Source organism: Meles meles, chromosome 7 (genome assembly GCF_922984935.1).
Source record: "Meles meles chromosome 7, mMelMel3.1 paternal haplotype, whole genome shotgun sequence".
Lineage (NCBI taxonomy): Eukaryota > Metazoa > Chordata > Mammalia > Carnivora > Mustelidae > Meles > Meles meles.
In genome coordinates, this window is record NC_060072.1 from 74,543,906 (window position 1) to 74,688,084 (window position 144,179).

At 39.0% G+C, this 144,179-nt stretch overlaps 2 protein-coding genes across 4 annotated transcripts; one reads left to right on the plus strand and one right to left on the minus strand.

Annotated features, from left to right (window-relative positions):
* Positions 1 to 26,466: 26,466 nt before the first annotated feature.
* Positions 26,467 to 33,250, plus strand: ETFBKMT (electron transfer flavoprotein subunit beta lysine methyltransferase). 3 transcript variants are annotated; one of them, XM_046013641.1, is made up of 5 exons: positions 26,467 to 26,605; positions 27,632 to 27,770; positions 28,327 to 28,767; positions 30,702 to 30,832; positions 32,232 to 33,250. In XM_046013641.1, exons 3-5 carry the CDS (start codon positions 28,442 to 28,444, stop codon positions 32,573 to 32,575), a joined length of 801 nt encoding a protein of 266 aa, XP_045869597.1. In that variant the 5' UTR covers positions 26,467 to 26,605; positions 27,632 to 27,770; positions 28,327 to 28,441; the 3' UTR covers positions 32,576 to 33,250. The 3 variants fall into 3 exon arrangements, with proteins under 3 accessions (XP_045869597.1, XP_045869596.1, XP_045869598.1); XM_046013640.1 differs by having other exon boundaries at positions 26,496 to 26,741; XM_046013642.1 differs by having other exon boundaries at positions 26,496 to 26,741; positions 28,327 to 28,677.
* A 2,530-nt stretch (positions 33,251 to 35,780) lies between these two features.
* On the minus strand, positions 35,781 to 109,671 carry AMN1 (antagonist of mitotic exit network 1 homolog). The gene is made up of 7 exons (XM_046010711.1): positions 109,522 to 109,671; positions 78,671 to 78,803; positions 68,494 to 68,638; positions 65,991 to 66,208; positions 60,220 to 60,276; positions 52,942 to 53,053; positions 35,781 to 37,932 (listed from the first exon to the last, which is right to left on the minus strand). The coding sequence occupies exons 1-7, from the start codon at positions 109,557 to 109,559 to the stop codon at positions 37,859 to 37,861; spliced, it is 777 nt and encodes a 258-aa protein (XP_045866667.1). The 5' UTR covers positions 109,560 to 109,671; the 3' UTR covers positions 35,781 to 37,858.
* Positions 109,672 to 144,179: the final 34,508 nt, after the last annotated feature.

Below are 144,179 nucleotides of genomic sequence, written 5' to 3' on the forward strand. Positions count from 1 at the left end.
CAAACAAGTCAGCTGCAAGAGAAAGGGAGCAGGGGACAACAGCAGAAAAGACTGTTGCCCCGAGCAACTCCTCAGTCTCGCTTTTATTAGATAGAAACTGTAACCAACAGAAGAGCCAAAGAAGGCCAAACATTAGTCATACACCTTGTAGATAAACAAGAAGGCAGGAAAAATATGTCTGTACAACTAGTATAAAATTTAGAGTTGAACAAGCACATTCAAAGGACTTATCTAAGTACCACAGGTGCTCTCTGGGGGGGAAAAGGGGGAGATAACGGAAAAATGAAGCAGGCGGCGTTCCACCCTGAGTGGGCGGGCATCCCTAGCTGCTCAGTTTCAAGGCTGTATATCGTCCTCTCCCCCAGAGACCTGTTGCCAGTATGTGTTTTTCTTAAGGCTATATCTAAATGTGTTTGGTAACAGTAAAATTTCCCATGGGTTATATTTTAAGTAATACATTGTTCTGAGGGGCAGTTGCAATGGGCTCCATTCTCTAAAAAGTAAATAGCATTTTGCTTTTGTCTCATTGAGTTTTATGGCAATTTACTCTGCATATCTCTATGATTGCTCTTTAAACAGTTGTAATGAATTTACTTAAATATTTTCTTTTATTGTCTGTATTTCAGCCTTATATAATATTGTAGTTATCAACTTTTCAACTCTTCAGTTAATTTTAGATAGATATAAATGTCAAAATTATCTTTTACATCTATAATTTCAAATTTACTAGTTTAAAATTTATATATAAAAATATGTTCATTTAAAAAAATAACCTTAATTTATAATGTTGTTCATTGGATTTCCTGTTTTTTATTAGCCCTTTGCCAAAGAATTAACTGTTTTTCTTTTTTTTTAAATAGATACTCTGGTTGATTACTTTTTCCTAGTTTATTAATATGTTTCTGTTTTTTATTTTTTATTTTGCACTAAATAATTTTAAAACTGTGAAATAATCCAGGCTTGGAAGAAAATTTGTAGCTTTAAATTCATATGTTAGAAAAAAAGAAATATTGGAACTAAATTAGATATCTATTTTATAGAGAAAGAAAGCAAACTGAAAAATTAAAGAAAATTAAAGATAAACATGGTGGTTAATGATATTGAAAACAAAATAGAATGGACAAGTCACTTAAAAATTGATTTTTCAAAATGACTGATACAATTGAGAAAAATGTAACTAAAATAACATTTAAAAGATATGTTACTATCACACATACTTTAGAAAATATTAATAACTTCCTACCAATAACTAATATAATATAACATATATAATATTATATATTAGTTATATATATAGTATATAGAGATATATATCTATATATACACATACATATAGGCCATATACCAACAACTCCTAGGAAAATACAGCTTATCAAAACTGCATGAAAAAGGGGTGCCTGGGTGGTTCAGTCAGTGGGTTAAGCCTCTGTCTTCAGCTCAGGTCATCAGCTCAGGTCATGATCTCAGGGTCCTGTCATCAAGCCCCACATCCAGCTCTCTCCTCAGCAGGGAACCTGCTTACGCCTCACTCTGCCTGCCTCTCTGCCTACTTGTGATCTCTCTCTCTCTCTCTCAAATAAATAAATAAAATCTTTTAAAAAAAAAAACTACATGAAGAAAATTTGAAATCTAATATTCCTGTATTAGATTTCTACAAAAGAAACATCCATAATTTTAAATTCTCCCTCAAAGGAAACTCTGGATTAAGGCAACTATTCTGAATAAATAAATGAGTAAGTAACACCAATGTTTCATACACTGTTACAGAGAATAAAACTTTAATACAAACTTTTCAGGTCAATACAAACCTGAAAACTAAATACAATTCAATACTAGAAAGATGTAAATACTTCCCAAATTACTCTATATCTTCAATGTAATCACAACATTCCAAATTTTATTTCATTCTTATTGTAGAACTTGACAAGTGATTTTAACTTTATAGGAAACTGTGAAGGCCAAGGATAGACATGGGGCAAATAGAAGATAAGGAAGATATGCCTTACTGCATATCCCAAGTTTCAATAAAGTAGGATTTGGCATCCTAAAAAAGAGAAATAAACTAGTGGAACTCAAAAGACGGTTTAGATGAAGCCCAGGACATGACTTAAAGGGAAAAAAAAAAAATGGTATTACAAAACATTGGGAAAGAATTGTCCTTTTCAATAAATGGTGCTAGACCAATTGCATAACCTTGTGGAACAAAATAAAGCTTGGTGTTCACCTTACATCACACACAAAATTCAATCACAACCAGAAATCAATAGGTAAAATGCAAAATAATTAAATTCCAGAAGTTAATATAGGCAAATATCTTATGGTCTGGTGATAGGTTAAGATTTAATCAACAACACATTCAAAAATAAGCACTGAACATAAAGGTTAAAACTAATAAATTGATCTATGTGTCAGAGATATGCCCCAAACCATTTAGGATTCCTTTCTGTTTATTCATCAAAAAGTGCAAACAACCCAAATTCCTCTTGGCAGCGGGATGCATATATAAACTGCATTTTATTAACGGAATGGAATACAAGGCATCATTAAAAATGAACAAACTGCAGCTCCATACAACAGAAGTGGATCTCACAGATACAAATGTGAATGCAAGAACTCAGACCCAAATATATACTCTTGTATGATTTCATTTACATAAAACCAAATGCAAAACTAAACAGTGGTGTTCAGAGAACTTAAAGCTCTAAGTAAATGCAAAGGGATAAATGTCAAAATATAGGTAACCTTACATGAGAGGTTGAGAGGGGCTATGGTACACGGGATACATTCAGCCTCTTGACCGAAGTATCTCAGTTAAATGAATGTTTACTTTGATATATGTCCTTAGGCTGTAGAATTCTGTGTTCTTCGTACATTTTAATACATCCAACATGTAATGAGTTTAAAAAAAGAGCAGGAACGATGAGGAGAGAGAAGACAGAGAGGGAAGAGGGGAGAGTGTCTATGTGGTACTCAGGGTATCAGACAGTATTTTTGAAAAACTTCTCTGAAATACATATGGTGTATTAATTGTGGTATATTTAAATTTGGGTTTCTAGGTCCTAACTAAACCCTAGTTCATCTTTATCAGTATTCAGAAAACTCTAAAATCTGGATTACTAATGTTATCTCTTAACAACTGAAGTCACAAAAAGGACACAGGTCATCAATATCAAACATATTTGCAGTTTCGTCTGGCTAGTAGCCTTTCTCACTTCAGAGAAGTCCACATTCCCCTGTTTGTTTTCCAAAGAACTCTTTTCAAAAGAGTCCTGAAGATATGAGTTAAAATGTTACCAAGACAAACCATGAAAGACTATGGATTTGGAGAAACAAACTGAGGGTTTCGGAAGAGAGGGAGGTGGGGGGTTGGGTGAGCCTGGCGGTAGGTATTATGGAGGGCATTTGCGTGGAGCACTGGGTGTGGTGCATAAACAATGAATTATGAAACACTGAAAAAATATAATAAAAATTTTTAAAAATATTACCAAGAAGCACACTGTATACAAGAAACACACTGTGTAATCTTTGTTTAGTATAACAAAGGAAGAAAATTCTGTCCAATCTGTCCCTGTCTCTGGACACAAATGAAATAGTCTGATGACTACTTGATAGTATTTTAAATGTTAATGTTTGACTTCATAATAATACTACCTTATGGAATCCACAACAATTTCTTCTCTAGCATTGTTAAATGAACATTTAGGTCATTAATCTTAGGCCTTTCCTATTTTCTATTGTAAGAATGTAAAACTATGTTTTTCTAAGCATAATAAATGTCTTCTTCAAATATCAGTATGTAATATGTTCATCATAATTCATTTAAAATCATTTGTAATTTTCTAAGTTGACCCATGAATTCTTTTTTGACTTATGTGTTATTATAAAACAAGTTGTTGCTGTTATTTTTAAATACTTAGGACTTTCTCCTGATCTAATTATCTAATTTTATGAATTCTAATTTGCTTCTGTTGTGTCAGAGGACATAGTCTCAAAGCGTTCTCTCCTTTGAAATTAGAGGACATTTGCTTTCTGGCCCAGCTCAGTGTCTATATTGGTAAACGTTTCATGTGTTCCAGAGAAGAATTTATATTGTCTAGGTATTGGTTGTAGTTTTCTAGGAATACCATTTGGGATATATTAATCCATAGTGATATTCAGGTCTTCCATATCTCTATTGATATTTTGCCTAGTTAGTCTGTCAATTACTGAGTGGTGTTAAAGATCATAATTATGATTATGCATTGATTGGGGAAAGGGGATTACCTTGAAGTTTAACTCTATATGTATAGTAAAAAATAAAAATTAAAAAAGAATAAACTAGACTAAACTAAGTTAAAATTAAAAAAGAATTAAAAAATAGAAAAGCAAAAGAAAAACACGAGTGTATGTATCAAAAAGTTCAGGTTAGAAGGTTATTAAAGAATTTGCTGTACTGGACATCTCAGTGTGATGGTAAATAGGTTAAAAAATTATCTGTATGTATTTTAAAAAAAAAGAACCAGAATATTGGTAAAGAGTTAAAAATAAAAGTTGTATTTATGAAGTAGTGGTGGTTGTTCTCTTGTAGTCTTTTTTTTTTTTTTTCTTCTTCCTTCCTGGTTGGTTTTCTGGGGGAGGGGCCTGCCACGTGGGTTTTCAGACAATGATGTTCCCTGAGTTAGGTCCTCCCGCTCCCCTCAAGGGGGTGGGCTCTGAGGAAACTGTTTTTTTCAGGCTTTTGTTCTCTGGGGATTTTTATGTTCTTTCATCTGTTTTCTCTCGCCTTGACAGCTTTTGATGGTTTTTGGAGGTTTAGAGGAGAGCAAACTGCACCCCAACCTCCCTCTCAGAGAGAAGCCTCAGAATGTTCTGCAAGAACTGCTGGCAGAGTCGGTTCTGAGTCACTGTCCCTGGGGATGCAGGAGCTCCTCGTTGTACCCAAAACCAGGGCAGCGGTGGCTGTCTAGGCAGCTCCAGACCACCAGAGAGGTTCCAAGCAGAGATCGCACACTGAGATTTTACCGCTGTCCCGGGCTGGGAATGTCTCCATAATTATGATTATGGATTTGCCTGGTAGTTTTGCCAAATCATACTTCAGCTATTTTGCTGTTCCATGATTTCCAATATTTGGGGAATGCGCAGTTATCAATGTTAAGTTTTCCAATACCTTGAGCCTATAATCTTATGAATTTTCACTTCTGTCCTCTGGTAATATTCCTTGTCTCACTATTTGTTCTTGTATTTAGACAATTATTCTAGTCACTAGAGTTTTATTATGAGTCAAGGTGCATAGTACATAATTTTGCTTCCTTTTAGTTTCAGAGTCTTTGTGCTTTTTGGTTTAACATGTTTCTTTAGTAAAAGCATATACTTGAGTTTAGATTTTTCACCTAGCCTAAAAATATCAGTCTTCTGAGAATTTAGTCTACTTACTTGTACTGCAGTGATTTAAATGTTTGAATTTTTATTTATTTTATGATTTTTATTAATAGACCATATTTTTAGAGCAGTTTTTTTTTTAACATTTTATTTATTTATTTGAAAGAAAGCTGGGGAGGGTCAGAGACAGAGGAGGAGGGAAAGAGAGAACCACAATCAGGTTCCACACCTCTTACACAGCCCATTGTGGGGCTCAATCTCACAACTCCAAGACCATGACCTGAGTCAATATCAAGAATCAGACACGTAACAGACTGAGCCACCCAGGCACCCCTAGAGCAGTTTTAATTTCACCAAAAAAGGAACTGGAAGTACAGAGAGTTCCTATATACACTTTACCCCTCCATGCACGTCGTCTCCCACTATTAGTATCTTGCTTTAGTGAGATGCAGCTGTTAAAAGGATGGGCCAATCCTGTTACTTTATTATGAACCAAAGTTCTTAATTTACCTTCTTCCTATTGTCAATTCTAGTGCTTTTGACAAATGCAAAACTACATGTATCCACTGTTACAGTAATGTACATGATACTTTGTCTTAAAAATGCCATTTTCTGCCTATCTTTCCCTCTGTCCCTCCCCTCAGCCCCCTAGCAACTGTTGAGCTTTTTTACTACCTCTGTCAATTTATCTTTTCCAGAATGTCATACAGTACATAAACTTCTCCAACTTCTCAGATTGGCTTTCTTTTTTTACTTAGCAATATGTATTTACGTTTGTCCCATGTCATTTCATGGTTGTTAACTCATTTCTTTTTAGCCTTGAACAGTATTCCATCACTTGGATGTGTCACAGCTCGTGTATTTACCTACTGAAGGACAACTTGGTGCTTCTGAGTTTTGGCAATTATCAATGAAGCTGCTATAAACATTCCTATACAAGATTTTGTGTGGATATTTGTCTTCCGAATTTGTTCTGTATGCAAGTTTTCAACTTATTTAGGGAAATGCCATGAAGTGCATGTGCTAAGTTTTGTAAGAAACTGTCAAAGTATCTTTCAAAGTGGCTGTACAATTTTGCATTCCATCAACAATCAGTCTGAGGTCCTATCGATCTCTATCCTCGCCAGCATTTGGTGCTGTCAGCATCTTGGACGTTTGCTGCTCTAAAAAGTTGTAGAGTGGGATATCATTGTTCTGTTCCTTCTGCACATGTTGCATGGGTTAGGGGTGGAGGGAGAGAGACAATCTTAAGCAGGCTCCCTGTGGAGCGCAGAGTCTGACATGGGGCTTGATCTCACAACACTGAGACCATGACCTGATTCAAAATCAAGAGTCAGAGATTTTCATTTTAAAATAGTAAATAATTTTTTTATCTGCTTTTAGCCAACTGAGCCACCCAGGCACCCATCTCATTGTTTTAATTAGCAATTCCCTGGTGACTTAAGATGCTGAACATCTTTTCAAGTGCCAGCTTGCTATCTGTGTATCTTCTTTCATGAGTGATCTATTCATATTCTATCCAAGTTTTAATTAGGTTATTTATTAATATTGAATTTTAGGAATTCTTTATATATATCAGATACCATTCTTTCACCATATGTGTTTGCACATATTTTCTACCAGTCTGTGCCTTTTCATTTGCATGACAGTGTCTTTTTTTAAAAAGATTTTATTTATTTGACAGAGAGACATAGCAAGAGTGGGAACACAAACAGGTGGAGTGGGAGTGGGAGGCAGAGAGAGAAGCAGACCTCCCGCCAAGCAGGGAGCCCGAGGCAGGGCTCCATCCCAGGACCCTGGGATCACCACCCAAGCCAAAGGCAGAGGCTTAACAACTTAGCCACCCAGGCACCCCTGAATGACAGTGTCTTTCACAGAGTATACATTTTTAGTTTTAGTGAATTCCAACATACTTTTTTTCATGGATCATTCATTTCAGGTTGTAAGAAAAATGTATCACCAAACTCAGGATCATCTAGATTTTCTTCTGGCTTGTCTGTTTTTTGTTTTGTTTTGTTTTTGGTGGTTTTTTTTTTCCTGAGTTTTATACTTTAGTGTTACATATTTTGGTCTATGATCCATTTTGAGATAAATTTTCTGAAAGGTGTAAGATCTGGGTCTAGATTCATTTTTCACATGTGGGTGTCCAGTTTCAACACTATTTGTGTTAAAGAGACTTACCTTACTTCATTGTCTTGTTTCTTTGTAAAGGGTCAATTGAGTATATTTATGTGAATCTATTTCTGGGTTCTGTTCTGTTGATGTATCTGTTCTTTTACAAACACCACACTGTCTTGGTTACTGCAGCTTTACGTTAAGTCTCAAGTTGGGTAGCATCAGTCTTCCAGTTGTGTTCTTCCCCTTCCCTGTTGTGTCGGCCATCCTGGGTCTTTTATCTCTTCATACAAACTTAAGAATCAGTTTGTCAATAACCATAAAAACTTGTTGGAATTAGGATTGAGTCTGTGTATCAAGTTGGGAAGAACTGACATCTTGACAGTGTTGAGTCTTTTCAAATATGAAAATGCAACAACTTCATATATTTTTAGTTCTTTGATTTTATTCATGAGTTTTACATTTTTTCCTCATGTAGCTTTTGTACATTTATTTTACATTTGTATGTGTTTCACTTGGTGTATGCTAATGTAAGTGTTACTATTTTTTTTGAAAAATAGATACTTAATTTATTTATTTATTTTCAGCATAACAATATTCATTGTTTTTGCACAACACCCAGTGCTCCATGCAATACGTGCCCTCCCTATTACCCACCACCTGGTTCCCCCAACCTCCCACCCCCGCCCCTTCAAAACCCTCAGGTTGTTTTCAGAGTCCATAGTCTCTTATGGTTTGCCTCCCCTTCCAATTTTTTTTTTATAAACATATAATGTATTTTTATCCCCAGGGGTACAGGTCTGTGAATCGCCAGGTTTACACACTTCACAGGACTCATGATAGCACATACCCTCCCCAATGTCCATAACCCCCTCCCCCTCTCCCAACCCCACCTCCCCCCAGCAACCCCCAGTTTGTTTTGTGAGCTTAAGAGTCATTTATGGTTTGTCTCCCTCCCAATCCCATCTTGTTTCATTTATTCTTCTCCTATCCCCCTAACCCCCCATGTTGCATCTCCATGTCCTCATATCAGGGAGATCATATGCCAGTTGTCTTTTTCCAATTGACTTATTTCACTAAGCATGATACCCTCTAGTTCCATCCACGTCATCGCAAATGGCAACATTTCATTTCTTTTGATGGCTGCATAGTATTCCATTGTGTATATATAGCACATCTTCTTTATCCATTCATCTGTTGATGGACATCTAGGTTCTTTCCATAGTTTGGCTATTGTAGACATTGCTGCTATAAACATTTGGGTACACGTGCCCCTTCGGATCACTGCGTTTGTATCTTTAAGGTAAATACCCAGTAGTGCAATTGCTGGGTCATAGAGTAGTTCTATTTTCAACATTTTCAGGAACCTCCATGCTGTTTTCCAGAGTGGTTGCACCAGCTTGCATTCCCACCAACAGTGGAGGAGGGTTCCCCTTTCTCCGCATCCTCGCCAGCATCTGTCATTTCCTGACTTGTTAATTTTAGCCATTCTGACTGGTGTGAGGTGATATCTCATTGTGGTTTTGATTTGTATTTCCCTGATGCCGAGTGACGTGGAGCACTTTTTCATGTGTCTGTTGGCCATCTGGATGTCTTCTTTGCAGAAATGTCTGTTCGTGTCCTCTGCCCATTTCTTGATTGGATTGTTTGTTCTTTGGGTGTTGAGTTTGCTAAGTTCCTTATAAATTTTGGATACTAGCCTTTATCTGATATGTCATTTGCAAATATCTTCTCCCATTCTGTCAGTTGTCTTTTGGTTTTGTTAACTGTTTCCTTTGCTGTGCAAAAGCTTTTGATCTTGATGAAATCCCAAGAGTTCATTTTTGCCCTTGCTTCCCTTGCCTTTGCCGATGTTCCTAGGAAGATGTTGCTGTGGCTGAGGTCAAAGAGGTTGCTGCCTGCATTCTCCTCAAGGATTTTGATGGATTCCTTTCTCACATTGAGGTCCTTCATCCATTTGGAGTCTATTTTCGTGTGTGGTGTAAGGAAGTGGTCCAATTTCACTTTTCTGCATGTGGTTGTCCAATTTTCCCAGCACCATTTATTGAAGAGGCTGTCTTTTTTCCATTAGACATTCTTTCCTGCTTTGTTGAAGATTAGTTGACCATAGAATTGAGGGTCTATTTCTGGGCTCTCTATTCTGTTCCATTGGTCTATGTGTCTGTTTTTGTGCCAGTACCATGCTGTCTTGATGATGACAGCTTTGTAATAGAGCTTGAAGTCTGGAATTGTGATGCCACCAACTTTGCCTTTCTTTTTCAATATTCCTTTGGCTATTCGAGGTCTTTTCTGGTTCCATATAAATTTTAGGATTATTTGCTCCATTTCTTTGAAAAAATGGATGGTATTTTGATAGGGATTGCATTAAATGTGTAGATTGCTTTAGGTAGCATAGACATTTTCACAATATTTATTTTTCCAATCCAGGAGCATGGAACATTTTTCATGTTTCTTTCATGAGTACTTTAGAGTTTTCTGCATATAGATTCTTAGCCTCTTTGGTTAGGTTTATTCCTAGGTATCTTATAGCTTTGGGTGCAATTGTAAATGGGATTGACTCCGTAATTTCTCTTTCTTCTGTCCTGTTGTTGGTGTAAAAAAATGCAACTGATTTCTGTGCATTGATTTTATATCGTGACACTTTACTGAATTCCTGTACAAATTCTAGCAGTTTTGGAGTGGAGTCTTTTGGGTTTTCCACATATAGTATCATATCATCTGCGAAGAGTGATAGTTTGACTTCTTCTTTGCCGATTTAGATGCCTTTAATTTCTTTTTGTTGTCTGATTGCTGAAGCTAGGACTTCAGTACTATGTTGAATAGCAGTGGTGATAATGGACATCCCTGCCGTGTTCCTGACCTTAGTGGAAAAGCTTTCAGTTTTTCTCCATTGAGAATGATATTTGCGGTGGGTTGTTCATATATGGCTTTGATAATATTGAGGTTTGTGCCCTCTATCCCTACACTTTGAAGAGTTTTGATCAGGAAGGGATGCTATACTTTGTCAAATGCTTTTTCAGCATCTATTGAGAGTATCATATGGTTCTTGTTCTTTGTTTTATTAATGTGTTCTATCACATTGATTGATTTGCAGATGTTGAACCAACCCTGCAGCCCTGGAATAAATCCCACTTGATCATGGTGAATAATCTTTTTAATGGACTGTTGAATCCTATTGGCTAGTATTTTGGTGAGAATTTTTGCATCTGTGTTCATCAAGGATATTGGTCTGTAGTTCTCTTTTTTGGTGGGATCCTTGTCTGGTTTTGGGATCAAGGTGATGCTGGCCTCATAAAATGAGTTTGGAAGTTTTCCTGCCATTTCTATTTTTTGGAACAGTTTCAGGAGAATAGGAATTAGTTCTTCTTTACATGTTTGGTAGAATTCCCCTGGGAAGCAGTCTGGCCCTGGGCTTTTGTTTGTTTGGAGATTTTTGATGACTGTTTCAATCTCCTTACTGGTTATGGGCCTGTTCAGGTTTTCTATTTCTTCCCGGTTCAGTTGTGGTAGTTTATATGTCTCTAGGAATGCATCCATTTCTTCCAGATTGTCCAATTTGTTGGCGTAGAGTTGCTCATAGTATGTTCTTATAATTGTCTGTATTTCTTTGGTGTTAGTTGTGATCTCTCCTCTTTCATTCATTATTTTATTTATTTGGGTCCTTTCTCTTTTCTTTTTGATGAGTCTGGCCAGGGGTTTATCAATCCTTCTGATTCTTTCAAAGAACCAGCTCCTAGTTTCATTGATTTGTTCTATTGTTTTTTTGGTTTCTATTTCATTGATTTCTGCTCTGATCTTTATGATTTCTCTTCTCCTGCTGGGTTTAGGGTGTCTTTCTTGCTCTTTCTCCAGCTCCTTTAGGTGTAGGGTTAGGTTGTGTACTTGAGACCTTTCTTGTTTCTTGAGAAAGGCTTGTATTGCTATATATTTTTCTCTCAGGACTGCCTTTGCTGTGTCCCACAGATTTTGAACCGTTGTGTTTTCATTATCATTTGTTTCCATGAATTTTTTCAATTCTTCTTTAATTTCCTGGTTGACCCATTCATTCTTTAGAAGGATGCTGTTTAGTCTCCATGTATTTGGGTTCTTTCCAGCTTTCCTCTTGTGATTGAGTTCTAGCTTCAGAGCATTGTGGTCTGAAAATATGCAGGGAATGATCCTAATCTTTTGATACCGGTTGAGACCCGATTTGTTACCCAGGATGTGATCTATTCTGGAGAAGGTTCCATGTGCTCTAGAGGAGAATGTGTATTCTCTTGCTTTGGGATGAAATGTTCTGAATATATCTGTGATGTCCATCTGGTCCAGTGTGTCATTTAAGGCCTTTATGTCTTTGTTGATCTTTTGCTTGGATGATCTGTCCATTTCAGTGAGGGGAGTGGTAAAGTCCCCTACTATTGTTGTATTATTATTAATGTATTTCTTTGATTTTGTTATTAATTGGTTTATATAGTTGGCTGCTCCGACATTAGGGGCATAGATATTTAAAATTTTTAGATCTTCTTGTTAGACAGACCCTTTGAGTATGATATGGTGTCCTTCCTCATCTCTTATTATAGTCTTTGGCTTAAAATCTAATTGATCTGATATAAGGATTGCCACCCCAGCTTTCTTCTGATGCCCATTAGCATGGTAAATTGTTTTCCACTCCCTCACTTTAAATCTGAAGGTGTCTTTGCGTCTAAAATGAGTTTCTTGTAGGCAACATATTGATGGGTTTTGTTTTTTTATCCATTCTGATACCCTGTGTCTTTTGATTGGGGCGTTTAGCCCATTAACATTCAGGGTAACTATTGAGAGATATGAATTTAGTGCCATTGTATTGCCTGTAAGGTGACTGCTACTGTATATTGTCTCTGTACCTTTCTGATCTACTACTTTTAGGCTCTCTCTTTGCTTAGAGGACCCCTTTCAATATTTCCTGTAGAGCTGGTTTGGTGTTTGCAAATTCTTTCAGTTTTTGTTTGTCCTGGAAGCTTTTTATCTCTCCTTCTATTTTCAATGATAGCCTAGCTGTATAGAGTATTCTTGGCTACATGTTTTTCTCGTTTAGTGCTCTGAATATATCATGCCAGCTCTTTCTGGCCTGCCAGGTCTCTGTGGATAAGTCTGCTGCCAATCTAATATTTTTACCATTGTATGTTATAGACTTCTTTTCCCGGGCTGCTTTCAGGATTTTCTCTTTGTCACTAAGACTTGTAAATTTTACTATGAGGTGATGGGGTGTGGACCTATTCTTGTTGACTTTGATGGGGGTTCTCTGCACCTCCTGGATTTTGATGCTTGTTCCCTTTGCCGTATTAGGGAAATTCTCTCTAATAATTCTCTCCAATAGACCTTCTGCTCCCCTCTCTCTTTCTTCTTCTTCTGGAATCCCAATTATTCTAATGTTGTTTCGTCTTATGGTGTCACTTATCTCTCGAATTCTCCCCTCGTGGTCCAGTAGCTGTTTGTCCCTCTTTTGCTCGGCTTCTTTATTCTCTGTCATTTGGTCTTCTATATCACTAATTCTTTCTTCTGCCTCATTGATCCTAGCAGTGAGAGCCTCCATTTTTGATTGCACCTCATTAATAGCTTTTTTGATTTCTACTTGGTTAGATTTTAGTTCTTTAATTTCTCGAGAAAGGGCTTTTATTATCTCCAGAGAGGGTTTCTCTAATATCTTCCATGCCTTTTTCGAGCCCAGCTAGAATATTCAGAATCATCATTCTGAACTCTTGATCTGACATATTACCAATGTCTGTGTTGATTAGGTCCCTAGCCTTCGGTACTGCCTCTTGTTCTTTTGTTGGTGGTGATTTTTTCTGCCTTGTCATTTTGTCCAGATAAGAGGATATGAAGGATCAAATAAAATACTAAAAGGGTGGCAAAGACCCCAGAAAAATGTGCTGTAACCAAATCAGAAGAGACCCCAAATTGTGGGGGGGAGAAAGGGGATAAAAAGAGGTTCAGAAAAAAAAGAAAAAATTTTAAAAAATAAATAAAGAAAAATATAAAAAAGAAAAAATATATATATTTAGATAAACTAGTCAAAAAACGTTAAAAAAAGAAAAGGGTAAAAGTTTTAAAAAATTTAGCAGAAGAAGAAAAAAGAAAGAAAAAAATTAAAAAAAGAAGAAAAAATTGAATTAACCGCAAGACTAAAGAATCATGGGGAGAAAGCCATGAGTTCCGTGCTTGGCTTTCTCCTCCTCTGGAATTCCGCTGCTGTCTTAGGAATTGAACCTGCTTTCCTTGATAGATGAACTTCATCCTGGCTGGATCTTCTGTTGTTGATCTTCTGGGGGAGGGGCCTGTTTTAGTGACTCTCAAGTGTCTTTGCCCGAGGCAGGATTGCACCGCCCTTACCAGGGGCCGGACTAAGTAATCGGCTCGGGTTCGCTTTTGGGAGCTTCTGTTCCCTGAACCCTTTCCGTAGAGTTCTGGAGGACGGGAATGAAAATAATGGCCTCCTAGTCTCCGGCCCGGAGGAGCCAAGAGCCCGGGGCCCCACTCCTCTGTGCATGCCCAGAGGACAGCACCCAATCACTCCCATATCCCCAGCCTCTAGCCGCGCTCCGAGCTCACCCAGCCCGCGACCAGTTCAAGGTAACCCCGAGCTGAGAGTTCAGTCCTCAGCTCTGTCTCTGTATCCGGCTTCTCTGTTCTAATACCTGCGAGCTCTGTGACACTCCGACACCCCCGATCCTTCTGTGACCCTGCGGGACCTGGGGCCATGCTGACCCCGTGTGGGCTTCACCTCGGTTAAGCCTCTGGAGCAATGTCCCTCTGTGGAACAGACTTTTAAAAGTCCTGATTTAGTGCTCCATTGTTCCGCCGCTTGCCGGGAGCTAGCCCCTCCCCCCGTGGTCTATCTTCCCGTCATTTTAGATTCACTTCTCCGCCAGTCCTACCTTTCAAAAAGTGGTTGATTTTCTGTTTCTAGAATTGCTGTTCTTCTTCTCTTTGATCTCACGTTGGATTTGTAGGTGTTTGCAATGTTTAGATAAGCTATCTAGCTGATCTCCTGCTACCTGATGTAGTCTCAGCCTGCTACTTCTCCGCCATCTTGACTCCTCCCTATGCCCCCAAATTTTGAAAGTAGGAGTACCCATATTCAGAGCAGCATTTCTCACAACAGCCAAAAGGTGGAAGCCATCCAAGTGTCCACTGTCCGATGAATAGATAAACAAAATGTGGTTTATACACCATGGTACATGATTCAGCCTTTGAAAATGAAGGGAGTTCTGACACAGGATACAACACGGATTGAAGCTGGAAGTCATTACACTGAGTGAAATCAGCCAATCACAGAAGGACAGATATTGTGTGAACCCACTTGGATGAGGTATCTGGGACACAAAGCTGGATGTGGCTACAGGGGAACAATGGGAAAGGACAAGGGTATTTCATGCATACAGGCTTCTTCTGGGAGAATGAGAAAATTCTGGAGAACAATGTACAACCGTGGGAACTCAACTAAGGCCAGAGAATTGTGTACATGAAATGTTTTAAGGGGTCAATATTCTTATGTTTAGTCTCTGTGAAAAAGTGAATGAAGGACTGATGCATGTCACAATGTAGACGGACACTGAAAACAGCCCCAGTGACATAAACCATATAGAAAAACCACTCAGATTGGAGCCATCTGTGCTCCTTAAGTCCATCAAGGTTACCCAAATAAGGGAAAGTCCTGGAGGAAGTTCCAGAAAAAAACTGGATCCAAATGGAGAAGACATTTCAGACTGTCAGGCCAGTGATGACAGCTGAAGTGGGCCTGTGGTCTGGGTTCAAATGTGGGAACCATCATGATTTCCTCACTTGCGGTTACATGGTGGTTCCACCCGACAGTGTCACTGTTTGGGGTAAAATGCACCGAAGTAAACAGTGTGAAGTGACAAATGTCAAGAAATGATAGCTGGGGGAGTCTGAGTGTGCAGATAAAGCACATTTGTGCTGCAGTGACAAGTTACTGCAGATTTGAAATCACTGCAGAGTAAATGACTCTTCCAAACATTCACATTAGCAGCATGTCACAGAAGCAAAGAGGACATCAGACTTTGGGATGAAGGCCTAGCCCTCCCAGATCTAGTTCACCCACCGTGGAGAGGCCACTGGCCCTTGGAGGAGACCACATGTTAGCAAGAGACTCATGGGAGGATTAAATCGGGGACCCCTGTGTCTTGGGTGCAGTAGAAGCAGTGGGATCTGGAATTCCAATTCTCCACAATGCTCCACCACAACCTAGTTAGAACTGCGAAAAAGCGTGAAGGGATGCCTCGGTAAAGTTGCCTGGGGAGGCCAGAAGGGGAGGTTGGAATGGGGCATCTGACGCTCAGTGCCCATTAGAGAATTAGAATCCCCCCATGGGAGAGATTCATCCCTTCCAGGCCCCACAGGGGAAGCTGGAGGGTTCATATCCTACAAGAAATCACCATCCCCACAGCTCGGCTGGTGAGAATCCTCCATCACTGCAAACCCCTGCCTTTCTCCACTGGACCTTCCTTCCAAGCAACCCTCCCAACTTCTTCCTCCTTCTCCATGAAATAATGCTCCTCTCCTTTGTTTCTTGCACTTGCCTGTGATGTGCCCATAGCTTGCTCATCCCAGATTGCCATTCTCTGCTCTTCCCAAATAAACCCATTTTGCTGGTCAAATAACTGACAGTTTCAGTTTAAGGTGAACAGAACTAATAAATTCAAGAAACTTGCAAGGAACAAAATCAATATACACAAATCAACTGCATTTCTACTTGCTCTGAAGGAACCATCAGAAAGAGACTATGGAGAACAATATCATTTACTACTGCATCCAAAAGAACAAGATACCTAGGAGTCCCCTGAACCGAGGGGTGACAGATCTGTCCTCTGACAGTCATGGGACACTGATGACAGACAGGGAGGGAGACACACGGAGACGAGAAGACACTCTGTGCTCAGGGAAGAACGGACACTGGGAAAATACCTGCTCTTCCCAAAGCCGTCTACAGAATCCATGCTGTCGCTCCTGAATTTCCAGACTTTGGGCCAACCTGGAGAGGGTGTGGACACAGGGAGGACCCCACAGGGCCAAGGCAGGGGGAGCAGGAGCACAGAGCCGGGCTTTGGCTCCCTGACTGCAGACTGTCTGAGGAGCCCCAGGAACAAAATCCGTGGGTGCACAAACACAGACACAGGACCCCAGGCATGCATCCAAGCCCAGGAAGGGGAGAGCCCACAGCCCCACCTATAGCACCACAGGAGGCCACATCACCACAAACAAAACCGCAGAAACTCCAGTGCCTACACAGCACACCCTTCCTCCGTGGGGTCCTGAGATCATGCACCCCCCTCGCCATTCCCCGCTCAGGTGCCTTTTCCTCATCTTCTCCTCCAGTGGAAGGTCCCGAGGGGGCGGGATTCCTGTCAGTGTGGACGCGGCCCCACATCCTCCACAGTGGGTCCTGTCAGTGTGGATATGGACCCACATCCTCCCCAGCTTGTCCTGTCAGCATGGGAGCGGCCCCACGACCTCCAGAAGTCACCACAGCGGGTCCTGAGGAGGCCGAGCTCCTGTCCCAGCTACGGCTGCACAGGCCAGGCACAGGGTGTAGAACTGGGGTGGGGGTGGGCGGTGCTACACCCTCTTCAGGCGGTGAAGGCAGTGCAGGACTAGGGGAGCTCACCCTTGAACGGAAGCACCTGCTCCCTCCTGGGGTCCAGCTGAAGCCATTTCATTCTGGAAATTCAAGCTGCATAAAGCTCAATATCCCCCAACCTCTCCAAAAATAGCTAAGGAACAATGAATTGGAAACAATATGGAATGATAACAGTGTCTGACCCAAACAGTGGCACTGAACTGGACCCCGACTCTGACACAGACCCACACTCTGACCTCAACTAGCTCTCAAGCCTGGCCCTGACCCCAATCCAAGACCCTAACTCTAGCCCCCAACCCAAACAGTGTTCACAAGAATCAAAAGGTGGAAAGTGCAAATATCCATCACTGAATAAGCAATAAGCACTGGCTAAGCATAAGCAAAGTGTGCTGAAGGGTTTGAATTTGGGTTCAGGTTCAGGTTTCAGTCAGAATTCTAGATTAGCTTTGGGTTTAGGGTCAGGATGAGGATTTAGAGTGAGGGACAAAGGACCAGTTAGAGTTTAGGGTTTAAGACTCAGGACTTCTGGGATAAAGTTCAAGGTCCAATTTGGAGTTTGGGTTCATGCTGGGATTTGGGTTCAGGGTTCATGGCTCAGAGTTCTGATTTAGGGTTTGGGTTCATGGTTCAGGGCTTCCATCCAGGGCTCAGGTTTAGAATCTAGGCTTCAGGTTCAATTTCAGGTTTGGGATTCAGGGTTCCAGTTTGGACTTTAAGGTCAGGTTAGGTTTCAGCATTAACGTTAGGGGTTAAGGTAAGTTGTAGGGATGACATATTTTCTTCAGTTGTCATCATGGACACAAAATTTCTATCGGAAGTTTCTAAATCTGAGATGTATTTCATCTGGGTATCAGAAGCTGGTTTAGAATTCAAGATCTCAGTGCACCTGGGTGGCTCAGTGGGTTGGGCCTCTGCCTTTGGCTCAGGTCATGGTCTCAGGGTCCTGAGATCAAGCCCCACATCAGGCTCTCTGCTCACTGGGGAGCCTGCTTCCCTGTCTCTCTGCCTCCCTCTCTGCCTACTTGTGATTTCTCTCTCTGTCAAATAAATAAAATTTTTTTTAAAAAAGTAGAATTTAAGATCTTAGTAACTCCTTACCAACACCATTCTGATCCTAGGGTCTCCCAGTCACCAAGAATTTTCTCTTATCTTGGCCCAAACATACCTTTGGCAGAGAAGGGTGAGCTGCTGCCAACATTGGGATGATTTCACAATGGTAGAAATTTGAAACTAAATATTGGAGAAATGTTCATGGAAAATGAAACAGGAGACAAATAATTGGTTGACTTCTGATTCTTCCACAATAACAAAGAACAAGTTTCCAATAGAACCTGATAATGTTCCCTAGGAAAGCCTATGATACTCATTACCACTACCTTCCCCTGCTTTAAACTAAGAATCACAGCAAGATACTTCCTACTTGGTGTCAAAAATGAATTTTATTCTTTGGATGTTCCAGTGTACAATTTGTGGGAACACTGACAACATTTTTCTTTCTCAAATACTCATCAACACACAAGTAAAATGCAGGCAGCATTGTAATGCACTGCTCATTGGAATACCAAGTACAAGGAGGGCTCTTAGAAGCAATAAAAAGATGTCGACTATGAAACTCATAAAAAGCACCCTTAATGGGCACTCAATGAGGATCCCTAGCCATAAGATCTAACATCTCATCCTATGGAATTCACCTATAAAAATTATCAATAACAATAGCCTACTGACCACCATAACCACCTCACCATTGACCTCTCAGCTTGTAATACACACTCCAACCGCTAGAGACACACTTCTCAGTAGCAGAAAGGGACCTGCCCACTCCCAGGAGGCCAACTCTTACAGTGAAGCCAAAAAATCCCACTCCTTGGAAATCCCAGCCATCAGGACAAAGTCACAGAAACCATACGCAGAACTCAATAAAGGACAGGCATCTCGTGAAGCAGATGCTGCAGATCACCACCACTCCCACGAAGTAACTCTACAGTGGACTCCAGGGCTGTCTGCTGCCCGTGATTACACAGGGCACCGCCTTCTTCCAATACTCCATCCTTGGAACAAAACCGTGAATTGTCCTCATCAGTTCTGTGTGCAGGCTCATGGTGAGCCCTGCAAAAGCCAGACACCTTCTTGAGAACACTCAGCCTCTCACACCTATCCTAGCAGATGGAGGGTCCTGCTCTCTCTGACTTCCATACCAACTAGAGAATACTTGGAATAAGTCTTGCCATATATGCCATATGCAAAGGCATATTCTCCATCTACAAAATGATGGACGGTGAAACACCAAGGATTCCCCGCACCTTCATGAACCTAGATAATCTGGAGATAGAACTTGGCCAGAACTATTGTCCCCAACACCGCCCACACACACAACACGCACACCCTTCCCTTATGCCCTGCAGACCAGTTTCCATTCACCTTGTTCATTCTCAGCCATTGTCTCTGCATTGGACCCATTTGCTATCAGAAATTAATATTTGTTTTATTAACAGCTGCATCCCAGAAGATCTTGCCACCACAACCATTAGAAAAGTCATTACAACAGAGGTCCTAACAACCTGTGCCAATCTCCATGGCTCCACTCCCTGGCTCCAGGGATTGGCTCATCCATGGACATGTGACCTGGTCCCAGCCAATGAGGTGGGAGAAACCTTGGGTCTCAGCCTGCAGAGCCAAGCATGGGGTGGAGCGCCCAGGCCACCGGCTTTTCCATCCTGACTGCAGAAGTGGCCTAGGCCAGGCCCATACTCCATAACATTGCTGAGGGCTATTGAACTCGTCCTGAAGCCCACACATGCTAGATCCTCTGCTACCTCAGGAGAACCCCAAATGTGCTCATGGTCTTGGCCTGAACAAGATGAGCATCTGTGTTGTATATAACCCACATATATCCGCCAGGCAAGGGAGATGAACTCATCCAAACAATACCTACATGGGATTCAACCACAGACAAACATTTTATGGGAAGCTCGAGGCCTACAGAGAAAAGGGTGGGGAGTAAGGGAATTCACCCATAAAAATTATCAGTAACAATAGCCCACTAAGGCCTTAATTTTTGGCCAATTTCACTATCATCTTTTTACCCTTTCATGCACAGGGGCCGGGGTCAAACAGGATAGATCCCAGTGTACTCCTACTCTGCTACTGGAAAAGAAGAGCTCTCTCCTCCATCATCCATCATGTTGTAAATCTGGGGTGTGAGAAACTACCACCCGGGGACCAAATGGGACCTCCCCCCATTTGGTCTGACCAATCAAGTCACTCTCTCAATCAAGTGTGTCTGGAACATTAATTATGGACGGTCTGTGGCTGCTTTCAAGCCACAGTGCAAGAGTGGAGTCATTGTCAGAGACACCACATGGACTGCAACACCTAACAGAAAATCTTTACATAAGACTTTCCAGAAAAGTCTCAAAGATCCTAGCATCATCTCACTTCTTTGAGTAGAATGTAGCACCTTCTGGGTAAAATCTAATTTCTTCACCCCCAGAGGCAAGGACTTCCATCCTTTTAGCCAGAACTCCATCTCCATCCTCCTCCATGTACACTTTGAGCGACACATCTACAGGTCTGCAGCCCAGTGGGAATTCACTGTTGTTTCCATGGTAGTGATGCTCAGAAACGGAGGTGTAAGTGTGAACTTGTGAGTGTGACCATGTGTTTCTTCTTTGTTAGCCACAGTGTGCAAGGAGAATACATTACAGTAGCATGCTTTCTGTCCCACAGGAAGAGCCACGCAATGTGGTTCCATAATGATCTCAGAAGGAATCCACCTTCATAGAACAAACTTCATCTGGGAGGACTCCCAAGTGTCTTGTCCTGGACACTATGTTCCACTGAGCCTGCGGGAACACAGAGGGACAGAGACTCCCCCTGCCCATCAGGGTTTTGAAGGACACCTGCTGTTCCAGGACAAAAGATTCTGAAACCATTCATCCACCTATCATCCAGCCAGGCATCTGTGGGAGAGATCTACTCCAAGCAGAAAGGACAGACCGAGAGACAACAAATGGCAGCTTTGTGTGACAAGCGCCACAACAGGGAACACTCAGGAGGACTGAAGGTATGCAGGGTTGGCCAGATCTGGGGCCAGGGGGATGGGGAATGCTCCAGGAGGATGATCACAGCTATGTCACAGTGGGGAATGCTCGGGAGGACTGGGTTTGTGCAGGGTTGGCCAGACTGGAGGGCGGGGGTACCAGAAGTGCTCCAGGAGGATGTCACAGTTGTGAGCTTGTGTGTACACATGTCAGTGTGACCAGGCATTGGTCAGACCAAAAATGACAGGGCGGGTGAGGGGTGGTGTCCCTAAACTGTCTTCTACAAGACAAAAATTTTGGTAATGAGATTTCTTTCAGTAAATTTCATTTAACATGCATCTGTGAGTCCCTAAAGGTGATTGTGCAGAACATGAAGTACATAGTTGGCCATGGCTTTCAAGTCTGAGGTGCCAGGGGCAGAGTACACTTGATATTTCTTTTTGTTGCTTTCAGACTATGATGACTTTTCCTGCTTTCATCTCCAACCCACAGACAGGAAACAAAGGTAACACAGATCTACACTTTGAAATGCCAACAGAAATCTGCAAACCCAAGTTCTCCCAGGAGCTAAAGGTTCAGGACCAGGGTGATAGAAAGGGGAGGCAGATAGCAAGGAACCAAAAGAACATGTCATGTATATGTGAGCTGGTCCACTTCTCTACCTGTTGGAAGCAAGCCATGCCTGACAGGAGGGAGTCCCACCTGTACCTGGTCCATCTGTTTTCTGCCCTTGAGCAGAGCAGAGGATGTGCTTGAGCTGGGTGTGGGTGTTCGGGGCATGATGGCCAGCTGGCCACGGATGCTACCTGCCTAATACCTGTAGGACCAGCTCCTGGTCCTCGGCTAAGATGAAACAATAATTATGTTTGGTTACCTATTTCCAGGGGCAGGTAATGTGCTCAGTGCTTTGGTGACTATATCCTCTCCCATTTTATTTTTTAAAAACACCTTAGGCAGGTAAGATTGACATACAAAAAGCTGTCCATAATTAATGTATGTAACTTGACCCTGATTCTAACCCTAATCTCTAGTTAAGAGATACTCGATGTGTAATTCTGCTCATAAATTAAAGGATGGTGTTTAGGAGCTAAGGAATTCAGGGACCAACTTTCTTCTGCCTTTTTCTCCCTTGAATCCAGTAAATGGGAACACATTTGGCCACGTGCTATCTGGAGAATGGCCACACAGCGGCAACAGTGACTACACAGTGTCCCAAACCCCACTGCAAAGCCCATCCTTCCTTTTTCCTGTCAAACCTTGTTCATTCAGTGTTTACAGATCATTGTATAGATTATGAAAAGTGTGACTTTGCTGAATTTTTTTTAAACCAAATTAATTCTTTCAACCTGTTCAGAATAGAAGATGTTTCCTAAAATCTCAGAGTTGGCAAGCAGATGAAGGCCCAGGAGCCTGGGAAAAGGCTATTAATATTGAATCTATTCAGTCTAGTCAGGAAACAAGGATGACTTATATTCCACTTCTTTTCAGGAAGAATTTTTGTCAACTAACAGCCCTGAATCCACACAAAATACTGCAGCTCAGAGGAAAACCAAAGGAGAATCAACAACCTCCAGAAGCAAAGAAAGAGCCACACCCAGGAAAAAAGAAGACATACCACGAAGGCTCTGCTCAAGCCAACTTGCAGTCTGTAGATCCTCTGGAGCCAGAATGCCTCCAATGCCCCTGGGGGTCATGGGTCAGGCAGAGCGCACACCCTGATGTAGCACTGTTGTAACCCGTGACAAGTCTCCTGGTCCCTTCCTCCACAAGACACCCCACCCCCACCCATGACGACTCCAGACTGCTTCAAGGAACTCCCATTCCCCTTTCTGACCCCACTGTTCACTTTTCCCATCACTGCCATAATACGGAGTATGTTTAACTACTTACTATTCTGTCATTTAAATGTTTTTTGTCATGTTTGCTATGAAACGATGCCTTGCATCATATACCCTGATGTAGAATCCCTCGTCACATTGCCTGACTTCACTGTGCCCTCATAGTGTCATGGGGCTAGTGTCTTAGGCAAGGTCCTCACCAAGCCGGCTCAGCTGTTGCAGTGAAGGCCTGATTCAGGCACTGCAATTTGTGTGCAAGTAAAGCAACACAGCCAAAACCTTGGTTTGGGTTCAGAATTGCTCATGGCCCCTCAGCCAAATCAGATGGCCTGGGGGCACATCCTGAAGACATATGCTAGTCCAGTGTTGCCCTGGGGAATTTCCATGGAACAGCCATGGTGTCCAATGAGGGAACTCAATAAGAGTGGGGAGGATGGGAGTCAGAACTCCTGAGATAGAATCCATCTTGGAGATTGCCCAGAACTTCCTAGGATTTCATTCCATAGTCTTCAATGAATCAATTAATCTAAAAACATTTTCTCATTTTAGAAATGAAGCCTGAAGCTCCGATGAAGTGACTCTCCTAGGTCATATTGGAAATCAGCAAAAGAGCCAGACTGAGATGGGAGATGGCCTCCAGCATGATCCCCTAGAGTGGCTTTAGCTATAGCCACAACCACCCATTTATCTTTCCTGGACTCCCTGACTCTCAGGGGCTCTTCATGGGGCATATTCTGGGAACAAAGGTCATGTCAGTGCCACAGAAACCTCTGACACTGATTATAAGGAGACTTTGATGTTAATGGAGTCCCCAGCCATAGGCCATCTCAGAGTTTGTCTGCAAAGCTATGGCTGGTGGGAAACCCACATGCTGACAGAAGGTAGAGTAAGATGGAAAAAGCTAGGGAAAGAGAGGGTGGTCATGTAACATCTGGCCCCAGATGACATGGTGGTGTCCAGCAGGGCAAGCCCCCCCAATACCCCCCAGCGCCTTCACAGAACTCACCCACAAGGTTTGAGGCTGAGCTTCATACATGGATCAGGAGCACTCCGACTAGCTCAGGAAAGCATAACAGGACATAATAAAGCCACAGCTTTGACAGATGTATATTCATAGAGCAATAGCTTTCTCCAAATATATTCTGATATGGTAAAAAAAAAAAATTTCACTGATAAAACATGAATACTTATTATTAAAAAGAAAGTCATTCTTGTTAAATTAATAAATATTTATGGAGTATCTTCTTAGGGCAAATATATAGCTCTAATACCACCTGGGAGCTTGCAAATAACTGTGAGGTATAATCAATAAAACAAAGATAGGAAGTAATGCAGGCTAAGGGCTATGAGAGCCATTCTATTCTGAGAGGCCCATTAAGGAAGTCTACTGAGAAAATGCTTTTCAGCCAAGACCAGAAAGACAGGGCCAGCGAATTCATCTGGGAGAAGAGTCACAGAGGAATTTGATTTTTAATTATATTGACCATAAAACATAACTGTCAAGAAATAATTGCCCTACGTGCTGCTTTGGAACTTTTGGTTCTTCTCTGTAACTATTTGGGTTACATGCTTACATTTGCTCACCGTAAAATACTCTAAGAAAATGTCTTATTTAAGCGTGGACATCTTGTATTAAAGCCAAATAAGTTAACCCTAGCAAATCCCTAAACTCTAACCCTAACCCCTGACCCGAAATCCTGACCCTAAACCTGACCTTAACCCTAACCTTAACCCTAACCCAACATGCACCTAGAGAGAAGCTAGAAGGGCTAGAAGCCCTCCCAACACAGGGTGTACACAGGGCCCCAATCGCCACCAACACTGGCCAATTCTCAAGAGCATTCTGCCCAAATCAGTACCAACTTTGGCAGAATTCTCGTTAGAATTGGGCAGAAACCCCCGTCAAACTCGCTTCCAATGGCAGGAGCCTTCAGGGGAGCTGCCTGGGCCCAGACCGATGTCCCCAGTGGTGCCCGCGGGAATCCTGTGAGAACAACCTCAAATCACCAGGCGCATGCCCAGCCCAGATCACCTCAGAATGCTGGCCAGCCCTGCACTCTACTCAGCCCCCTGGGGATGCCATCTTGGCGCTGGCAGATGGGGCCTGCCATGCCCCTAGGCCCTAATCCTAACGGTATGGTTGCATTGTCAGGCTTCTGTCCCCATAGATCTGGCCCCCAATCCCTCCAAACTGGGGACCCCTGAACCCCACCCTAGGAGTCCACCTGCCACACAGGAGCAAACCAGCCGTTTGGAGCTCCGCGGAACCCTCAGAGCAGGAGAAACCTGCATTCCTCCCTGAGGCCAACCCCACCTTCCCCAGCACCACCTGGCTCCAAACCCAGAGCCTGATGCCCCGTATGACCCCGGCGATCCCGCTCAGCCTCAGTGCCAGCAGATCAGGCCTGCCATGCCCCTAGGCCCTAACCCTAACCCTAGGTTGCGTTTTCAGGCTTCTGTCCCCAGAGGCCTGGCCCCCAAGCCCTCCAGATTGGGGAACCCAGAGCCACACCCCAGGATTCCGCGTGGCTTCCAGGACGAAACTGTGCTGTTTGGAGCTGGCCAGCGTTGTGTAGCGATTCTGGCCGTGCACCCACTGGGTGTCTGGAGGCCTTCTCGCTAGGTGCATGTTTCACCAGTCCGGGACCACAGCCAGACCCACGCTGAGGGGAGCTCCCCTGGGGCAGAGTTCAGGAAGGAGATCAGTCTGGGCATCAGGCTCTGGGTTAGTGGGCAGCAGTGGGCGCCGAAGGTGGGGGTGGCCTTGGGGGTCCATGCAGGTTTCTCCAGCTCTGAGGGTTTTGCGCAGCTCCAAAAGGCATGATTTCCTCCTGGGTGGCAGGCGGAGTCCTGGAGTGTGGCTCAGGGGTCCCCAAACTGGAGGGCTTGGGAGCCAAGCCTCCGGAGGGAAGCCTTTTAACCTGAAGAATATAGAGGATGTGCTCCAGAAGAATTCAATTTCCATGGATAATTACAGCATGATATGAACTAGGTGTGATAAGGAGGAATTCAGCAAAGTTTGTTGTTAAAATTCTCTCCCTGCCCTGTTGTTTCTGTGTGGCCCAGCAAACATTTACACCTTTTCATCTTCTGCGCATTACTTTCCTTCCCTTTGAAATCCCAAACTCCCTTCTCCTTAGTTCAGGGTGACATGTAAACCTTTTACTTTTCTATTTTTGCATCTCTCCTACACCTGGCGTTCCCACAGGCACAAGATCCAATTTGGTTTTCTTCTATTGATGTGTTTCATGTCAGTTTAATTCTAAGAGCAGCTGGAAGAAGCTTTGAAGGATGGAGGAAGGGAAGAGAAACATTTTTCCTCTCCAACAAGTGACTGGCACAAAGCAGACGTTCCACAGTTTGGATTTCGCAGAAATCAGAGTTTGATGGCCCCTTGCTTCCAGAGCGAGGTCGGGGCGCCCGCTCTTCTGAAGGCTCTGCCCCTTTAAGAAAAGTAGGAAAAGGCCGAGGGAGGCTGCTGGGAAGGAGGGCGGGGTGCGCGGTCCACGTTCTGCACCCGGAGTCACGCGCAGCCTGTCGGGTTTGGGGAACTCGGCACACCAGGTGCGGTTCTGAAGAATGCCCAGGAAAGAAGCACAAAGGCGAGCGCTTCGCCAGGCCGCTGTTAGGCCAGCTTGGTAAGGACAAAAGGACGACTGTGCCTGCCCCTTTAAGACCGAGTCCCGTTCTCCTCGGAGGGAAATAACGTGGTCAGGAACACCCCGGGAACTTACCCTTTTTAGCCCCTCTTCTTTCCTTAACAATTAATAACAGGTACGTAGTGTCCCCCGCCTAGTCACGTTCACAAAGGATGCTCCATTGGTGCTGGGATGGAAGGGGGAGGCGCCGGTGTAGACGACCTGACGTTGCAAACCAAAATCACCTCCTGTTTGCCGCGCTGTGTTTACAAGCCTCGGCTTGTGCGGTTCAAGGGCCGACCCAACGCTTCCTAACAGAATTAGTCCAGAGAGAAGAGACGGTTTAGAGACCCAGGGATCCCGAGGGCACGTCTACCCTGAGCTCGTACACAAGTGGCCTAGCAGGCGTTTTAGCCTGCCCTGTGTTCCGATATTTTAATTGATCGCTTTTGTTTACAAGTGGGGGTTTATGTGTGAAGCCCTGGGTTATCTTGAGAAACTGGAAGATCTGGCAGCGTGTTCTTTTACCAGCAAGCAGTTTGCTGGCCCCTTTGCACTGCTCAGAAACAGTCTCCAGGTCGCCACAGCCCCTCTGTAATAACCAGCGGCACCACTCAGGGTCACCAAGTCCGGCCTCCTGGTAGGCGTTTGAGTTTGGGGCGCCCACTGTAAATACTTGGGGGGATGGGTACAGGACTATTTAAAACATTTATGCAGAACAGTTCAGAGATTCCAAATAACTGGGCATGTAGTTTGTATTTAAACTGCTCTTTCTTATTCTTTTTTATTCTCATCAAGGCATTTTTCCATTGGAGCAAGCCTTTTCGGCCCAGGCTTGGTAAAATGAGTCATCGGAGGTAGTTACGGGAGGATATTTGCGAGTTGATATTCTTTTATGACAGTTAAATCCATAAAGTTTTAAGAAAAAAATCTGAATTTTGATTACATTGATGTTTTATGCTACAACAACTGTTACTGAATAGAGTGTACTCAGTATAATTTGTATACCTTTGTCCACAATTATAGTTTGGTAACCTCCACAACTCTTGGCAAGACTTTCATAAAGGCGAGAACCGTATTTGCCCTAGTAACAGCTCTACCTTACCGCTAGAATCTAAGCTTCCCAAAGATGGAGACTTATCTTGCTCACAGTGCCTGCTTAAAGGTAAGTGATTTATTGAATGTGTTAAAGAACTTTATTGTGTGTGTGTGTGTGAAAGAACTTTAAAAGCAAACCTTATTTTATGTAACTGGCATGTTCCGGAGGTTTTCTCTCAAAATCAAATGCTTGTATGTTTATTGTTCTAAATTATTAAAAGGCCTTTGTTGTGAAAATACTTCCTTTTAAATTTTTTTAAAGATTTATTTATTTATTTATCTGAAGAGATCACAAGTAGACAGAGAGGCAGGCAGAGAGAGAGGAAGGGTAGCAGGCTCCCTGCTGAGCAGAGAGCCCAGATGCGGGGCTCAATCCCAGGACCCAGAGATCATGACCTGAGCTGAAGGCAGAGGCTTTAACCCACTGAGCCATCCAGGCGCCTTTTTTTTTTTTTTAAAAGGTTGGATTTTCCTAAGTTGATGCACCAATATTTCCATCTGAAATGGACTTGCACTTGTGAATCATCAGCTACAGAGCTTACACTGTAATATTTTCTTCCTACGTAATGGGATTTGGAAGTGTCAGTGAACCTTGGAATTTTCAGTATTATTTCTGTTTTTAGAGACCCACAGATTCCAGTTGAGATTACTGTAGCAGCCAGACCCTTCCTTCCTCAGGAGGAGCAGTAGCTCTTATCGACAGCCACGTTGACAGAACCTGTGTTTTGGAAAAGGACGATGGCTTCGAGCCTAGGTTGGAGAGCATTTGCACCATTTCACATGAACCACCGTGGTGTCTTTCTGAAAGCTGTGAGAAGCAATGGTCTTTCCTTGTTTCCCTGGGGCCATTCCCCTTGGAGAGGAGCTGGAAGCTTTTTGGACCCTGAGATGAAAGCTTTCCTGGAAGAGAACACTGAAGTCACCAGCAGTGGCAGCCTCACCCCTGAAATCCAGTTGCGGCTTTTGACGCCCAGGTGCAAGTTCTGGTGGCAAAAAGCTGACCTGTGGCCCTACAGCGAGCCTTACTGGGCAATCTACTGGCCAGGAGGCCAGGCCCTGTCTAGGTATTTCCATATCTGAAATGGGAAGCTTTAAGGCCCAAACAGATCCTGTTTTCTTCAGATTCTTTTTTCAGCCTGTCCAACTCTGCATTATCTTTGCTCCTCACAAAAACAAAACAAAACCAAACAAACAAACAAACAAAAAACAGTGAAGCCCCCAAATTCTTGTTTTCTTAATTTGGAGCAATTTAAGCATACTCCAGGCTTATCAGTGTTATTTCCCCAAATATAGTTCTCTAAGAGAAACCCTAGGATCAGCTGTCAAGACCCTAGATACTATGAATGATCTGGTAATTTCACACTATTTTCTGGTTCATGGTTCATAAGGTATGGCCAGTGCAGAGTTTCTTAAAGCCCCAGTCCTTCAGCTCTCCTAGTTTAATCTCATAAATGTTGCTCCTCAAGCCTCACACTCCATCCCTCCCTGGAGGCTCACTTCTTTCAATTACCCAAAAAATAAGAGATGTGAGTGGGTCCACAAGGATTCCCTCTTCTCTAGTGACTTAGTGACGTCTCAGTTGAACTCTCGACTTGAATCTGCATGTTCTTTTTTTTTTTTTTTTTTTTTAAGTAAGCTCTATGCCCATCTTGGGGCTTGAACTCACAACCCTGAGACCAAGAGTTGCATGCTATACAAACTGAGCCAGCCAGCTGCTCTGAATCTGCATTGTTAAGGTCTCTTCTACCCACCCACCAACCCCACACTGCAGAAATGTTCTTTCGGACATTCTCTCATACATCACACTATGCTTTTTATTAAAACACAACTGCTGAGACAAAGGCAAGAGCTTTTAGCATTTCAGTCTGGTTTTTGCTCTTAGATTGGTTAATGATTAAACTTGCTTAAACGTTCAGCCTATAGACCTCTGAAATTAAATGGATAAGCACTTCTCATTTGCAGGAATGGGATGACCTAACAGAATTAATGTTGTATATAGTTTAAATGCAAAATAAATAAATGCATATGTAGCGCTGTTCAGAGAATCCTGAAGATTGGAAAGCTTTCTAGGTGTTATCAAACAATTCTGATTTTCTAGTTGTTGCCAAATTTTCAAGCTTTGTTCATTTACATCATACCTTGAAAATATTGACATTTTCAGTGACGTCTGTTAAAGTGATTGTTCGTCAACTTCAAGTAAAAATACAATCAAATTCCTTAACAGACTGAATCAGAGGTCACAAGTTGGTACACCCACAGATGTGTTTTGTTTGGCCTTTACTTGTAAACTTAAAATGAAAAATCAGTTGCTAACATTTAAAACTTGGGACGTTTAAAAAAAATAAGAAATAAAAATAAACTTGGGAAATTTCATGTAAAAATGTCTGATTTTGAAAAAACAGAAGTATCTGGTTAACACAGGATTTCTACATGGCAGCAGTGAGCTAAAGATGGGTTGCAGCTTTCCATTGAGACAGCCATGTACACCCCGACTTTGCCATAATCCCTGATATGCTTCATTTTTCAGTAGTAAGGTCAAGTGTTGGTTGATATATATTATTTCGGGGTTTCTCATCCAGCTTCAGTGGTTGATGACTATTTAGCCTCGGTCCAAATTGATTGAACTGGACTTTGTACCTTACCAGAGAGGTCATTATAACTCAACATAAGCTATAGGTAAAAGCACTCTATGATGGACAATCAATTTTGAATTTTGAATTTTGAATCTAGTTTACTGAATCCTTATTATAGCAGTATTTTGTCAGTCTAATTGTAGGTGCTTGACTGTTTCAGGATCATAAGTGCTCATTATTTTAAAAAGACATTTTTTGGGGGATTGCCTGGTTGGCTCAGTCATTAGAGCTTGTGACTTTTGATCTCAGCATCATGAGTTCAACCCCTATGTTGGGCATAGAGCTTAAAAAAATTTTTTCTTTTTTTAATACCTCTTGCTGACCTTCTATCTCAGATAGTGTTCTTTGCTTTCTTTCCAAATTAGGTATCTTTTGGATAATCCTGATGTTGTTAGAGGAAAGTCTGTGTTAGATCTTGGGAGTGGATGTGGAGCTACAGCTATTGCTGCCAAGATGAGTGGGGCATCGAGGATCTTGGCCAACGACATAGACCCTAGTAAGACTCTCATATTTAAAAATATTTAAATATCTTTATTTTCTTCCAGGATAAATATCTATGGATGCCTCAACATGATAACTTATTTCCATGCATATTTTGTCATCAGATATTGTGAATTTATGTTCAGTGGGACATAATCTGTGAAGATCCTGTGGGTCCAGAATTGATGTGCATATTTCTTAAGAGGATTTGTATTTATGTCTGTCAGATAGCCCAAAGTGTACCAAGCTGGGAGCACTTACTGTTAATTTCTGGGCAAGGGATTTCCTGAAATATGTAGGTTGTATATATTTGACCCAAAACCCAAGTGAAGATAGGCCTTATGTTTTTTTTTGTTTTGTTTTGTTTTGTTTTTTTTAGATTTATTTATTTGACAGAGATCACAAGTAGGCAGAGAGACAGGCAAAGAAAGAGAGGAGGAAGCAGGCTCCGTGATGAGCAGAGAGCCCAACACGGGGCTCGATCCCAGGACCCTGGGATCATGACCTGAGCGGAAGGCAGAGGCTTTAACCCACTGAGCCACCCAGGCACCCCAGGCCTTGTGTTTTGAGGGTGATTTTATTCCATTAAAACCCAAGTTGCGATGAGTCAGTTTTAATTTTATCTGATTTTCTTTCAGTTTTCAATTTTACTGAGGATCTAGCTTTTATTCTTATTTTATTTTATTTATTTATTTGGTGGGAGGTAGAGAGGGGTAGAAGAGGAAGAGAGAGACTCTTAAGCAGGCTCCACACCCAGCATGTGAGCCTAGTGCAGGGCTCGATCTCACAACTCTGAGATCATGACCTGAGCTGAAATCAAGAATCAGACACTTAATGGACTGAGCCACCCCGGTGCCCCAAGATGCTTATTTTTTTTTTTTTTAAGATTTTATTCATTTATTTGGCAGAGAGAGATCACAAGTAGGCAGAGAGGCAGGCAGAGAGAGAGAGAGAGAGAGGGAGAAGCAGGCTCCCTGCTGAGCAGAGAGCCCGATGCGGGACTCGATCCCAGGACCCTGAGATCATGACCTGAGCCGAAGGCAGCAGCTTAACCCACTAAGCCACCCAGGCGCCCCCCAAGATGCTTATTTTATACAAGGGACTCAGGTTGCTCAAGTCCCAAGACCTGATTTCCCTAGACAGCTACACTAAACCAAACCTCTTAGTTATTAGATCAGCAAATATTCCTTGAAACCTCCACATTTCTAGTGTTTTGTATTGTTTGTTTTGTTTTTAGGATATCCACTCATATATTTGAAAATTGCAGTAAATAGTTTATGTTGGTAGATACTTCTTTACCTAAAAAACAACTTTCAATAAAAGGGAAAAAATATTGTTAGATTTTCTAAATTACTTAATCAATAGGGGATTGAAACTGCCTAGCATAAAACCAATTCATTATGTGCTTTTTAAAGTTGCAGGAATGGCTATCATATTGAATTGTGAGTTGAACCAACTGAAGCCTTTTCCCATTTTAACCAAAAACATTTTGGATTTGGAACAAGAAAAGTGGGACCTTGTTGTGCTTGGAGATATGTTTTATGATGAAGACCTTGCAGACAGTCTTCATCAATGGCTGAAGAATTGCTTTTGGACCCACAGAACTCGAGTACTGATTGGTGACCCTGGACGACCCCAGTTTAGTGGACATAGCATTCAACATCAACTGCACAAAGTGGTAGAATATTCACTTCCAGAGCCTACCAGGAGGGAAAACAATGGGTTGACAACCAGCACAGTATGGGATTTTCAGCCTTGAGTTGTCCAAGTGCTTCCAAGTGTGAATATAACTATGTTTGGGTTTAACGCTAAAAGACCCTCCAGTTTAAAGCATGTGTATCTTGTTTCCCAAATACTAAGTCATAAGTTTTGTAAGCCTTTGTCATGTAACTCGTTCTGCATTATGCCAAATATGCAAATCTCTACCTGACAGTTTTCTACTTTTACTGCTATAGGAATAGAATTCTAGAAGACAGTACCAAAATGGTAGCAACATGTAACTTAAGTAGTAGAGAAGAATGAGAAAGAAAATGAGAAAGCGAAGTCTGTTTCTGTAGTTGAGAATAACTATATGATGGATCTTCAAATTAGACACAATACAAAATAGAGAAGAGTACTGTATTTCAAAAACAATGACCTGTAAAGATCAGAGCTGCATTTAGTGTGGTACAGAGTATGTGAGCTTTGGAGTCAGGCAACTCTGTCACTTTCTAGTTGGGACTTTAGGCCAATTAAGCTCTCTGAGCTTTAATTTCTTCATCTATAAAACTGTAACAAACTTAAGAAACCTCACCGCAAGGCTATTTTATTAAATGAAAGAATAAAGTGCCTCATACAATATTTGGTACACAATAGGACCTCAACTGACAGTCGTGGATAAAAATAAAGATTCTAAAATAAAATAAATAAAATAAAGATTTTAGAATTTCCTATATACCATTGACACTTTTTGATGCTTCTTTATGGTTCACTAAGGTTAGCTAGAAATTGGTTATGCTACCACTACATGGTCTAGGTTTTCAGGATCTTATATATCAATAAAAACCCTATGACATAAATGAGAATGTGAAGAGGAATATGTATAGCATACCACTATTTATAGAAAAACATATGAAAAGATGTACATATGTACCCACATACGTATGTGTGTGTGTGTATGTATATATATATATATATATATATATACACACACACAAATACAATACATATTTGTTGGCAACATGCATAGCATATCCCTGAAAAGACAAATAAGTAATTGCTAACTGTGGTTGTCTTCTGGGAGGGTATCAGATACCTGGGAGACTGGGGTGGGAGGTCTCCGAGTTTTACCTTTGGGTCTTAAGATTCTGTACTATAGATTTTCTATTCTCTAATTTAAAACTAAACACCAGCGTTATATGTGTTACAAGTGAAATATAAAATGCAGCCTTTCTAATGTTCTTTCTTATGTTTTCAAACACTGCTTTGGAGTTGTTCATAACATGTGCATTATATACAAACTTTATAATAACGCGTGCATGCCATTGGGATTATGGTACCAGGGAGATGTGATCAGAGTTATACAGTGGAAATATGGAGAAAGCAGTTAAGGGCAAGTTGTTGCTTAGATAGGAAAATAGGATAATTCGATGGGAGTTTGGGAACCCAGCTCCGGAGGATTTGGAGATTGTTGAACTTGGAAGTCAGAGTTTATTTCAGCCCAGTGAAACAAATTTTTGTGCATCTAATTTCACATTGGTATGTTGGGTCTTAAATGTGATCAACCTAAATTTTGATTCAGACTTGGTTAAAATTAATAGAAATTAAAGGTTACAATGGCATTGGATGATATTTGAGAGGAAAAAGTTTTATTAACAATATCCTTTGAAAATTCAGAGTGCTCTGCTGGTTATTGTCCTTCCCAGCAAGATAAAAGTAAATTATACTCTGGAGCACTGTGGAAGTCAACTTGATGCGACAAAGAGAAGATTTACATTTAAGTCTAAATATCTACAAACCTTGTTTTTGTTATCCTCTTTTGGTGATTTATTAGGAGAGTACAAGGTCTTTGAGATCTCCAAATGTTACTTAAGATATTTTATTTTATTTTGTTTTTCAAAAGATTTTATTTATTTGACAGAGAGAGACACAGAGAGAGGGGGGGAACACAAGCGAGGGGAGTGGGAGAGGGAGAAGCAGGTTTCCCACTGAGCAGGGAGCCTGATGCAGGCCTTGATCCCAGTACCCCGGGATCTTGACCTGCCAGGTGCCCATTACTTAAGATATTTAAAAATCTCCCCTGTATATAATGATGAGCCTTGAATGACTTCATAGTGATATGGATAGAGACTCCTGGGCCCGAGCCCCTTCCCCTTGCCTACTCCCCATTGCTCCTGCTGGGGCAGAAGAAAAAGACCAGAGGCGGGTCCTGTTTGATTAAGAAAAGAAAAAGAAACAAGTCCGCAGGGGTAATTTAGCACTCTCCTGAGATGCCTCCGCATAGATTATACTTCCATTTGAAGGGGCCATTTGGCCTTGAGAGACTGTGAAAATGTCCTGTTACCATCCCCCCATCACCCATAACCATAAAAACTCACTCCTAACCCTATTGGGTGCTCAGCCTTTGGGAAATGATCCAGCTGGGCCTGCCCGCTATAATAAAGCTAAGTCTTCCTGCTTTGCCGCCTGCCGCTTGAGTTTCCTGGCTACTTCAGATTTTCCACAACAATAGTTTAACAAACAGGTTTGTATTAAGACCATTCACATTTAAAGGGGTTATTGATATAGTTGGGTTAATTTCCACCATATTTATGACTTTTCTATTTGTTGCCCTAGTTCCCGGTTTCTTTTTTGGTGTTCTACTCTTTTCCTGCCTTCTCTGGTTTTAATTGAGAATTTTATATAATTCCATTTTCTCTCTGTGGGAGGCCACGATAAGGCTTGAGAGGAGGACCAAACCAGGCCCTGACTTGTGTCTCCTTTCAAGTCCAAGTAGCCTAACAAAAGGTTTAGGATGGAAAAGTTGAGTAGCACTGAGAAAGCATCTGTGCTATGTGTTGTGCGCTCGCCTACGCGATTTCCCACACGTTTACTTGTTAGATGAGAGCAATTTGGTTGGGGTCATAAATTCATAACTGGTCCTTGCTGTTCCAGCACAGCTTATGAATCACTCTCAGGTTTGTTGTGACTTCTTGTATGTTTTGAGTTACTTTGGAGTCAATGCAGCTGGTTAAGGAATTATCTGAAGACAGAGACCACTGGCCTTGGAGAGTCTGCATTTAGACCATGAGAAATAGATAATGGGGAAGTCTGGAGGGGTTTTTATGCATGTAGTAAATTCTTTTGTAATCAGTTAAAAATAGTTATTGTTGGCTATATAATGCCTTACTGCCTTAAATAAACTCGGCATTGGTGGAAATCATCCCCTATGCTCCTCCTGCCCCCATCTCTTTAATTTCTTTTCACCATCCTCTTACCCTCGCACTTCCTGGTCGATTTGTCACGCGGGCCACGGCATCTCTCCTCTCGGATATAAATTATACATATTTAAAAATGTGTGTTTAGTGGTTGCCCTAGTATACACTTATAACTAGTCCAAATCCACATTCAAGTAATACTGTACCACTTCATGATTTTCCATTTGTTCAGCTTTTATCTTATGGGGACAGGAATGAGGACTTCTAATCACTTAATAACATCAGACTGGAAACTGGAAGTATGGGTATTATTTTTATTTATTCATTTTTCTCCTTTATTCTTTTTTTGTGTGTTTATTCATTTAACAAATATTGGGTGCTTATTATGTATCAGATACTGTTCTAGGCACTGGGAAGAAAAGACAAAAGTTCCTGTCTTTATGAAGCTTATATTCTAGGGAGTAGATAATAAAAACAGACAGATGCCAGAGGGTGATAGATGGTAAGGAGAAAAATAAAGAGGTCGAAGTATGAAGTGAGGATGATAGAAATAGGTAGGAATGGGGTACTGAAGTTTCAAACAGAAATAGTTAATACAACCAGCAATATAAAAAGGCAAGAATATTAAACTGCAAAGTGCTTTTATAGACCCTAAAAAGCTGACACTTTAGATCTTGAAAAACTTGTTTCCCCAAAAGGGGGTAAAGCTACCAACTTTGCTTGATGTTTACTATTACATTTTATTGAATTTGTCTTTAGAAAAATTTCATAGGTGGAACAAGCTTTACCCATTGTACACATATATACATGTCCTATCTATGAGGGGCAATATATTATATATATTATATATACACATATATATATATTATATACACACACACACACACACACACACACACATATATACCGCATTTATAAAGTAATTAGTAGTAAGGTCAAGAAATAGAGTTGACTGGGGCGCCTGGGTGGCTCAGTGGGTTAAAGCCTCTGCCTTCCGCTCAGGTCATGATCCCAGGGTCCTGGGATAGAGCCCCGCATCGGGCTCTCTGCTCGCAGGGAGCCTGCTTCCTCCTCTCTCTCTGCCTGCCTCTCTGCCTCATTGTAATCTCTCTCTGTCAAATAAATAAAATATTTTAAAAAAAAAATAGAGATGACTGTATAAACCCTCTTCTAAACATGTAGAAGAAATCTACCATCCCATACTTCCCTTCTTTTGTACTACATCAGAGTTAAAGTAGGAAATCTTAAAAAAAAAAAAAAAAAAGTCCTACTGAGACAGTCTCATGGCACAGGGAATATACTAAATTTGGGATGGTTTAAGCACACTATATATACTTCAGAGAATTTTGTGATTATAAAAGAGTAATGCAATTCATTTGAAAACTAAGATCTGTGTTGTTTAGTTCAGGATATGAAACTGACAGATCTTTAGGAAACAGCCTCTATATTGATACTTTCTATTTACTCATTCTTCCATGTTCCTGAATGCAGTTGTTAAGGAGGAAGTTTCATAGATCAATAGTAGTATTTGGGAAAAGTAGCCATTACAATTAATTAAGTGGTTGGGCAAGGGTCTCAGTAACATTGATATTCTGAATGGCTGAGTTGGATGATGTCATGGGTTTATGACAGTAAACTATTCTATTTCTTTATTTTATTGAAATACTAAATTCTGTGAAGATACATAGACCTGATGTTCAGCTTTGCTTTTTGACCAATGAGCATTTAAATACTTAAGGAAAGTTAAGGGCCAGAAAATAACTAGGAAGGTAATTACACTTTTAGGGATACTAAGAATTCTCCTAATGGTTATTCATACTGGTAAATTTCTCTTACGGCAGCTCAACTAGGTAGGTAGGAGAAGGAAATCTCCAGGAAAAACTGGTAATTTAAAACTTTGTTATTTAAGAAACAAACACAATACTCCCCTCCCGCCCCACCCCCACCCCAATACATCAGAGGGCATGCTAGGCTTACCATGTCAAAAACAAAGACTCTGCAAACAAACAGGATAATAGCACTATTAAATGTTTAAGGGTCTGTTAACTTCAAAGCAAAAAGCACATTATCTGAAAGCCAATCTCTAAAACCATTGTTTCCTGGGACTGTAGTATAAAGATCCTTGCTTTGAAAAGCTTCAACAAGCATCAGTAAACAGTCCACGTCACTTGCTTTAGTTTGTTTGGGCCTACTAATTGCTCCAGGACTTCTCGTGAATGATCTACAAAAGAAAACAATGACAATATATTAATTCACAATAAACAAAGATATTTAATTTGTCCTCATGTACAACTAGGGATGATAACTATGATACCTCATAGGGTTATTGAGAAGATTAAAGGGGATGATATATAAAGAACAATAACTTAAAACATTTAATTAGTGGTAACTCTCATTATCAGCTGCAGTGCACATATCATAATAATACTTGAAATTAGGCATTCATCATTTTCTCTGTAATTTTGTCTTAATTTCACCAGCCAGAGATTAAAGCTATAATGTCACCATTAACCTGTGTATAAATTTTCTCAGGGTCCTGGCAGGCAACAGACACACTAACATGGTGTTCTTGAGCAGGGATTAACAAAGCAACTAGGCACAAAGGAGTGAGCAGGATTAAAGAAAGCCAATAGATGTGATAAGACAATTTGGGAAGCAGCAACATACCCAAAATGGCTAGGGGAGGGAGCAATTACTAGAATAGGACAACTTGACCTAGAGGTAAACATTTTCCATGTCACACAATACTATTATAAAGCATGATTTTTAATAGATAAGTAATACATGAGTTCATTATAATTTAACCAATCCATATTATTGGACTTTTAGATGGTTCTCAATTATTCTCAATTCTCAATGTATAGTAGTGATTTTAATATGGTTTACATTTCTTTTGCAAAGTCAATTTTATAATGTCTTTTAAAAAATACGAGTTAAAGGGGGGCCTGGGTGGCTCAGTGGGTTAAAGCCTCTGCCTTCAGCTCAGGTCATGATCCCAGGGTCCTGAGATGGAGCCCCACATCGGGCTCCCTGCTCAGTGGGAAGCCTGCTTCCCCCTCTCTCTCTCTGCCTGCCTCTAGGCCTACTTGTGATCTTAGTCTGTCAAATAAACAAATAAAAATTTTAAAAAAAGTTAAAAAAATATGAGTTAAAGCAAAAATACTGATAAAATGTTACTACTTTAAAAATTATTCATAAGTTTACTAAACTTGTTTAATAGAAACAGCCTATGTTGTATATACAATAGCACTCCAAACAAGTCTTGGAAATATTCTAGTTTAGTGGTTGTTAGAATTATAGATTTCAAAAACCAACAGAAAAAAAAAGTGGTCCAACATATGGTTTCTAAATTTTATTTTTTAATTTTTTAAATATTTAAATATTTATTCATTTGAGAGAGGGAGAGTGAACACAAGCAGTGGAGGAGCAGAGGGAGAAGCAGACTCCCCACTGAGCAGGGAGCCTGATGTGCAGCTCTGATCCCAGGACCCTAGAATCATGACCTGAGCTGAGGGCAGATGCTTAAATGACTAAGCCACCCAGCACCCTCTAAATTTTATTTTAAACAAAGCAAAAAGAAGCCCAAATACCAAGATTTAGTGCAAACAAGAGAACCAGAGTATATGAAAATGAGAAGGAATTACACTTAAAAAAACAAAAGTTTGGGGTGCCTGGGTGGCTCAGTGGGTTAAGCCTCTGCCTTCAGCTCAGGTCATGATCCTAGGGTCCTGGGATCGAGCCCCGCATCGGGCTCTCTGCTCAGAAGGGAGCCTGTTTCCCCCTCTCTCTCTGCCTGCCACTCTACCAACTTGTGATATCTCTCTCTCTCTCTCTCAAATAAATAAATAAAATATTAAAAAAAAAAGTTTACATCAGCAGCTATTTTTTCAAAAATAACAGCTCATAAGAGAAAAAGTACAGTTTTATTATCATAAAAATATTTATTATAAAGGAAATCCATTATATAGGAAATCTAGATTAAAGACAGGTTTCAAATACATTGAAGGTAAAAGCATGGACAAAGTTATATCATGAAAACAGTAACTATAACAAAGCTGGAGTGGCTTTACTAATAGCAGATATGGGGAGTACTGCCCAACTCATTCTGTGAGACCAGTATTACCCTGATGCTGAAGCCAAATTAAGACATCACACATATACAAAACTATAGACCAACATCTCTAATGAATATATACTCAAATTTCCTCAACAATACACTAGCAAATCAAATCTAGCAATATATTAAAAAGACTTGTATGCCATGATCAACTGGAATTTATCCCAGGAATGAAAGTTTGGTTTAACACCTGAAAATCAATCAATGTAATACACTTTATTAGTTTCCTATTGCTACTGTAATAAATTACTACAATCTTAGTGACTTAAAGCAACACAAATTTATTATTGTATAGTTTGGAGGTCAGAATTCCAAATTAGGCCTCATTGGGCTAATCTGGATCAGCACTTCTTTTTGGAGGCTCAAGGGAGAGAATTCACCTCCTTGACTTTTCTAGCTCCTAGGAGCCACCACATTCCTTGCATGCCTCCATATTCAAAATGAGTAACAGTGGACAGAGTCCTTCTCATGCTGCCAAGTCTATGATTCTCCTTCCCCCTGCCTCCTTCCCTTATAAAGACCCTTATGATTACCCTGGGCCCACCTGGATAGTCAGGATAATGTCCCTATTTTAAAGTCCACTGATCACCAACTTCAGTTCCATTTGCAGCCTTGTGGAATGTAACATACTCAGGTTCTGGGCATTAAAATGTGGACATCTTTGGTTGGGGGCTACTATTCTGCCTATGACATATACCATATCAATAGAATAAAGGACAAAAAACACGTGATCATCTCAATTGACATAGAAAAAGCATTTGACAATACTCGTGGTAAAAACATTCAACAAACTAGGAATAGAAGGGAACTTCTTCAACCTTATATGAAAGAACTAAAGTTCATATTTAATGATGAAAGACTAATGTTTTCCTCCTAAGATGAGAAACAGGCAAGGATGTCTGCTCTTTCTCCTTCTTCTTCTTCTTAAGATTATTTATTTATTAGAGAACACGCATGCATGCACACACAAGCAGGGTGGGGAGGGGCAGAGGGAGATGAAGCAGCAGATTTCCCGATGAGCAGGGGCCAGACACCCTGGGATCATGATCTGAGCTGAAGGCAGCTACTTAACTGGCTGAGCCACCCAGGTGTCCCTATTCTTCCCCCCTTCTATTCAGCATTGCATTGAAGGTTTCCGCCAAGGAAATTTAGGAAGGAAAAGAAATAAAATGTATTCATGTAGGAAGGAAAGAAGTAAACCTATGTTTATTTGTACATTATGTAATTCATATAGAATGTCCTGTATAATTACAGGACGTCTTAAGGGTGTTGGGCCGGAGCTCTGGTGCAGGAGGAACAATAGAAATGACCTCCGGGGCCACCCTCCCCTTTCCTTAACCCTTGACTCTCCCGCCAAAAGGATGCATGCCCAGGTCACGGCTCCATAGGTAACCCGATACCTATGCAGGAAACAGAAGTATCAGGACCCCCCACCCCTACCCTCTGATCACCAAATACACTACCATATATGGATGTGAGCCCATGCCTTACCTTGGCCCCATAAAAGACCCCTGCCAACTCCCTCCCGGTGCCACTTCCCCCACTCCCCTTTCCGGAGTCGAGGAACCTCGCCCGAGGGTGCCCACCTCCTCCAGGCACAACTTTCCTGGCTCTCCTTCTCCTGAGGGTGCCCACCTCCTCCCTGCACAACTTTCCTGGCTCCCCTTCTCCTGAGCCCTGAAACTTCACCGGAGAGTGCCTTTAATAAATCTTGCCTTGCTCCTACCTCGGCTACCTCGATTGATGTCACGTTTATCTCGCCTATACAAAGGGATCCACTAAAAAATTAAAACTAATAAATGAGTTCAGCAAGGTTGCACAGTACAGGATCAATATACAAAAATCAAATGTATTTGTATATACTAGCAATGACCAATCCAAAAATTAAATTAAGAAAAGAATTTCATTTATATTACCATCAAAAATAATAAAATACTTAGGGATAAATTTAACAAAAGTGAAAAATTTAGTCTGAAAACTACAAAACAATGTTGAAAGAAATTCAAGATCTAAATAAGTGGAAAGATATCTGTCTGTGTTCATAAATCAGAATATAGTACTAACATGACAATACTCTCTAAATTGATTACAGATTCAATGCAATCTCTCCCAGAATCCCAGTTGTCTCTCCCTCTTTTTGTTTTAGAAATTGACAAGATGATCCTAATATGTATATGGGAATTCAAGAGACCCAGAACAACAAATACAATTTTAAAAAGAAAATTAAATTGGGAACTTATACTTCCCAATTTCATTTTGGTTGGTGGCTGGTGTTTTTAAATTATTTTGGCATTTTTACAGATTAGGAACATGTTATCAAACATACATACATATCTGTTTTCTGACTGCATTTGTGTCATCCTTCTATAGAAATTTATTTTTATACATAAATAGGATGACATTATTCCCTCCAGTAAACCATACAGTATATTTTTAGGTAATTTTGAAATTTTGATGCTAGATGGCAGTATTACATTACTCAAATTCTGCTCATGCACCTTTTTCTGGAGAAAACAGAGTATTTAGGATTATGACTTTGAATAGTAGGAATAATAGGTGCCTGTGAGTTTATTATGCTATAAAGAGACACTGTGGGTTCTCTAAATATTTAGTGATCCCTTGCCAGAACACTGTAGAAACTGTAGGGAAGGAAAAATAATTTTCCTTCTATCCTTCTGAGTTCTCAGCTGAGACTCCCCTATAATAAAAGATAGATTAACCAGAGAAAAACAGTTTATCAATATGTATACTTCATGCATGCATGAGAGATACCCGGGAAAAATGAGTAAACTCCCTGAGATGGCCCTAGCCACCACCTTAAATACCAATTTCAGCTAAAGACAAAAGAAAGATGTTGGGGGGGGGGTGGTTGGGAAGGGATCAAATTGTAGGAGGTTATTAGAAAAAGCACAGTAAAAAGTAAAGGTATGGTTTTCTATACAGATCTGTGTTGGTGTCCCTGTTGAGAAGATTCTCTTGTGATTTAGAGTTGCCCTTTTTTTCCTAACATAGAGAGGGAGATAGTTGAAAATGGAGATTTTTCTTTATAAATGCAAATTTCTCTTATAAAAGGGTAACTTCTTCTCCTTATTCAGAGCTTTCCTAGAGTCTGCAGTTTCTCAAAAATAATCAGTTCAAAAAAGTCCTTATCCTGAAGAAGCATATTGGGGTGACATATTCTACCACCCTTCTGAACACAGACTCTCAAGATTGAAAAAGACTCAAAAAGTCATCAGTACAAATCACACTTCTGTTGCTTAATGTCACTCTTCTAGTTCCCTCTTTTTTTTTTTTTAAGATTTTATTTCTTTATTTTGACAGAGAGAGGCAGGTGGGGGTGGGGGGGGTGGGAAGCAGGCTCCCTGCTGAGCAGAGTGCCCATTGAGATGCAGGGATCCATCCCAGGACCCTGAGATCATGACCTAACCCTAAGGCAGAGGCTTAACCCACTGAGCCACCCAGACGTGCCCTGCGCCCCTCCCTTTTCTAGTAAGCCACTTGACACCAAGGCACCGGAAATTGCTTCCCTGGGGGAAGAATTAGAGATTGTGGATCCGGTGACTTAAGTTTTTACTTGGAGTTCTAGTACCAAGTATTTCCACTTAAGGTCATTCTCTCCTCCCTTATCCTTAAAACAAGGGTGTTGTGTAGATGAAGTCTAAGGAAGATTTTACCATCTTTTAATATCTATCATTAATATAGACAGAGACCACTTTAAGGGCTTTTAGAGCACCAAGAAAAAGAAGAAATTGTGGGAAATAGAAATTAACTAACTTTTTCAAATGATCAAGGAAAATGTAATTTAGATATTTTTGTAGAACACACAGTGAAAAAACTAAGGCTGGCAGATTCTTACAAACAATGGTCAAAGTTCCAATGCTTCATTATAGTGTCTAGAATAAAGAAGTTCTTTGGCACAGAGTAAGTAATGAATGAATAAATAATGATGAGGAAACAAATGATATAGGAGTTAGAAAAAGTAAAATACAAAATAATAAAAAGAGTTGCCCTTTAAGCAAGGAATAAACTTTAATTAAAGGAAACTCTGAAGCAAACTACTTGGGTCTTAAAATACATTTGTTTTGGGCTCGAAGTGGAAAATCTTGACATATTTATAAACTAGGGGTCTAAGTAAAGAACCTCCTTGTATAGTAATCAGGCTGAAACAAATCCTCACATATAACTAAAATTTGGATTCATTCAATCAAAAGGGGCAGATTTCCTGTTGGTTTTTCCTGCCTTTCAGTGTAAAACATAAATTAAATCTAGTGCTATCTAACTGCTTTATTGTCCCTCTAAAATCTAAACCTCCATACCCATAAATACTGTGAAACATGTATAGATAATTATGAGAAACTGAAATGCATGTCTGTTGTAGGAGATTAGTAAAGGTGTGTGAGCTGAACTTAGTGATAATTATTGCAGGCATAACTGAATTTAAAAGAATTTAATAAGTTGTAAAATTATTTTCCTGCTTCTATAACATCTAGAAAAAGTATATTATATCAAAGAACAAAATTCAGCCAATTTTAGGCTTTATTATAGGCTTTATTAATTGATTATAGGCTTTATTAATTGATTCATGAATCAGGCAGCACCCCATCCAGCAAGCAAAGGGAAGCTCTAAGGAGTTGTACAGAATGGAAGATTTTTATAGGAAGGAGAGTAGGGCAAGAAGTTATTAGCAAAAAAAAAAAGTAGGGATTGGTTCAGTCAAGGTCACCTTCTCATAGAGGGAAAGCAAAGGGTCCTATCCGGTGGATTACCTCACCTTTCTTTGTGGGGGATGAGGAGGGCTCATGTGACAGATCACCTCATTGGTGTTTACCAGGAAATTTTACATTGATTGTCTTAAAATTTCACTCCTTGAAGAAACTGAAACTTTTAAGTCTAAGTTTGCTGCACTGGGGCAGGTGACTCTAGCTTGGACCTGCAGTTTGCTTTCTAAGATATTAGACTTTACAATATCTTAAATAGCAGTTTAGTTTTTATTTTCCTTTATGCAGAAATAAAATCAGGTGTTTCAGATAGTTTCAAGACATGATTTATAATGTGGAGTTCTGTTTTTAGTCCAACTTTAAGGTCATGAAATAAAAAAAAAAATACTTAGAATTATAATAGAGAGGATAAACCTATTAATTTAGGGACCTTGAGGGGAAACTATAGTATCACTGTCAATTTGGGGGTCAGATTGCTTTGAGGATGATTATAATTGAACATACTTATGTACAAAAATTTTTATATTATTATAATTGAACATACTTAATGTACACATATTTTTGTATTATATTATAACTGAACATACTTATGTACATATATTTTTATGGAAAGTAAATCATATTGTCTTATATAGTCATATATAAGCAACCACATAAATATATAAGCAGGAGGAAAAATGTTACAAAAGTTATCAAAAGAAGAAAAAACTTTCATTTACTGGGCCAACCTGCTAAATGAAACCATTTATTTCTTTGGAGAAGAAAGAAATAAAAATTAAATATAAAGTGAATATATAACCCCATTTTATTTTCATTTAATGATGGTAGCAAAAGTATACAATGGTGGTTGTATACTTCTTCCAGGAAAGGAGGAAGAGTAGAAATGATCTGGGTAGTTGAAAAACTTCAGCTTCTTCTCTTTATGAACCTTTATTAATAAAGCAATCATATATGAACTCTTTTGGATTGTTATCAGATCTCCCAATTTTATGACTCACAATTATACACAAGGGCAAGCTGAGGTTCATAAAATGTTCTGTGCTAAAAAATTTGGGAGAAATGCTTAGAAAAGTTTCTTAGCTATAATATTTCTCAGACCCTTTGATAAATTAACATTCATTATAGCAGTATGCTGCATTTCTCAAACTTTTTGGATACACAAACGTTTTTAGTTCTGGGGTGTCTGGGTGGCTCAGTCGGTTAAGCATCGGGCTCTTGGTTTCACCTCAGGTCTTGAAGTCAGGGTCAGAAGATTGAGCCCTGTATTGAGCTCCAAGCTCAGTGTGGAGTCAGCTTGAGATTCTCTCCATCTCCCACTCCCTTGGCCTACCCCCAGCTCTTGCATACTCTCTCTCTAAAATAAACAAATAAATAAAATCTTTCTGTTAAAAAAAAAAAGCCACTTTTAGTTCTATGCTATTGTTGGAGAAGAAAAATTTCCCTCTATCCTTTAAGATTCTTCTGGCTGCTCATTGAATTAAACAGGAGATAGACTAACAGGAGAAAATCAAATTTAATTTGCATGTATGGAGGTCTTATAGATATGGGACCCAAGAAGTGACCGAGACAGACAGCTTTTATGCTTTTTAGACAGAGAAACAAATTTTTGATGACCTGACAGGACAAAGAAAACTTATGTTTGAGAGCTTTAATTAATAAGGAATTCTAAACAGAATTGAGGCTGTGGTAGTAAATTAGTATAAGTAATAACGGTTGTTTATATAAACTTCTGAGGCCCTGAATTCCCCATCTCTGATGATAAGGATGTCTTTCTAGCTCCTGGTGCAGGGAGGGTATCAGTCCCATGGGAGATTGTTTCCTACTTTTGGGAGACCAAAGAAGGTCAGAGTGTTCTTGCATTGGCTGTTTCTTAATTAACATTAATTCAAAATAATAATTGGCATGGCATATTTTGGGGGTGGTCTAACCTAAGCTCCAACACTATACCTCCTGTATTTTCTAGAACATCATATGATGTCACTATAGTTAAGGGATTTCAGGGTAGAGGAAGGAAAAAGATACGACCACAAGGTGGCAGTAGGACACAAGAAGCTTTATTTGGGCAGCACTTTGACAGATTTGCTTTCAGAAGTCCCTCACAACATGATACCTTCCAAAGACAACAATGTGTGTTGGGGAGGTGGGGGTGGGGTGGGGGGGTGGGCACTACTGAGAAGGAAAGGAGAGTAAAGGAATTCCCAGAGGACTGGAGAGGAAGTTTCTGTGCCATGATGTTGCTGTTTAGCATCAAGATAAAGGAGTCTCCACAGCAAAGGAAACAGTCAACAAAACAAAAAGGCAACCCACGGAATGGGAGAAGATATTTGCAAATGACAGTACAGACAAAAGGTTGATATCCAGGATCTACAAAGAACTTCTCAAACTCAACACACACAAAACAGATAATCATATCAAAAAATGGGCAGAAGATATGAACAGACACTTCTCCAACAAAGACAATGGCTATCAGACACATGAAAAAATGTTCATCATCACTAGCCATCAGGGAGATTCAAATTAAAACCACATTGAGATACCACCTGACACCAGTTAGAATGGCCAAAATTAGCAAGACAGGAAACAACGTGTGTTGGAGAGGATGTGGAGAAAGGGGAACCCTCTTCCACTGTTGGTGGGAATGCAAGTTAGTGCAGCCACTTTGAAGAACAGTGTGGAGACTCCTGAAGAAATTAAGAATAGAGCTTCCCTATGACCCTGTAATTGCACTGCTGGGTATTTACCCCAAAGATACAGATGTAGTGAAAAGAAGGGCCATCTGTACCCCAATGTTTATTGCAGCAATGGCCACGGTCGCCAAACTGTGGAAAGAACCAAGATGCCCTTCAACGGATGAATGGATAAGGAAGATGTGGTCCATATACACAATGGAGTATTATGCCTCCATCAGAAAGGATGAATACCCAACTTTTGTAGCAACATGGACGGGACTGGAAGAAATTATGCTGAGCGAAATAAGTCAAGCAGAGAGAGTCAATTATCATATGGTCTCACTTATTTGTGGAGCATAACAAATAATATGGAGGACATGGGGAGATGGAGAGGAGAGGGAGTTGAGGGAAACTGGAAGGGGAGATGAACCATGAGAGACTATGGACTTGAAAAACAACCAGAGGGTTTTGAAGGGGCGGGGGGGGGGGGGGTGGGAGGTTGAGGAACAAGGTGGTGGGTAATAGGGAGGGCACATACTGCATGGAGCACTGGGTGTGATGCCAAAACAATGAACACTGTTATGCTGTAAATAAACAAACAAAAACAAACAAACAAACAAACAAAAAAAACAAAAACAAAAACAAAAAAGATAAAGGAGTCTCTAGGTCAGAGAGCTCCAAAGGGCAAGAGTGGCTTAAGTGCAGTTTTTCAGGGTATGCAAAACAGGCAGCTGTAGATAGTTAAAACTCTGTTTCTTTAGGCTATATTGAAAAATCACTGACTGGGGTGCCTTGGTGGCTCAGTGGGTTAAAGCCTCTGCCTTTGGCTCAAGTCATGATCCTAGGGTCCTGGCATTGAGTCCCACATTGGGCTCTCTGCTCAGCAGGGAGCCTGCTTCCCCCTCTCTCTCTGCCTGCCTCTCTGCCTACTTGTGAGTTGTCTCTCTGTCAAATAAATAAATAAAATCTTTAAAAAGAAAAAAAAAAGGAAAATCACTGACTGAATTAAGATTTAGATGTTGGTGGGCTTTTTGAACTAATAGTCCCAATATGCTATCAAGAAATAAACTACATAGGGGCACCTGGGTGGCTCAGTTGGTTAGGTGTCTGCCTTCGGCTCAGGTCATGATCCTGGGGTCCTGGGTTCGAGCCCCTTGCATCTCTCTCTATTGACTCCCCTGCTTATGCTCTCTCCCTCTCTCTCAAATAAAATCTTAAAAAAGGAAGGAAGAAAGAAAGAAAGAAACGACATAGAAGCCATCTTTGGTTCATTTACATAGCAGTAACAGTTGCTAATTGCTGGCCTAGATAATCTTCTAGGTCAAAACTACTGTTATTCTGTTCCAAGTATTTTGAACTCCTGTCATCTTAAGGTGTACTTTCACTTCTAGTAAAGCCACATGAAAATATAAGAAGTGATCCAAAAGGGATAATGTGTTCCTGCTCTAACTGCTAAAGTTAACTGATAATTGTTCTTTACTATAAAGCAATGGTTCTCAAAGTGTGGTCTATAGATCCTACAGTCTGAAACCCATTTAGGGTTGTGAGCTAGGATAGTCACTTTATTCATGAAACATTATTTTTACTTGAAAGGACAGCTGACAACCAAAGGTTGTTCAGACTTGGGTACTTATCAGACTATTTCTTTCTTTTTTTTTTAATAAATTAATCAACATGGAGTGTATTATTAGTTTCAGAGGTAGAATTTAGTGATTCATCAGTTTCATGTAACAACCACTGCACATTACATCAAGTGCCCTCCTTAATGTCCATCACCCAGTTACCCTGTCTCCCCACCCACTTCCTAGCTAGCCCAGATTATTCCTGAAAAAGAGCAAAATGAGCCTGTTACTTCAAATAATTCTTTTAAAGATTTTATTTATTATTTGACAGAGAGATAGAGGGCACAAGTAGACAGAGTGGCAGGCAGAAGGAGAGGGAGAAGCAGCCTCTCCACTGAGCAGGGAGTCCAATGTGGGGCTCAATCCCAGGACCCTTGGATCATAACCTGAGTAGAAGGCAGCTGCTTAACTGACTGAGCCACCCAAGGTGCCCCAGCCTATCACTTCAAAGAAAACAAATGTCAGAGCTTGTTGCCAATGATAAAATTTAGCTTTCAAATGGATTTTGGAAAATTTGTAGCTGCCATTATGAACTTGACAACTATCCAATGGTCATATTAACAAATGTGATTGATTTTTTGTTGTTGTTAAAATAAAATGTGTCGACATTGGAAGATCCATATTACTAAGAGAGCCAATATTTTCCAAACTACCAGTGCATGACATTGCAAAATCACGTATGGGTAAAAGATCTGATCAAAATACAAAACAGACCAGTGGACTGTAATGTGAGTGTATAAAAATTTTATTGATATATTTTCACCTTCCACACTGCAACTAACCTTTAAGAAATGACCACTTGCTGAGTTTAGGGGTAATATAAAAGAAGAGTGTCCACTGGAAAACCAGAACGATAATGAAGGTAAAATTAGCAAAGGTTGATTTTATAATATGTTGCCACCCAAGTTGTCCCGAGACAAATATAACAGAACATTAAAATAGGACTATTTCAGCTAAGGTTCCAGGACTAGAGGTACCAGCTACTCTCTTATTCCAGTGAGATTCAACACCACCTGTATATGACTTGCAAATGCTTGGCTGAAATCTGATTTTGGAATCCATGGCACTTCATCCATTCAAAGATACAGAAGTGTTACAGTGAGAAGGGACACAGAGTTGGAAGTTGAAGAAAGGATTTCTTTGAAGACAGTTCTGGAAAGAGGGTTGGAAGTGCTTGCTTTTCCATTCAAGCCTAGTGAAAGGAAACTCTAAGGATATCAGTTGGAGAGTCTGATGTGTCCCTTGGAGCTTGGGGGACACAGGACACTAATATCCTGTGACCCACATCTGAGAAAACTAAAGGGCAAAAGGCTATGGCAAGAGTCTCTGAAGCTAAAGAGAAGACTGAGGTTGGGACGTGCCTGCACTGTCATTGCCTAAAGTATGTGTTTCCTGTGGTCATATGAGGGCTGCCAAGGGGTTGCCTTATATTTTGCTCAAGAAAGCAACCCAGCTAAGTTAGGAAATCTGAGCAGAAAGAGACTGAAGGTTTATTGCTGCATGCCTGGGGACAGAAGAAGAAAATAATAGCTACTAACTAGAAGAGACACACTGGCTTGAATCAAGAGAACTGCAGATAGGAGGTATATGCAATGATGAGGGGCTGGTAGGAAGTAGATCCTGAAGAACCCCACTGCTGAGAGAGGACGGATCAGCTCACCCATTGGGCCTGGAGTGCTGACACCTGATCACAGTAGGATTGGTCAAGACTTTCCCTTCCAGTACCTCTGCTCCTACTTATCCCAGTCCCAACCTGTACTAACATTGGTGGGATCAGAAACCATATGGGAAAGCTGGGGAAGGAAGAAGAGAAGTGAGGAATTGTAAAATACAGAAACCAACAACGTCCCCTTACCCATTGCAGCCAAATCTGAGCTGACTGGAGGGAGCAAAAGTTTTAACTTGAGCTTGTTTGGAGTACTGCATGGACGTAAGACATTTTAATTACTGAAATGAGATGTTTCGGTGACATGGAATGGCAAGACATTTTAACTACCTGAGAATGATAAGTCAGTGGCACCTGAGATTTTATCTGGCAGTAGGGATTAGCCTCTTTAGAGCAGATTTGTAATAAAGTAGTGTGAAGAAAATAGAATCACTTTACAAGTACCCCTTGCTTGTTCAATATATTGATCAAATGCACACATAGCTCAGTGGATAGATTTATACACTTGATAGGTATTCTGGAAAGTTTATCAAAGATTGCTCTTATTACATTCTATATACTGCGGTCTCCTCTAAATTAAAATAAGAGCCTACTGCTTAGAATACAATTTTCTGCCTTGTTTGATGACCAGGGAACCTCTGTTGGCCTTCTCACAAACTCCAGGATAATGTATGCAAGTACCAATCCCCTGCACTCAGTCCCGTGACTTTTTCTGGTTCTAAGTAATTTTCTTTAAATTATTATTACTAATTTTAATAGATAAAACCATCCAATGATAGAAAATTCAAAAGGTACAAAGGGTGTATAGTACAGGGTTTTTCCTACTCTTGTCCCTGAACAACTTTCCTTGGAGGTAAGTACTGTTAACAGTTTCTAATGTCCTTTATAGATTTAGTTTTTTGAGAAATGTCTTAGCTCAAAAGATTTAGTCTTCGTAATAGATGTCACTGATACCAAATACATTGTATACTTGGTTTACGCTGACAGTCCAAACATAGGAAAGAACAGAGGTTGTTAAAAGGACTTCTAGGATCATAACTCAGCCTAGAGGAGTAACTGTTTAGACTGTAATCAGAGAAATGAGCTGGAAGGACTGGGCATCAGTGCTGATTTCCAAGTGAGGTACAGTTTATACTGTGGTATGTGGCCACTGCAGGCATAATGCAAAAATGTGGTTTCAGGGCACAGTTGTATATAGTATCATGGCTCTTTTTTCCCCACAATAATATAGTATTTTATTATTTTATATAAATTATGACACAAAAATTATATTTTTACAATTTTAAAATTTATGTTCTTATATATTATGATTATCTGTCTATTGGATTTTATAAGTAATAAAATATTTTTAAAGGTAAAATCTTCTCTTTTACTATCTTTAGTGGTCCTTCCTTCCTTTCATTCTTTCTTCCTTCCTTCCTTTCTCCCTCCCTTCCTCCCTCCCTCCCTCTCCTCTTTTTATTTCTCCTTCCTTCCTTTCTTTTTTAAGTAGGCTCCACACCCAGCATGGAGTCCAACACAGGGCTTGAACTCACAACCCTGAGATCAAGACTTAAGCTGAGATCAAGGGTTGGATAGTTAACGAACTGAGCCACCCAGATGTCCTTTTATCTTTAAAAATTTTTTTTCTAAGTATAGTTGATATGTGATATTATATTAGTTTCAGGTGTACAATATAGTGATTCAACATCTATGTTATGCTATCCTCACCACAAATGTAGCTACCATCTGTCACCATACAACAATATCACTGGTTATATTCCCTATGCAGTACCTTTTATTTCTAGTATCATGGCTCTTACACAGAACAAATGGGCTGTGACTACTTTGTTCTCCTTCAGTGAAGTATCATATTAGCTAAAGAATCCAAATTGTTCTCAATATGTTATGCTATGCTCACCCCAAATGCAGCTACCACCTGTTACCATACAACATCATTGGCTATATTCCCTATGCTGCACCTTTTATTTCCAGTATCATGTCTCTTATGCAGGTCGAATGGGCTGTGACTACTTTGTTCTTCATACTTCAGTGAAGTACGTATCACATTAGCTGAAGAGTCCAAATTGGTCTGAATCTCAATGGCTATAGTTTGATGAGATTAGAGCCAACAGGTCATTTAGCATATTTAATAGATGTAATAGTATAAGCCTGGTTTGGTTTTTTTTTTTTGTCTACATAAAACATCATGTTTAATATCAAGACCACTACCATCATCATCATGACTAGCATTAATGAGTTGTCACTATGGGCTAGCCACCATATAAGGTGCTGACAGATAATTATCATGACTAAGCTTATGAGGTAGGTACTGCTAATATATCCATCTTCCAGATGAGGAAACTGAACAATGGAATGGGTTGAATAGTTTACTTCAGATCACACAGTTACTAAAAGATGAAGCCAGGATTTGAACCCACCCAGTCTATCATACTAACCTGTTATTAGGGGGCATCCGTGGAAGAGTAATATACGTATCTGAGGACAACAAGTGAGGACAGCTTCTACAGCCTCATCAGTCAGATTCACACAGTATCCCATATGAATCTCCTATTTAAAAGTAAAGAAAGGATAGTCAAAAGAAAAAACAGATTTGTGATGACAGCATGAAAAAGCATGAGCAATACTTTGATACAAAAAGAACTAGGGGTGCCTGGCTGGCTCAGTTGGAGGAGCATGAGACTCTTGATCTTGAGGTCATGGGTTTGAGCCCCATGTTGGGTGTAGAGATTACTCAAATAAAACTTAAAAAACAACAAACTGGGGTGCCTGGGTGGGTCAGTCAGTTAAGCATCTGCCTTCAGCTCAGGGTCCTGGGATCAAGCCCCACATTGTCAGGCTCTCTGCTCAGTGGGGAGGTCTGCTTCTTCCCCTCCCTCTCCCTCTGTGCTCATGATCTCTCTCTCTCTCTCTCTCTCAAATATATAAATAAAAACATCTTTAAAAAACAACAATAAAGAAGCAAAAAGAATCAAATTATCTATTTGCAAGAAACATTCTATAGAAAGGACTAATGAAAAGTATGCAATAATTTGTAAAGTAGAGATGATTTAAAATTTAAGCCCCCAACCATTTTATAAAGCAATATGGCAAAATCTATTAAAACTGAAAATAAGTATATCCCAGAACCCAGAAGTTCTAATTGAAAATGTATACTATACACAGAGTAACTCTTAGATATGTACCCAAGGAAACAATTTATAAATGTGCTCATTTTAATATTAATTATAATAGTAAAAAGTGGACAATGGGTAAACAAATGGAAGTTTATTAATGGTAGTTTATTAATGGAACAGATGAAACAGTTAAAATGAAAAATATCTACTTGTATTAATATACATAAATCTCAAATAGTATAGTCATATATTTTAAAGCTAAATGTGTACTTACTATATGACCAGCAATCCCATTCCTAGGTGTTTTTTTTTTTTTTTAAGATTTTATTTATTTACTTGACAGAGAGAAATATAGCAAGAGAGGAAAGACAAGCAGGGGGAGTGGAAGAGGGAGAAGCAGGCTTCCTGCTGAGCAGGGAGCCTGATGGGGGGCTCGATCCCAGGACCCTAGGATCATGATCTGAAGGCAGACACTTAACGACTGAGCTACCCAGTAAACACCCATCTATAGGTGTTTACCCAAGAAAAATAAAAATGTACGTCTACACAAAGACGTGTATGCAATTTTAAAAAATATATATATTTTATTTATTTATTTGACAGAGAGAGAGAGATCACAAGTAGGCAGAGAGGCAGGCAGAGAGAGAGTGGGGAGCAGGCTCCCTGCTGAGCAGAGAGCCCAATGCTGGGCTCAATCCCAGGACATTGGGATCATGACCTGAGCCGAAGGCAGAAACTTTAACCCACTGAGCCACCCAGGCACCCCTTGTATGCAAATTTTTACAGTAGTACTTGTAACAGTCCAAAATTAGAACCACCCAACTGTCCATCCAATGGGCAATGTCTGAACAAACTGTGTCATATCCATACTATGGAATATTACTCAGCAAAATAAACAAATAAATAAAAGGAATGAAATACTAACACATGCAACAACATGGATGAATCTCGAAAACATTGTGCTAAGTGAAAGAAGTAAAAGAAAAAAGTAAAAACCAAAAAAACTGCACATTGCATGACTCCATTTCTAGAATGACATTCTAGAAACTTTAAAACTATAATGACAGGAAGGCCTAGGTAGCTCTGTTCGTTAAGTGGCTGCCTTCAGCTCAGGTTGTGATCCCAGGGCCCTGGGATTGAGTCCCGCATGCGGCTCCTGGCTCAGCAGAAAGCCTGCCTCTCCCTCCCACTCTGCTTGATGCTCCCCCACTTTACTCTCTCTCTCTCTCTGTCAAATAAATAAATAAAATCTTAAAAAAAAAAAGCTATAATGACAAAATAAATCACTGGTTGCCTGGGAATGGAGGCAGGCAGAGAACTGACTGCAAAGGGATGGGAGAAAACATCGTAGGGTGATGGAAATGTTTTATACCTAATTGTGGTGGCGGTTAAAGGCTGTATAACAATTACCAAAATTCATCAAACTGTACACTTAAAATGGGTAAACTTTATTGCATGCAAATTATATCTTAATAAAGCTTGAAAAATTAAACATAATTTTGAATGAAAAGCAAACTGTAATAGAACACATATATTATAAAACTATTATGTGAAAGTTTAAAACATAAGACAACACTTCATCTTGTTTTATGAATCTCTATCTCTATGTGTTTATCCATATATAGGTAAAGTATGCAAACATACAAGGGAAAATACACAGGTGTCTTTAGAACATGGTTACTTTGAAGGAGGAAAGGGAAAATAAATGTGCGGGGAGCTTTACATGTAACATACAATTTTTAACGAGGAACTGAAATAAGTACAGAAAATGTTAAAATATAAGCAGCTGGTCCACAGGTTTGTGTTATATTACTTTCTGTTCTTTTTCATATGTTAGAGATATCATATAACCCTCACTTGATGGTCTAATTTGGAATCCTTCTGCACTGGTGGTGGGAATGTAAAATGGTACAGCCACTGTGATAACAGTTCCTTAAAAAATTAAACATAGGGGTGCCTGGGTGGCTCAGTGGGTTAAGCCGCTGCCTTCGGCTCAGGTCATGATCCCAGGGTCCTGGGATCGAGTCCCGTATCGGGCTCTCTGCTCGGCGGGGAGCCTGCTTCTACCCTGCTCCCTCTCTCTCTGCCTGCCTCTCTGCCTACTTGTGGTCTCTGTCTGTCAAATAAATAAATAAAATCTTTAAAAAAAAAAAATTAAACATAGCATTACCATATAATCCAGCTATTTCACTTCTAGGTATATATCCAAAGAATTGAAAGCAGGAACTGGAACAGATTTTTGTATAAATATGCTCATTGCAGGAGTATTCATGATAGTAAAAAGGTAGAAACAAATATTGAAAGATGAATGGATTAAAAAATGTTTATGTATATACATACAGACACATAAGCATGTACATATAAACATAGTTATATAAACATATGTACATATGTTCATATATATATATGAATATAACATATTCACAATGAAATATTATGCAACTATAAAAGGAATGAAATTTTTAAAAAAGATTTTATTTACTTATTTGAGAGAGAAAGAACTCAAGCCAGGGAGAGAGGTAGGGGGAGAGGCAGACTCCCCATTGAGCAGGGAGCCTGACACAGGACTCTATCCCAGGACCCTGAGACCATGACCTGAGCTAAACACAGACACTTAACCGACTGAGCCACCCAGGCACCCCAGAAATGAAATTCTGATACATGCAGTGACACAGATAAACCTTGAAAACATTATGCTAAATGACATTAAGTCAGAAAAAGACAAATATTGTATGATCCATTTATATGAGTTATCTAGAATAAGCAAATTCATAGAGACAGAAAGTAGAACAGAAAAAAAAAAGAAGGAAAAAAAGTAGAACAGAGGTAGCTAAAGGCTGAGGGGAAGGGAAAATGCGGAGATATTCTTTCATGGGTAATGAGTTTCAGTGTAGGATGGGGAAAAGTTCTGGAGAGGATTATGGCTATGGCTGCACAACAATGTGAATGTACTTAATTCCACTGAATTGTACACAAAATTGCTTAAAGTGTTAAGTTCTGTGTTATGTATACAGGACCATAATAAAAGACATTTTAAGAATTCTGGAAATAAGATTTATCTAATAGTTGACATATATATTTATGGTATTAATATTTTTTTCTCCTGAAAAGTTGATATGAAGTTGGTTATACATAGTATAATCAATCTATCTCACAAATAAAGGAAACCTGAGTATATTGAAAACTCATAAAAACTGAGGAAAAAACCATCTTGTTATAAATTGGCAAACATGTCCTATGATATAAATTGACAAAGGCTACAGACAAAGAAATACAATTTGAGAACAGATGGAAGGAATAGTGTTGAACATTTAAAATATATTAAGGCATAAAAAAAGATTCAATGCCTCAAAATGGGGTCTTGGCAAAATTGTGAATTCACAACATAACCTTCATGGGAACCAATTTTACAATATGAATTTAGGACCATTAAAGTAGCCATACCTATTGATCCACTTGTACTGTTTTTTGGAGTTTATTACAGCAATGGAAGAAAAAAGAATAAACCCCAACATATAATTATTTCTAACAGCTAAAAACTGAAAAATAATCTGAATTACCAACAACCACAAAAAGGAAAGAATGATACATCCTATGAACAGATTTTGTTCTCTGATGTACCAATGCCTAGAATATAGCAGGTACTTAATAAATCTTTGTTGAACAAATGAAATTCTATAGGCAAATAAGCTTCTAACCATGAAGATTATAGAAACTTAAATGACTATCATATAAAGTTAATGTGATAACATTTACTAAAGGACTACCATGTGCCTGGAACTGCAATAAAACATTGGGATAAAATGATGATAAAATGATGAACAAAATGGTCTATGTCCACTGGGAACTCAGATAAACAGAAATTTCTGAATAATCATACCAGTCAATAAATGTTATAACATGTTCATGTGCTTATCAATCTTTAGGAGAGGTCCTTAAACTTTTTTAATTATTATTAAGTAAACTCTGACCCCAACATGGGGCTCAAACTCATAACCCCAAGATCAAGAGTTGCATGTTCTACTGACTGAGCCAGCTGGGTGTCCTGAGTGCTTAGACTTTTAACTGAATTTATTTTCAAGCTAAAAGCAATTAAGCAACATTGATGATATAATTTTCAGGAACAAAACATATGAAAAGCAAGATAAAACGATCATGTGATAAAACAAAGGACTACACATTTTCCAGAAAAGTCAGTAAAAAAGATGAAAAATTTTGTATTTCAATTTGAGTCAGAAATTGTGGTCACAAAAATACTAGATGCTATGAGACAAAGGTTAAAGTATATTTACTCATTTAAGGAAGAAATTAAGTCTAATAAAGTTTAGAGAGATTTCCATTGAAATGTTTTGGCACTTACAGAAATAAGATTTGGAAAATTGAAAAAATAAAAATACAATGACATGACACTATAATTGCCAGCACTTATTGCTAACTGAATCTTTTTCTAAGTCTGCTTAGGTTGGTGCTTCTAATTTTATAATGCCGAAGTAAATGTGTTGGTGTGTTTCCTATCACTGCATGACAACTAATTTCCTGGTGGTTTTATTAGGGAAAGATAAACTATGTTAACTGTTTGGGAACTTTATTAAAAATGATTATTATAAGATAATGTTACTATAAGAATTAAATAACCTAATGAATATAAAGCAATAGTAAGTTTGGAGGCTGGAATATACTTAGTGCCTAACCAATGTTAGTACTTCAAACAGTAAACATTATGGCAGAGTTTATTGCCCCTACAATAAGGATGCAAATTGGAATTTGGAACTCGGTATAAGAAAATATGGTAATTTCTTAATCAAAATACTTGTAAAAATATATATGCTATATAGACATACACATGCACACACATAAATACATGCAGGATGTAGATATAAAAGGATAAAAAATTGTCTCTGGGCAATAACTCGAGAAATATTTTTGCAAAAACATAGCACTGCTATTCTTTTATGATAGTTATTGTTAACATTTATAATTCATTTATAGCCTGTTTACTTCCCAAAAGAATTTGAAGTGGCTTTTTTTTTTTAAGATTTTAGTTATTTATTTGAGAGAGAGGGAGAACAGGAGCAGGAGGGAGGGGCAGAGGGAGAGGGAGAGGGAGAAGCAGACTCCCCACTGAGCAGGGAGCACACATGGGGCTGGATCCCAGGATCCTGGGATCATGACCTGAACTGAAGGCAGATGTTTAACTGCCTAACTGACTGAGCCACCCAGGCACCCCTGATGTGGGTTATCATTAAAAAGCATATCTACATTGAATAAGACTAAAAACCTCACTACAACTGGGAGAGGAAGAAACCAAAATCCTGGGGTAAAAGGCTTCTTAATATATTTAGAAGCAGGTTATATGTGCCACATCGGTCACCAAATGGAAGGCCTGAACACTAATTTAGGATCTTCTTTTTTTTTTTTTTTTTTTTTTTTTAAAGATTTTATTTTATTTTATTTTTTTTTTTATTTATTTGACAGATAGAGATCACAAGTAGGGAGAGAGGCAGGCAGAGAGAGAGAGAGAGGAGGAAGCAGGCTCCCTGCCAAGCAGAGAGCCCGATGTGGGACTCGATCCCAGGACCCTGAGATCATGACCTGAGCTGAAGGCAGCAGCTTAAACCACTGAGCCACCCAGGCGCCCCTAATTTAGGATCTTCTTAAAGAGCTATCCAATGTGGCTGTTGGGGAGGAAAACCTTTTTCCTCTTAAGTTCTCTTGGGTTCTATCTTTGGAGCCCATGAATTAAAATGACAAAAGCAAGAGAAAAGGCAAGTTTGGTCACACATGAACTCACAAAGAAAGCTCAAAGAAATGGCTACAATATAGAGTTTATAAGTCAGCTTAATAGGAAAAGGGAGGGGGAGAAGGACACTTAGAGAAAAACAAAAGACTTTTAGGGAAAACAAAGTGGGCCTTTAGAGAGTAAATGGGAGGTGTGATAGTCTTTTGACAATTTTCTTTTATGTCATCACTCATCTGATTCCTCCAATGATCCAATATCATTCCTCCAATGATAGGAGAGATCTTCCCTGGGATGAGGTAGTCTTCCTTGAAGGGGGTTTGATGGTAGCTGAATCTTTTGGAAAGCTCCGGTTTTAGGAAGATGGAGGGAGAGCGTTTTAGACAAAGCTTCTTTTTTACATCTGTTGATTCTTAAACATCTTTAGCTCAAAATAATTTTTATGTGACAGGTATATCCAGGATCCCTCCACGTATATTAAGAAAATAGGATGGCAAACCACTAAATAGTCCTGGTAATGAAAATTCTAAAGAATGTCACTTTACAGTGATGAACTTTCATAATCATCACTATAATAAGACTATCCTTCAATGTGTTAGAAGCTAAAACTTCTGGAAAATGGGAACTTTCACTGGACATAAAAATGGGTTTTTATTTAGAGCATGCTTTACCTCCTAACTTTACCAGTTTTCCTCACTCTGGAAATAAAGAGAGGCAAAAACCAAACCAAACCAAACCCCAAAAACGTCATGGAAACACCTATTGATAATAAGGCACTGGTTGCTCTCTTCATTCACAAAGCAATTTCTGAGGATAATATAAAAATTTATTTTGCATCAAATTTATAGATATCTCAAAATTACCTCTAATTTCTTGGCACAAGATCCATTAACAAGTGCAACCACACCATCGTCAGATACCTAAGCAAAGAATACAAGCAACATGGTACATAAGTGGGAAAGACGAAAGTAAAATTTTCTAAATATTATTAATCATTTATATATAGTCTTGTTGCCTCCCATTGTAAGGGCCTATTTAACCAGAGTGATTTCATCTCAGTTAAACAGTGATTTTGTTGTTATGCAGTAAAACTTAAACTGACCCTGCCCCCTCCCCAGGGAAACTTACTTAAAAACAAGTCCAGGAAACCAGTAAAATATGGTTGACCAGTCCCTGATAACAGAGCCCAAATACAGGGGCAGGTGAGGTCAGGTGGAGATAACAGAGCCCGAATGTAGGGATGAGTCGGGCCAGGTGGAGACATCCAATCAGTGGAGCGCACATACTGTCTCCCCAGCTACCAATGAGTGATGGCCCCACCTTTTAGGTGCCTTTTGGGCGCCAATTCTGACCAAGGTGATAGGCTAGTTCAAATAGCTACTCTGGGGTGAATTGTAATTCAATTGGTCACCCGTGTGTGACCTAGCATGACTATGCAGCTTTGTCTGTGTGTTGCAATCTCATTGGCCACCAGTGTGTGGCCAGGCTCAACCACATGGCCTTTGCTCTATAAAAGTTAGTCTGTGAGGCTGGGAGTCATCACTCTCTCTGTAAGAGGAGGCCCCAAATGGTCGGTTTGATTCTCGATGCTTGGTGCAAAATAAAGCTTTGCTTGACCTTCACTTTGTATCAGTTTCACTCCTTTGATCATGGGCCCTAACATATGGGGGCTCGTCCGGGATCAAACGACAAGAACTAAACCAATATCAGAATTTCTGGGAAAAGCCTCTGGAAGTAAGCTCTTGAGATTTTATTCTGTGAGATCCTGTCTATCTGTCTGGTTGTGGAACTCCAGAGTATAGCCCACCGGGGAGAAGCTGGATGCAGCATTGCTCCGCAGGGCTGGAGTGGATGCGGGAATGCCCCATCCCTCTTCTAGTAGATCACCGGGGGTTCAAGTCCCCCTAGGCAGTCAGGGGACCAAGAAAATCCCCACCAGTGGGTGTCTGCAGGGGACCAAGAAAATCCCCACTGGCCGCTGGGCCTGTGGTTGTCTTTGTCTTGTCTTTTTGTTGTCTGTTGTGTTGCTTTTATGTTAGTAAGGGACCGAGAAAATCCCCATCAGCGAGTGTTTGCAGGGGACCGAGAAAATCCCCACCAGCGGCAGGTTTTGGGTAAGGGCCACTCGGTCTGTGGTTGTCTTTGTCTTGTCTTTTGTTGTCTGTTGTGTTGTTTGTTGTGTTTGAAGAAATGGGGCAAGCAAAGAGTAAGGGGACCTGACTTTCATCTCTCCATTCCTCCTAATAGATGTGGGGCTTCTCCCTTTCTCTTTTCTTGTGTTAATGGCTATAACTGGAGCCAACTGTGGTTAGTCTAACTCAAGTCAGAGACTTTAAGGACTATTCCCAAACAGCTGCCAAAACTCCCTTTGTTTCAGGGAAATTCCTTGCCTTCTCTGGCCCGATGTGGACTGCCTAGCCCCTCCCCCCTTGCTGGCAGGAAGGTATGGCATCTGCTCCTCTGTTGGAGCTGATGAGTTCTAAAACTGGGAACCCTTTCTCAGCCTTCTGGTGGCACTTTGTTCTTCTGTCTCCCTGTTCTCTTTCTGCACCAGCTCGGGTGCGGCCTGCATAACTGGCCTCTAGACCATCCTTGGTACTTCCTGCACCATGGCTCCTTCTCTTTTCACTGTAAGGAAACAAGAAGAGCACCCCCTGGACCTAACACCCCCTCACTCCAGATCTTCCCACCTATGTCTCAGGTAAACATTCAAAGTGGAGTGGGCCCAGGTGGAATGTAAATCAGTATTTGAACTAAGTTAAGTTTGTTGATTTAATTAGGATGAACATGTCTTTTGAGTTAACAGCAGTAAATGTGAAACTTCAATCAAAGTTTACTGAGGGTCAAATAAGTTCATGTTATTTGCTGAAATCTGTTAGCAAAGAGATGACTAAAACTGATGGTCAATTGTCTGTCTCAAAGTTTTAATGCGTAATTGTTAAAGTAGATTTCAAAGTCTTTGGTAACCTGAAACTTTAAAGTTTTGCTTGGATGACAAATGGAATTAATTTGTTGGACATCTAGGTCTTAACCAAATGGGATTAAATGCTAGAGCACTGGTTGCTAGAACTAGGTTTGTGCTTTTGAAATCTGTTGGTAAACATGTTTTGTGCTTAACTCATTCATAAATTTCCCTTCTAAGAATTCTGTTGTAACAGTTCACAATTGGTTAATATTTAGTCTTCACTAGAGATGGAGATGTTTCTAAGAAAATGTAAATGCTTTTCTCTTTGCCTGCCCAGGATTGTAAATGAGATCTCTTTTGACTCATAAGGCTTTTCCTTGATATGCTAAGTTACTCAGGAAGTACTAGTAAACCAACGATAAATCTTGGGTTACATTTGGGTAAATGCTGTAAATACTCTAGAGGTTCTATACATTTCCTAAAGTTTTGATGTTTTGATAAGGGTCATCACTCGATATTTAACCACATCTATTCTGAGTTCTTGTCATTTGTAATTGTTTTAATTCTCTTATAAAATGAATTCCACCTTAAAGGAAATTCATATGGGAGACTTTCAGGACAAATACAGGTCTTTGATATGTTGAAATCCTGGAACTGAATTGGGTAAAAATTTCCAGAAGTAAGAGCTGCCTTGGGACTAAACTAGAATTAGCAACATGGGACTAGATGAACTGAAATATTATAATGTTGTGTCTCTTAATGTTTTGTCTTATTTTAAACAATTACTGGTTCTGTAATGTTTGCTCTTCCAGACTAAGGAAACTTTTTCTTAAGTTATCTGTAACTTACAGAGATGTAAAAGTATTCATTTGTAAACAAATCAAGGCATTCAACTTCTCTCTCTATCTGAACCCTCTGAAACTCAAAAGGTCTCAGCAAGTATTCTTTCTTCCATGGCAATCAGTCATTTGCATAAGTTCAATAAGAATCTGTTCTCCTTATAACAGGACACCATTGGAAACACTGGTTATTTTACCAAGGCTTTCACTGGAATGTCATATTTGAAAAAGACTCAGATATGACCAGACAGCTTAAAGGAACTAAGGTCGACTTTATAAAACCTGGAGCCATAAAGCCCTTTGGAACTGTTGGCCTGATACCTTGCTTACAGAGCCCCAGCAGCCTCACCAGGTGAGTAAAGAATGTCACTTCCTGGCAGATACAGGAACCTCAGGATACTTAGGGGACCTCAGGAAGAGGAATTCACCCAAATCTGACAGGTATTGCAGGCATGCTTGATGGCAAGTACGTGGCTTGGCTTCTGGCCTGGAAAGGCTACTAAAAGTTCAACCTAGAGATTCCTTATAAGAAGTTCCAGCAAAACAGATTCTAAAAGATCTATATGCTCACTCACTGCTTTTGCTGAGCTTATGTAAATAATTAGGCCAAGTTAAAACTGGATTTGTTTTTCAAATAAATTAGTCCTGATTTGGCTATCTGTGGAAATGATTTTAGAGAGAAAAATTATGTTTTAATAACACAACTTTAGGGCTATTAAATTCTAGATTTGGTTGTCTTTAAATATTTATTTACCTAAGCTAGACAACTTGAGGTAAACTTCAGAGAAGTTGCACAATAGCTTGTTTAGACGATCTTGTCTTTGCCATTCAGTCAGCCTCAGATATAAGGAGGAAACTTCAGAAAATTGAAGGATTTGAAGGGAAGAATCTGACTGAGTTAGTGGGAATGGCAGAAATAGCTGCTGAGGACTAGGAGTCATGCTTATGGGGGCCGAAAGCTCTCTTACAGACTCTGCAGGAAAAAGGGTATCAGGTGTCAGCAATGAAACACAGCTTTGTCAGAGCCACGCCACTTATTTTGGCTTTGATCTCCACGAGGGAGTGCATTCACTGTCTGAGTCCAGGAAACAGGTGATCACCCGATACCCCCGCCCCACCACGCCCCTACAAGTGAGGGAGTTTCCTGAAACAGTGGGCCACTGCTGGCTGTGGATACCACAGTTCGCAGAGATTGCCCAACCTCTCTATGAACTGACTCAGGGAGGACTCCCTATGGTAGAGTGGACAGCTGAGGCAGGAGGAGTATTTTGGGAGTTACAAACAGCCTTACTGAGTGCCCCAGCAGTTACCAAGCCCTTCCACTTGTATGTGGATGAAAAGGCAGGGGTGGCCAAAGGAGTTTTGACTCAGACTCTGGGGCCTTGGCAAAGGCCAGTAGCCTATCTTAGCAAGAAACTAGATCCAGTAGCGGCTGGGTTCCCCACTTGCCTCCACATAATTGTTGCCATGGCTCTCCTGGTCAAGGATCAAAGTAAATTGACTTCAGGTCAAAATTTCATCTTGACCACCACTCACACTATAGAGGGCCTTCTCCGGACTCCACCAGACCAGTGGATGACAAACGCCCAAGTGACGGGGTATCAGGCCCTCCTCCTCAATGAACTGAAAGTGACTTTCTGGCCCCTGGCGGTGCTAAATCCAGCCACGTTGCTGCCAGAGGAGCTGGCTGACCACCCACATGACTGGGGGAGGTCCTAACCCAGGTCGCAGGAATAAGGCCAGATCTCAGAGACACTCCCCTCCTGGATGCAGAGATGACACTGTTCATAGATGGAATAGCTACATGGTCGATGGAAAGAGGTATGCAGGGGCTGTGGTGGTTTCTCCTGAGCAGGAACTCTGGACGGTGGCCCTGCCACACGGAACCTCAGCGCAAAAAAAGTGGAGCTGATTGCACTCACCAAGGCACCGCAGATGGCCAAGGGTAAGACCGCCAACATCTATTTGGACAGTAGGCTGGTAGAGGCTTTCTCTGCCAAACATGAGATGGCAAGAGTGGTAGCCAAAAAGCTACTAGAGGTTTGGGTTACCTTGTGATTGAGTCAGACAACAGCCCTGCATTTGTGAGTTCAGTCTCACAGGCATTGGCCAAGGCCACGGGCACTAATTGGAAACTACATTGTGCCTACCGGCCCCAGAGCTCCAGGCAAGTAGAGTGAATGAAACCGGACTCTTAAAGAGACCTTGACAAAGCTAATTCTGGAGACTGGCAGTGGATGGACGGATCTCCTTCCTTTTGCCCTCCTCAAGGCAAAAACAAGTAAACAAGGTGACTCCATTTGAAATAATGTTCGGGAGACCCCACCCCCCCTCACTCTACCCTTGGCTATAAGAGGTTGTCCTAGCAGAAATGACTGATCAGGCTGTACTCCAGTCACTGCAGGCATTACAGTCTGTCTAGCCCATGCAGGGATCCAAACTGCCCACACTGAGATGGAGACGGAGGTGGAACCACATCCTTACCAACCCAGACTTGGTTTGGATATGCCACCACCAAGTGGGAAACTTGGAGACTCACTGGAAGGGACCATTTATTGTTATTCTGTCCACCCCCACAGCAATAAAAGTAGAAGGCATCAGGGCCTGGGTTCACGCAGGTCATGTAAAACAAGCCGAGGATGAGGACGCCCCCCAGAGATGGATCACAGACCCTAACACCATTCAGCAAACTTATCTTATAGCCACCCTTATCTTTTTCACTCTTGCTTAAAATAATTGACAGGAATGTGCCACGTTGTATAATTATGGAAGCATGAGGTTGTCAACAATTCCAACAAAAATAAAAAAAATTATGTTCTTCTGGTGAGTCATGGAAAATCACTGGGCAAACACATACAGTCTTAATATTTCAAGTCTCTATTTCATTTACCTGAGTAGCTGAAAAATCAACACACTGCAAAAATGGGCAGTTTTCTCCTAATGCATGTAAGGACACATCAGTAATACCTAAACAGCCACCTAAATCAATGATCTTTAGCAGCCGGCAGTTGAGTGCAAGAGCAAGGACTCCTTCATCAGTGAGATTGCAGCATCTTTTCAAAGAAGCCTCATGCAGGTATGAACAAGAGGAAGCCACAGCTTTTATTCCTGGGGGAAAACAATTATGTATCAATAAGCTATACACGTATATACATGAGAAATGCGACTGATTTTCATTTTAGCAATCACCAGTATTGATATATCCAACTGTATGTTAGCCTTTTGTGAAGTAGTCCATCTCTGAGGATATACTTATTTTCCAGTGATGCTGTCATCATTAAAACTCTCTTGGAATATTTTTGGAATTCTCTACATAGGCTGTAGTATATCATTGAGAACATCTGCAGGCAGTGGCAAGCCTTTATTGTTGACAACTAAATTTGCCTTTAGGAAATAGCCAAAAACATTCAGAATGAAATTAGATCATTAAATAATACATGAATCTCCTTTTTATTAAAACAAAAGTTTTAAAGTAATAAAGTTAATTTTCTTATGGAGTCTGAAGAGAAATCAAAAGTTAAATTGCCCAAATGTCTTAGGTGATTGTTTTCAGGCTTATCCTTAGGGATCATACTTCCGCCTCTCCATTCTCTTCCCCTTTTGACATTTAAATCCAATTAAACTGATATAAATACACCTTGGAGACTGGTACATGATAATGTGCCACAAAAATAAGAGTATTTTTTGTGGGGCATTATTTGTGTAAACATTTAAAAACTTAGGCTTCTATGTAATATTAAGAATAGCCTAACTGGCTAACCAAGATGATCTCAAAATACAGCCAACGACTCACAAAACTTCTCAGAAACCTAGCTAGTCAAATAAGTTCCTCTTTTTTTTAAGGATTATTTATTTTTTGAGAGAGAGAGAGATTGAGAGAACTAGTGGGAGGAGGAGCAGAGGGAGAAGCAGACTCCCTGTGGAGAAGGGAGCCCAACACAGGATTCAATCCCAAGACCCTGAGATCATGGGATCATGAACTAGGCCAACACAGATGCTTAACTGACTCAGCCACCCAGGTGCCCAAGTCCCTCTTTCTGATATTGAAGGAAAAGGTTAAAATCCTTTATTGATTTTTTTAAAAGGGCAAAAGTCCTCTAATTCATGTAATAATGACACTGAAAAATGTGGTTTGACTGGCTATAAAAAAACTATGCGGGGGCGCCTGGGTGGCTCAGTGGGTTAAGCCACTGCCTTCGGCTCAGGTCATGATCTCGGGGTCCTGGGATCGAGTCCCGCATCAGGCTCTCTGCTCAGCGGGGAGCCTGCTTCCCTCTCTCTCTCTGCCTGCCTCTCTGCCTACTTGTGATCTGTGTCTGTCAAATAAATAAATAAAATCTTTAAAAAAAAGAAAAAAAAAGATTAAAAAAAAAAAACTATGCGTTGTAGGGGATAAAAGGTAGCATAGGGAATATAGTCAGTGGTGTTGTAATAGTGTTGTATGATGACAGATGGTAGTGCCATCTTAAAAAAACCCAACCCATAAAAACATAAAATAAACTGTCATTGTACAGACTGATAGGAGAGTGCCTAGAAAATTTAATCTGATGGTGCTTTAACTTTCTATGGTAATTTTACATCAAGAAAGCCTTAACAGGGGCGCCTGGGTGGCTCAGTGGTTTAAGCCGCTGCCTTCAGCTCAGGTCATGATCTCGGGGTCCTGGGATCGAGTCCCGCATCGGGCTCTCTGCTCAGCGGGGAGCCTGCTTCCCTCTCACTCTCTCTGCCTGCCTCTCTGCCTACTTGTGATCTCTCTCTGTCAAATAAATACATAAAATCTTTTAAAAAAAAAAAAAAAGAAAGAAAGCCTTAACAAAGTATGAACTGGTCAATAGCAAATCAATTTCAAAGTGTTCTGAGCTCTCTTACATGGATGTCCATCCATGTTTACTTTAAATATGTTTCTCTCTCTCTCTCTCTTTTTTTAAAAAAAGATTTACTTATTTATTTGAGACAGAGTGTGAGAGAGAGAATGAGGGTTGGAGGGGGAAGGGCAGAGGAACCGGGAGAGAGAAACCCTAAGCAGAGGACTCACTGAGCCTGGAGCTGAATGCATGCCAGGCTCCATCCCATGATCCTGAGATCATGATCCTGAGCCAAAACCAAGAGTCGGATGCTTAACTGACTGCACCACCCAGGCGCCCCTACTTTGAATATCTTTAAATTATAAGTAGTGACTTAGTGTATCACTTAACTTCCAGCAATGGTTATAAGTTGGAATTCTAATTTGGATTCTTTATCTTAGCTTGAATATTTCTATTGATAAACACAGTTTCTGCTTCTTTAACATCTTCATACTCACTTTTGACATATTTACTAACCCTTTGTTGTTCCAAAATTATATTAGATGGAGAATAGTAATCTATCAATTTATTCAGTGTTAATAAACATACCTTTTGAAGTTATGGAAATCCTGTTTTCTTTTGAGGAACTTAAATTTAATTTCTTTAGTTTTCTGCAGTTACACAGGTGCAGGAGAGCAGTATCTGAAATATCACAGCTTCGCAGATCTAGAGTTTGGACTTCAGGGTGTAAAATCTATAAAAAACACATGATTGCAAAAAATTAAATTTTCCTATAAATATAAAAGTTTGTTCCATATTTAGTGTTTTGGTGGTCATGACAGACAAATGGTGGATGGAAAATATAGCAAAGAATATAAAAACCTATCTGAGTACAGACACACACATAAAGCAGGAAAAAATATGCCCACTTTCAATTGGAGGTACAGTTCCTAGTGCTACCAAAGTCTTTACTGAGACACATGGCTTTGATGAGATAGCTGGTAGAGAGTAAGGACCCACCAGACCTGAGAAGGATAATCAAGGTGGTGGCATGCGCTTATCTTTTTCCAGTAGTTCTGACTGTTATTAGAGATCCTAGCTATGTGCATCTGCTCAGCAGGTATGAGTATTTAGTCTCTATATACTGAATGGTTATAGGATGTGAGTATTGCTTTTCTATAACATTTATGTCCTTCATTCTTATTGGGAGCGAGTACAAACAAATCTAGTATTACTGATTCTTTACTTAAGGGCAAAAAACAGCAAATTGATTTCAAAGTGTTCTGAGCTCCCTTCCTTGGCTCTTCCTTCCTTCCTCGCTCCTTCCCTCCCTCTATCTCTTCCTCCCTTCCTTCCTTCCTTCCTCCCTCCCTCTCTCCTTTCCTCCCTCCTCTCCTGTTCCTTCCTTACCTCCTTTAGAATGAGGGGATGGGAAGGGGCAGAGGGAGAAGAGAGAATCTTCTCCCTTCTCAGGCTGCTTTCTACTTTTTTCCATGTAGAAATACCTTTACTTTTCTGAATAAAAGTACTAATGTAAAAGAATCAGACAATATTGAAAAGTTATAAAAACGGTAAAATAACTATTTCTATTTATTGAGCACTTACCAGGAAGGATACAAAAAGTGTGCTATGTACATTACATCATTTAATATTCTCTCTCAAACACAGACAGACCCCGAAAGACTTTTTATAAATCCGGGAATTGAGGCACCTGGAGCTCAAGTAGTAAAACAAAGTACACAGCCCAAAAAAGAAAAGAAAAAAAAGCAGAGCTAGGATTGAAAACCAGCTCTTTCTAATTCTAAAGGCCATGCTTTTATCCACTATAACTAAAATTAACCATAATATCAATACCCAGAGAAAAACATAATATTAGTTCTGATTTTTTTTGAGTTAAAAAAAAAAAAACTGAAGAAAAATGGGATCAGATTATATTTACTTATAAGATGAGCACTTTTTACAAAAACGATTTATTGTGGTTGTATTCTGTTCCATTCTATGCATGTACCATAACATATTACATGCATTCTACACTGACAAATGCTTCGACTGAACATTTAGGCTGATTTAGAAAGCAATACAGTATAGTGATTAAGAACATGTCTTCTGGAAGCAGTCTGAGTTTGAACCCTATGAATGTGATCAAGCTCTGGTTTTTTTTTTTTTTCCCTTTTTATTAATTTTTTCAGCGTAACAGTATTCATTCTTTTTACACAACACCCAGTGCTCCATGCAAAACGTGCCCTCCCCATCACCCACCACCTGTTCCCCCAACCTCCCACCCCTGACCCTTCAAAACCCTCAGGTTGTTTTTCAGAGTCCATAGTCTCTTATGGTTCGCCTCCCCTCCCCAATGTCCATAGCCCGCTCCCCCTCTCCCAATCCCACCTCCCCCCAGCAACCCCCAGTTTGTTTTGTGAGATTAAGAGTCATTTATGGTTTGTCTCCCTCCCAATCCCATCTTGTTTCATTTATTCTTCTCCTATCCCCCTACCCCCCCATGTTGCTTCTCCATGTCCTCATATCAGGGAGATCATATGATAGTTGTCTTTCTCCGATTGACTTATTTCACTAAGCATGATACGCTCTAGTTCCATCCATGTCGTCGCAAATGGCAAGATTTCATTTCTTTTGATGGCTGCATAGTATTCCATTGTGTATATATACCACCTCTTCTTGATCCATTCATCTGTTGATGGACATCTAGGTTCTTTCCATAGTCTGGCTATTGTAGACATTGCTGCTATAAACATTCGGGTACACGTGCCCCTTCGGATCACTATGTTTGTATCTTTAGGGTAAATACCCAGTAGTGCAATTGCTGGGTCATAGGGTAGTTCTATTTTCAACATTTTGAGGAACCTCCATGCTGTTTTCCAGAGTGGTTGGACCAGCTTGCATTCCCACCAACAGTGGAGGAGGGTTCCCCTTTCTCCACATCCTCTCCAGCATCTGTCATTTCCTGACTTGTTAACTTTAGCCATTCTGACTGGTGTGAGGTGATATCTCATTGTGGTTTTGATTTGTATTTCCCTGATGCCGAGTGATGTGGAGCACTTTTTCATGTGTCTGTTGGCCATCTGGATGTCTTCTTTGCAGAAATGTCTGGCCATGTCCTCTGCCCATTTCTTGATTGGATTGTTTGTTCTTTGGGTGTTGAGTTTGCTAAGTTCCTTATAGATTTTGGATACTAGCCCTTTATCTGATATGTCGCTTGCAAATATCTTCTCCCATTCTGTCAGCTGTCTTTTGGTTTTGTTAACTGTTTCCTTTGCTGTGCAAAAGCTTTTGATCTTGATGAAATCCCAATAGTTCATTTTCGCCCTTGCTTCCCTTGCCTTTGCCGTTGTTCCTAGGAAGATGTTGCTGCGGCTGAGGTCGAAGAGGTTGCTGCCTGCATTCTCCTCAAGGATTTTGATGGATTCCTTTCTCACATTGAGGTCCTTCATCCATTTGGAGTCTATTTTCGTGTGTGGTGTAAGGAAGTGGTCCAATTTCATTTTTCTGCATGTGGCTGTCCAATTTTCCCAGCACCATTTATTGAAGAGGCTGTCTTTTTTCCATTGGACATTCTTTCCTGCTTTGTCAAAGATTAGTTGACCATAGAGTTGAGGGTCGATTTCTGGGCTCTCTATTCTGTTCCACTGGTCTATGTGTCTGTTTTTGTGCCAGTACCATGCTGTCTTGATGATGACAGCTTTGTAATAGAGCTTGAAGTCCGGAATTGTGATGCCACCAACTTTGGCTTTGTTCTTCAATATTCCTTTGGCTATTCGAGGTCTTTTCTGGTTCCATATAAATTTTAGGATTATTTGTTCCATTTCTTTGAAAAAATGGATGGTATTTTGATAGGGATTGCATTAAATGTGTAGATTGCTTTAGGTAGCATAGACATTTTCACAATATTTATTCTTCCAATCCAGGAGCATGGAACATTTTTCCATTTTTTTGTGTCTTCCTCAATTTCTTTCATGAGTACTTTATAATTTTCTGTGTATAGATTCTTAGTCTCTTTGGTTAGGTTTATTCCTAGGTATCTTATAGTTTTGGGTACAATTGTGAATGGGATTGACTCCTTAATTTCTCTTTCTTCAGTCTTGTTGTTGGTGTACAGAAATGCAACTGATTTCTGTGCATTGATTTTATATCCTGACACTTTACTGAATTCCTGTACAAGTTCTAGCAGTTTGGGAGTGGAGTCTTTTGGGTTTTCCACATATAGTATCATATCATCTGCGAAGAGTGATAGTTTGACTTCTTCTTTACCAATTTGGATGCCTTTAATTTCTTTTTGTTGTCTGATTGCTGAGGCTAGGACTTCTAATACTATGTTGAATAGCAGTGGTGATAATGGACATCCCTGCCGTGTTCCTGACCTTAATGGAAAAGCTTTCAGTTTTTCTCCATTGAGAATGATATTTGCGGTGGGTTTTTCATAGATGGCTTTGATAATATTGAGGTATGTGCCCTCTATCCCTACACTTTGAAGAGTTTTGATCAGGAAGGGATGCTGTACTTTGTCAAATGCTTTTTCAGCATCTATTGAGAATATCATATGGTTCTTGTTCTTTCTTTTATTAATGTGTTCTATCACATTGATTGATTTGCGGATGTTGAACCAACCCTGCAGCCCTGGAATAAATCCCACTTGATCGTGGTGAATAATCCTTTTAATGTACTGTTGAATCCTATTGGCTAGTATTTTGGCGAGAATTTTTGCGTCTGTGTTCATCAAGGATATTGGTCTGTAGTTCTCTTTTTTGGTGGGATCCTTGTCTGGTTTTGGGATCAAGGTGATGCTGGCCTCATAGAATGAGTTTGGAAGTTTTCCTTCCATTTCTATTTTTTGGAACAGTTTCAGGAGAATAGGAATGAGTTCTTCTTTAAATGTTTCGTAGAATTCCCCTGGGAAGCCGTCTGGCCCTGGGCTTTTGTTTGTTTGGAGATTTTTGATGACTGTTTCAATCTCCTTACTGGTTATGGGCCTGTTCAGGTTTTCTATTTCTTCCTGGTTCAGTTGTGGTAGTTTATATGTCTCTAGGAATGCATCCATTTCTTCCAGATTGGCCAATTTGTTGGCGTAGAGTTGCTCATAGTATGTTCTTATAATTGTCTGTATTTCTTTGGTGTTAGTTGTGATCTCTCCTCTTTCATTCATGATTTTATTGATTTGGGTCCTTTCTCTTTTCTTTTTGATGAGTCTGGCCAGGGGTTTATCAATCCTATTGATTCTTTCAAAGAACCAGCTCCTAGTTTCATTGATTTTTTCTATTGTTTTTTTGGTTTCTATTTCATTGATTTCTGCTCTGATCTTTATGATTTCTCTTCTCCTGCTGGGTTTAGGGTTTCTTTCTTGTTCTTTCTCCAGCTCCTTTACGCGTAGGGTTAGGTTGTGTACTTGAGACCTTTCTTGTTTCTTGAGAAAGGCTTGTACCGCTATATATTTTCCTCTCAGGACTGCCTTTGCTGTGTTCCACAGATTTTGAACTGTTGTGTTTTCATTATCATTTGTTTCCATGAATTTTTTCAATTCTTCTTTAATTTCCTGGTTGACCCATTCATTCTTTAGAAGGATGCTGTTTAGTCTCCATGTATTTGGGTTCTTTCCAGCTTTCGTCTTGTGATTGAGTTCTAGCTTCAGAGCATTGTGGTCTGAAAATATGCAGGGAATAATCCTAATCTTTTGATACCGGTTGAGACCTGATTTGTGACCCAGGATGTGATCTATTCTGGAGAAGGTTCCATGTGCACTAGAGAAGAATGTGTATTCTGTTGCTTTGGGATGAAATGTTCTGAATATATCTGTGATGTCCATCTGGTCCAGTGTGTCATTTAAGGCCTTTATTTCCTTGTTGATCTTTTGCTTGGATGATCTGTCCATTTCAGTGAGGGGAGTGTTCAAGTCCCCTACTATTATTGTATTATTATTGATGTGTTTCTTTGATTTTGTTATTAATTGGTTGATATAGTTGGCTGCTCCCACGTTAGGGGCATAGATATTTAAAATTGTTAGATCTTCTTGTTGGACAGACCCTTTGAGTAGGATATAGTGTCCTTCCTCATCTCTTATTATAGTCTTTGGCTTAAAATCTAATTGATCTGATATAAGGATTGCCACCCCAGCTTTCTTCTGATGCCCATTAGCATGGTAAATTGTTTTCCACCCCCTCACTTTAAATCTGGAGGTGTCTTCGCGTCTAAAATGAGTTTCTTGTAGGCAACATACTGATGGGTTTTGTTTTTTTATCCATTCTGACACCCTGTGTCTTTTGATTGGGGCATTTAGCCCATTAACATTCAGGGTAACTATTGAGAGATATGAATTTAGTGCCATTATTAGCCTGTAAGGTGACTGTTACTGTATATTGTCTCTGTACCTTTCTTATCTACTACTTGTAGGCTCTCTTTGCTTAGAGGACCCCTTTCAATATTTCCTGGAGAGCTGGTTTGGTGTTTGCAAATTCTTTCAGTTTTTGTTTGTCCTGGAAGCTTTTGATCTCTCCTTCTATTTTCAATGATAGCCTAGCTGGATAGAGTATTCTTGGCTGCATGTTTTTCTCGTTTAGTGCTCTGAATATATCATGCCAGCTCTTTCTGGCCTGCCAGGTCTCTGTGGATAAGTCTGCCGCCAATCTAATATTTTTACCATTGTATGTTACTGATTTCTTTTCTCGGGCTGCTTTCAGGATTTTCTCTTTGTCACTAAGACTTGTAAATTTTACTATTAGGTGACGGGGTGTGGACCTATTCTTGTTGACTTTGAGGGGGGTTCTCTGCATCTCCTGGATTTTAATGCTTGTTCCTTTTGCCATATTAGGGAAATTCTCTCCAATGATTCTCTCCAATAGACCCTCTGCTCCCCTCTCTGTTTCTTCTTCTTCTGGAATCCCAATTATTCTAATGTTGTTTCGTCTTATGGTGTCACTTATCTCTCGAATTCTCCCCTCATGGTCCAGTAGCTGTTTGTCCCTCTTTTGCTCGGCTTCCTTATTCTCTGTCATTTGGTCTTCTATATCACTAATTCTTTCTTCTGCCTCATTGATCCTAGCAGTGAGAGCCTCCATTTTTGATTGCACCTCATTAATAGCTTTTTTGATTTCAACTTGGTTAGACTTTAGTTCTTTAATTTCTCCAGAAAGGGCTTTAATATCTCCAGAGAGGGTTTCTCTAATATCTTCCATGCCTTTTTCGAGCCCGGCTAGAATGTTCAGAATCGTCATTCTGAACTCTTGATCTGACATGGTACCAATGTCTGTGTTGATTAGGTCCCTAGCCTTCGGTACTGTCTCTTGTTCTTTTGTTTGTGGTGATTTTTTCCGCCTTGTCATTTTGTCTAGATAAGAGGATATGAAGGAGCAAATAAACTACTAATAGGGTGGCAAAGACCCCGGAAAAATGCGCTGTAACCAAATCAGAAGAGACCCCAAATTGTGGGGGGGGGGAAGGGGATAAAAAACAGGTTCTGAAAAAAAAAGAAAAAAGAAAAAATTTAAAAAATAAAACAAATAAAAAAATATAAAAAAGAAAGAAAAAATATATATATTTAGATGAACTAGTCAAAAAACGTTAAAAAAGAAAAGGGTAAAAGTTTTTAAAAAAATTTAGCAGAAGAAAAAAGAAAAAAGAAAAAAAATTGAAAAAAGAAAAAAAAAATAAAAAATTGAAAAAAGAAAAAAAAATTGAAGTAGCCGCAAGACTAAAGAATCATGGGGAGAAAGCCATGAGTTCCGTGCTTTGCTTTCTCCTCCTCTGGAATTGCTCTGCTGTCTTAGGAATTGAATCTGCTTTCTCCTTGATAGATGAACTTCGTCCTGGCTGGATATTTTGTTGATCTTCTGGGGGAGGGGCCTGTTGTAGTGACTCTCAAGTGTCTTTGCCCGAGGCGGGATTGCACCGCCCTTACCGGCGGCCGGACTAAGTAATCGGCTCGGGTTCGCTTTTGGGAGCTTCTGTTCCCTGAACGCTTTCCGTAGAGTTCCGGAGGACGGGAATGAAAATGGCGGCCTCCCAGTCTCTGGCCCGGAGGAGCCGAGAGCCTGGGGCCCCACTCCTCAGTGCGCCCCCAGAGGACAGCACCCAATCACTCCCGTATCCCCAGCCTCTAGCCGCGCTCCGAGCTCACCCAGCCCGCGACCAGTTCAAGGTAACCCCGAGCTGAGAGTTCAGTCCTCGGCTCTGTCTTTGCAGCCGGTTTCTCCGTTCTAATACCTGCGAGCTCTCCGACACTCTGACACCCCCGATCCTTCTGTGACCTTGCGGGGCCTGGGCCACGCTGGCCCCGCGTGGGCTTCACCCCGGTTTAGCCCCTGGAGCAATGTCCCTCAGTGGAACAGACTTTTAAAAGTCCTGATTTTGTGCTCCGTTCCTCCGCCACTTGCTGGGAGCCGGCCCCTCCCCCCGCGGTCTATCTTCCCGTTGTTTTAGATTCACTTCTCCGCCAGTCCTACCTTTCAGAAAGTGGTTGATTTTCTGTTTCTAGAGTTGCTGTTCTTCTTCTCTTCGCTCTCCCGTTGGATTTGTAGGTGTTTGCTATGTTTAGATAAGCTATCGAGCTGATCTCCTGTTACCTGATGTAGTCTCAGGCTGCTACTTCTCCGCCATCTTGACTCCTCCCCCAAGCTCTGGTTTTTGTATGTGTGTGTGTGGCCCTCAATGTCCTCATTATTAAAATGGGGATAATATTTTGTGAGAAGTGAGGTGCCTTGCTTATAATGTATACTATACATAATGTCATCTATTATTATAAATATTATGATAAGCATACTTGTGTGCTTTCCATATTTTCTTAGAATTAATGTCAGAAGTAAATTATAATTATATGAAGTGATGGAGATGTTAAATAATCCTACTGTGGTAATCATTTTGCAATGTATAAATGCATCAAATCATCATGTTATATTGTTTGCTTTAAACTTACACAATGTTATATGTCAGTTATATCTCAATAAAACTCGAAAAAAATACTAGGACTAAAATTGTTGAGTCTATAGTAAGCACCTTTTTAGGACTTTTGATAGTTAATGGCAAGCTGTCCTCCTAAAAGGCTTTTTGTTTTTGTTTTTGTTTTTATCAATTTACACTTCAACCAATAGGAGATAAAAGTGACTATTGACCACACCACTGTCCACACTGGGTATTTTTTTAAATCTGCCAAACTGAAAGAAACTGTGACTTTTATTACTAATTAGGTTAAATTTCCTTTTATATGTTAATAGGGATTTATATATTTTCCTTTGAGTATTTCCTGTTGTTTTATTTCAGTATTTGTTTTGATTTTTCTTATTGGTTTATTAAATTATTGGATTATTCTTATTGGATTCTTTAAATTGTCAAGATAACAAACCTGTAGAATTACATGTGTATTGCAAATATTTTTCCTACTTTGTTACTTGATTTTGCTTCTTTTTTTTTCTTCTAGCTATAAGGAAGTTCATATTGTTAGGTAATCAAATCCATCAATTTTTTTCTTCTTAGTTTCTAACTCTGGTGTCATGTTTAGAAAGGTCTCCTCCAGCCAACTATAAAAAGATTTAGGAAATATTTCAAAGAGAGCCATCCAATGATGCATGCAACTTTGTAACGGATGTTAGATCTGGCTTTTTTAATAATTTTGTAAGTAGGACTTGTAAAGATGGAGAACAAGGGAGAGCACCAAATAAATCATATTTGTTTTTTTCTATGTCATTCATTCCTTAGCCCTTTTCTATTCAGGTAAAATTAGGGCTGGTTGTTTTTTGGATTTTGTTTTTTTTTTTTTTCCCTCAGGTAGAATTAGGTTTAAATGAATATTAAGGATTGCCATAAAACAAAAATCTAAGCTACTGCAAAATAGGTTAATGTGTGAGAACAAAATGTGGATGGTGGGAAAGTGAAGAAAACCACCAGTTTTCTGTAGTGTCATAATGATTATTCTGTGGACCACACACAAACTAGATACATCCACAGAACCATTAACAATAAGAACCTGGGGATATTATTCTACCTCGATAGAGCTAAGCAGACAACAACACTAAAATGTCTATGTTCTAGTGCAAGCTAAATGAAGAAAACAAAGCATTACAGATACCTCGGGTTAATGTTAAAAGAAACACTAATGGCACATCTAACTGCAATTACAATGTTACAGGGACAGTCATGTGCTGGAGTGCTATGATCAGATTCCTTTTGATCATAGACTTTGGGCAGAATGTGTAGTAAAGTCAGCAACTGGTTAGAATCAGAGTTTCTGTAGTAGACAAGCCTAGTGTAGACTAGAGTCTTGGCAGACAGTGATGACGGCTGCAACCCCATTTTACAGTTAAGAGAACTGAGGCTCAATGTCAGAAAGAGTGGCAAAGCTAGGATTTCAGTTCAGGTTAGAAGGCCTTACTATACTTACTGCCTTATAGAATAGCCAATTAGCCAAGCTTAGTTGGCTACCCAGAGGGGAAAAAAAGAACCCCAATGTTTTGTTATATTTTAAAATTATTACTGAGCCTACTATATGCCATTGCTCCAAAAGTCTGAAACCACATCTAAACAGTAAAATGTAATATGCTTGCTTTGCAATTTTACATACGCTTTTTTTTTAATTTTTTTAGAAGATTTTATTTTTATCTATTTGACAGACAGAGATCACAAGTAGGCAGAGAGGCAGGCAGAGAGAGAGAGGGAAGCAGGCTCCCCGCTGAGCAGAGAGCCCAATTCGGGGCTCAATCACAGGACCCCGGGATCATGACACGAGCTGAAGGCAGAGGCTTTAATCCACTGAGCCACCCAGGTGACCCACAATTTTACATAATCTTACCTCACTTATATTTGAATCTGTTATCTGCCCCTGGATACTCATTATTTTAATCAGTCTATCTTTTATGTTGGGAGGCAGAGGCTTAATGTCTGTGATATATCTGGAAATGTTCTTCATGAAGCACCACAGGCATCTGAAATACAAATACAGTACAGTAAATTACATGGTACTGGTACCAATTCCAAATATTTATGCTCTTCACTTGCACTCAGACCTTACATAAACAGGGTGTACATTTGTATCAGTATTTGCAACTAAAGCTTGCTAAGATTCAAAAGTCTAGCATGAGCTCTGTTACGCTTTGAGGTTCTTCCTTTACATTTCTTTCTCAGCATACCTCATTTACTAAAATGCATTCTAAATGACAAAAAAAAGCCCACAAAATATAATTTAATTAAAAAAAATTAAAGTAAAACTGTAAAAAAAAATGACAAAAAAAGTTTTTCCTTAGTCAGTATAATTCCTAAGACACAGTTACTACCAAGACTAGTTACAGATTAGTAACCAACCAATATGTAATTAGTAACCAATTAAGTATTAGTAACCAAGACCAGTTACATATTCCAAAATAAATATTGAACAAGGGCCTACTGATTGACAACTTTTATCTATCTAGCAAAGTTTTCACTATTTTTCTTAAAAATTATGTGTATAATGAAACGATGAAAGAACTACAACTGCAAAGATTGCACAAATAGTACACATCATAGAGATAACAAACTTAGTGCCAGGATTGTGTATGTATAAAGAAGAGTTATCAGAGCAGGCAATAATCAAGGCCCATCTGACCCACACATCCCCTATGTAGCCTGAAATTCCAACTATCTGAGAAAATCATACTTTTTTTTTTTTTTAAAGATTTATTTATTTATTTGACAGAGAGAGAGATCACAAGTAGGCAGAGAGGCAGGCAGAGAGAGTGAGAGGGAAGCAGGCTCCCTGCTGACCAGAGAGCCCGATGCGGGACTCGATCCCAGGACTCTGAGATCATGACCTGAGCCGAAGGCAGCGGCTTAACCCACTGAGCCACCCAGGCGCCCCTGAGAAAATCATACTTTAAACAAACAAACATAAATTTTCCTTAAATCTCTGACTACAAATACCTCCAATGATATAATTTGACATTCATTAATTTCCCTCTCCTATCCTTCCCCATTCCATTAGATTATTCCTCCCACTAATATCTAGTGTATATATTTTTTTCTTTCATACATATGCGTGTGTGCACACACACACAAGCACATTTAAAGAGATGGGGGGATCACTGTTACCTAAAATGGCCTCACTGTATACTCACTTTTCTGTACCCTCTTTCATTCAATAATGTCTTAAAGAATTCTTCAAGGTACCAAGTATAGTTTTAGTGCTCCCTTAATGGCTATATAATATTTCACAGCATGGAGGATTTATTTAGTTATTCTATTTATGAACATCCCACTGTTTCTAGGACATATTAAAATATGTTGTCAAATTATTTTCTAGAAAGTCATTGACACTTCATATTTCTATCAGTAGTACTAGAGTATTGTATTCCTCTATATCCGTCAAGCCACAAGTTCATTTTATTTATTTTTCCATTTATTTCCATTGTCTTCATTTCCCAGTCTCACTTCCCACCACTCCAGGAATCCATTCTAATGTCTAGTGTGTACCCTTTTGTTGTATGTGTCCTTTTAACATGCTTGTTGTATGTATTTCTAATTTATATATCTGGCATTTGTCATAGATTTGTTTAGTTTTCACTCACCAGTGTTTTTAAGATCTACATGCTCTTTTTTAAAAAGATTTTATTTATTTATTTGAGAGAGAGAGAGAGAAAGCATAAGCAGAGGGGAGAGGGAGAAGCAGGCTCTCCAAACAGCAGGGAGCCCAACATGGGGCTCAATCCCAGGACCCTGGGATCATGACCCAAGCTGAAGGCAGATGTTCAGCCCACTGAGCCACCTAGGTGCCCCTAGATCTACATACTCTTAAATATTGGAAGATCTCATGTGTGAAAAGTAGTATCTTTTATTACTTTAATTTGCACTCCTCTAATTACTAGTAAATTTGACATCTTTTTATGAACTTGTTGGCTCTTTAGATATGCTTTTCTTTAAACTGTCTATTCATATCCTTTGCCTATTTTACTATTTTTTGACTTAAACTTGTACGAGTTGTTTTTGTGGCTAAATATATGACTGAATTTGTATTTGTTCCATAAGTATTCAGAGGATATATATTCTCAGAGAGATGTAATGTTCTAGTGTATCATGTATGTGTAGAAATATCTCTCCATATAAGTATATGTATATGCACACAAATATGTGAATATATATGATTGTTTGATAGTATTATCTAATTCTTCAGGTTTTTTTTTTTTACTAAATTAGCAGAATTCTTTTTTTTTTTTTTAAGATTTTATTAATTTACTTTAGGGAGAGAGAGAGAGAACAGAGAGAACATGAGCAGAGGGGAGGAGCAGAGGGGGAGGAAGAAGGAGAGAATCTCCATCAGACTCTGCACTGAGCATAGAGCCTGACAGAGGGCTCAGTCTCAGATCCTGAGATCATGACCTGAGCTGAAACCAAGAGTCAGACACTTAACTGACTGACCCAACTAGGTGCCCCTAAATTTGTAGAAATCTTAATTTACAATACTTATATTTTGAAATCAAATTTTACTTTCATTTATTTGAGCTTTTGCTTTTTGTACATTACTGTTTTATAATGAAAAGTTCAAAAATACATAAAATAGGATGATATAAAGTCCCTGCACCATAAATCTAGAATTTTAAAGTTTATTATTTATCATATTGTGTCAGATATCTTTCTTAAGACATAAAACATTTCACACTTGATTTTAGCCAAAAGGCTGAAAAATGACATAAAACATTTCAGATAAAAATAAAGCTTCCTTTGCACACCTACATATGTTTCCTCTTTATCTCCTTTTGCAGAGATAAACCAGTGGTTGCAGAGGCAACCACTAGCATGAAGTTTTTAAAAACAGCTTGTGTCCGTGATTTTATTTTTACTACTAAAGTATATATGCATAAATGAGACTACTGTTTTCTGTATTTGCAAAATGTAGTGTATTAAGTTCCCTACCATGGCTGAACTTGTCAATTGTCCTCGTAAGTGACAATTTTCCTTTTCATAAGACTTGGGTACTAGTTGCAAATTCATGATCATTATAATTTCTTGGGCAATATTCCTTTTATCATTAAGTAATATCTCTATCCATATTATTTTTCACATCAGATTGTATTCAGTCCAGTTTTAAAGTTGTTCTATCTTTCTTTGGCTTCTTTTGCTAACTTTTTTTAAAGGTTTTATTTATTCATTTGAGAGAGAGAACATGAGAAGGCAGAGGGAGAGCAAGAAGCAGACACCCCACTGAGCAGGGAGCCTCATGCTGGGCTCAATCCCAAAACCCTAGGATCAGGACCTGACCTGAAGGCAGATGCTTAAACAACTGAGCCACCCAGGTGCCCCTCTTTTGCTGACATGTTTATAAGACTTGTGGCACCTGGGTGGCTCAGTGGTTTAAAGACTGCCTTCAGCTCAGGTCATGATCCCAGAGTCCTGGCATCAGGCTCTCTGCTCCGTGGGGAGCCTGCTTCCCCCTCTCTGCCTGCCTCTCTGCCTACTTGTGATCGCTGTCTGTCAAATAAAAAATTAAATAAATAATAATAATAAAATGTAAGACTCATCTGCATTATTAAAGATAGCTATAATTTGTTCATTTTAATTTTCCATTTGTTCATGTCCATTTTCAATGCTGCATACTATTCCATTGTTTGAACACTACAATTTATCTTTTCTATTGTTGATGAACAGTTAGATGGTTTATAATTTACTTTTATGAATAATAGTCATATAAGTACTCTTGGACAGGTCTTTTGTTGCATGTGTGCCTGTTTTTTGATCAAGTATATATCTAGGCACAGAACTACTTGCTGAGAAGGTATGCATATATTTAGCTAAATGCCAAATAGTTTTCTGAAGTGACTGTACTGATTCCTGGAACCCATATCCTTGCCAACACTTCGCATTGTCAGTCTTTTTAATTTTAGCCAATTTATGAATATATGGTAGGAATGTAATGTGACTTTAAGTTTCAGCACCTTATTATTAATTAATTTGAGCATGTTTTCATTTCCTTATTGTTCACTTGGATGGTTTCTTGAGGAGTATCTGTTCAAGTATCCTGCTTAGTTTTCTTTTGGGTCTGTGTTTTACTTACTGATATGTAGGAGTTCCTCTTATATTCTGGATATGAGCTTTCTGTTGGTTATATATATTACAAATATATTCTCCCATTCTGTGGATTGCCTTTTCATTCTCTTAATCATGTCTTATGTTGAAGAGGAGTATAATCTAATGCAGTCCAATGTATTAATATTTCCTTTATGGCAAGTTTCTTTTGAGTTCTCTTTATGAACTCTTTCACTGTCGTAAGTTCATGAAGATATTCCGCTATGCTTTTATCTAGAAAAAATCACTAAGTGGGGCGCCCGGGTGGCTCAGTCATTGGACATCTGCCTTCACCTCAGGTCATGATCCTAGGGTCCTGAGATCAAGCCCTGCATCAGTCTCCCTGCTCAGCGGAAAACCTGCTTCTCCTTCTCCTACTCCCCCTGCTTGTGTTCCCTCTCTCACTGTCTCTGTCAAATAAATAAATAAAATCTTCCAAAAAAAAATCACTAAATATATTGTTTTACCTTTCACTTAAAAAACTTTTTTTTTTAAATTAAGTATTCTCTATGCCTACTGTAAGGCTCAACTTACAACCCTGAGACCAAGAGTTGCATGTTCTACTGACTAAACCAGCCAGGTGCCTCTACCTTTTGCTTTCCGACTTAAAAACTACCTGGAATTGGGGGCGCCTGGGTGGCTCACTGGGTTAAATCTCTGCCTTCCGCTCAGGTCATGATCTCAGGGTCCTGGGATCAAGCCCCACATTGGGCTCTCTGCTCAGTGGGGAGCCTGCTCCCCCCCCCACACACACACCTGCCTCTCTGCCTACTTGTGATCTCTCTCTGTCAAATAAATAAATAAAATCTTAAAAAAAAAAAAAAAACTACCTGGAATTGATTGTTGCAGTTGTAAAGAACTATGCAGAATCTGAGAGTTTACCCCACTTAAACAAGCTTACAAGTGAGACTATTACCAATTTATGAATGTAGAAGACCCAGAGATTCCTGGGTCAAAGAAAAAGGGCTTTATTACTTGTGACAAGAGCAGTAGCCACAGCTTCACATTTATGCTGGTTCCCCATGCCCTATAAGTCCTTCAGTGTAATGTATGGAGGGTCCGGATGAATGCTTGCTCACATAGTGGGTTGTATTGCAGGAGAAAACACTGAGCTTGGGTGATTGACAATTTTTAATGGTAAACTGAAGCAAGTTTATTCTTTTTTGGAAGGAGACAGTATTTGCTGCACAAACAACCTTGACAAATGCCATAAGTAAAGAGAAGTCAAGGCCCTACATTCTTGGCATACTCATAAGGTTAATGGCAGATTGCCTCTTCCCAACATCTACCCAACATGTTCTTGGCTGGACTCAAATATTTATAAAAGTATGCCACTCTGTCAGCTACTCTAATTAATTTGACCAACAAAGGCAGAAACCAAATCTGTTCAATTTGTCTCTTAAAGCATTTAATTAAGGCTATCAATAGTATTCCAAATAGCAGGATAAGGCCAATCTGCAGTAATGACCTTGATAACACCCACAAAGTCCCAGACTCAGCTAACTGTGTATAAGTATGGAAGGGTGGGAAGGTCCAGTAAGTTTCATTTTAGACAGAATGTAATCCAATCTATCATCCACTATGAAACATGTAAAGGAATTTAGATTGTTATTTCAATGACTATATTTTTCTTTTGTGGGCTTCTACTTAAAAAAAAAAAAGTTCTGGGGCACCTGGGTGGCTCAGTCAGTTAAGCATCTAACTTCGGCTCAGGTTGTGATCACAGGGTCTGGGCATCAAGCCCCACATCAGGCTCACTGCTCAGTGGGGAAGCTGTTTATCCCTGTTCCTCTGCCTCTCCTCCCTGCTTGTGCTCTCTCTCTCTCTCAAATAAGTAAAATCTTTTTAAAAATCTATTACCTGTATTCTCTTAAGGATAACTGTTTCTTTGTTTTTTAATATATCCAATACTTTGTTTTAAAATACCTTTCAAACTGTCCTATTATTTGCAGTCAATTCCCCTCTATTTTCTGTTGAGTCTCTTTCATGCCACTTTTTGTTAAGTTTTTTTTTTTTTTTTAATTCTTTAATCTCCAGCAGACTCCCAGGTAAGCTTGGAGCCCGAGGTGGGGCTGGAGGCAGGACTCCAGGCAAGGCTCAACCTCACAACTTTGAGGTCATGACCTGAGCCGAAATCAAGCGAAGGTCCCTTAACCAACTGAGCCACCTAGGTATACTCCCCTGACTTTTTAAGTTTTTAATGAAAATTCTTTTACACCAGTAGTTTTTCATAAGAGTCCTATGTTCTTTTTGTGACGCATCCCCATAGTGAAGGTCTGGGTTTTCTCTGCTTAAGGATCCTGTATTTGGTTGGGCTTCAATAACAAAATATCAGACTGGCAAGCTCATAAACAAGAGAAATTTAATCCTCACAGTTCTGGATGCTGTAAGTCTGAGATCAGAGTGCTAGCATAGTTGAATAAGGGCCCTCTTCCTGGTTCATATTTAGTGCCCTCTGTGTGTTTCCTCACATAGCGGAAGGGGCCAGAGATTTCTCTGGAAATTTTAAAAAGGACACCAATCCCAATCATGAGGGCACTACCCTCATGATTTAAACGCCTCCAAAAGCCCCCACCTACTAATACCATGACCTTTGAGGGTTAGGATGTTAACATGTGAATTTAGGGCTTACAAGAACATTCAGCCTGTAGCAGATCCCATGAGTATTTACAAGTTCCAAAGCAAAGTTAATGTTATTTATTCATCTTAAGGCTTCTGCAACATATTCACGGTGAAAATTCAAGTCATGCACCTGTGCATAATAAAGCTATGAAGAGCAGTTTTTCAACAGGAATTTCACTTTGGGCTGGGAATTTTTATATCCCTGTCAGTGGATGTGGGTTGTTCTCTGTGGGGTGGGGGTAGGCGGTTCTGTAGCAGGGGTAGAATCTGAAGGAGCTGAGTAATGCAAGATATCTGTTGACCATTCTCTCCAGAGGTGGGCAGCAAGTCCTTCCCTGAAGAGTGATCCGAGTGGCACATCTCTATGGCTGTCACTCTCATTTTCCAAAACTATCTTTCATTTAGGTGTTTATACGTTTTTAAGTAATTCATACTGAATGGACTACATGGCATAATAAAAGTTAATAAGTTTATATACTCCCAGCTCTCATTCTCCTCTACTGTTATGATACTGAAATCAGATACTCCATTGTCAATATTTATATCATTTTCTAAAAGTTAGAAGCTTAATGAAAAAAAACTATTTTTTTGGTAATGGCTTTATTATGATATAATTGACATAACATCAGTGTTTTTTGGTATATCTATAGACTTGTGCATTCATCATCACTATCTAATTCCAGAACATTTTCATTACTCTAAAAATAAACCTTATACCCATTAGCAGGCAACTGCCAATCTCTCCCATCTCCCACCAATCTACTTTGTCTCTCCAGATTAGCCTGTTGTGCACATTCACATAAATGGAATTATATATGGTCTTTTGTTACTCGCTTCTTTTACTTAGCATAACATTTTCTAGTTCTTCCATTTCAATTACTGTACTTTTTCAATTCCAGTATGTCCATTAGGTTCTTTTTCATATGCAATTGTTATCTCTTACTGATATAATCTATATGATGAGACACTGTCATCATACCTCCTTTTTCTTTTTTGAAATCAAGGTTAAATTCATGAATTTAATTAAAGTGTACAATTCAGTGGCATTCACAATGTTGTGCAAATACCACCTCTTTCTAGTTATAAAATATTTGTACTAGCTCAAAAGAAAATGTATACCAATTAAGGAGTCAGTCCCCATTCCTCTTTCTACTGGGTATCTACCCAGTTGGCAACCACCAACTTGCTCTCTCTTGCTGTGGATTTACCTATTTCAGATATTTCATATAAATGAATTCATACAATATGTTGTTTTTGTGTCTGGCTTCATCCACTTAGCCTAATGTTTCCAAGGTTCATCCGTGTTGTTGTATGTATCCTTTATTCTTTTTTAATGGCTGAATATTTCATTATATGGATAAACCACATTTTTAAAAAAGATTTTATTTTCAAGTAATCTCTACACCCAGTGTGGGGCTTGAAATCAAAACCCGAAGATCAAGAGTCACATGCTCTACTGACTGAGCCAGCCAGGTGTCCCCCATATTTCGTTTAATGATCAATCATTGGTGATGGACATTTTGGCTGTTTCCACTTTTTGGCTATTGTGAATACTGTTGCTATGAACATATATGTACAAATACTTATTTAAATATCTAGTTTCAGTTCTTTTGGGTATATACCTGGGAGTGGAGTGCTGGGTAATATGAATATTCTACATTTAGCTTTTTTTTCTTTTTTAAGAGATTTTATTTATTTACTTGCCAGAGAGAGAGAGTACAAGCAGAGGGAGAAGCAGGCAGAGGGAGAGGGAGAAGCAGTCTCCTTGCTGAGCAGGAAGCCTGATGTGGGGCTCGATCCCAGGACCCTGAGATCATGACCTGAGTGGAAGGCAGACACTTAACCAACTGAGTCACCCAGGCACCCTTCTATGTTTAACTTTTTGAGGAACTGTCAAGCAGTTTTCCCCTTTACTTAATATATGGCTTCCTTTAATTCTTTGAATATGTTTATAACAGCTTCTTGGAAGTCTTGCTAAGTCCATCTGAGTCCTCTCTAAGGAAGTTTCTGTTGCCTATTTTTCTCTGCATATGGGTCCAACTTTCTGTTTCATTGTCTTGAAATTTTTTGTTGAAAACAGGACAGTTTAAATAGTATAATGTAGTAACTTTGGCTATTGATCCCACACATTTGTGATTACTTGCTTTTTTAGTGACATGACTGGACTATTTTAGTTTAGTCTATTTCCCTCACTGTATGCAAGCTCTGATTTGCTTCTCAGTGGGCACAGCTTGGACATAAGCATTGTTACCCTAGTATGTCAGTGGTTTGGGTAGGGTTCTCTGTGACTATCTTTCTCTGATTATTCTGTTAAATCTGTATTGGTATCACACCCAGCTGTAAACCTTCATGCATTACAGATTAATTGCTCTAATGTTTTCAATAATGTGTGGGGGTACAAGTTGCTCCACAATGTCATCCAATTCATTTTAGAGTCCTTTGTGGGATTCGTTTCTGAGATCAGTGTTTAAGATTTGTTCCAACCTAGGACAGGCTCTTGTTAGATGTCCCTTTCCCTGGTTCTCTCTGGTAAACTTCTTAGCCTATGGTTTAGTTTGCATCTCATATGAAGCTATCAGACTCTTTGTTAATACTTATTTAGATTTGAACTTCCTCCATCCTCTGTTTCAAATAAAATCATTTTCTTGACAGCTTCAGAATTCTTTGTTTTGCAGCCTGTCTTTCTTCCCGGGAAAAAATCTCTAAGCTACAATTTCAGAGCTGGGAACAAGGATGATGATATCAATCTCTCTGAGTGAAACCCCTGCTTTAGGAGCAGAGTGCTGGGCAGTAGCCTCTGTTCTTCTTAGCTTGCCTCTTCTAGGATGGAACCTCCACTCACGAATGAGCTGGGATAAGGGAGATCATCATCTCAGTATTCTCAGCATGCCATATTGAAATAGAACCTCTCCTCCATAAGTGTGGGCTAGGTGGAGGTAGAAATCCCCCAACCATCAACCATACTCACCCATCATTTAGCCTGTGAACAAGTATCTAGAGAAGAGTGTGATAAGAAATGCTGGCATCCTGTTTTTTCCAGGAAAATACTGAAGCCCTTGACAAGGAGCTGGGGGGAGAGGTAGTTCCATCACCTTAGCTATTCCCACCTACAGTGGAGGTATAGTTCAAATGCCATAGACTGCTGTTGCTCTAACTGAGTTTCAAAAGATTATCTTGAATGAATGTTTTTTCATTTGCAGTATGCCCTTAGGAGGATTTCCAGAGACTTGAGGCAGTTGGTTTTGTTTTAAGATTTTCAACTTTTATGCTTATTTTACTGGAAAGCAGCTCTATGGACCTCCTCATACTTTCTTTTCGCTAAGCCTTCCAAATATCATCAGTCCTCTCATCCATTTAACAACTGTATCCCATTAGGAAGAAATATCATGACTCCTTTTCTTTCAAATATGTACTTAGGCTCTTTTCAAGTAAGTTGGTCATTTTAAGTTTGCCTAATTTTCAGTACAAGGTCCTTCTATCCCAACTGATTCTACAATAATTCTTGGGGAAAAAATGGTGAGAGAGAGAGACATAGTAATTTATTTTTAAAAATCCATAAAATAGCTAAATTGTTTTAAAAATTGAGGTGAGATAGTTTCCCAACTTATGGCTGATGGTCAGTTAGGCCTTTCATAATTCCATAGGTATGCTCAAAAGGTAAGGTCCCAACTGCTCTTTATTTGGGCCATTTCTCAAGTGGGTTGTGTTTGTAGTAAACAGTTCTGAGAGATGAGGTATTGTCTCCCTCCAAAACAAAGGGCAAGTTTCCTTATTGGTTGTTATAAAACTGTGTATTCCTCGAGCTCAGGTTTTTTCCTGCAATATATCCACTGCTCAGGCATCCATCTGAGCCCTCTGTGTGATCCTCATGAGATTTGGGGGAAAGGACAAATGAGACAAACTTTTCATGTGGCTTGCTGTACTGCAACAAAGTCCTTTGTCTCTAGCCCAGAAATCTTATGTCTTCTGCCACTATCAAACAGTATGAACAGTAATAGTCTCATCAAGTAAAATCAAATCCTAGATTTAGCAATTTTGTGGTGAGAATGGGATGCTAATGGAAACATAACTTTATAGAAGAGGAAGGAGAAAAGTTTTATGAGCCAGGTCTGGGGATATGAGACTCCCTGGGATCTAGCAGCAAATGCTCTCCCCATTTACACCACTTTGTGCTCTAATCCAAAATGATACTTTAAAAAAATGGCACTTCTCTACCTTTACTCAATGTGATGGGGGAAACAGAGATAGAAGAAAAGTTATTAAATTTCCTTACTGCCTACAGCCCATTGACAAGTCCATGAAACAGGAAGAGTGACATTCCTCTAGGGACTCAACTGCCTCGATGTTGACACTTTGCTAAAGGCAAAAGGCAATCCTAGCCCAACCTGCTCCCCCTTCCCTGGATCCTGTAATCCTACTTTAACATACAAGAATTCTTCTGGAAATTTCCTTTATCTCTAAATCCCCCAAGATATATATTGGCAATCATCCCCCAAGCATTTGGCCCACTGATATGCATCTGAAGGGTTCATGACTAAGGTTTTATTAGACAGTAATAAATGACTTTTTCCTAACAATAGCTAGCCCCCTCCAGTCCTGGAAACCTTGCTTCCAAAATTCCTTAGAGATTTACGCTCTCTCGAAGTCTTTCCCAACTTGAAAGTATATAATGAGCCACTCCTCATAACCCCAGCGCAGCTCTTTCTGCCCACAGGTCCTGGCCCCGTGCTTTAATAAAACCACCTTTTTGTATCAAAGACATCTCAAGAATTCTTTTGTGGCCATCGGCTTTAAAGCCCAACATCTTTCTTACATTACTTACTGCTTACTATACAATGGTAGAGTCCCCAAATTCAGTGTTTCTTGCCTGTAATGCATCTCACAGATTGATTAGACATTCATTTAGGACCTCTGTTACTCTTTTGGGATGCAACCCACTGCTTGTGTTGACATCCATCTGAGCCCCTTATGTTGCTGCTGTGTGTCTTGGAGGTGAAGGGGAAGTGACATAAACATGCTAATGCTCATACTGCTTGCTGTGCAATGAGTAATAAAGTCCATTTGCCTTTGACCCAAGAGCCTCTGTTGTACCAGCATCCATGTAACAATACCAGACTAAAAAAGTGTATTAGCTTATAAGAAGAGTAAAATCAGACTCTATACTGACATTCATTCCCCTTATATTTTCCTTTATGCAGATTTCAGCTACATTTTAAATGTTTTCCTTTTCCCCACAATGCAATCCTTGTTTCTGCTCTCTCTTCCCAGTCTTTTTCATTTGGCCCCTTTTAGGGTCATCTTCCCTGAGCTCAGCTGTCTAGCCTGTGCCATGTATTCTCCACAGTAAATGCTTTCCTCTTTCTGCTCCAGTTCCCTCTAGCTATAACACCAGGGAGCTGGGACAGAAACAATTTCAGTATTTTGAAAAATAATGCTACGACAACTATTAAATGGCTCATGAAGACTATCCAAAAGTGTGTTGGTCAAACAAAGAAAGTTTATTAAATTTATCACAGCAAAGACTTAACAGGGTTTTGGTAGTATCTCAATAGGGGCAAGTTATGCAAGAGTACATTCAGGATTCTCCCTCCAAGATGGGGAGTAGGTTAATATTGGACAAAACCTGTGATTTAACAGGGTAAGACTCATGGATACAGGGTCTCAAAGCAGGCCTTGGTGAACAATCTATCCTGATACACATAATGTTTGTTTTAACAATCAAGATGTCTGTCCTAGTAACCAAACATTTATACAGATTGCAAATATTTCCTGGAGCAAGTTATATTGACATAAGTGATCTCAGTTTTCAGTCCAATCGGTTGACACAGGTGATCTAAGTTCTCAAGACAAAGATGAAAACTGGCCAGCTAAAACTTAACAAAATCTTCAAAAGCTGTAAAAAAGGAGGGGGGTGGAGTGGAAGGATGGGTGAGGTAGACATCTTACCGAATATGAATCGCTCCAAATTTTATAGTTAAAAGAAACAACTTATTTATATTTAACCCATCAGTTACATGGTGAATTAATGTAAAAAAGAAATGATTTTTGGCAAAATGGCATACTTCTAATATGAATGTTGCATAAAATTTGGTCTTTTCTTCTCCCCATATTCTTCTCTCTTTTAAACTTAACAATGGCTTCATCTATCATCTATTAGGAATTTACTCCTAATCTTAGATCAATCCTTGATCTGCCTATTTGATATTTCTAATGCATGTATTGATTTATTTTTCTCATAAGACACTTGCTTCTCCATAATTATCTAATGTTAATCACCATTCTCCTGGTCAACAAAGCTGAAAACTTTAATTTTTGCTTTTTTCCTTTCCTTGGTCTTTCTATTTAAAACTATTCACCACATCCCAGATCCAAAGGATTCTCTAAGGCACTGCTATTCCAAGTGCTAGTCAGTGAGGAGATTAGGAACTCATGCAAGGATGTAAACCAAGCAGTTTCCTGCATGGAGAAGTCTCGTCCTCTGGACTAAACAGGGCACTCAGTAAAAGAGTTGATTGTTACTCTGGATCAAGCACAGAAATAGATTGCTGACCAACTACCAACCTGAACATACCTTTTCCCAAAAGGATTAGGAAATATGATTCTCGGGGCAAATATGGACCCTACAGGGGACAACACCCAACATGACAATGAAGGTCATGTGGTCATCTTTTTGCTTTATTTTATTTATTTATTTTTAAAAAGATTTTATTTATTTGCAGAGAGAGAGAGCAAGCACAAGTAGGGAGAGTGGCAGACAGAGGAAGAAGGAAAAGCAGGCTCCCCACTGAGCAGAGAGTCCAATGTGGGGCTCTATCCCAGGACCCTGGAATCATGACCTGAGCCAAAGGCAGATAATTAACTGACTGAGCCACCCAGGCACCCCAATCCTTTTGCTTTACTTCCAAGTTCTAGATAATTTTTCTTAACGTGTTATTGTTTCCTCTTTTTTTTTTCAGTAAGCATTACATTTTATTTATTTTATGTTAGTTCTTTAGTTATCAAGTTGTTTATTTATAGAAACTTATAGAAAGATGCAACCCCCAGGGGTACAGTGAATGCTCCAACAATACAAAATCACAGATTGTTTGGCCAGAAGGCCTAACAACTGAGGTTTTGTCAAAGCGCTGGAAGTCATGGTAGTTATTCTCCTCAACACCAACCTCAAACCTAATGTCCTTCCTAACTCACTAAGCACTATGTTTTATTTTTTAAGACTTTATTTATTTGAGAGAGAGGGAGCGTATACCCATGTGTATGAGCAGGGAGAGGAGCAGAGACAGAATTTCAAGCAGACTCCACGCCATCAAATGTGGGGCTGGTCTCCAGACCTGATGGGGAGGTGGGTAGGGGGGTTTGGGTGTGTGTGTGTGTGTGTGTGTGTGTTGAGGGGGCAGACACAGAGAAGGATGAGGGGCTAGATCCCACAGCTTGTGAGATTATGACCTGAGCCCAAACCAAGAGTCTGAGGCTTAACCGACTGAGCCACGCAGGCACTCCAGCATGATGTCTTAAATTTCCATCCATATACCTCTACTCTTCACTTCCCTAACAGCTGCATAATACTCAATGGCACCTTGCCCAGTGATGGACTTTCCAATTTTCTGTCACCATAATGAAATTCTGCAATGAACATCTTCACATGTGTCTCCTAGTTTGGGCTCTTTTTACCTTTTTCCAAGATTCTGCAGTAGTTTCCTAAGTCTCTTTATTCTCAACTTCTCCCTAATTCAAATCTCTCTCTACTCCCAGCACCATTCCAAAACCTTTTATAGCTCCCACTGTACAGAATTAAATATTGTTATATCATTCTCGTCCCCAAAGCTCTACTCCTAATAATATGGCTTTATGTCATACTACTCTGCCATTCATGTGGTATTCTCCAGCCAAATTGAAATGCTACTTTCTGGTGAAATACTGATTTCCGGTCTTCTCCCATATTTCTAACTTTCCTGCTTGTCAAGACTTTACCCTTATTATTCCACTCCTTCTTGGATGCATTTCCTCCCATTTCTAACTATCAGATGCTACCAATCTTCAAATACAAACCCCTTTACAAAGCCTTCTCCTAGTCTTGTATATTCTTTTCCTCATCAGAAATTTCAAAACACTTTGTTAATCCCTCTTTTGTGCTATCATTACCTATACTATTGTTATTTATACATTTGCCTTATGTTAGTCCCATAAGACTGTAACAACTTTATGCTAGTTATTTCCCACAATCATCAGCATAGCGCTTCATATGCCAAATGTGCAATTTAATTACATGCTTACTCAAATATTAAGCAACTCCTAAAAATAAGGAACTGTGGCTATGAAGAGATAAAAGACTTGATTCTGGTCACAGAAGTTCAGAGGATCATTTGTATGGATGTATCAGGGAAGCGTCAAAATAAAGACAGGAATTAAAAGACAGGAATTCAGTTAGACTTTAGTCTGTCTTCCTAACTTGCACTCTTTTTTTTTTTTAAGATTTTATTTACTTATTTGACAGACAGAGATCACAAGTAGGCAGAGAGGCAGGCAGAGAGAGAGAGAGAGGAGGAAGCAGGCTCCCCGCCGAGCAGAGAGCCCGATATGGGGCTCGATCCCAGGACCCTGGGACCATGACCTGAGCCGAAGGCAGAGGCTTTAACCCACTGAGCCACCCAGGCGCCCCCTAACCTGCACTCTTAACTACTACTCCAACTATTTTTCACTGAGAAAGAAAACCCTATTTGGATTAGGCATAAAATTTAAGCCAAGAATGAAAGCAAGATACTTTACTCAGGACTCTACCCAAGCCTGAGTTACACATAGGAGAAACAACAGATTTCTCTTATAAAAAGTGACTGTGGGGATGCCTGGGTGGCTGGTTAAGCATTTGCCTTCAGCTCAGGTCATGATCCTGGGGTCCTGGGATAAAGCCTACATCAGGCTCCCTGCTCAGGGCAGTCTGCTTCTCCTGTGACCTCTGCCTGCTCCCCCCCCGACCCGCTTATACTCTCTCTTGTGCATGCTCTCTCCACCTCAAATAAATAAAGTAAAATCTGGAAAAAAAAAAAAAAACACATGACCATGGACTAAGGGCCAGAAGCTTATGAGATATAATGTAAAGGTTACATCTCAGTGATTTCAAAAGCACTCAGCAGGTTAAGATACTTTTTCTCCTCAGCCTTAATTTTTACATAGCAATATTTTAAATGTAATATTAATGAACTGAAAGGTCCTGGAGAGAAGCAATTGCCACTGTAACTGCAACTTCCATCACAATATCCCATGTGAAATAATAACAATATCTAACACTTGGTGGTGCTTATTACTTTCTAGGGTTAAAATGAAATAACATGGATACACTTAAAATCCTTCAAGCAGACAAAACCAGTTAGGTCACATAAGTGAAACTTAATCTAGCTTATATCATGAATGTGAGAAACTTAACCTAGGTTATTTCTTGTAAATGTCTCTGATAATGATAAATAACACTTAAATCATCTTTTAACCAATCCCCTGCCATCTACAAACTCCCATTTAAAAAATAATAATTCCAGTATACTTAACATACAGTGTTATATTAGTTTTCAGTGTACAATGTAGTGATTCAACAATTCTATACATTACTCAGTGCTCATCATGATAAGTGCACTCTTTAATCCCCTTCACTTATTTCACCCATCTCTCCACACTCAACCTGCTGCCCCTCAGCATACCATAAGTTTGTTCTCTATAAAAGAATCTCTTGCTTGCTTTGTTTCTCTCTTTACTCTTTGCTCATTTGTTTTGTTTCTTAAATTCCACATAAGAGTAAAATTGGGGGGGGCGGTTAAGATGGTGGAGGAATAGCAGGCTGAGATGACATCAGGTAACAGGAGATCAACTGGATAGTTTACCAAACCATTCCGAACACCTACAAATCCAACAGGAGATTGAAAAGAAGAAGAGCAGCAATTCTAGAAACAGGAAATTGACCACTTTCTGAAAGGTAGGACCTGCGGAGAAGTGAATCCAAAGCAACGGGAAGATGGACGGCGGGAGGACGGGCCGGCTCCCAGCAAGAGGCGGAGCAATGGAGCACAAAATCAGAACTTTTAAAAGTCTGCTCCACTGAGGGACATCACTCTAGAGGCTAAGCCAGGGTGAAGCCCACGTGGGGACAGCGTGATCTCAGGTCGCATGGGGTCACAGAAGGATTGGGGGTGTCGAGTGTCACAGAGCTCACAGGTATTAGAGCAGGGAAGCTGGCTACAGAGACAGAACCAAGGAGTGAGCTCTCAACTCAGTGGTACCTTAATGATCCGTGATCCGTGGCACAGTAGGACCACTGCTCTGTGAGCAGGGACCCCACAAGATGCGAGGAGACTACCCTGGAAGAGCGCAGGGATCTCCTGGGTTTGGAGACTCAAGGCAGGGCTGTGTGCCAGAGACAGAGATGCTTGGTCACAGGCTGGGTGAGCTCAGAGAGTGGCTAGAGGCCAGGGAGATGGGAGTGATTGAGCATATTCCTCTGAGGACACACTGAGGAGTGGGGCCCCGAGCTCTCGGCTCTTTTTTAATTCTTTTTTAATTCTTTTTAATTCTTTTTTAATTCTCGGCTCCATTTTAATTCCTGCCTCTAGAACTCTATGGAAAGCATTCAGGGAATAAAACTTCCCAAAAGCAAAACCGAGCAGATTACTTACCCCGGCCCTGGGTAAAGGTGGTGCAATTCCGCCCCAGGTAAAGACACGTGAGAAACACTACAACAGGCCCCTCCCCCACTTGATCAGCAAGAAATCCAGCCAAGACCAAGTTCACTTACCAAGGAGAACAGCGGAATAACAGAGGAGGAGAAAGCAAAGCATAGAATTCATGGTTTTCTCCTCATGATTCTTTAGTCTGGCAAAGTTAATTTTTTTAATTTTATTTTTTTCTTATGCTAAATATTTTTTAATTTTTACTCTTTCTTCTTTTAACATTTTTAACTGGTTAATCTTAACAATACCTTTCATTAAAAAAAATCTTTTTGAAACTTCATTATTATAATCATATTTTATCCTTCATTGTATCTAACTTTATTTTTTGTATACACATAGGGTTTTTTCTTCCAAAAAAAAATTTGGGATAGAACTTCTTCTAATAGAGCAAAATATACCCTAAATCTAGCACAGGACTTTATTCTACTCTCCAGCCTGAGCAAATTCTCTCCACTTTCTTTTTCTTTCTTCCCCCAACCAAATTATCTTATCAACTCCTTTTTTAGAAATTTTTTAAAAAACATTTTTCATCTTTAGATTCATATTCCATCCCATCATCATGTTTACCCTTATTTTGTGTGTATGTATATATAAAGTTTTTCATTCTTTAAAATTTTGGTAGGTAGTTCCTTCTAAGACACCAAAATACTCCAAAAATTAAGTGGGTGACTCTGTTCTATTCACCAGTCTAATATATATATTTTCTTTTTCATATTTCTTCTTTATTTTTTTCTTTTTTTTAAATTTTTTTCTGAACTTCTTTTTACCCCCTTAATTCCCCCCACGATTTGGGGTCTCTTCTGATTTGGTTAAAGCACATTTTCCTGGGGTCTTTGCAACCCTTTTAGTATTTTATTCTCTCCTTCATATATTCTTATCTGGATAAAATGACAAGGCAGAAAAACGCACCACCAAAAAAAAAAAAAAAAAAAAAAGGCAGTACCAAAGACTAGTGACCTAATCAATACAGATCAATACAGACATGGGTAATATGTCAGATCTAGAGTTCAGAATGATGATTCTCAAGGTGCTAGCTGGGTTTGAAAAAGGCATGGAATCTATTAGAGAAACTCTGGAGAAATAAAAGCCCTTTCTGGAGAAATAAAAGAACTAAAATCAAACCTAACTGAAATCAAAAAAGCTATTAATGAGGTGCAATAAAAAAATGGAGGTTCTTACTGCTACAATAAATGAGGCAGAAGAATTAGTGATATAGAAGACCAAATGACAGAGAATAAAGAAGCTGAGCAAAAGACAGACAAACAACTACTGGACCACGAGGGGAGAATTTGAGAGATAAATGATACCATAAGACAAAACAACATTAGAATAATTGGGATTCCTGAAGAAGAAGAAAGAGAGAGGGGAGCAGAAGGTATATTGGAGAGAATTATTGGAGAGAATTTCCCTAATATGGCAAAGGGAACAAGCATCAAAATCCAGGAGGCACAGAGAACCCCCCTCAAAAATCAATAAGAATAGGTCCACACCCCATCATCTAATAGTAGAACTTATAAGTCTTAGTGACAAAGAGAAAATCCTGAAAGCAGCCCGGGACAAGAAGTCTGTAACATACAATGGTAAAAATATTAGATTGGCAGCAGACTTATCCACAGAGACATGGCAGGCTAGAAAGAACTGGCATGATATATTCTGAGCACTAAATGAGAAAAACATGCAGCCAAGAATACTCTATCCAGCTAGGCTATCATTGAAAATAGAAGGAGAGATAAAAAGCTTCCAAGACAAACAAAAACTGAAAGAATTTGTAAACACCAAACCAGCTATACAGGAAATATTGAATGGAGTCCTCTACGCAAAGAGAGAGCCTAAAATTAGTAGACCAGAAAGGAACAGAGACAATATACAGTAATAGTCACCTTATAGGCAATACAATGGCACTAAATTCATATCTCTCAATAGTTACCCTGAATGTTAATGGGCTAAGTGCCCCAATCAAAAGACACAGGATATCAGAATGGATAAAAAAACAAAACCCATCAATATGCTGTCTATAAGAAACTCAGTTTAGACACAAAGACATCTCCATATTTAAAGTGAGTGGGTGTAAAACAATTTGCCATCCTAATGGACATCAGAAGGAAGCTGGGGTGGGAATCCTTATATCAGATCAATTAGATTTTAAGCCAAAGACTATAATAAGAGATGAGGAAGGACACTATATCATACTCAAAGGGTCTGTCCAACAAGAAGATCTAACCATTTTAAATATCTATGCCCCTAACATGGGAGCAACCAACTATATAAACCGATTAATAACAAAATCAAAGAAACACATCGGCAATAATACAATAATAGTAGGGGACTTTAACACTCCCCTCACTGAAATGGACAAATCATCCAAGCAAAAGATCAACAAGGAAATAAAGGCCTTAAATGACACACTGGACCAGATGGACATAACAGATATATTCAGGACATTCCATCCCAAAGCAACAGAATACACATTCTTCTCAAGTGCACATGGAACATTCTCCAGAATAGATCATATCCTGCATCACAAAGCAGGTCTCAACCAGTACCAAAAGATTGGGATCATTCCCTGCATATTTTCAGACCATAATGTTCTGAACCTAGAGCTCAATTACAAGAGGAAATTTGGAAAAACCCAAATACATGGAAGCTAAAGAGCATCCTTCTAAAAAATGAATAGGTCAACCAGGAAATTAAAGAAGAATTGAAAAAAATTCATGGACGCAAATGATAATAAAAACACAACTGTTCAAAATCTGTGGGACACAGCAAAGGCAGTCCTGAGAGGAAAATATATAGCAGTACAAGCCTTTCTCAAGAAACAAGAAAGGTCTCAAATATACAACTTAGCCCTACACCTAAAGGAGCTAGAGAAAGAACAACAAAGAAAGCCTAAAACCAGCAGAAGAGAAATAATAAAGATCAGAGCAGAAATAAATGAAACAGAAACCAAAAAAACAGAACACATCAACAAAACTAGGAGCTAGTTCTTTGAAAGAATTAATAAGATTGATAAACCCCTGGCCATACTTATCAAAAAGAAAAGAGAAAGGACCCAAATTAATAAAATCATGAATGAAAGAGGAGAGATAACAACCAACATCAAAGAAATACAAACAATTATAAGAACGTATTATGAGCAACTCTACGCCGGCAAATTTGACAATCTGGAAGAAATGGGTGCATTCCTAGAGACATATAAACTACCACAAATGAACCAGGAAGAAATAGAAAACCTGAACAGACCCATAACCAGTGAGGAGACTGAAGCAGTCATCAAAAATCTCCCAACAAGAGCCCAGGGCCAGATGGCTTCCCAGGGGAATTCTATCAAACATTTAAAGAAAAATTAATTCCTACTCTCCTGAAAATGTTCCAAAAAATAGAAATGGAAGGAAATCTTCCAAATTCATTGTATGAGCCCAGCATTACCTTGATCCCAAAACCAGACAAGGATCCCATCAAAAAAGAGAATTACAGACCAATATCCTTGATGAACACAGATGAAAAAAATCTCACCAAAATACTAACCAATAGGATCCAACAGTACATTAAAAGAATTATTCACCACGACCAAGTGGGATTTATTCCAGGGCTGCAGGGTTGGTTCAACATCTGCAAATCAACCAATGTGATACAAGACATTAATAAAAGAAAGAACAACAACCATATGATACTCTCAATAGATGCTGAAAAAGCATTTGACAAAGTACAGCATCCTTTCTTGATCAAAACTCTTCAAAGTGTAGGGATACAGGGTAAATACCTCAATATCATCAAAGTCATCTATGAAAATCCCACCGCAAATATCATTCTCAATGGAGAAAAACTGAGAGCTTTTCCAGTAAGGTCAGGAACACGGCAGGGATGTCCATTATCACCACTGCTATTCAACATAGTACTAGAAGTCCTAGTCTCAGCAATAAAACAACAAAAAGAAATAAAGGGCATATGAATTGGCAAAGAAAAAAAATCAAATTCTCACTCGTTGAGGATGATATGATACTATATGTGGAAAAACCAAAAGACTCCACTCCAAAACTGCTAGAACTTGTACAGGAATTCAGTAAAGTGTCATGATATAAAATCAATGAACAGAAATCAGTTGCATTTATTTACACCAACAACAGGACAGAAGAAAGGGAAATTAATGAGTCCATCCCACTTACAATTGTACCCCAAACCATAAGATAACCTAGGAATAAACCTAACCAAAGTGCCAAAGAATCTATACTCAGAAAACTATAAAGTACTCATGAAAGAAATTGAGGAAGACACAAAGAAATGGAAAACTGTTCCATGCTCATGGATTGGAAGAACAAATATTGTGAAAATATCTAGCTACCTAAAGCAGTCTACAGGTTTAATGCAATCCCTATCAAAATCCCATCTATTTTTTCAAAGAAATGGAACAAATAATCCTAAAATTTATATGGAACCAGAAAAGACCTCAAACAGCCAGAGGAATGTTGAAAAAGAAAGCCAAAGTTGGTGGCATCACAATTCCAGACTTCAAACTCTATTACAAAGCTGTCATCATCAGGACAGTATGGTACTGGCACAAAAACAGACACATAGACCAATGGAAAAGAATAGAGAGCCCAGAAATAGACCCTCAATTCTATGGTCACCTTTGACAAAGCAGGAAAGAATGTCAAATAGAAAGACAGTCTCTTCAATGGGAAATGGTGTTGGGAAAATTGGACAGCTACTTGCAGAAAAATGAAACTGGACCATTTCCTTACACCACACACGAAAATAGACTCAAAATGGATGAAGGACCTTAATGTGAGAAAGGAATCCATCAAAATCCTTGAGGAGAACACAGGCAGCAACCTCTTCGACCTCAGTCACAGCAACTTCTTCCTAGGAACATTGCCAAAGGCAAGGGAAACAAGGGCAAGAATGAACTATTGGGACTTCATCAAGATCAAAAGCTTCTGCTCAGCAAAGGAAACAGTTAACAAAACCGAAAGACAATAGACAGAATAGGAGAAGATATTTGCAAACAATATATCAGATAAAGGTCTAGTATCCAAAATCTATATAGAACTTATCAAACTCAACACCGAAAGAACAAATAATCCAATCAAGAAATGGGCAGAGGACATGAACAGACATTTCTGTAAAGAAGACATCCAGATGGCCAACAGACACATGAAAAAGTGCTCCACATCACTCAGCATCAGGGAAATACAAATCAAAACCACGATGAGATACCACTGCACACCAGTCAGAATGGCTAAAATTAACAAGTCAGGAACATGACAGATGCAAGGAAGTGGAGAAAGGGGAATACTCCTGCACTGTTGGTGGGAATGCAAGCTGGTGCAACCACTCTGGAAAACAGCACAGAGGTTCCTGAAAAACTTGAAAATAGAGCTACCCTATGACCCAGCAATTGCACTACTGGGTATTTACCCTAAAGATACAAATGTAGTGATCCGAAGGGGCACGTGCTCCTGAATGTTTATACCAGCAATGTCCACAATAGCCAAACTATGGAAAGAACCTAGATGTCCATCAACAGATGAATGGATAAAGAAGAGGTGGTATATACATACAATGGAATACTATGCAGCCATCAACAGAAATCAAATCTTACCATTCGCAATGACTTGGATAGAACTAGAGGGTATTATGCCTAGCGAAATAGGTCAATCAGAGAAAGATAATTATCATATGATCTCCCTGATGAGGAAGTTGAGCGGTAATGTGGGGCATTGGGGGGTAGGAAAAGAATAAATGAAATAAGATGGGATGGGGGGAGAGACAAACTATAAGAGACTCTTAATCTCACAAAACAAACTGAGGGTTGCCATGGGGAGGGGTGTAGCGATAGGGTGGTAGGGTTATTGACATTGGGAAAGGTATGTGCTATGGTGAGTGCTGTGAAGTGTGTAAATCTGGCGATTCACAGACCAGTACCCCTGGAGCTAATAATACATTATATGTTAATTTGTTTAAAAAAGTGAAATCACATGATATATGTCTTTCTCTTATTTCACTTAGCATTATATTCTCTAGCTCCGTCCATGTTGTTGCAAATGACAATATTTCATTCATTTTTATTGCTGAATAATATTTCAGTGTGTGCATGCATGCATGTGTGCATGAGCATGTATTGCATGTGTTTCATGTCTTCATTCGTTCATCTATCAATGGACGCTTGGATGGTTTCCATAATTTGGCTATTGAAAATAATGCTGCAATCAACATAGGACACAAACCTACCCCTGAAACAAATAATACATTATATGTTAATTTTAAGAAAGGAAAAAAAATAAACATGGGGTATATATATCTTTTTGAATTAGTGTTTTTGTATTCCTTGGGTAAATACTCAGTAGTGAAATTATTGGGCCATACAGTAATCCTATTTTTAACTTTTTGAGGAAACTTCATATTGTGTAAATTCCTCTTGTAAATAACCGGTCATTGTAAAGATTAAACAACTTCCTCATTCTCACCTTGTAAGCCATCCTGTAATTACATCCCTCTGAGATTCTAACCACCTCTAGTTTGAAGTCTCCCAGTTTGCTAACAATTTCTCACTCAGTAAAATATTCCTATCAAATAAAACTCTGAATTTTATTTAACAGTTTTTGGTGTCAGAAGTGGGATCCAACAATGACCCCAGCTCAGTCCCAAGGCCAGTGAGTAACCAGGATCCAACACCCATGAAGCCCACTGCACACTGCTTTCTTACCAAATGTGGAATTCCAGGGTACATCTTTCTCAGATTCAAACTCTATTCCCTTTGTGTTGACCTTCTGGTTTTACTGAGTAACCTTTGTTGAAGCTTTTCAGTAAGTAACGCTATTCTGTTCAAAAGAAGGTGAAATGTGTGATCCCCACTCTTTTGGAACAGCCACTGAAAAACAGTACCCTCGATAATTAAGATTTCCTAGGGAATCTAAGGCAAAGATGGGTTCCACCTGGTCCAAAGCTCAGACTAGAATCTTATGCCTTTTTGAAAAAAATGGGTGAACTTTACGAAGAATAAGTGGAACTGTCGTAACCATTTTGGGAAAACCCTTAACTTAGATAAAATAGCCCACCTTAGGGAAACCTTTTAAAAAAGAGGATAAAAAATTTCTTAAAGACAATAAATGCATTCATTTGTCAGTATGCCAAAGTGTCTATAAGACAAAATGACTCCAAAAACAACTCTCTAATGAATCCTTGCAGCACACAAATAAAAAACTTGTGGTAAAAAGCTTAAATCATCTGAGTAGATAAACTTCAATTATTCTGTCTACCAGAAACACAATCTGGGTCCAGCTGTTCTTTTGAGTTTTGTATTACTATACCTGACACACAGTTAAAATTTTGAAATGAAAGCTATAAAATCTACAACTGCCTATGTATTAATGTGTATGTGTCTATGAATGTATATCATGTATATGTGATTTTCAAAAAGAGCTCTACTTAATTTGCTTGAAGAAAAATAAGTACTTACATAAGTTAAACATTCTCAAAACTCTCAGAAATATAGAAACTGACCCAAATGCTTTTCAAGTTCATAAGATCTGGGATAATCTTCAATGAATAAAAGCTTTGCAAATAGTTTAAATGTGTTGATTTAATTAAAACAGGCATGTCTTCAGAGTAGTCAACATTAAATATAATGCAAATATACAATCTTTCCTACCTGGGTTTACTAGTCAAATAAGCTGATGCTATCTCCATTACAAAATGTGTAAGCAAGGAAAACTTAAGATGTTAGGTATTTAATAGTTAATCCAAGCATAATTATTAAAAACAAATTAAGTAGACAAATTAGATGATGGATATTCATCTAATGTAGATGAGTGAAATGAAATGAAATGTAGGTCATTTCCAAACAAGATAATGTATTGAAACATTAATTGCCAAACTTATGTATGTTTAAGTTTATTTACTTTTGGCCACTTAATTTTTACAAAGAAACAAAAAATACTTGGATCTTTGTAGACAAGTCTTTTGCCACATTAAAAAAATGTACTGTGAAAGTGAATGTACTTAAAAAATATAATTTCTTATAATTAAGTGTTCATAAATTTACTAATCTACTACAAGGTGTTGATGTATGCCAGATGTTTACCATTGCCTGCTTCCTAGTTTTCGTTGGAAAATGAAGGTTACTAACACTTAAAATTCATAATCTATAAATAAAAAGAAGCCTACTAAAACAAGAGTAAAAGAAAACTATGTATACAAAGTATGAGAGGAGAATGAGATGTGTATTTTATATGAAGAGAATGCAAAGAATATAGGATGGGTTCTCATTAAGGAAAAAAGAGTAATTTTGTCCTAAATTAAAATGGTTATCCCAGAATGAGAAAGAAAAAAGGAATAAAACAAAAATCTAAATGGATGCGGAAAGTTACAGAAGGCTTGCGAAGAAATTTCATACTGCATCATCAAAGTTAGCTAAAATTAAATGTATTTATTTATAAAGTTTTCCAATACTGAGTTGAATAATACACTAACAAAAAACAAGAGTTTACTTTTCTCTCTGTTAAAAGGACAGAGTTTCTTGGATTGTTAGTCTGTTTTTAATAAGAGATTTTGAAAGATTTTCTTTACCTTTTGTGTATTTTGTCTAGGAAACAAAGATTCTATGTCTCATGAAAATAATTTCCTGTGTTTCACTTTGTATTTATCAGCTTTTTGATTGCTTAGGAAAATAATCTTTCAACATTAAAAGAGCTAAGGCATTTTTTTTTTAAACAACTAGGTACTTTCTATATTTGCTTCTGAAATCTTTTTGTTGCTTTGGTTGAATAGATAACTAAGTGTTATTTCACAATGACCTTTGATCCTATTTAATCAAATGGTGTTTTGTTTTGTTTTGAGAGAAAAAAAGAGAGGAGAAGAGAGAAAGGGAGAGAGAGAATGTTAAGCAGTCTCCATGCCCAGCACAGAGCCGGATATGGGGCTCTATGGCACATCCCTGAGATTCTGACCTGAGCCAAAATCAAGAGTTCAAGGCTCAACTGACTACGCCACTCAGGCACCCTAGTCAAGTGACTGAAACTTTTTGACAGTTTTTACAAACTTCCCAAAATCAAATTCTAAACGAAGTCTTTTTGACTTCGAACAAACTTTGGGATATTCCCAAAACTCTCTGGAAGATCTCAGGTTTTCTTTCTCTTCTTATAAAAACTGAGACGAGACATTGAACTATAAATTTTTCAAAATGTTATATTGCATGGGAAACATTATCAAGTAAAGGGGATGCTTAATCTTCTTAGATTGTATTTGTATGGATATATTAATATAAGTGTTCCAGAAATTGCACAGAATTCCTAGGAATCTGATATAATGTTATCAGTTATTTTTAAATGTTGCATACCACAGGAGTAGCCAAGCTTACCTGTCAATCACATCTTTTTTTTTTTAATAGTGAACTCTTTAACCAAGGCTATCTTTAAGTCTTTTGTCATTCACAGACAGTTATTGTTTTATACTGAATTCTTCCATGAAAATATTTATAGTCAACTACAGGCCAAAATATTTTGTTTTGAAGGAGATTCATGGAAAAGACACTGACAAGTACTCTAGAATACAAGTTTCTGATAACTTCAAGATCATACCACTTAACTAGGTAAGAATTTCTAGCATGCTATGGAGAAACTGATTCACAAAACTATTAACCCAAGAGTAAGAAAACAAGAATTTGGACTAAATCAACTAATGGAGATGATTATCGTTTTTATGACATTGTTTGCAACATTTATGGTTCTTTACTGTTTTACTCTCCAAATTTAAAGAACCCCTTTTCTCCTTTCAACCCATTATATAACTTATAACAATTTGGTAAACCTTTATAAACAAAAATTAAACATTTATTTTTTTTCTCCCTACCTGATTTCTTTAGAACTCAAAACAAAACAAAACAAAACAACAAAAACCCCTTATTGAGTAGACATATTTTCATGGCAGTGTAGGTATTTGCATAAATTCAACAAGAATTTATTCTCTTTGTAACAGAATATAATTGGACAAGCCCTTGGCTTGGCTTCTTGGCCTGAAGAGGTGTTTAAACATTTTATCTGAGATTTCTTACCACCCGTTTTTAAGAAGCTAAGGTTTGATTTGTGAAGCCAATAAAACCCTTTGGATTACCAAAGCTTGGACTGGAATATCATATTTGAAACTGTGCATAAAATCACTATTCTGCTGCACTTACATAAATAATAAGCTGAATTTAATGAGACTAGACTTATTTTACAATTTTATTGTGATTATCTTTGGTAAAAATGAAGAGACTGTAGAGAAAAAAATTGTGTTTCAGTAGAAAACTATAGTATACCTATTATCAGATTCTAGTCCTGTTCGTTACCTTTGAGGTTTTGTTATCTGCCTGTAAACTGGACTGGTCCTGTTCTAGTTTCCTCCAACATCTGGCTACGACTTTCCAAACTAACATTTCCAATTTTTTCTCACCATTCTCATTTGAAATAAAAACTAAAATTGTCCTTTAACCCAAGCCCTTCAACCTAAAGCCAGACAACTTGGTATAAACTTCAGAGATATCACCACAACAGATCATGTACAGACAACCTTTGTGCTTATTTCTATACAGGCCATTCAGAGAGTTCACCAGAACACCCAATGACATCATCAAAGTCATTCAAACTGAAAATCAGGAAAATCAAACACATTGAAACTGCCATCCTCACTACATTATCTAAAAATGTTTTGAGCTCAAATCTAGAAATTTTCTCGACTGCCTGCTCTCCAGACTCAGAAACTGAATTTGCAATTTGCTCCAATAATTAATTTTTATCTTTGTTTTGTTTCCACAGAAATGCCTGATTGCTCACACTGTATAGAGGCCCATCTTAGATGGAAGTCACCTATAACATTCCCGAAATAAGACATCCTCATGTTTATCCTAAGTAATCATGATTCAAAAGTGTAAGGCACTAAAACAATATTAAAAAACTTATTTTCCACCAGGTCTAAGAAGCTTTCTGTGATGGATTCCAAATGAAGACATTAGAACTTAGAGAGTTAGTTTATTGGAAAAGACAACAACAAAAGACTGCTTTTCAATTTCCAAAGAGAGGGGTGCCTGGGTGACTCAGTGTGTTAAAGCTTCTGCCTTTGGTCATTTTCTTAGGGTCCTGGGATGGAGCCCCGCATCAGGTTCTCTGCTCAGCAGGGAGCCTGCTTCCCCATCTCTCTCTGCCTGCCTCTCTGCCTACTTGTGATCTCTGTCTGTCAAATAAATAAATAAAATCTTTTTAAAAAAATTATAAATTTCCAAAGGGAAACCGTCTCTTCTGCAAAATCCCTACAATCACAGCAAAAAATCTATAAACTCTCTAGCCAGAGTTATATTAGATAACTACACAGCCTTAGACACCCTACCCAGTTAACAAGGAGATTAACTGGTTTAAAAAAAAAATTCCATGTTAATAAATTAGGAATTATTACTCCCAATTTAAAAGATCTTAAAGATCAGATGTCAGTCTTTCATCAAGTAGGTGATACTTCTTCCACCGATTTATTTAGTTGGTTAAATCTTGACTCCTGGGAATCTCTGCTCCCAGGAATTCTTCAACCCATATCTATTACTTCCCTCATAGTCATCATATTAACCTTGCTAGTTGTAGGAGTGCTGACAACACTGACTCCATCTTTGGCCCACCATTTTGTTTATGCTCATGCAATGACCTCCCTGTGGGCTACATGTTCCAGGCCTCTTGGATGTTAATGTATGCCCTGACCAAAATACTACCCTCAAGTGGTGCACAGAAGGCACACTTTAGATAAGGAGGAGAGATGACTGGTGCACAAAAGGCACCACTTTAGATAACCCAGTTTGACTGCACCGCAATGCTTCTTGCTCTATAAAAGCTGTAGCGTAAGGTTTGGACTGGGTGGAGAATAGCTGCATAGCACCTGGACCCACTGGCTCCCTTGTCAGTAGGTCACGTTGAATAAAAGTCTGTGTAAACAGTCGGGAGAGGCTTGTTTCATTTTTTGCCTTCCAAGTGCCTACTAGGACTAGAGGATACTTCACTGTACCTCCTTCCTTCTCACACTAGTGCACTGTCTCCTTTCAAGAGTTTTAAATGCTTTTCAGCAGCCACTTACACACCAAATGATATCCATCACGATTACACAACTCAAAGAACTCAATAATCCCACTGCCCATGCCTAAAAAGCCTATGCAACTGTTTGTAATGACAACTACATGACTATACAACCCAATGACTACATCAACAGTGGTAGCGAGAGTAATCGTATATTGGCTCACACTTTCAGCTCGCTAAGGGAATGACCAAAAGGGGGTAATTTTTTAGATAAAATGAAATGGAGACCACTCTTCAAAATCCCCCAAGCAGATCAAACCAGTTAGATCACATAAGTGAAATATAATCTGGTTTATTTCACGAACATAAGTGAAACTTAACAAGTTATTTCTTGTAAATCCCTCTGATAATCTTTAAAAAAAAAAAAACAACAACTTAAATCATCTCCCTAAACTAATGTGAGATAATCACGTTTAACCAATCCCTCGCAGTTCTTTAAATTGTGGTACCAATCGTTGTAACAACCAATCACTGTAAAGGTTAAACAAACCTAGTCATTCCCCGTATATAGGCCATTTTGCAAAGACATGCCTCTGAGATTCTTGTTTCTCCCTCACTAAAATATTTATTACCAAATAAAGCTCCTTGAAATTTGACACCAGGCATCCTCTAAGGACTTTACATATGTAAAATTTATTCCTCACTACAACCCCAAGAGATAGGTACTGGTGTTACTCTAATTTGATAGGTCAAGAACTCAGGCATGGAGGTTACGTTCCTCTCAATCGTCACACAGCTGGTGAATGGGACTGGAAGCTAAACCTTGTAATCGCAATCAAGCAATCGAGGAGCCGTGCTCCATCGAAGAATCAGTACCTATCCCGGTTACAGGAAGGTGGAACCTTGTTGAAGGCTTCTGAGAGCCACATCTAGTATTTTGTTTTGATCTACCAAGGCTTTCAGTTCCCGTTAGAAACAGGCCACGGCCAGGAATTGCCTGGGCACCGAGTTGTCAAGGCTGACTGAGTTCAGACACCAATCTGGGGGCGCCCAGGGTGGACATAGGGTCAAACTGCCTAGCAGCCCACTGGGCACAACTATCGTCTACGAAGAGACATGAAATCAGGAACTCAGAAACAGAAACACCAGCAGGACCTCCTCGGAGATCCAGAGGTGGGAAGGGGGCGGGGAGGGAGAGCAAGCACAGGGCTCCGCTGGGGCGGGGCGACGGGGAGGCGGGGACCGGGTGAACTCACAGATCCAGAAGCTGACTGACCCGCCGCGAGCTAGGCATCGCGGCCGCCGGGAGAGCCTCTTCCGTGGTCCCAGGGCCGCCCAAACGCAGCCAGAGACCGTCCGTCAACTCCTGCCCCCCGCGCTACGCGTAGGCCCTCGTGACGTCACACGGCTTCTTCCGGTGAGCGGGACGCAGCCAAGCTAGGGACTACAGAAGGAAAGAAGAGAAGGGAGATGATAAAATGTAGAGTAGCCCTAAACTCGGTGAGGCACGACGGGAGTTGTAGTTTTTCCACCTCGCGGGCTCCGTTTACAGGCGGTTTCCCTGGAGTTCAAGCCCCGCGCGCAGCCTAACCCCGCACACCTCCAGCGGCGCTCCGCATAGAAGCTGCTGCTTTTCCTGCAGTGTTGTATTTGATGCTGGTCGCTGCATTTGGCGTCTCCACATACTGGAGACTCCCTTGGAAGTGGACTCCATTAACGTGAAACGGAGCGTTTTAGAGCAACCAGGAGTGACCGCTGTTTACCGAGCATTTTCTCTAAAGCACGTACCTCACTCAGTACGTGCTCTCAATTAACTACGTTCATTTAATCTTGTGAAGTCGGGATTATTTAGCTTTATTTTGTAGATGAGGACACTACATGCCAGCAAAAAAGCTCAGTAAGAATTTCATCATGGGGGAGGGGCATCTGTTCAAATCAGGATTCTAAAGAAGGGGCACCATTTCCCAGGTGGGACGATTTCACTTTGGTTATGCTGCAGAGTACCGGCTTTTTTTTTTTTTTTTTTTTTTTTTTTAAGTTTTTCATTCTTCCTTGTGGATTAATTTGTTGTTTATGTACCTCTCTTCCTTTTGTGAGCTGCTGAAAGTTGAACCCAGTTTTGTTCATCTTCTCAGGATGCTGCTCACTCAGGCAATACACAAATACCAAGCATTGAAGGAGAGTGGAGATAGAGCTGGTGCTGAGGATTCAGTGGTGAACACATGTGAACCAGACCAGTAGCAGGACAATTAGAATAACTGTTAAATGTTTAGATGAAGTTATATGCGAGCACCCAGGGAGGAGTAGGGGGAGCAGTTCACAGAGAGAACTGCGGGCTGTTAGGGACTGCAGACGGTTCAGGGAGATGGCTGCAATGGGGGATGGTGAGAGATGAATGTAGAGCAGGAGTTGGCAAACTTTTTCTATAAAGGGCCAGACAGTAAAGATTGTAGAGTTTTTTGGGCTATACTGCCTTGGTCACAGCTACTCAACTTGTAGCTCAAAAGAAGCCATAGGCAGTACGAATGAGTGGAGCTGTGTTCTAATAAAGTTTTCTTAGGGACATTGAAGTTTGAATTTCATGTAGTTTTCACTATCATGAAATTTTATTTATATTTTGGTTTTTCATCCATTTAAAACTGAAAGTTTTAGGTAGCAAAGGACAAAAACGGACAGTGGGCTGGATTTGGCTGGCTGGTGGTATGTTCTCTTCTGACCAGAAAGCAAATGGGGCCTGATGAGCTGTATTATGTTGAACAATTTAGGCTTAGTCTGGAGGACTTTGGGTGGAGTCATAGGTAGTTTTTTTGTTTGTTTGTTTGTTTGTTTGTTTTTAGCAAAGGCCACATTAGGCTATTTCTTCTTTTTTATTTTTAATTTAATTTATTTATTTGAGAGAGAGACAGTGAGAGAGCATGAGAGGGGAGGTCAGAGGGAGAAGCAGACTCCCCATGGAGCTGGGAGCCTGATGTGGGACTCGATCCCAGGACTCTGGGATCATGACCTGAGCTGAAGGCAGTCGCCCAACCAACTGAGCCATCCACGTGCCCCTCATAGGTAGTTTTTAAGCAGGGACAGGGCGTGCATAGGACAATGAGTTTTAGAACTCTGGCTGTGAAGTGTTAAAAGAACACTAGAGGTCGCAGGTAGAGACTAGATAGGAGTACTTTGAGGATAGCCTGAGCTGAAGTAGTAGCACTAGAATGGACCCATTCAAGAGGTAATGGAAGTTGAACTGATAGGATTTAGAGATTGGTGGGGATGAGGGAAAGTGAAGTTGAGATGAATTTTTAGGCTTTGGATTCCAAGAATTGGGTGGCATATGGTGGTGCCATTTCTTAAGCTGAGAGGATCGCAGGAGTTTTTTGAAGAGAGGAGGAGAATATTTAAATGTTGGACATGTGGCTTTTGAAGTATCTATGGACAATAGAGGCATGGAGCTATAAGTCTGCAAATTGTGCTAGTTTGCTTTTAAAGAAGAGATTGAATAGCAGTGAAAATACATGCATTTGCTTATTAATACAGTAATTTTTTTTTAAGAATCCTTTGCTGTTCTGAGAGCCATGTAAACCTTGGAATACCAGGGGAGAGCTTGACAGAGCAGATAAGGGTAGGACTGTTGGGTCCATTATCAAAGGAACAAGACTGAGACAAAGTGAAAGTTATGCAAAGCCTTATTCTATGCCAAGCATTAGAAGTTAGACTGACCAGCTAGGGGAACGAGGCTGAGACAAAGTGTAAGTTATGTAAAGCTTTATTCTATGCCAGTCATTAGAAGTCAGACTGACTGGCCAGGGCTGCCTCCGAAGAGAGCAACCACCCCTTGGTCTTACAGGCTAGTTTTATAGGGCACAACCGCAGACATCTACATATGTGGCTTTGGCTGATTGGATGTCTCCTACCTGTGTGTTTTAGTAACAGTTACCCGGAACCGATACTAGTAACTGCTGAGGCGTTTATTAAACAACAAAATGGCCTTGTTTTAGGTGTGTGTTTTAGCAACAGTTACCGGGAACCAGTATCAGTAACAGCTGAGGCATTTATTAAACAACAAAATAGCTACCTAGGCAACATGGAGTCACTATGGCTAAGTAGGCCCAGGCAGGCCCTAGGGGTTTAACAGGTTTTAACGTTAAACTGGCCCTAACAGGACTTCATGGTCCTTCCTGTTGAGTCTGCACAGCTGTCCATCTGGGTCTTCCCACTGATTACTTGCTTCTTCAAGACTAGGAAAATACAGACCATTGCCCATTATTATGAGATGTTCAGGGTGCCATAATTCTTCTCATTAGTCAAAGGAAGTCATCACAACTGGATTTTTTTTCTTTTAAGAAAATAATTATATAATGAGGTAAGATGACAAAGTCCTAGTTATTTCTAGCCAATTATCTTATTTTTTAATTTTTGTGTATTTTTTAAGATTTTATTCATTTATTTGACAGAGTGAGAGCACAAGCAGGCACAGTGAGAGGGAGAAACACGCTCTCTGCTTAGCAGAGAGCCTGACATGGGGCTCAATCCCAGGGTTCTGGGATCATGACATAAGCTGAAGGCAACCGCTTAACTGACTGAGGGGCACCCAGGTGCCCCTTTAGCCAATTATTTTAAAGGTTCAAGATGCATACATGGTATCACAATTCTTAGAACTTTTTTTTTCTTCAAAGGTTTGTTTATTTATTTTAGAGAGTGAGTGGATCAGATGTACCTTGAGTGAGAACAAGAAGGCCTTGGAGAGGTAGCTGAGAATAGCAATTGACGGGCGATGGACACTGAGAAGGAACAGCCAAAGAGGTAGAGAAAAAAATAGTGGGGTGCTACAGAAGATAAACATGACCCAAATTGTTACATGATGAAGAGAAATCAAATGAGATAACACTTAAAGGTGGTTTAGCCAGAAGAAGGTCATCAAGGCTTTTTGAGGTGGTGATGGAGGATGTAGTCTGATTCCAATGGGAGGAATGAATGGTAGGGAAATGAACACATAAGTAGCCCAACTCTCATTTACCATATGTACTTATTCACACGACTTACTGCTTCTATTAAGACTCATGCTGAGAAGAAAAGGAGATTGTAAAAGGGTATAGCTTTACTTTATAGAAGGTAAAGTGGAATAACTCAGAACTGTTATTTATGGACCTTCTAGGTGTAAAACATAGGATTACATGATCTCATGTAGTCATCAATCAAGTCTGAGCTATGCTATTTTATAGATGACAGTGAGTAAGTAAGACCTAAGTAAGTAGGTCTGTCAGACTCCAAAGACAATGCTGTTTCTACTTTATTTGGGTGCTCAGGAGAGAGGTTTATGGTACATCTAAGATCATCAGTATAACTCGCAAATGGTAAAGCAGAACATTAAACCAAGGTAGGAACCTGTACAACTGCACCAGTGGTCCACCCATGAAGCTGGCCTTGGTATATGCAGGAATTCCCAAGGAAATCCGTTTTAGCTACTGACTATTCAGTAACTCTTTGTTAAAATAAGATACAGGGACAAGGGGTACCTGGGTGGCTCAGTGGGTTAAAGCCTCTGCCTTCGTCTCAGGTCATGATCCCAGGGTCCTGGGATTGAGCCCCGCATCAGGCTCTCTGCTCAGCAGGGAGCCTGCTTCCACCTCTCTCTCTATCTGCCTCTCTGCCTACTTGTGATCTCTGCCTGTCAAATAAATAAATAAAATCTTTTAAAAAAAAAAAGATACAGAGACAAATGTGAACACGGGGAAACTTTAAAAAAAACTGAAGTACAGCTGACATAGTATATAAGTTTCTGGTGTGTAACATGGTGTTTCAACAGTTACATTCATTATGAAATGCTCATCATGATAAAGTAAAGTTACCATCAGTCACCGTATTGAGTCATTATAATATTATCGACTATATTCCCTATACAGTACTTTTCATCCCTGTGGCTTATTTCTTTTACAACTGCAGGTTTATACCTCTTCATCCCCTTTACCTGTGTTGCCATTTCAGAGAACATTTTCGCCAGCAGCTCAGAAGTAGTGGCTCATCCTGTGGAAGAGGAGGAATTTATAGCTCTGATGATATGGCAGATATTTATAGCTCAGATATGGCAGCTGACCGTTTAGATTGGATAAGAATAAGATGTTCCTGTCTTTTTGTAAGGAAAACAGGATGTTCTTATTTTTGTGGCTTATCTCATGAGGCAAAGCTTTCAGGATTTCCTGTTAGTCAATGCTTTTAGGAGGTTCCTGTTATTCATGGTTTATCTTGGAATGCAATGTTATTAAAGTCTTTTCTGGTGCATGGTAAGTGATTTGTGGACAGCGCTAGGCTAAGGGCAAGATGTCATGTTCCCATTCTCCCCTCTTTGCTTGCTGTGCCCACTTTATTGTAGTTTCCTTTAGCTCAGAACTTCCTCCATTTTCTGTCCTAGCTACCATATAAAGAAAACTTATGGTTTGTTTTTCTGGGCAGGTTATATAAGAATAATAAGCAACATTAGTTGCCTTAAATCTTGCTATTTATTCCTAGTGTGTTTGTGTACATGTAGAAAAATACATAGTAAGTGTCTACAGATATGCACATATATATACACACACACAGTTGACCCTTGAACAACATGGGTTTGAGCTGTGCAGGTCTACTTATATGGAATTTCTTTTTGTACAGTACTGCAAATATATTTTCTCTTATGATTTTCTTAATATTTTCTTCTCTCTAGCTTACTTTATTGTAAGAAAATAGTATGAAATATATATAACATACAAAATATGTGTTGACTTTATGTTTTGGTAAGGCTTCCTTAATAGTAGACTATGAATAATTAAGTTTTGGAGGAGTCAAAAGTTATATGTGGATTTTCGACTGTGTAGGGTGGTCGGGGCCCCTAGGTCAACTGTGTGTGTGTATGTATGTACGTATGTAATGAATATTGGGTCATTTATTAAGAATGTATGTGTATACCATCAGACAGGTTGAATACCCAACTTTTGTACCAACATGGACAGGACTGGAGGAAATTATGCTGAGTGAGGTAAGTCAAGTAGAGAAAGTCAATTATCATATGGTTTCACTTATTGCAGAACATAAGGAACAGCGTGGAGGACATTAGGAGAAGGAAGGGAAAAATGAAGGAGGGGTATCAGAGGAACCATGAGAGACAGTGGACTCCAGGAAACAAACTGAAGGGTGGGATGGATAAGCCTGGTGATGGGTATCAAGGAGGGCATGGACTGCATGGAGCACTGGGTGTTACATGTAAACAATGAATCTTGGAACACTACATCAAGAACTAATAATGTACTGTATGGTGACTAACATGACATAATAAAAAAAAAAGAATGCATGTGCATACAAGTAGATAGCAATAAATTGTTCAAATCATCTTTACACATCATATCTCAAAAATGTAAGAACAGGCTATGAGTTGGGTTCTTCACTTTTAAACTATACTGCTTAAATATAAGCATACTTAAGCATACTACTTAAATCTAAATATAGATTCAAATAGTAATTGCTCTTCTTCTTTTTAAGATTTATTTATTTATTTGAGAGAGAGAGAGCAAGAGTACACATGATTAAGCAGGGGGCTGGGAGCAGAGGGTGAGAGAGAGAGAGAGAATCCCAAGCAGTCTCTCTGTTGAACATGGAGCTTAACACCAGGTTTGATCCCAGGACTGCAAGATCATGACCTGACCCAAAATCAAGAGTCAGAAGCTTAACCAACTGAGCCACCCAGGTGCCCCAGGAATGGCTCATCTAATGTTAATTTTCAGCTCAGTATAACCTATACATTATCATTTACTACTAACCCCAAATCATTTCAGTTGGGTATTGTTAGTGTCTAGAGTAGGTGCAAGATGGAAACACTTATGCCAATTCCACATCAGCAAACTGGAATTTTAAGTTCTATGCTTACCCTTCCCAGAAAAAGTGGGCTTTGGCCAACCAATCAGTGCTTGCCTGACCAGCACAAGTTATCTGACCTGGCTCTAAGACTCTCCTTTCCTCCATGTAAGGGAAGTAATCCTGCTTTAACCAATCAGCAAATGCCAAGTATAACTTCCTTGTTCCCTCTCACTTTGTCTATAAACATTTCTTGCCTTGTAGAGCTCTTTTCTATCTGCTAGATGAGATGTTGCCCCATTTAGGAATTGCTGAATAAAACTTCCTAGATCGGTAAATTGTGGAAAATTTTCTGTTAGCGGTATCAAGGATAATTATGAACACTTATTGAGGGTTTAGAATAATGCCTTGCATAATGAGTATTTTACAAGTTCTAGCTCATTTCACCCTCAAAGAAACCCTCATGTAAATATTTGTACTGTTATCATACTCATTTTCCAGACAAGGAAACTGAGGCCCAAAGAGATTAAGAAACATGCCCAATTTCATGTGCTAGTCAGTGGTAGATCTGGGATTTGAAGCCAAACAATTAGGCTGCAGAGCTGGGTTCTTAAATAATCCTATATTGTTGCCCCTACCACCTTTAAAATAAAAACTCTTGATAGTTCTTGACAGTTTTCAGAGATTTAAAACTAATGGATATCTTAGCTATAATTTATTTCAACAACTTAATTTTGCAGTTCAGGCCACTGTGTTTCAGAAAAGTTGACTGATTTCTCAATTTCTGAGCAAAGGTGGGAGTAGAATATATTTGCCAATCCCATGTCCAATACATTTTCTAAACCTGATCTTTGGGTTATAAATCTGAAGGGGGCTGAAAACAAACAGAATAAAGAGAAGCCAAATGAGTGACTACTTTTTTAATCCTACCATGTATGGGTTATTTCCAAGTGGGAATGTCCTTAATTCGTGCCAATGTGAAAAATAACACATTTTCTTTTTATTTAATTTCTTTTTATATTTCATATCATGTCTTACTCCAAATTGGAAACAACAGTGCCCATGCTTATGAATTCTTGTGCATTGTTAAAATTTTCCATTGACTAAGCCCTTGATTTAATTTGAGGCATAAAATGTATGACTCAGGATCCTTGCAGGAAACAGCTGGGCAAGTTCAAACAGGTCAGGCAAGGAAGTATTAATAAAGAAACTGTTCATAAAGGTATGACCGGAATTAAGGGAAAGCAGGGTTAAGAGTGGTTTAATACCCTTACGCTAGCAATAGCAGGAAGCCCTTACCTCTCCTAGTCCTGAAAGTCGGGGAGGGAACGTTACCAAAACCAGGAGAGAGTGCTCATAGGTGAGGTCACCTAGAAGGACCTATGGATTTTGGGTCAGTAAAAGGACATTGTCCAACTGTGACAACCCAGCTGGGAGGGATCCTGGAAGAATAAATATTCTAACCCTATTCTCCATCCCCCTTTTGATCGCCTGGTGCTTCTGCTTATAGTTTCAACCCACCCAGAATTTAGAAGTCAAGAAATCCCAGTTTGTGCAGTCTATAAAAGTCAATCTGTTAAAGCCCAAAGTTGGGAAAGATAAAGTGGGAAATAACCAGTTTATAAGCCACTGGTTTTTAGATAAAATAATTAAGTATCATGAACATTTTGAAAAATTAATGAGTAATAAGTTAGTCTGAGCCAAAGTAATAATTATTATAGTTTTATAACTGAAAAGGATGGAAATTGTGGTCTTTATTGAGATTCTGAGAGCCTGGGCAATGACAGTGTAAGCCCTGTCTTTTTCTAATTAACTTCATTGGTTATTTTTATTTTTATAAAGTTATGCAATTCCTAACTCACATTTATTGGTCATTTGCAGTGGAATCAAATGCCTGGCATTTCCACTGGATAGACTTTAAAAATCCATTAATAACAGTTATTCAACTAAGTATTTAATGCCTATTACGTGCCAGACAGGATAAATCAGTAAACAAACATGTCCTCTTGGCGTTTATATTTTAGTGTGAAAGCAAGAAAACAAGTACACAAACAAAAAAATATGTGGAGGTAAGAACTATAAAAAACAAGATAGGATGGGGGACCAAAGGGTACTTAGAGAGAAAGGAAGAAGGAGAGGGAGAGACAGAAATAGAGGGATTCATTTTGCTTTGGTGGTCAAGGAAGGTATCTTTTTTTTTTTTAAAGATTTTATTTATTTATTTGAGAGAGAGCAAGAACATGAGTGGTGGGGGAGGGGCAGAGGGACAGAGAGAGGAAGAAGCAGACTCCTCACTAAGCAGGGAGCCTGATGTGGGACTTGATCCCAGGATCCTGGGATAATGACCCAAGTCAGAGTCAGATGCTTAACCAACTGAGCCACACAGGTGCCCCAAGGAAGATATCTTTAAGGCTGTAACATTTTTGCTGAGATCTGTTAAAAAATAAACTAAGGGATATTGAAATTTTTAAGTTTATTTGAGCCAAAATTGATTGGAATTAGGCGCTGTCAAACCAAATATAGTTATGAGTGCTGAGCCAACAGAATTCAGGGGAAAGACTTCTGGGGTCAAAGTGCAGAAAAAGAGAAAGGAAATTGTTTGGTTGACTATATATTAAAGTCTATTTGGCTTTTTGTGATTGGTTATCCTTAGTGTTTTGATATTGGAACCTTGAGGCATTTCCAGGATTAGACTCTGGTTTGTACATGTTGGCCACTATGGCATTAGAGCCACCTCAGTCCAATGGCCTCCTTGTTTAATTAACTTAACAAACTTGAAGGATTAAAGGAGCTAATCATGCAGAGCTCTGGAGATGGAAGAGAAAGGTTCTGAAGCAAAAAATGTGCTTGATAAAGTTGAAAGGACATAAGGAGGAGGTGGAAGGAGCCCCCAGGGAAGGAGAACTATGATGGTAGTAAGCAGCACGTGCATCCATAGGGCCTGGGACTCGGAAGGTTGCAATCCTGGGTTGCTGTCATGGTGGTGATGGTCTCAGAACCATGGAGCCTGCATGTGGCTAAGAGCTTGGGCTCTAACCTCAGAGTCTGAACCCTTATTTTTGCCTAAGGTGAGTGTAGTATTGTGACTTATAATAATTTAAAAATATGTATATTTATATATTTGATATATATGTATAATAAAATACATGTAAACACATGTATTTTATATGTATAAAATAATATGTTTGATTTATAATTATTTATACACACACACACACGTATACATATATGTTTTGGTCTTCATCTTGTTTCTGGTATTGAGCTCTTAAAACTCTTGGAATTTTCCTAAGAGCAATAGGAACATCTTTTGTTATAGTATTTGGTCTTTTGTCCTTGGTTCCTGAAATAGCTCCAGAGCCTTAAAGGTAAAAGGAATACATCATATTATTCATAACATGCCCCTTTCAACCACACCTGAATTTATGTTAATGCATTTACTTTTGGAAAGCCCCTAAAAAGGAGGCTGGTTGCCAGGGGAACTAACCTGATTAGAAGATTGAAACTTCCAGTGTCCCCCTCCATCTCTGGGGAGTGGAAGAGGGGCTGGAGGTTAAATCAATCACCAATAGGTAACGATTTAGTCAACCGTGCCTGCTTGTGAAACCTCCATAAAAACTCAAAAGAATAGGTTTGGAGGGCTTCTGGATTGGTGAACACATGGAGATTTGGGGAGGGTGGTGCACCCAGAGAACATGTAAGCTCCCTGCTCCTTCTCCCAAAACTTAGCCCTTGGTGTTTCTTACCTCTGGCTGTTCTGAGTTATATTCTTTTATGATAAGTTGGTAATCAAGTAAGTAAAAATTTTTCCTGAGTTCTGTGAGCCGTTCTACCAAAGTCATTGAACCCAAGAAGGGGTTCATTGGAATTTCCATTTTACAGCCAGTAAGTCAGAAGCATCAGTGACAGCCTGGACTTGTGATTGGCATCAGATATGAGTGTGGGAGGGGATTTGTGAGCCTTGAACCAGTGGGATCTGGTGTTGTCTCCAGGTAGATAGTGTCAGCATATAGTTAAATTGTAAGACACCCAGCTGTGCTGCAGAATTGCCTGATGTGTGGATAACTCGGACATCTAATGTCAGAAATGAAGTCCTGTGCAAATGGTTCCCAACTTATAAGGGTCTAATTTATGATTTTTCAACCTTATGGTGGTGTGAAAGCAATATGCATTCCGTAGAAACTGTACTTCAAGTTTTGAATTTTATTCTTTTCCTAGGCTAGTGGTATGTAGCACCATTCTCTTTTGTGATACTGGGCAATGACAATGGGCCTCAGCTCCCAGTCAGCCACGATTACAAAAGTAAACAACCAATATGCTTATAACCATTCTGTTTTTCACTTTCAGCAGAGTATTCAATGAACTACATAGATATTCAACACTTTATTATAGAATAGGCCTTGTGTTAGATGATTTTGCCCAACTGTAGGCTAACGTAAGTGTTCTAAGCATGTTTAAGGCACGGCAGGCCAAGATATGATCATTAAGTTAGGTGTATTAAATGCATTTTTGAATTATGACATTTTCAATTCATCATACCTTTGGCAGGATGTAACCTCTTCATCAGTTGAGGAAGATATATATAGTAGTGGAATATTGGGAGTAGAGGAGAAACACATGGAAGTGAGTTTTCCTTGGACTGAGTCACTTAATTCTTTGGTAATTCAATTTCTTCACTTGTAAAATAAGGATAGTAATATAGTATCTTATCCAAAATCCATGAGGACAATGTGTCTGAGAATTTCTAAATTTCAGGATTTTATAATGCTATCATGGTGCGAATACCAAATATCATGAGACACCCCCATGGAGCTCTAGGGCAAATCAAACATTGATATTTCTGCATTGAAAGGTATTATGGTGGACAGACTCTTAAAATGGTTCCACAATTTCCACTTCCATGTGTTCACTCCCTTACTTGATCCTGTCCCTTCAAGTGTGGGCAAGATTTGTGCTTGCTTCTAACTGAAAATTTGGTTAAGATAATAGGATTCTGTGATTGTATACACGTATTTATGTGATTATGTCATATGAGATTATAGTATCCATCTTGCTGGAGTCTCAGTCTTTCTTCCCCCGTGCCTCATTCTTGCTGGCTTTGAGGGAGCACATGACTATAGTAAGGAATGCCACATAGCAGTGAATATGGATGGGCAGCCTCTAAGAGCTGAGGACAGCCTCTTCTGGCTGGCAGGCAGCAAACAAAACAAAACACACACACAAAAACCAAAACCAAACTGAAGCCCTCAGTCCTATCACCTCAACGAACTGAATTCTGCCCATAACATGAGTAAGCTTAGAAGTGGGTCTTTCCCCATTTGAACCCAGGGGAGACTGCAGCCTCACATCTTCAAGACAGATTTTGCCACCAGAAGTGTTGGGGCAGCAAATACAGGAGAATTCTATTGGTTTTCAGTCTTTGGGGCTTCCAAATTAAGATAAGGGATTGTAGACTTGTATCATATAATCTTACAGGGTTGTTGGGGGATGGAAAAAATACTATGGGTTAAGGTGTTTGGAATAGGATTTAGCACAAGATTTAGCACATAGGAAGTACTCCATAAATAGTGACTATAATTATGATAGAATCAGAGCTCCTGCAGCAAGTCGTCCTGTCTGCTGCTATTCCTTGCAAGTTATTTTTCAGTTTTCCTATTTCTAAAAAGAGGGCCTCTCCAAGGACCCCAGAGTTTGGGGAATAACTCCTGTTTACTGAGTCCCTGTTCTGGGGAAACTTGGCCTGGGTGCTCAGTGAGCTGTAATGTGAATTGGTTCTGAGTGAAAAGGCATATGGTCCGCTTTTGGTCTTACTGCTGAAGCAGTGCACAACCCTAAGGAAATGGCTTCTTGCCAAGTCTTAAATTCTTGATCTCTCAGATGGGGCTCTCACCTAAGAGGTATGAGAGAAGAGGTATGACAAGGGTACTCACTCTAGACTGAAGGGTTATTTTTGTTTTTAATGTCATCTGAGGGGAAGAACATTTGCAAGTATCTGCCTGACCTTTCCTTATATATACAAGGAAATGCTCCCAACCTAATACTAAACCCCATCTCCACCCCTGCACAGAACACAGGGGAGTGGCTCCTTGTCTTCTGCCTAATCTTCTGTGCAACTGGAGTGAGGACTGCAGGTTTCCAGCTGCCCAGACCACCATACCCACCTTTGTATATCCTATTTCTTATGCAGTAATGACCTGTGTCAGTATCCTTCTCTCAATTCTCCAACTAGACTATGAGTTCATGAGATTAGCCCAGTGCCCTGCATGTACCTCAATAAACATGGGATCAATGAAAACAGGAAGAGGAGTAAAGAGATTACTAGATAAACAGGAGAGTGAGACACTTCCAACCAGGACACTTACTGATGATAACCCCAGGGATGGTCAGAGTAGTCAAATTTGGATATATTTTGAAGGTTGAACAATAGACTTGCTGAAGGATTAGAAGTGAGGGAAAGAGAGAAATTAAGGTATTGTTCATTCATTCATGTTTAACTAATAATTATTGGCTCTTGACTAGATACTAGGTACTATTAAAGATGCTTTAGGTACAGTAGCAAATGAGAGAAGCTCCCTGATGTTAAAGAGCTTATGTTCTAACTGATGGAGACAAGCAATAAACAAACAAGATACTAGAATGTTAAGTGCTAAGAAAATAAGAGGGTAATGTAACAGGTTATTAGGTAGGATATATTTGGCTGAAAACCCAACTCAAAATGCCTTTAGCATTAAGATTTTTATCTCATAGGAAAAGTCAGAGTAGGATTGTTCCATGGTTGGTTACTCAGTGGCTCAATGACATCCTGACTACAGCTCAGCATCTCTGTGATTCTCAAGTTTTCTTCTCATGCTTGTAAGATGACCCTAAGATACAGTATATCCTCCAACCAAGGTATAGGCAAGGAAAATCTGTTTTTTCTCACATCTTTCTTTTTTTTTTTTTAATTTAAATTCAGTTAGCCAACATGTGGCAAATGTAGTGTTCAATAGTTTATCAGTTGTGTATAACACCCAGTGCTCATCACATCACATGACCTCCTTAATGCCCATCACCCAGTTACCCCATCCTCCCACCCACCTCCCCTCCAGCAACTTTCAGTTTGTTTCCCATAGTTCAGAGTCTCGTGATTTTTTTCCCCTCTTTGATGACTTCCCATTCAGTTTTCCCTCCTTTCCCTTATGATCCTCTACTCTGTTTCTTATATTCCCACATATGAGTCAAACCATATAATTGTCCTTCTCTAGTTGAGTTATTTCACTCAGCACAATCCCCTCCAGTTCCATCAATGTCCATGTAAATGGTAAGTATTCATGCTTTCTGATGGATGACTAATATTTAATTGTGTGTATGTGTATGTGTATGTGTGTTCATATACACACACACATACACACACCACATCTTCTTTATCCATTCATTTTTCAAAAGACATCTCTGCTCTTTCCACAGTTTGGCTATTATGGACCTTGCTGCTATAAATATTGGGGTGCAGGTGCCCCTTAGGATCAGTACATTTGTATCTTTGGGGTAAATACCCGGTAGTTCAATTGCTGGGTCATAGGGTAGCTCCATTTTTAACTTCTTTTTTTTTTTTTTTTTTTAAGATTTTACTTATTTATTTGAGAGAGTGAGAGTACAAACTAGGAGACAGAGGAAGAGGGAGAAGCAGGTTCTCCACTGAGCAGGGAGCCCAATGCAGAGTTCGATCCCAGGACCCTGAGATCATGACCTGAGTTGAAGGCAGCCACTTAACTGACTGAAGCACTCAGGTGCCCCTATTTTTAATTTCTTGAGGAGCCTCCATACTGTTTTGTGGCTGCACCAGCTTGCATTCCCACTAACAGTGTAAGAAGGTTCCCCTTTCTCTGCATCGCTGCCAACAACTGTGTTTTCTGACTTGTTAATTTTAGCCATTCTGACAATGTGAGATGGTATTTCAATGGTTTTGATATGTATTTCCCTGATACCAAGTGATGTGGAGCATTTTTTCATGTGTCTGTTGACATTTGTATGTCTTCTTTGGAGAAATGTATGTTCATGCCTTCTGCCCATTTCTTGACATGATTATCTGTTTTTTGGGTGTTGAGTTTGATAAGTTCTTTATAGATCTTGGATACTAGTCCTTTATCTGATATGTCATTTGCAAATATTTTCTCCCATTTTGTAGGTTGCCTTTCAGTTTTGTTCACTCTTTCCTTTGCTGTGCAGAAGTGTTTTATCTTGATTAGGTCCCAGTAGTTCATTTTTGCTTTTGTTTCCCTTGCCTCTGGAGATGTGTCTAGTAAGAAGTTGCTGCAGACAAGGTCACAGAGGTTGCTACTTGAAGCTCTTGTCTAGGATTTTGATGGATTCCTATCTCAGATTTAGGTCTTTCATCCATTTTCAGTTTATCTTTGTGCATGGTTTAAGAAAATGGTCCAGTTTCTTTCTTCTACATGTAGCTGTCCAATTTTCCCAGCACCATTAATTTAAGGGACAGTCCTTTTTTCCATTGGATACTGCCCTATTTTGTTGAAGATCAGTTGACCATAGAGTTGAGGGTCCATTTCTGGGCTTTCTATTCTGTTCCACTGATCTATGTGTCTCTTTTTGTGCCAGTACCATACTGTCTTGATGATTACTGCTTTGTAATAGAGCTTGAAGTCTGGCATTGTGATGCCCCCAGCTTTGGTTTCTTTTCCAACATTCCTTTGTCTATTCAGGGTCTTTTCTTTTTCCTTACAAATTTTAGGATTACTTGTTCCACATCTGTAAAAAATGTTGATGGTATTTTTATAGGGATTGTATGGAATGCGTAGATTGCTGTGGATAGCATATACATTTTAACAATATTTATTCTTCTAATCTATGAGCATGGAATGTTTTTCCATTTCTTTGTGTCTTCCTCAGTTTCTTTCATAAGTGTTCTATAGTTTTTAGAGTACAGATCCTTTACTACTTTGGTTAGATTATTCCCTTATCTTATGGGTTTTGGGCAATTATAAATGGGATTGATTCCTTAATATCTTTTTCTTCTGTCTCATTGTTAGAAATGCAACTGCTTTCTGTGCACTGATTTTTATATCCTGCCACTTTACTGAATTCCTGTATTAATTTTAGCAATTTTGGGGTAGAGTATTTTGAGTTTTCCACATAAAGTATGTCATCTGCAAAGAGTGAGAGTTTGACTTCTTTGCTGATTTGGATTCCTTTGATTTATTTTTGTTGTCTAATTGCTGAGGTTAGGACTTCTACTACTATGTTGAACAACAGTGGTGAGAGTGGTCATGTGTCATGTTCCTGACCTTAGAGGAAATGCTCTCAGTTTTTCCCCATTGAGAATGATGTTCCCTATGGGCTTTTCATATGTGGCTTTTATGATACTGAGGTATGTTCATCAGGGATATTGGTCTGTAATTCTCCTTTTCCATGGGGTCTTTGTCTGGTTTTGGGATCAAGGTAATGCTAACCTCATAGAATGAGTTTGGAAGTTTTCCTTCCATTTCTATTTTTTGAAACAGCTTCAGAAAAATAGGTATTATTCTTCTTTAAATGTTTGGTAGAATTCCCCTGGGAAGACATCTGCCCCTGGACTCTTCTTTGTTGGGAGATTTTTGATTACCCCTTCAGTTTCCTTCCTAGCTATGGGTCTCTTCAGGTTTTCTTCCTGTTTCAGTTTTGGCAGTTTATAAGTTGCCAGGAATGCATCCATTTCTTCCAGACTGCTTTATCTGTTAGCATGTAGTTGCTCATAATATGTTCTTAAAACTGTTTGTATTTCCTTGGTGTTGGTTGTTGTTTCTCCTCTTTCATTCATGATTTTATTAATGTGGGTCCTTTCTCTTTTCTTTTTGATAAGTCTGACTAGGGGGTTATCAATCTTATTAATTCTTTCAAAGAACCAGCTCTTAGTTTCATTGATCTTCTGGTTTCTATTTCATTGATTTGTCCTCTGATCTTTATTATTTCTCTTGTCCTGCTGGGACTCATTTGCTGTTCTTTCTCTAGCTCCATTAGATGTAAGGTTAGCTTGTGTATTTGTGACTTTTCTAATTTTTTGAAGAAGTGTTGCATTGGTCTGTTCTTCCCTCTTTGGACTGCCTTTGCTGCATCCCAAAGATTTTGAACAGCTGTGTTTTCATTTTCATTTGTTTCTATTAATTTTTAAAAATTCTTCTTTAATTTCCTGGTTGACCCATTCATTCTTTAGTAGGATGATCTTTAACCTCTAAATGTTTGAGTTCCTTCCAAATTTCCTCTTGTGATTGAGTTCAAATTTCAAACCACTGTGGTCTGAAAATATGCAGAAAATTATCCCAATCTTTTGGTTTTGGTTGAGACCTGATTTATGACCTAGAATGTGATCTATTCTGAAGAATGTTTTCATGTGCACTTGAGAAGAATGTGTGTTCTGTTGCTTTAGGATGGAATGCTCTGAATATATTTGTAAAGTCCATCTGGTCCACTGTGTCATCCAAAGCACTTGTTTCTTTGTTGATCTTTTTTTTTTTTTTAAGATTTTATTTATTTATTTGACAGAGAGAGAAATAGCAAGAAAGGGAACATAGCAGGGGGAGTGGGTGAGGGAGAAGCAGACTTCCCACTGAGCAGGGAGCCCAATGTGGGGCTCAATCTCAGGACTCTGGGATCATGACCTGAGCCGAAGTCAGACACTTAAAGACTGAGCCACCCAGGTGCCCTTATTCGTCGATCTTCTGCTTAGGTAATCTGTCCATTGCTGTGAGTGTGGTGTTAAAGTCCCCAAATATTATCATATTATTATCAATGTTTCTTTAATTTTGTTATTAGTTGCCTTATATAATTGGCTACTCCTCTGTTAGGAGCATAAATGTTTATAATTGTTAGATCTTCTTGTTGGATAGACCCTTTAGTTATGATATAGTGTCCCTCTACATCCCTTACTACAGTCTTTGATTCAAAATCTAATCTTTGTCTGATATGAGGATTGCTATCCCAGCTTTCTTTTGAGGTCCATTAGCATGATAAATGGTACTCCACCCCTTCATTTTCAATCTGGAGGTGTCTTTGGGTCTAAAATGAGTCTCTTGTAGATAGCATATACATGGGTCTTGCTTTCTTGCTTTTTAAAAAAAGACTTTATTTATTTATTTGACGTAGAGAGAGAACATGAACAGGGGGACTGGCAGGCAGAAGAAGAGGGAGAAGCAGGCTCCCTGCTGAGCAAAGAGCCCAATGCATGACATGATCCCAGGACCCTGGGATCATGATCTGAGCTGAAGGCAGACACTTAACTAACTGAACCACCCAGGTGTCCCAGGATCTTGCTTTTTTATCCAATATGACACACTGTGTCTTGATTGGAGCATTTAGCCCATTTACATTCAAAGTAACTGTTGAAAGATATGAATTTAATGCCATTGTATTACCTGTAAAGTCCCTGTTTCTGTAGATTGTCTTTGTTTCTTTCTGGTCTCCGTTACTTTGGGGCTCTCTCTTTGCTTACAGGATACTTTAATATTTCTTGCAGGGCTGGTTTGGCAGTCACAAATTCTTTGTGTTTCTGTTTGTATTGGAAGCTCTTTATCTCTCCTTCCATTCTGAATGACAGCCTTGCTGGATAAAGTATTCTTGGCTGAATATTTTTCTCATTTAGTACCCTGAATATATCATTCCAGCCCTTTCTGCCCTACCAGGTCTCTGGATAGGTCTGCTGCCAGCCTAATGTTTCTTCTTCTGTAGGTTAAGAACCTCTTGTCTCGAGCTGCTCTCAGGATTTTCTCTTTATCTCTAAAATTTGCAAGGTTCACTATTATATTTTGATTTTTTTTTAAGAGGGACCCTCTTTACCTCTTGAATTTGAAAGTCTGTTTTCTTCCCCAGATTAGGGAAGCTCTCAACTATGATTTTCTGAAATATACCTTCTGTCCCTCTTTCCTTTCTTCCTCCTCAGGGACCCAAATAATTCTGACATAGTTTCACTCTATGTTAAGTCTCTCCTCATGGTCCATTAGTTGTTTCTCTCTCTTTTCTTCAACTCCCTTACTTCCTTTCAACTTGTCTTCTGTGTTACCCTTTCTTCTGCCTCATTTACTCTAGCTATTGGAATACCCAATTTAGACTGCATCTCAGTTAAAGCATTCCTAATTTCAGCCTGATTAGATCTTATTTCTGCACTAAGAGATTCTCTAGTGTCTTTTATGCTTTTTCAAGCCCAGCTAGTAACTTTATAATCGTTATCCTGAATTCCAGTTCTGACATTTTACTTATATCTATATCAATTAGATCTGTGGCAGAGTATTACCTCTGGTTATTTCTTTTGTTGTGAATTCCTCCTTCTAGTCATTTTGTTTGTTTGTTTGTTTTGGTCTTACCATAATTACAAGAAAGCATTTTTTAAAAATCATTTGAAAATAATTGAACTATAATTGACATACAGTGTTCTGTTAGTTTCAGGTGTAAAACATTCTGATTCAACAATTCTATCTATTAAAAGAAAGAAAGCATTTTTATCAGAGCTAGTGCCATGCACCTTGCAGCTGGGCCTTTCTAACACTCTGCAGAGGTGCAAATGAGCATTTGTAAAGAAGCTCAAGTCCATCTCATATACATAACTGAGGAACAAAAGGAAGGCCAGCGTAGTTGGAGTTTAGGGAAGGAGATAGTACAAAGTGGTGGGCAGGGACTAGATCATATATGGCCTTGACAATTATGAGAGATTAGATTTTACAGCTAACTATAATTGGGAGCCACTGGAAGTCTTTAAACAAGGGCATCACAAAATTATACGTATTTTAAACCAATCAGTTTGGAGTCATAAATTTGGAGGAGATATCTGCTATGCAAATAAAGAAAGAAGACTAGTACCTAGAGTATAAAAAGTACACCTACAGATAAATATGATAAAAGACCAAAAAACACAATTGGAAAATCAGCAAAATACTGGAGTCAGCAGTTCTCCAAAGAGAAAATCTAGATGGTCAATAACATGTGAAACATATTCAATCTCATTAATCAACCAGGGAAGTATATGCTAAAACCACAATAAAATACCCATATAAGCCATTTGATTGGTAAAAGTAGGAAAAAAATCTGATATTACCAAAGAACTTTGACAATAGTAATGTAAACTCATCCTCTTGTGGTCAGTATTAAATTGATATAACCATTTTGGAAAATAGAAAGTATACATCTTTATTTTATTTCATTTGTTTGTTTGAGAGAGGAGGGGGAGGGGAGGGGCACTGGGGATGGCGGCAGAGAGGGAGGAGAGAGAGAATCTCAGGTAGGCTACACCCTGAGTATGGATCCTGATACAGGGCTCTATCTCTTGATTGTGAGATCATGACCTGAGCCAAAACAAAGAATCAGATGCTTGACTGACTGAGCCACCCAGGAGCCCCCATGTTTATTAAGACAGTCCAGTATTTATTTTCATACATAACTATATGCCTCTGTGTGTGTATGTATGTATGTGTATAGATATAGATATAGATATAGATAGATATAAATATAGATATAAAATGTGCAAGAAAAAGTCTTGCACATTAGTATCAGGAGACTGGTATTAGAATGTTCACTGTAGCACTGGTAATAACTGAAAATATCCCAAAGTCCATAAATAGTATAATCTAATGATACTACTTGTGGTGTATTATACTGTGAAATTATAGCTTTGGCTATATCCATCAGCATCAGCTCATGAACATAATATTAAGCAATAAGAAGCAAGTCACAAAAGAATACATATAATGAGATTCCATTTATATAATTACAAATTGATAAAATGAAACTGTATTATTTAGGCATGTATACAGATGTGGCAAAATGGAAGTAAGGAAAGAGAATGATTTTTTAAAAAGGATTTTGTTTACCTCAACAGAAAGGGAGGAGATGTGAACAGGAGACAACCTTATAAGGTACTGGAAGTGTACTATTTCTATGAAGTACTAAAGTTTTTAATTTTGATGAAGCTTAGTTTGTCTATTTTTTTTCCTTTGTTGCTTGTGCTTTTGGTGTTATACTTAAAAAAAAAAAATCCTTCATGGGACACCTGGGTGGCTCAGTTGCTTAAGTGTTCTACTCTTGATTTTGGTTCAGGTCATGATCTCACAGTCCTAAGATTGAGTCCCACGTTGGGCTCTGCTCAGTGGGGAGTCTGCTTGGGATTTTCTCTCTCTCTACTCCTTCACTGCTCATGCATGATCTCGCTCTCTCTCAATAAATAAATAAATAAAAATCTTTAAAAAGAAAAAAAAAATAATAATCCTACCCAAATCTGCAGACACAGTATTTACCCCTATGTTTTCTTCAAAGAGTTTCATAGTTTTGGTTCTTACATTTAGATCTTTAGTCCATTCTGAGTTAATTTTTTATATATAGTGTGAGATAGTGGGCATCATTCTTTTGCAGATAATGTTATATTTCTAAACCTGTGGGTAGATACATTGATATTTACTTCCATATGTGAAATATGTTTCATAGACTTAAAAATACAATTGGAAATAATTGCTGGGATACTGTGTGGAGTACCCTGTCTGTGGAGAACACACGTTACTGTGAAATGATAGACAAATCAGGAACACCAGTTGGAATGTCTTACAGGGTTTTTAAATGAAGTAACAGGATAAATGGTGGTGCCATTAACTGGGACAGCAATGAATACAGAAGGAGCAAGGTTTTGGGAGAGGGAAGCAAAACTATTTGAAGGATATGTTAAAGCTGAGGAGCTTTTCAACATCTAAGTGGAGAAGTCAAAAATACAATCTGATATATGAATCTGGACTTCAGGATGAAAAGTGGGTCTACAGGTGTACGTTTCTGAGTCTGTGGCAAAAGGTGTCATAAACTATGGAACTGGTCAAGATAACACAGGGAGACAGTGTAGACACAGGAGGGAAGAGCATCAAGGAATTGTGTAGAGTGTTAATAATTAGAAGGTAGGCAGAGGAAGCAGTGGGTCCTCCCAAGGAGACTGAGAAGGAGCAACCAGTGAGGAAGAAGGTGAACAGAAGACTGTAGTTTCGGGGAATCTTAGGGACGAAAGTGTTTCAAAGAGAAAGGAATTGTCAAATACTGCTCACAAATCAAGTATGATTTAGACAGAGAACTAATTGTTAGATTTGGCAAAGTGAAGATGGTCAGCAAGTATAAGAGATATTTTGTGGAGGAAGCAGGCAAAAACCTGATTGGTTTTACACAGCATATTGGGGAGTTGAACACTTAGTGACAACCATTCAGTTTGTTTGCTTTCTTCTTCTTTACAGTTTCTTTAAAAAAAAATACCAGGAAGCATATCATTGACCACCAATTCTTCCTTATGAAGCAGAGCATGTATTCCTTGTTATGTATAGCTAGCCAGTATCAGAACTGAATCCATCATACCCTTTCTAGTCCATGTTATAGCTCACAAAATAGTGATTATCTTAGAAAAAAAAAAGTTTTCCTGAAGCACTGGATTTTAGTAATGAGGGGAGTAAAGAGTCCCCTAGCACTTCTCCTTATACCACATATGTGTAAGAACTGATTCATTTTCTAGACATTAGCGATTAGTGGCTTCATGCAACTCTAAAAAAAATATTTGCTAGCATGAGTGCAGAACAGCAATTCTTCTTTCACATTAAATACCATTGATGTTATGTAATGTCAAATAAGTTGAAAATGGAATTTTGCCAGTAGCTTGTTTTGCTTTCTCTGAACGTATCTTCAACAACTTTCCACATCGTTTTACAGAACTTTTGACAACAGTGAGAACTACCCCATTTAGTATACAAGGAACACAACTCTGAATAAAATATTGATAGTTTGGGGCTCTTTCTGATTTTAGCAAAAATATTTATTTAATCCTCTATGATGTTGTTTTGTTTTAGTAATGACAAATTTAATTGGTTTACTGGGGGTTACAGTATTATGTTAGACCTCGAAATCAAAATGTCATTAAGTTCTTGCCAAAACTTGACAAAGTTTCTTAGAAGATAGCACAGCGTGGGGGAAAAAAAAAAAACGAAATGGCTAATTTTCAGATATTCACTGTCACACTTCATATATTTTTTACTTTTTTCTGTAAAATTATCACATTTGCCTCTTATTTAAAAATGGGAGTCCTGGGCGCCTGGGTGGCTCAGTGGGTTAGGCCTCTGCCTTCAGCTCGGGTCATGATCTCAGGGTCCTGGGATTGAGTCCCGCGTTGGGCTCTCGGCTCGGCAGGGAGCCTGCTTCCTCCTCTCTCTCTCTGCCTGCCTCTCTGCCTACTTGTGATCTCTATCTGTCAAATAAATAAAATCTTTTTTTTAAAAATGGGAGTCCTGTCATTTTTTATACTTATGACATTCTGAATTTTAACATTTACATTACTCTTTTCATCATTATATTTTTGCTTTAGTGCTTCTGAAATTTTTAATAACATTTCTTCAAACATTGGAGATATAAGACCACACAATAGTAACAACACGAAAATTAAAGTGTGGGAAAGTCAAGATGAACGGTACCTGATAACTGAATATTAGTGGAGACAAATTGCCAAGCACAGGTCTTATAGTTCATGTGATATTTTTTAAAACTATGTTATCACAGAGAATGTAGCAGGACTTATTATTTGAAGACAGTAGCATAAAGTTAGCATTTTTCCTTTTGGAGGCTAAATCACCCAGAATTAAAGAGTAGAAAAAGAAATAGTATGAGACAAATCCTTAAATTACAAAATAAGTGAATGGGAGTGAGAGTATGGGAGGATGTTGAGAGTGCAGATTTTAGAAAGATCTCATTAGATTTAGGGTTTCAGATTGGCTTGGCATCAGAGTTAGGGTTAAGTAGCAAAATATACTGCTTAAAATTTAAGGACATAGCTTAAATCTCTTGTATAGAACCTAAATACCTCATTTCAAAAGTAGGAATGCAATTCACAGATTGGTTACAGGAGTTTCCCTGGATCCACATGGGTCCAAGAAGGAGAGAAGGTATCATCACCTGGGGAAAAGTCAAACAAGCTCCCACACAAAACACTGGGTCATAGCAAGATTCCTGTTGGCTTGGAAAACAGTGTAGATAGCCAGAGTAACAGGAAGCTGCCTGGCTGCGGGAGGCCAGGAAGAGCAATACTGGCCTGAGAAAATATTCCTATAACAACACAGTTGTTGTGGGTACCAGCCCTTGGAATGACAGCTATCTGGACAAGCTGTACCTGGGACACTCTAAGCCAAAGCCCCAAAGAGGACTGAAGTGGTCTTGGTTACTGACAGAAATAGAAACAAACATTGTCTAGAGGAGAGCTCTCCAAGTTTGGTCCAGAGGACCTCGACAGATTATGATTAAGCAGTGAACTCAGAAACAAGATTGCCAAACACACAAGAAGGCAATAACCATGAGTGAGAGTCAGCAGAAACAAACAGCAGATTTAGACTCCCTAAAAATTCCAAGGATTGGAATTATAATTACATATGTACAACATAAAACAGCTGTGTGGGAACTGTTTAAATAAAGCATGCATTTTAAAAAGTTACCATTCAATTAGAAACATCCAGGAATTTTCAGAAACATGTTGGGAACAATCCAAAAGAAACCAGAAATTAAAAAATATAATTGTTGGCAGCAAAAACAAATAAACAACTGTGAAAGGATTAAATCGATTAGATGACTCAGATGAGAATTTGTAAACTCCGAAGAACTGATCCAGAATGTAGTATGACAAACATGGAAATGGAAAATGTGAAAAAAGAAAAAGGTTAAAAGATATGGAAGATGGAATGACAAGATCTAACTTTTAGAGTTCCACATAGAAAGAATAATAAGAAAGGAGGAGAGGCAATATATAAATAATGGCTGTGAATTTTCCAGAATTGATGAAAAAGCATAAATCCATAGGTCTTAAAACCAAAGAAGAAAAAAAATAATGGGACAGGAAAAAATATTTAAAATATAATTCAAGGAAAAAAAATCATAGAAATAAAAAGAGACTTGAGTCTGAAAACAATATAAAAAGGCAAATATTATTTGTACAAAATAGTCCCACATAGTCAACACCAATATATGTCCTCATAAAATTACTGGATTTCAAAAATAAGCATTCTTTGAAAGTTAAAGAAAACAAATCACTTATAATAAAAAAAAAAAACAGGCTGACTTCAGATTTCTCTACAATATTCCTTCCTAGAAGACATTATAGATAGAATAACAAAGTCAAAGAAAGAGGTGTGACCCAGGATGTATATCCAGTCAAACTTTTGTGTAAGTAAAAAGGCAGAGAATTCTAAAAACACAAGATCATAGGGATGATGTTTCCATTAACTCATTTGAAGATTCTGCCAGTGGACAAATTTTATGGAATAATAAGTGACTAGAAAACATAAGGTAGATAGCATTAAGGACTGCTAACAAATAGGATTAAAATGAAAACAAATATGGGCATTAATTTTTACTAAACAGAAAGTTAAACATTAAGAAAGATAACATAATTAAAATTGGGAAGTTGTGAAGAGAAAGGGGAGGTGGAAGGATGGAGCAAGTTACTAATTTATTGCTTAGACTATGGCATTTATAATCCTACCTAAAGAAAGAAAAGATTAGACATTAGACAAAAATACAAATAGTCATAGTCATCAGAAGAATTATACATACATATAACCAAGTAAAATCCCAAATAGGAAATAATTTTTTAACTTTAAAAGCAAGAATCATACCACAGTCTAACATGACATAACCATGACTAAACATATCTTTCATATCAATAATGGTAAATACATGTAACAATTATGAATGAGTTAAACTCATGCAGTAAAAGGGGGGAAAGTCAGATTGGATACAAAACAAAAATAATTCTACACTGTAAGGAAAGAGAAACAAAAATAAGAGGAGAAAAAGCATTAAATAAGATAAGGGCACATCATATGGAGAAGGGTGCAATTCACAGACATAGCAGGGATATCTATGTACAAAGAACAGCATCAGTATAAGCATAGTCCTTAAACAAAAGTTAAGGTCTATACAGAGTAGACAGAAGCACATTAGGGGCAGGATACTTCAGTTCATCCCTCCAGGTCATGACAGATAAAGCATACAAAGAAACGAATGAGGATCTAATGGACTTAAATAACATAATACAGTAGAGTTAATTGTTGTATGTCAAATTCGGTAATTCTGAAATCAGAGAATATAGCTCCTATTTGTGTTCCTAATTAAGAAGGAAATCTCAATAAATTCCAAAAAGAAAAGAAAAAAAAAAAAACCAGTACAGATAACTTTCTCTAGTAACAATACAATCAAACTAGAAGACAAAAAAGGGCCCACTTGGAAATAAAATATCTTGGGTTAAAAACTCTTGGGCCCAAGGGAAAAATGGAATTGCACCTATTTAAATAAAACAATAATAAAAACATTACATATTGGAACATATGTCATGTTGCTAAAGCAGTGTTCAGAGGAAACATATTTTAAATACTTTGGTAATATATCACAATTTACTTAAAATAGCTAGGGATTGTACTAGAGGATTCAAAAAACCTACTACATATGTAAATATCCTATAATAAGCAAAAATCACTAGGAACAAAACTTAAATCCAAAAATCAATGAAGTTCTAGAAATCAAAATATCTTTCAAACTCTGCTGGTGTCAAAACAAAAATGTGGAGTCTGGACATTAGAAAGGCAAGAGTTTATTAAGGGAGACTACTGCAATAGAGAGATACTTAAAACTTAAGCCAGAAACATCTCTGAGAAGAAGTGGGCAACCAAAACTTTTATGTGCAGAGACCATGGGACAGGTGTGCTGTGGAAAGAGAGGAAAGCACGTACTAAAATTGACCTTAAAGAACTGTGTTAAATATTGTAAAAGCAGGAAGACCAAAGCAGGAAATTTTAGTTGGTGGTTAGACACATGGGTGGAGTTTGGGTCTGAGATGGAGCAAACCAGCTTCAGCACAGAAAGTTTACATAAAGTTTAGGGTTAGCCATCCCTTAGCAAACTAAAGTTATGTCAAGTATTAAGTTTGACCAGGTTTGACATTGGCTATCAGTGCCTGCATAAATGATTTTGTTTTTTAAGCAGATATAAATTGCATATATGTCAGGTCATGCTGACACAAACATATCCTAGAATATAGCTCTATAAATATTCCAAACTAGCTCTTAGTCACAGGTAAATAAATTACAAAGCAGTTAGAAAATTTCACCATATTAACTAAGAAGAAAGAATGAGAACAAATGAAGTAAGCATCCAAATGAAATTAAACAAAGATCAGCAACATAAATCTAAGAAAACAGAGAGAAGAGATTAAAAAGATAAAAGAAGAAAATACTTAATTTTAAAACAAAAAATAGTAAAATTAAATAACCCAAGAGCTGGTTGCTTAAAAAAAAAAAAAAGATAAACTTTTAAGTGAATTAATTAAGAAAAAAAAGCACAAATCTACTTAATGCAATAATCTGGAAATTCTAGATAAAATAGATTTGTTTTTAAGAAGCTGTAATATACCAAAATTGATCTCAAAAGAAACTGAAAGTTTAAACAAGTCAATTACTGTAAAAGAAAGTGTAAAGTGCTATCCCACACAATCAAATCACTTTTTATAAGTTGTTATGCTGAAACTTTAAGGAGCAGATAATTCCAAAATTTAAGTTATTCCAGCACATACAGAAAGAAACCTCCCAAGTTCTTTATACGAAGCAAGAATAATTTTGATACTAAATCTGACAAAGATGATAGGGAAAAGAAATGCCCATTAATTTCACTTATATATATTGATGAAATAAATATTAAATAAAATATTAAGCAAAGGAAACCCACAGTATCTTAAAAGAATAACATGACAAAATGGGATTTATTTCAGGAATACAAAGGTGATTAAATATCAGGACATATATTTTATGAATAGATATAAAGAAGTTCAATTCTACAGACTTTGAAATAGAATTTGATAAAAATTTAAAATCTCCTTTTGAAAAATAAAATAAAATCTACTTTTACATCAAAGATGTTTATAAAAGAATAAGAATAGAATACATTACCTTACCATAAATCTATTTTAACCCCCAAGCCAGCTTATGATCAATAGGAAAATATTAGAAGCACTCTCATTAACAAATGGTTAAAAATATGATGACTACTATTTCTACCAACATTTTCCTAGCTAATGCAATTATCTTCATAATTTGGGTAAAAATTAAAAGTTAAAAAATATGGAGATAAATATGTTTGTTCCTATCACTTCTACTCAGCATCATGCTAGAGGTTCCAGCCAAGGCAATTAGGCAAGAAAATGAAATAAAACGAATCTAGTTTTAAAAAGAAGAAGTAAAATTATTCCTATTTGCAGATGACATTTTTTAATATATAGAAAATCCTGAAGAATCCACAAATCCAGTAGGGCTAATAAATGAGTTTAGCAATGTTGCAGAGATATAGATCAATACACAAAAATGATTGTATTTCTATACATTGGTAATAACATTCCAAACATTCCAAAACTGAAGAAGATAATTCCATTTATAATAGTATTAAAAAGAATAAAATACTTAAAATAAATGTAATGAAAGAAGTGGATGACTCATAGAAAAACAAAATGAAAGAAATGACAGAAATTGGAATTGAAATGATACCCATGTTTACAGAAAGGAATATCTAATATTGTTAAGACAATAGTACTCCCCCAGATTAATCTGCCCGTTCAATACAATCCCTGTCAAGATTCCAATTGCCTTTTTGCAGGAATGAAAAACCTGGTCCTCAAGTTCAGAGAATGTCAAGAGGCCCTGAAGAGTTAAAACAATGTTGAAAATAAAGCACAATATTCCAGTTGCAAAATAAGTAAAATACAAGGATATAATATAGAGCATAGGGAATATAGCCAATAATACTGTTACAATTTTATATGGTGATGGACTTATTGTGGTGACTATTTCGTAGTGTATATAAATATCAACCATTATGTTATACACCTGAAAGTAATACAATATTGTATGTCAATTATTCTTTAAAGACTATTTCAGATGTATATAAAAAATTTAAAATTAGAACACACAATTCCCCATTTCAGTTACTTCAGAGCTAGAATATTCAAGACTTTGTGGTACTGGCATTAAAGATAGACATATAGATGAATGGAATGAACTGAGAGTCCAGAAAAAAACCCTCATACTTATGGTAAAATGATTTTCAATAAGGCTGTCAAGACAATTCCTGAGGAATTCTGGGGAAGTAATGAACTAATGAAGAGTTCTGGGGCACCTGGAGTTGATAAACAAATTTAAAACCCAAGTATCACCTGCTGTATACAAAAATTAACTGAAAATGGATCAACACCTAGATACAGGAGCTTAATCTTATAAGAAAACATAGATGAAAAGTCTCTATGGCCTTGTATTAGGCAGTGGTTTCTTAGATATGGCACCAAAAGAATAAGTAAGAAAAGAAAAAAATAATAGATTCCTTGGACTTCATTAAAATTAAAAATTTTGTGTTTTAAAGACATTATCCAGAAAGTGAAGAGACAACGAAATGATGGGATAAAATATTTGCAAGTCATATTTTTAAAAATCTTCATGGGAGGAGTTATCATAAAGTAATAGCAACAGCTACTTGAGGAAATTCATTTTATATTCATATCACGAAGGGTTAATTTTCCTAAAATAACTACTTAACCAGACAATTCACTGAAAAAGTAATACAAATGACTCAAACATATTTTTAAAAAATTAACTTCACTCACAATAGGATGAAAGTTAATGTCCTGCTAAGAGGTCAGTTTTGAGCTGTTTGATTAGCAGAGAAAATATGTTGGATAATGATGTATTGTGTGGCTGAGACTATGGGGAACCAGGAACTCTAATTTCCATGATAGGATGAATTGCCTCCATGAAGAGAGACTTTAGCAATTAACTTTAAAAGTTATACATTCACATACCTTTCAGCACAACAAGTCTGTTTCTAGGAATTTGTCCTACAGATATATTCAAGTATGTATGAACTAACATTTGTACAAAGTTATTTGTTAAGACCTTCTTTGTAATTTAAAAAGAAAAGTATCTTCGTGTCCATTCAAGTATTCTCTGCAGCTGTAAATGAAAATGAGGCTGCTCTTTGTGCACTGATATGGAAGGTTGTCCTAGACATACTATTGCATGTAACAAGGTGCAGAAGAGTGTATAGCCGAAATTACTAGGATGAAAAGATCAGAGGTGTGTGTATGTGTGGGTTTTCTTATATATTGTAAAATATCTCTGGAACGATATATAACAGACAAATCAGTATTGGCTAGGGGATGTGGTTAGAAGAACTTTTACTGTTTATCCTTTGATCTTTTTCAATTTTTTTTCATTTTTTTAATTTTTCAAGTAACTGCCTCACCCAACATTGGGCTCAAACTCCCAACCCCAAGATCAAGACTTACATGCTCTACCAATTGGGCCAGCGAGGCACCCAGCCATTTTCAACTTTGAATCATGGAAATCATATTTATTTTGAAAATAATAAACTAAAAATACAAGAGGATTTCTGTAAAAGAAGTAATTAATCTTAACTTCACCTTTATGAACTGTGTGGGAACAAAATTACTTCTTTGCTTTCTCCCCTGAAATGGCCAAACTTTTTTGACCAGTATTGCTCTAGAACTTCAAACATTAAAATCCCAAAGAGTCTACCACAGTTGGACTCAATATCTGTATCTCTATTACCTTGGGACTAAATATTATATTCTCTACCAGAAATTAAATGGGATCTCATTTAGAGAAATTTAGTTCTTAGCTAAACTCAATAAATATTTGTTGAAGATTTATTATGTAGCATAATTTGTTGTGGAGAGAAGAATGTACCATGGTTACCATTCTCATGAAGCCCACAACCATGCTAAAATACCAAACTATAATTAACCATATAAAATACATTTTAAAGACCGACCCCAGCAACACCATGGCAACCAATTCAAATAGACTCATTATAACACCTCTGTACCTAAGTTTACATCTGAAAAGATTTACATAAAATTGTTATTAGCAATTACCCCTGGTGGGTGGGATTGATTGGAAGGAGATGGAGGACTTGTACTTATTTAAATACTTAAAAAATGAAGATGCTGGAATCGTGAGTGATTTTATTTAGTTTTAGGGGTTTTGTTTTTTCAAATAAAACACAAGAACAAATCAAGAGTTTTAGGCAACTCTTGATTTCTTCACGTAACCAAACAAATTCTCCTATTTCTCTCTTTCCCAACTCCCTCACTTAACAGTATGAAAACTAACTGGCACCTTATGATTTCTTTGAACCTTGTTAAATTAAGAAGAATGTACAGTATACCAAGGATAAGATCATGACCCAAAATGTGAAACCTAGAAACTGAATTTATTGCTTACTTAGGTAAGGGAAAGCCTTGCTGATCAGACACAGTCTCACTGAACAGAGCAAATAGAGGTTTTATAGGAGTGTTATTTGGGGACATACTGGTTACTGAGGCAGGAGTAGTTGAAAATCAGCCTAGAAACATGGGTTATAAAAGCATGTTTCCTGTTCCTGAGGTGTGTTTACTGGAGTAAGTTGTCACTGATCAATTAAAACCAGCTTTGGTCTTTGTTACCATAAGCTATAAAAATATCAGTCATTTCCTAGGTTCCTGGGATTTTTTTTTTTAATTCTTAAAAAATAAGTTACGTCTCTTTTTGCTTTGAAAACTACAGGTGTCTTGCACTGAAAGGAATAAATGTCCTTAGATTAATCATAATTTATTATTAAAAGGTCTTAATAGAGCTTATTGATTTTCTATTGCCACTGTAAAAGATTACTGCAAATTTAGTGGTATAAACACAGACCTATTGTTTTATAGTTCAGTAGTTTAGAAGACTGACTCAGGCCTCACTAGGCTAAAATTAAGGTGTTAGAAGGGCTGCATTCCTTCTGGAGGCTCTGGAGAAGAATCTGTTTCTTCTTCCATCTTCTGGGTGTTGCCCACATTCCTTGCCTCACAGCCTTCTTTCTCCTCTTTCCTCCTCCTTCAAAGCCTGCAACACAGCATTCCTCTGACCTGGCTTCTGTTGCCACATCTTTCTCTGATCCTTCTCTCTTCCTCCCTCTTTCCCTTTCAAGGACTTTTATGATCACATTGGGTCCAGCTGGATAACCCAGGACACTCCACAGGTCTGGCGATAGGAGGTCCAAGACTGGTCTGGTGCCTCCAAGACACCATTAACCAACCCCTCCTGTCTTGCCATGAACCTGCTTCACAATGACTGTAAGCCTCAAGCATCATGCATGTGGTCCGGGCAAGAAGAATGAAGTAGAAGAGGCAGTACCAGAAAAGTGCAGTTTATGTTTCATTTGCCAGAACAGAGTCTTGGGGGCCAGCTCCACCTGCAAGGCAATCTGAGAAGGTACATGAGCTCTGTTGCATCTCTAGAAAGGGAAGGAGAATGGAAATCAGTGTCAGAATGAGGGACAGCTGCATTAACCTCCAGCATGACTGCAACAGCTAAGTGAAATTAGCGAAGTGAACCTAGCAAAGAATTTCATCCAATGTCTGAAGAGCAGGTACCAGGTGCTAGAATGTCAGTGGACTACTTGCTACACGGGTTGTAGGATACCTGGTGACAGGTTAGGTGTGGCTTCCACTCTCCTCCACTCCGCAGGCTCAGGCACAAGAGATGAGGTTGAACCCAGGGCAGACAGCTTCCCATTGGGGCAGCCCCCCTTTCTCTTCCTTACCTGTGTGTAATCCCATGCTTGTACAGTCTCTTCAGGAGTAGATGCCAAGTCACATGCCTCCCGGTGCAGCTGCAGCTCATTAGTCAGAGATTTCACAATGGGTGCTTCTGTAAACCAGGTGCAACGTGAGCTCCTAACATTCCACATTTATCTTGCTTTGCTACATTCTGGAGAGCGGAATGGCAAGAAGGCAAATCTGAGGTCATATCCCCAGGCGTCCCTGGGTCTGATGTATGAGTTCATGCCAGCCAAAAACTCTTTTCTTGCAGGAACCGGGTACCTCAAAAATAGTGTGTGTCCCTTTCTCCCTCTTGGATTCTATATCCGTTGAAGGAGATACAGAATCAGACAAATGAAGATCAAACTGTCACCTTAATAAAGCTGACTAGATGACATGGCGAAGTGGGTGCTGTCATACTTTTCCCAGACTTAATGCAGTAGTTACTGGTACAGTCGAACAACACAGGGCTTCCCAGTAGAATACAGGCCCATGAGAGGAAAGCTGACACACTCTCTGCAAAACACAGGTCTAGAAAGTGTGGGGGAAGGGCTGAGCTGTTTATTCTCCCCAACTCACACGTGGTTCTCCTTGGAGGCTCTCCTATCCCCCTGGGGGGGGTAGTAAATGAAGGGTGGAGAGAGGCTGGGTGATTCTCAGCTTTCCAGGAAATTTGAGGTTATCCAGAGAACAAATGAGCAGCCAGGTTAGAGAACCATTCTGGTCTCACTTAAATTACTGCGTATGGAAACACAAGGAGTGGAGGTGACTGTTCTTCCCTATAGCTAGGAAAGCTCATTTTGTGTTTGTGTGTGTGTTTTTCTTTTTAATTAAACTTTATTTGGAGATAATGATAGATACACACACAATTGTAAAAAATAATATAAAGATCTCTCCAGTGGTAACATTTTGCAAAACTATAGTACAGTATCACAACCAGCATACTGACACTGATACAGTCAAGGTACAGATTATTTCCAGCAACGCAAAGATCCTTCAGGTTGCTCTTTTATACCTATGCTCATTTCTTGCCCTCCACACTCCAGAAAGCTTCATTTTGATGTGCTCTGCTCTTTTTGTAAATGACAGATTTTCTCTGATATATTTTCCTTCCTTTTAATACAAAGCAAATAAAGATACCTGCTTTCGGGGTGCCTGGGTTGCTCAGTGGGTTAAAGCCTCTGCCTTTGGCTCAGGTCATGATCTCAGGGTCCTGGGATCAAGCCCCGGCATCAGGCTCTGTGCTCGGCAGGGAAACTGCTTCCCCCCTCTCTCTGCCTGCCTCTCTGCCTAACTTGTGATCTCTGTCTATCAAATAAATAAATAAAATCTTAAAAAAAAAAAAATACCTGCTTTCAACTTCTTTTTATCAGCAGGACTATCTTTAGGCAACAAAAAACCTATTGCCTCTAGGCTTGTGTTAATGTTCTTTTTGTTTGCGAAAATTACCGGGAGTCATAAAACGGCTCTTTGGAGAAAGGTGTAAGGTAGAAAAAGAAGTTTTCATAAAATGTTCTTCAGACATTCTTCACTTAGTTTGTAAATACCATGATCAATATAGTTTTCATTTTTACTGTGCTCAACACAAAACTGTAAAATCTTTGGAGCAGATTTTATTTTTTAGATGGCTATGGCAATGAACTGTCTCTCTCCTGCTTAGGTTTTCAAGAACCAAATAATTAGTATGCTTCTGACAGTCTCAGAAATGAAAACACAGCTGGAACTGTATTTGTTCTTTCGTGACCCTTAATGACATACTTCAACTTCTCAGGACATATCTCTCACCTGGTTTACATCGTAAAAATTCTGGCATCATCTGAGAAGACTCCCAGAAATGCCCTCACTTCACCTGTTTTAGCACCATGTCCGTCCAGTTCTCCCGGTTTTGAAGGCTCCTTCTGGCCTCACTTTTATCCCTAGCTTGGAGGCCCCACCATCCATCATTATTTGCAGCCTTCTCAAATCTCTCACATTCTTACTCTCCTATTACACCTGTACTATAACCCCCAACCAACAGTCGGCCTTCTCCATTCCTATTAGGAGGCAACTTGGCAAAGAACGAACCATTTGGGGTTTTACATGGGACAAATTCCACCATGGGACAATAAATCCATGACCTCTAAACTCAGGTGAACCTCCAGTAGAGCTTGGGCAATCTTTTTATTTGTTCTGGGCCATCTGCTTCTCTAAAATTCCCTCAACAGATTTTACAAACACAATTTTCTTCAGGCTGCCCATCTAACCTCCCCCTCAAGCTCAACAGCTTGTCTTAAACATAACAAGAGAATGTCAAGAAGACAGAGGTGCCACGTTTACAGAACCTTGGAAGGTTTTATTGAATTTGTGATTCATGCCAATGTTGTGATATTTCAAACCCAGCACATGAGAATAAACTTTTGAAAAAAACATATATAATCAAAACCATACCAAATTTACACTGATTACAACAGTGCTAAGGGTCTCCTTACCATTACC

Coding starts and splice junctions, on each gene's coding strand:
- AMN1 (XM_046010711.1), bottom strand. CDS start 109,559: ATGCCTAGCTCGCGGCGGGTCAGTCAGCTTCTGGATCT. Junction 60,277..65,990: donor TTGATTTTTCAGCTACTCAG/GTAAATGAAATA, acceptor TTCTTTGCTTAG/GTATCTGACGATGGTGTGGT. Junction 37,933..52,941: donor CGGATGCCCCCTAATAACAG/GTTAGTATGATA, acceptor TTTCTTTTGTAG/ATCATTCACGAGAAGTCCTG.
- ETFBKMT (XM_046013641.1), top strand. CDS start 28,442: ATGGCTTCGAGCCTAGGTTGGAGAGCATTTGCACCATTTCACATGAAC. Junction 28,768..30,701: donor GGAGGCCAGGCCCTGTCTAG/GTATTTCCATAT, acceptor TTTCCAAATTAG/GTATCTTTTGGATAATCCTG. Junction 30,833..32,231: donor GGCCAACGACATAGACCCTA/GTAAGACTCTCA, acceptor TGCTTTTTAAAG/TTGCAGGAATGGCTATCATA.